General features: G+C 39.9%; 7 protein-coding genes across 15 annotated transcripts; 3 read left to right on the plus strand and 4 right to left on the minus strand.

Annotated features, from left to right (window-relative positions):
* The first annotated feature begins 39428 nt into the window (after positions 1-39428).
* On the plus strand, positions 39429-57754 carry mrtfbb (myocardin related transcription factor Bb). 5 transcript variants are annotated; one of them, XM_034220097.1, is made up of 14 exons: positions 39429-39658; positions 43685-43750; positions 46909-46964; positions 47058-47133; positions 48012-48173; positions 48965-49146; positions 51223-51372; positions 52225-52478; positions 53082-53217; positions 53333-54154; positions 55095-55205; positions 55340-55450; positions 56230-56290; positions 56391-57754. In XM_034220097.1, the coding sequence occupies exons 1-14, from the start codon at positions 39559-39561 to the stop codon at positions 56837-56839; spliced, it is 2736 nt and encodes a 911-aa protein (XP_034075988.1). In that variant the 5' UTR covers positions 39429-39558; the 3' UTR covers positions 56840-57754. The 5 variants fall into 5 exon arrangements, with proteins under 5 accessions (XP_034075988.1, XP_034075989.1, XP_034075990.1 ...); XM_034220098.1 differs by having other exon boundaries at positions 39429-39643; positions 56391-56839; XM_034220100.1 differs by lacking the exon at positions 39429-39658 and adding an exon at positions 43512-43539 and having other exon boundaries at positions 56391-56839.
* An 80-nt stretch (positions 57755-57834) lies between these two features.
* Positions 57835-64108, minus strand: snrnp25 (small nuclear ribonucleoprotein 25). Of its 4 annotated transcripts, XM_034220106.1 has the most exons (10): positions 63712-64108; positions 62753-62843; positions 62444-62549; positions 62282-62356; positions 61743-62207; positions 60787-60936; positions 60517-60651; positions 60372-60444; positions 59407-59554; positions 57835-59278 (listed from the first exon to the last, which is right to left on the minus strand). In XM_034220106.1, the coding sequence occupies exons 1-5, from the start codon at positions 63931-63933 to the stop codon at positions 62150-62152; spliced, it is 552 nt and encodes a 183-aa protein (XP_034075997.1). In that variant the 5' UTR covers positions 63934-64108; the 3' UTR covers positions 57835-59278; positions 59407-59554; positions 60372-60444; positions 60517-60651; positions 60787-60936; positions 61743-62149. The 4 variants fall into 4 exon arrangements, with proteins under 4 accessions (XP_034075997.1, XP_034075996.1, XP_034075994.1 ...); XM_034220105.1 differs by having other exon boundaries at positions 59407-59555; positions 60374-60444; positions 61743-62356; XM_034220103.1 differs by having other exon boundaries at positions 59407-59555; positions 60374-60651; positions 61743-62356.
* A 218-nt stretch (positions 64109-64326) lies between these two features.
* On the plus strand, positions 64327-69153 carry polr3k (polymerase (RNA) III (DNA directed) polypeptide K). The gene is made up of 3 exons (XM_034219657.1): positions 64327-64571; positions 65371-65458; positions 68800-69153. Exons 1-3 carry the CDS (start codon positions 64461-64463, stop codon positions 68925-68927), a joined length of 327 nt encoding a protein of 108 aa, XP_034075548.1. The 5' UTR covers positions 64327-64460; the 3' UTR covers positions 68928-69153.
* On the minus strand, positions 69153-76614 carry cdip1 (cell death-inducing p53 target 1). The gene is made up of 6 exons (XM_034219656.1): positions 76520-76614; positions 74819-74870; positions 74022-74160; positions 73682-73825; positions 71985-72249; positions 69153-70947 (listed from the first exon to the last, which is right to left on the minus strand). Exons 3-6 carry the CDS (start codon positions 74095-74097, stop codon positions 70836-70838), a joined length of 597 nt encoding a protein of 198 aa, XP_034075547.1. The 5' UTR covers positions 74098-74160; positions 74819-74870; positions 76520-76614; the 3' UTR covers positions 69153-70835.
* A 974-nt stretch (positions 76615-77588) lies between these two features.
* sult3st1 (sulfotransferase family 3, cytosolic sulfotransferase 1) lies at positions 77589-81063 on the plus strand. The gene is made up of 6 exons (XM_034219655.1): positions 77589-77867; positions 77967-78172; positions 78737-78863; positions 79648-79742; positions 79896-80067; positions 80619-81063. Exons 1-6 carry the CDS (start codon positions 77726-77728, stop codon positions 80726-80728), a joined length of 852 nt encoding a protein of 283 aa, XP_034075546.1. The 5' UTR covers positions 77589-77725; the 3' UTR covers positions 80729-81063.
* A 1459-nt stretch (positions 81064-82522) lies between these two features.
* On the minus strand, positions 82523-89089 carry eif3d (eukaryotic translation initiation factor 3, subunit D). 2 transcript variants are annotated; one of them, XM_034219654.1, is made up of 16 exons: positions 88958-89089; positions 87808-87933; positions 87678-87723; positions 87423-87559; positions 87233-87318; positions 87076-87148; positions 86660-86775; positions 86147-86279; positions 85910-86057; positions 85244-85374; positions 84770-84855; positions 84553-84682; positions 83977-84119; positions 83361-83553; positions 83067-83160; positions 82523-82631 (listed from the first exon to the last, which is right to left on the minus strand). In XM_034219654.1, exons 2-16 carry the CDS (start codon positions 87928-87930, stop codon positions 82618-82620), a joined length of 1653 nt encoding a protein of 550 aa, XP_034075545.1. In that variant the 5' UTR covers positions 87931-87933; positions 88958-89089; the 3' UTR covers positions 82523-82617. The 2 variants fall into 2 exon arrangements, with proteins under 2 accessions (XP_034075545.1, XP_034075544.1); XM_034219653.1 differs by having other exon boundaries at positions 87808-87959; positions 88958-89083.
* A 10658-nt stretch (positions 89090-99747) lies between these two features.
* Positions 99748-114839, minus strand: sstr3 (somatostatin receptor 3). The gene is made up of 2 exons (XM_034219448.1): positions 114552-114839; positions 99748-102165 (listed from the first exon to the last, which is right to left on the minus strand). The coding sequence occupies exon 2, from the start codon at positions 102085-102087 to the stop codon at positions 100669-100671; it is 1419 nt and encodes a 472-aa protein (XP_034075339.1). The 5' UTR covers positions 102088-102165; positions 114552-114839; the 3' UTR covers positions 99748-100668.
* Between the last annotated feature and the right edge of the window lie 5318 nt (positions 114840-120157).

Here is a 120157-nt window from a genome sequence, read left to right on the forward strand (position 1 = left end):
AGACTCAAAAATGTGGAAATGATCCACTTTCTAGCAGGGAATTGGATAATATGATACTACCCTTTTTTATAATTAGATTTTTTTACTGAGCTAGTGGGGGTTTGAATACTTTACATTTAGTATTTCAACATGTAACGAAGTTTAATTTCTTCCAATCCAAAAAAAAACCTATAACTTAAAATACATACAAAATATGTAAAGAATAATACATGGATTAATTAAAGAAACATTAAAAACTATAGAACAAAAAGCAGTTGATGATACTCTCATTTCAAATGACACTAGTACAGCAAGCACACAGTCGGATGAGCATTACAAATAAATCTGAAGAAATGTGCTGGAGGACAAAGCTTAAATTCAGATTCTTGTACAAACAATTGTTTTGTGTGGATTTAACAAACAAGAGATCAATGAGGGAGCTTTAGTTGTGCTGGTAGTGGAGCATGTGGTCTCTTTGCACAGAGCCAGGCCAGCAGGGTTCCTAACCTACTGTAGATAGATTTGACAAAAGTATGTTTTCTCTTCTAACTCTAAAACATTAAGTAAATAAAAAGTGTTTTAACTTGAACAGTGCTTTGAAATGTATGGGCCAATAGATTTTTTTAAAGATATTTCCATTCCTACATTTGCAAAGACATTTTCTCAAGATATTTTATTATTTTACAAGACAATTCATAACAGGGAAGCTAATAACAACTCGATTCAAACCCCATACTAAACGCTTAAACCATTAACCCACGATACACTACTGCCACTTAATTAAAGGTTCAGTAGAAAAAAAAGATATATAATTATTGCTTTACTGCAGAGAATGTTTCTTCCATTTGAAGAGTCGCTGCTGTAGGTGGTTATTTTCAGATGTCATTGAGTGTTCACCTTGCCTTTCAAAAACTCTCTTGCTGCAGGCGATGCATTATGTGTCAGAGACCCAGATATGTGAGGCTGTGGGGGGGGGGGGGGGCGTAATGCTTCTGGTGCTGGGAACATTCGCAGCTCGGAGGGAAAACACTGTGGACCTGCCACAGCAGAGATATCCAGAATCAGGCTGCCAGCCTTGGCACGTGTCCCGGAGAATTGTGACTGCAGCGGTCATGTTTGAATGTCCGTCCAGTCCGCTCCCAGGTGAGCCAACCCACAAAAACCCATCACTATGTTTACAGAGCTTCGGGCTTATTTGATTAGTTGTAGAAACTTTAGAACACGAGCGTGAGAGGCAAAGTCACACTCAAAACATTTTCATTCAAATAGAAAACAATGTTTCCACAAACGACAGACAATGTGTTTTCCCGGGATGTTTGTGAATCACAATTTCAAGCTGAGTGCTACAAAACTCAGAGGTAACTTTAATATAAAAAAAATTGTTTTAAATCAGACGCGAAATGATTTCCCAACTTCTTTTTGGCAAATTAATTGCACACATTTGTGTGCAACGTCATCCCTAATTTAAATATGTTGTATAGTATTGTTGGCGTGCACAAACTTTTCCCTTGGACGGTCAAAACTCAAACTTTATGTGGAGTGTCTGGGAGAGAAACTCCCTCTTTAGGGAACTTTTAAACCATTTACATGCACAAAAACCTTTATATCACTAAAGGAAAAGTCAAACCCCAAAAAGCATAATTGGGCTTCTTGTCTTCCAAGAAATATATAACAACAGCAATACATTTTATATGCAATACTTCAAGGATAAATATCACTTAAAGCAAAAAACCTGTCTACATGTTTGCACATTTCACTGTCTTTAGCTTGTGCTATAGTTCACTGTGTTGATAATGTGACCTTGTCTGGTGTGATAGTCCACTGTGTGCTGCTCAGGAGAAGAGGACATCACTGAGAGCTTTAGCAGCACGGGTCTCCTGTGCCATGTAATATGAAACACTAATCTTCGATCAGACCTATTTTCAGCCCACACATTTTGCTGCGGCAAAGCTGATCTCCCTGACATGCACTTTGGGAGGAGTCGCACACACACCCGCACCCACGCACACAAACACACACACACACACACACACACACACACACAAAGCAGACGCTTGGCAGGGTTACTCAAATCCAATCGGTACTAAATTTGACCTTTGAGGGAAAGTCTCAGGTCTGTCCTCGTCTGCAATGATGAGTCTGTCACATTAACACACAGTGAGTGAATTTGCTGTCTTTATTTATTTGTGATTCTCCATAGTTTACATATTCAGTGGAAGTTACAGTTTCAGGAAAGTCATCACATAGAAATGGTCTCTAATTTTGCACATTTGTCCTTCATAGCTCCAGAGTTTTTGTCACATTGAGTCAGAATACTTGTTTAAATGAGACGGTGATGCTAACGCCACATTTCAGTTTGTGACGATTCTGACAACTTGATCAAGCTGCCCAATATGTCTGAGGGCCAGAAGACTTTTCCATTTACAACAGAATGTGCTTTTATTCGCCTGTCCTGTCAGAGCAGTATGTCACTCCACCTTGGATGGACATTTATTGCTGCTGTTCACTTTCTCTCTGCAAAAGTTCTCCCCCCAAGTCGTCTATCTCTCCACACTGTTCCGTTTTCCCATTATTTTTCACAGCTTTATTGCTTAAGTCGTTTGGTGGAGTTGAATTGAAACTGACAACTGTCGGCGTCACAGCTGTAAATTCAGTTTTTATGGAACTTGTTTTCAGACAGCTTGGTTTATTTATTTGCCAACACACTCTAGCAACACATGCAAATTTAAAACCGACTGATCGATTGCGAGTGTTGTATTAGTGGTATTTAATCTGAAATATGAAAACTGAAATGACAAATTCATGATGAATATACAGTAGTTTCTAATGTGTCCCTAGTATGTGTTCCAGTATGTAACATGAGTATGTGACGTTCTAAAGATTATATATCAATTTGTTTAACCATATAACTTCTTCACACTTTCAAAAGAAAAATCAGATCCAAGCACTAGTCCTCTTTACTAGACAAAACTACGACCAACACCAATTTATATTTTAATGAATTAATGGATTATTTAATGTATTAATGTGTCACAACTTCAGGAAGCATACACAGTTGCTAAGAGGCTGAGTTATTATTTTTTCTATTTAATAAAAAAACAAGATGATCAACTTATTACAACATGTACAGAAATGGTATTGATAATCAAAGCAATCGTAAAGTGTGCGGTCAACAAACATATACAGCCACCCTCTCTTCCACACACAACTCACACGGGTGAACAGGTGATTAAAATCCCGAGCAGTGCCGCCATTATCCATGTGACAAAACAAAACAACCCACTGCTTTCACACAATACAAATAAAGTAGTACAAACCTTATTGCTTTTAAAACTAAATTCATCACTTTGAAAGTTTCATGGCTCTTGCAGAATGAGTAAATCGACAGAAATATACAACTACTATGGGCTTAGATTTGTCTCGTAAATATTTGTGTGAACATAAAAATAATTTGTGAGTAAATATGTGATTTGTAAATGTAAAACACCATAAGGGATAGTGGATAGGAGAATTCAAAAGGACTTAGGAGAAGAGACTGCAGTACTTTAGAGAATCCGAATGCACTTTCACTATCCGACGTGTTTATGATGCGCCAGCGGACGTCATGAATGTGCGTCTGCTGCTGTGGGGAAACTATGGAAACTACAGTTTTCTATACAGCGGACTACAACATGGATGTTTAATAAGAAGGAGGGACTCATCTAGAGACTCTGCACCGTGCTCTGATGCTGTTGTTTTATGCTTTATGAACGTGGACAACAGAGAAACATATTATTCATGACCAAAGTTGGAATTGAAATAAAAAAGGAAAGTGAAACTTATGCTCGTCACCCTTCTCCCTCCGATCCACATTAATACAAATGATCCCAATACGTATGATTTTATTAACTGTGAACATATCTTAAAATCAATACAAATGTATTTATTATAAACGTTAGTCCTTAACATCTATCAGTGTGTATATCACCATTCAAACATATTTTAAAAGTTGAACAAACTCCCCACAGCTCAGTAAAGACTGTGAGATGTTGACTTTATTTGATCATTTCAGTAAAAACTAACGTTCATATTTCTCTTTGATTATAATACTGATGAACGTTCAAAACAAAGCACTTTGGCAACTTACCACATACGTTTTAAAATGCTTAATAAGCACCGTAACTTTCATGATATCATTTCTCGGTCATAATCGGTTGTTTCCGTGAACGGCCGGATGTTGTGTGACGGCAAATGCTGCGGCTGCAAGGCATTGTGGGGCAGCATTTTCTCCTCTCCTTTCGTCAAGGGAGGTCCAGTGGTTCCTAAGCTAAAGGAGGTTATAAGGGAAGTTTGAAACCTCCTTTCATATCATCTAGAGCAGTGCTTCTCAAAGTGTGGTCCGCGGACCACTGGTGGTCCGTGAGCGCCCCCTAGTGGTCCGTGAGTATATTGGTAACATTTCACATTTGAAATAAATACATTTATTTTCGCACTCTCGCGGGAATATCTCCGCAATGGAACGAGCTTAAGTTTCACTTTCAATTGCATGCTATTGCCCAGATAAACACCTTCATCACACATGTTGCCACTTGTTTGTACCATTTTCAGGCGATTTGTAAAAAACGATGTGTTTTGGGATATTTGTGGAGTTAGGTGGTCCGCGAGTGTTTTTTTATTGGTTAAGTGGTCCTTGGTATGAAAATGTTTGAGAAACACTGATCTAGAGAATTCGAACAGCACTTATCATGGCTGCCACTGAGGTGCTTCCGGGTCATTTCTCTCCGTTAGGGAGGTTCCTAAGCTAAATGGACTATTCGACTGCAACCACAGAGTTTTGAGACAAACTTTCCGCCGGTCTCGACCGAAATCTGCTCGTGTCACTCGGTTATTTTCGGAAACCACGTGATGGCCTGCTGATGACGACATTTCCGCATTTCAAGTTTTCAAAGTAAGAGCATGATGGCTTCCCTCTGGAGTCGACGCTCGCAGCGCCATGTCAAAGTGTGCATATTCTACGTATGTAATCAGATCTTTTAGATTATAAGGAGTACAAATATCATGCAGATAACCACCGAATTGCTGGAACTGTAGATTTCCAGCAGTACCTATTGTGAGACTTTACCCGACGACTCACAGCAGCCAATAAGGCCGCTCAAAGCAGCTTGACTTTGCGTTACACTGTGTGGGATTTGGTTGTATCTAGTGATGGCGAGATGAAGCCTTATGAAGCTTTGAAGCTTTCCAGCCAATTGGTTCGCAAAAGGGTTCATCTCATGAGGCTTCATCATGGGCTTCATCTGAACACAAACCCTCCTGTTGGTCAAAGTGTGTAAAACAGGCAGATTTGACGTCTCAATAGTGTGCTCCATCATCTCATACCGAGTTCTCAATGAGTAAAGCCTTAGAATAACTCTAAACAACATAAAATCATATTTTCATGTTAACAATATTGTATTTATTCCAGTTTAATGATTGTGATTGAAAAGCCTAAGGAGGCTGGTAAACATTGCAAAGAGGGATTTGTATTCCTTAATAATATTCGTAAACTTAACCATGTTGTAGCCTGAGAAAGGCTAAACCATATCAAAGAATACATTTATTAACTACATTATCTCATTTAGCTGTAGCTTTTAGCTGCCAGCCAGCCAGCCAGCCAGCCAGCCAGCCGGCCGGCCAGCCAGCCAGCCAGCCAGCCAGCCGGCCAGCCGGCCATTGGGAAATGAGTGGGAAAAGGTGGAAAACAAGTATAAACATAATATAATTAAATACAAATAAAAGCAATACACAGGCAGTGTATATACACAGTATACACAATGAATATTACAACATTTAGTGTAGCCTTACTGTGAAGGCTAACCTAAATACGGTGCTTTTCTACAGATAACCCCACTGCACTGGTAAGGTAAAACTAGGTCGATTAATAAGATGATAAGTGCTTTGTAACTTTGACCTGCTCGAATGAATACACAAAAAATACAAAGAAAGAGTTATCTCTGGGGCTACTTTGCTGCCAGCTGTAGCCCCCCGGGACGCGAAAGTGGCGTAGCCTAAATACCTCAACATCAATGCATACGAATGCGCTCGATATAGGCTGTATTGAGCAAATAAACTAACACAAACTAACTGTATCACTATAACATGATAAAGAATGCACCTAACGTACCGCTGTTCTTTAAAGTAATACAAAAACGGCACATTCGAAATCCGGAAATGTCGTCATCAGCAGGCCATCACGTGGTTTCCGAAAAATAATCGAGTGACACGAGCAGATTTCAGTCGAGACCGGTGGAAAGTTTGTCTCAAAACTCTGTGTGTGTAAAAAGACGATCCACAAGCAGATATTTGAGATCCACAAGCGCATTTTTGGTTGACAAATACAAAATGGATTCACGGATGCCTGATTGAAAGTGGTCAATGTTAAAGAGATATTCACAAATTCCTTTTGTTTATTTGTAAATTAATTATAGTATTCACAGATCTTTTTTTTATTTGTGAAAATATTTTGCGTATTTGCAGATCCGTTTTATTGGATGGTGTTTTACATTTACAAATCACATATTTACACACAAATTATTTTTATGTTCACACAAATATTTATGAGACAAATCTAAGCCCATAAACATGATGAATGATGATTGATTTGTTATAAACACCTTTTTAAAGCAAAAATGTAAAATAATTGAAGAATGTTCATTTATTTTATAATTTATTCGTAAATAGCAAATTCAACAATAATGTTGAATTTAAAGGGTAGGTTGCAGAATTAAATTGATTTAAATAAAGGGAATTTTGCAGATGTTCAACCAGACTTGAAATCATTGCAATGTTGGTGGTGTGTGAAAATGAACGCAACGCATCGTTTTGTATCATACAGCCAACTTTTGCTGACTGGGAGCTCATAGCGCTGGCAACACAGAGATGAAGTGTCCATTATGGAAGCAAACAAGAGACAGAAGTATTTGAATTTTATCAGACACCGAATTTATAGCATTGAAAATATTTACTTTGAAAATCATGTATCTGAATTTTTTTTGCTCCGAATTTATCTATGTGAAATAAAAATGTAAAAATTCAAGTAAAAAAAATTCGAATGTTCAAATACAGATCCAAAAAATTCAAGCGAAAAAAATTCGACGTCAAATATTTCGGTGTTTAAAATTCGATGTCAAAAATTCGGTGTATAAAATTCGACGTCAAAAATTGCGATGCAGCATCATCCGGACTACTCAAGACAGGGTAAGCAATCGAGCCCGAATGCAGATCCAGAGTGCAGGAGTGCGGTCCGACCAGGGGTTGATGTGAGTACGAGATTGAGAGCAGCTGGTGGAATGGCGTCTTTGAGTCCTGGAGAAGAAGATATGGAAAGTGCATCTGAAGGAGAAGGAGGATGGAATGAAGTAAGGAAAAAGACTTCAAGAAAGAAGATAGACATGTCAAGTGACAGTCTTAGTGAATCTGATTCACGGAATGAGTTGAAGAGAGTAAAGAAAAAGAATGAGAATGAAGATTGGAAAGTGATTGTGGAGTTTGGTGAGCAAGCCGCAGCTAAGCTACATCCAGTGGCCCTGACTAAAGCAATTCACAAAGAAATTGGATCGATAAAGCAAGCAAGATTCCTGAGCAAAGGACGGATGTTGATTGAATTGATGAATGCAAAACAACAGGAAAAGTTACTGAAAATGAAGACCCTGAATGAAGTTCGAATTAAATGCCATGTTCCTGGAGCAAATCGGAAAATACTTGGAGTTATCAGTGGAGTTCCCATAGAAATCGGCGTAGAAGAGCTCAAGAAAGAAATTAAAGGGGGGAAAGTGTCTGTAGTTAAGCGTCTTCCTACTAGGTATCAGGGTAAGATAGTGGATAGTTTGTCTGTTCTTCTTCAGTTTGAAGAAACAATTCAACAGAAGATAATGATCGGTTGCATGAGCTTTCCAGTAAGAGAATTCATCCCTAAACCTCTGCGGTGCTTTAAATGCCAAAGGTTTGGGCATGTGGCAGACAAGTGCAAAGCAACTAAGCCCAGGTGTCCAACATGTGCGAGGGAACATGAATATGGTAGTTGTGCTGCAGGTGCTAAGGTGAAATGTTGTAACTGTGGTGGGGAACATAGTGCTGCGTATCAGGGCTGCGAAGTGCAGAAAAAGGCCAAGGAAGTGCAGAGATTCAAAGTGCAAAATAAAGTCTCATATGCTGAAGCAACAGAAAAGGTTTCCCTAAACATAGCTAGGAAATCCCAAGTAGCAACAAGTATATTCTCTTCAAAAGATTTTCCCAAACTCACACAGGCAAAGGAAAGCTCCACAAAGTGTTCACATAAATGTGTGATAGGAGAGGATGCATTGATTGTTAATAAGTACAAATGTGTGGGCTTTATTGGGAAAGTGGTGAATGTTGCTTTGCAACAAACAAAAAAGAGGTCAAGACTGAAAACAATAGTGGAAGCAGCAGGTGAATTTTTGGGGATAAAGGATATAACCGTTGAAATGATGCATGATATGCTAGCCCCTAATAATGATGATTCACAGATTAGTGAGTAGATGAATGGTTTTTCTCATTCTGCAGTGGAATGCTAGAAGCCTTATTGCAAATGGACAATAATTCAAGACTTATATATCAGTTAAAAGAAAAACCAGATGTTATTTGTATTCAAGAAACATGGCTGAAGACTCATTTGGACTTCATAATTGGGGGATATACTGCTATAAGACAAGATAGAAATGATGGCCAGGGAGGGGGATGTGCAATCTTTATCAGAGAAGTAATGTCTTATAGTAGGCTAACATTTAAGAACAGTCATGATTTAGAAATAGTGGGTGTAGAAGTTTGGATTAATAAAAGGAAAATTAGTGTCCTGAATTTTTATAATCCATGTAATAAACTCAAAATAGAGGAATTAGACAGTCTTTGCCAAGGAAATGAAATCATATGGTGTGGTGATTTCAATGCACATAATACAATGTGGGGAGGGAGATCAACAGATTACAACGGACAGGTGGTAGAAGACTTAATGGAGGCAAAGGAATTCGTTTGTTTAAATAATGGGCAAGGTACAAGACTCAATTTTAGAGATGGAACAGAGTCTGCGATCGACCTAACTCTTGTAACAAGTGAATTAGCTTCGGGTAGCAGTTGGGAAGTATTGGCAAATAACAGTATTGGGAGTGATCATCTTCCGATTATAATCAAGTTTGATATAAGTAATGTGGTTGAGCTAGATGGTATCATGAGATGGACCTTTTCTAAAGCAAATTGGGAGATGTTTGCTAAATTGTGTGATAAAGAATTTGATCAGATTGATATGGCAGGAAGTATTGATGAAATAAATGAACAATTTACTTCAAATATAATTAAAAGCGCTAATCAAACTATTGGGAATAAAACTGGTAAACTTAGTAAATGTGTTAAGATGGTACCGTGGTGGAACAAAGAATGTAATGATGCAATTCGAAACAAAATCAGGCTGTTTGGAAAGCTAAGAAAGACACATTCATTACACAATTTATTAGAATATAAAAAGGCACAGGCTCAGGTAAGGAACATTGTTAAAAGAGCAAAAAGGGAGTGTTGGAGAGGATTCTGTTCAAGTATTGGGAGAACTACACCATTAGATAAAGTATGGGGAATGGTTAAGAAGATGAGGGGAATAAGACAGCAGAGTAACCTGCCAGTGTTAGAGAATGGAGGGGAAATTGCCACCGGTGCTATGGAGAAGGCAGAAATTCTAGCTAAGAATTTTGTCAAAGTTCATTCTTCGGAAAATTTGACAGAAGAAGGTAAGATCAGGAGGCAGGAAGTGTTAGATGAACATCCTAATGTATATGAAGAAAGACATTCGTCGCAGAGTGTTGTAAATATACCTTTTTCTATTCAAGAGGTGAGAAGAGCATTAAGTAAGTGTAAAATGACTGCTCCTGGGAAAGATAATGTATGCTATATAATGTTGACCAAATTAAGTGATTTTGCATTAGAAAAGCTGCTGGAGATGTACAATAAGATTTGGGAGAAAGGGAAGCTGCCAATAATATGGAAAGAGTCTGTCATTATTCCTATTAGAAAACCTGGGAAAGATCCAACCAGTCCAGGCAGTTATAGACCTATAGCTCTGACATCGCACTTGTGTAAAGTTATGGAAAGAATGATAACAGAAAGGCTGACATACTACATTGAGAAAAATGAACTAATGACTCCTTATCAGAGTGGGTTTAGAAGAGGGCGGAGTACTTTAGATCCATTGCTGTGCCTGGAGTCTGAAGTCAGGAAAGCACAAGCGAATAAGGAGTGTGTTGTAGCTGTATTCTTTGATGTGGAAAAAGCTTACGATATGATGTGGAAGGAAGGATTATTAATAAAACTGGACATTATGGGTCTGGGAGGTAATGTATATAATTGGATTATGGATTTTTTGTTTGGCCGTGCCATCAGAGTCCGAGTTGGCAATTCATATTCTCGAAGGCATGACTTTGAAAATGGAACCCCGCAGGGGAGTGTAATTAGTCCTCTTTTGTTTTCTATCATGATAAATGATATATACACACAAGTAGGATCTGATATTGGTAAGTCACTTTTTGCAGATGATGGAGCTCTTTGGAAAAGGGGCAGAAATGTAAAATATATTGTAGCTAAGATTCAGGAAGCCATTACGGAAATTGAAAGCTGGTCTCTGACATGGGGGTTTAGATTGTCGGTGGAAAAAACTGAAACTTTATTTTTTACGAGGAAAAGGATAAGTGAGGAGGTTAGGTTAAAACTTTATGGACAAGATCTAAATAAAGTGAAAACATTTAAATTTCTGGGAATATGGTTGGACGAGAGAGTCACATGGAGTACGCACATTGATAAAGTAGTGGATAAATGTAAAAGGGTTTTAAATGTTATGAGGTGCTTGGCAGGCACTAAGTGGGGGGCTGATAAAGCTGCTTTGAGGAATGTATACATAGCCTTAATTAGATCAGCCATAGAATACGGACTAATAGTGTATGGTTCAGCTGCATATTCTTCTCTTCAAAAATTAGATAGAGTCCAGGCACAAGCACTAAGGATATGCTGTGGGGCAGTCAGATCTACACCAGTGTCTGCACTTCAGGTAGAGGTCGGAGAAATACCAATTTATTTGAGGAGAAAACAGTTAATTGTTCATTACTGGGCAAATCTTCAGGGCAATAAAGATACTCACCCTACCAAACAAACTGTACAAACAAGTTGGGAAAGTAACAAAATAAAAAAAGAAAGTTTTTGTGTTTGTGTTTCGGAAATATGTAAGGAATTCAAAGTTAAAGAATGGAGTATTAGTCCGACGGTGTTGTTATCAGCTGTTCCACCATGGTTGCTACCTCAACCTATAGTAGATTTATCACTATTGAAACGGTTACATTCAATGAAAAACAAAATCAATGTACAGGCTTATGTGAACACTGTTCTACATGAACAATATGGGCAGTTTATACAAATATTTACTGATGGATCCAAAAATCCAGAAAATGGTCAAACTAGTTGTGCATTTTATGTTCCTGAATTAAAAGTAAAAGTAGGAAAGCGTACGAGTGATCACATTGCAGGATATACAGTAGAGATGATGGCTATCTCACTAGCACTTCAGTGGGTAGAGGAAATACAGCCAATGCGAGTGGTCATTTGCTCTGACTCCAGTGCAGCTCTGGAGAGCATAAACAACTTCTCTTCAGAATGTCGTCAGGATATTTTACATGAAATTTTACACATCATGTTTAGGTTAGTTCATCTGGGAATTGTTGTTCAATTTGTGTGGGTTCCAGCGCATGTGGGTATTAGAGGGAATTAAGTAGTGGATCAACTGGCAAAATGTGGTTTGAAAGCAAACCAGATTGATATTATGGTACCCATCAGTCGATCAGAAGTCAAATCTGTTACAAAAGTGGTTATCAAGCAACAATGGCAAAAACTATGGGACAGTAACATCAAAGGAAGACATTTATACCAGATACAAAGGGAAGTAGGAACAGGAAGCACTTGGGGGAGTAGTAGAAGAGAACAGAGCATTAACAGCAGGATACGATTGGGACACTCTGGATTAAACTCATCACTGCATCTGATTGGGAAACATCCAAATGGCAATTGTGATGGTTGCCAACAACCAGAGACAATACAGCATGTATTTTTTAGCTGCCCGGAATATACAAGGCAAAGACTCATTCTGAAAACTGCACTGGAACAACTCAACGTCAAGGACATGGATTTCAAGTCAATATATGAAAGTAAATCAAGAAATGAAGCAAACAAGCTGATCTTCAAATTCCTCAAAAGCACTGGTTTGAGGACAAGGATTTAATATGAACATTTAATAACTCAACAGTAGGTGGCGATATATGCTCCAAGTGGAAGCGATTCACCATTGAAGAAGAAGAAGAAAAAGAAGAAAAAGAAGAAGAACCGACTTCTGGCCTATCAGAGCCAAGCGGCGAACCCCGGGACAGTGCTGCAAACTGTAGGAGATGGATGCAAATGGGAGCAATTCCCGTAGACCCTATGTTAAAATTTCCAACTTAACATCAGAAAATGAACATGTTTCTAGCCTGGATCCACAAAAACATATTCTGTATATAGTTAGATTCCCCCTTCATGACAACGGTACTGCCTCCTAGCTCCTCTGTCTCACTGCTAGCTCCGTTAGCTCCGTGATGCTACAGGGGATCCGCGCATGAGGAGAACACTACTTGAACTCGGCCGTGTTTGTTGTGTTGGTTCCTGGTGGACTATTCGTAATGCAAATATAGGATTTATCTTCGGTTAAAACAGACCGTCCATGAATGCAGTTTCTTCGGTAAGTCAACCCTGCGTACTTTATGTTATGTTACTGGTGTTTTTATTAAGCTAACGTTAATGAATGTTTAGAGTTGGGTTAGCATGTGAGCAATCGTAGCTCCATCTGTGCTAACGATGCTATGCGTAGCATCCAAGAGTGTAAAACATTAAGTGGGATGCTACTGTATACTAAAAGGCTTCTGTGCGAGGTTGCTAAAATAAGGTCATCCTTGTACGTTAGATAGTTAGTTTGCTAGTTAGGTTACTGTATGCATTGTTTGTTTAAATTCGCTATGCTCTACTATAGCATAACATAGACTAGCTAACGTCAACGTATTGTTGAAGAGAGGCTTAGTGTATATTAAATCAACCTCACAATGAAATGTGTGTCTTTTCAAATATGAACGTCACATTTCAATAACGCTCCCTTAGATATTGTAATATGGTTTGTTGAACTGGAGTTATTTCTTGCAGCTAACCGCCTATCCGACTAACGACCCAAACATTGTTGTTTTTGATATTATTACCAATGCCTCTTATTGTATTATCATCACACTTGAGAAACAGCCTTATCGTGGCTGTAGAACGGAACATGTAACTTAATGCCTGCATTTAAGGACGATGAATAGCGTAGTAGTCAATGCTTTAGTGACAAGGAAATTATTTGTTTAAATATTAGATATGACGTTATCTGTGACTTCAGTGAAATTTAAGCTTATCCATTGCATTGCATTTGTTCAATAGGTTTGTGTCTTACCCTTCTTAGGTGTGTGATACATATGAATATGGCATATGAAAACAAATTAATTTGACTGACTCATAAACTCATCCAAAGTAACAGTAAAATAAAAAGGACCTACACAATAATACTCAATCAAACTGATACAGTATAAGGACTGTGATATCCAGCAATTTCTTAAGTATAACAATAAGATTATGACCTGTTTTTAAAAGAAGATAAAACGTTGTTTGCATGGAAAGAAGTCTGTAACCCATGCATGTAACTTTACATCTGTTTGTTCAAAGTGTCCTTGAGGTGATCCAGACAGGCTGGACCAGAGGAGGAGAGACAGACCTGGACTCCTAACAGCAGAGAACTAAAGCACGGATTCCAAGGTACACCTTTTTCATACTTTACAAAGAATGCATAAAGTAATGACTCTAATACACTGATTAAACATGACTAAATACTAGATCACCTACACATCAGTGATGTTGAGTGTACTTTCTTAGCAAAAGGTTACATTTACATTTTACCAAGCAACATAACTTTTTTGTTCAACTGTCACATTTCAATGTATTTAAGGCAAATATTATTGAACATAGTGAGAACTACGACCCTTTGTCTCTGCATACTGACTGTAAAACAACATGTTAAAAGTAGGGTTGGGTACCGAGAACCGGTTCCGGTTCGGAACCGGTTCCAACATTTCGATTCCAACGGCATCATTTAGAAATGTGAATTTCGGTTCCGCTTTTCGATGCCTGAGGAAATGTTTCTCGCCGCTCTCCGTAGCCTATTGTATGACTGTGGCGGGGCGGGAAATGTAGCGTCGTACCTACACTTCCTACAGCGTAACCTGGGACCAGGGGCCTCATTTATAAAGGGATATACGCTCAAAAAATGGCGTACGCCAGTTTCTAGGCAAGGCAAGTTTATTTATATAGCACTTTTCAACACAAGGCAATTCAAAGTGCTTCTACGCAATGTTTGCGATTTATATAATACTAACTTGACGGGAAAATGTGCGGTCCTCCACGCAAACTCTAACCCATGCGTACGCACTAAGCACAAAAACGGGAGAGACGAGAAACTGGGACACCGTTGGCAGAAGGAAGAATGGAGAGAAATATGTGGAAATAATACCATAAATATAATGTTACCTCTCTTATCATATATGAAGAATCAATTTTTTCATTTTCAAACATTGATTAAAGCCAATCTTAAAATGATTAAACAAACGCCTGTTTGAGACTCCTCAGTGCACACAAAAACATAACTTGGAGAAATAAATAAATACGGATATGTTATTGAAAACCACCTCGAATATGTTGTGTTAATGTTATGAAATGTTTTCTCATAAATGATGCGGTAAGCAGGAGGACAGAATTACGTCTAAACTGAGGCCGTTTTGCATTTCTATAGGTTGTAGATACGAGCATGGTTTTATATACTATCACGTTTAATCGTGTTTTATGCCGTTTGCCAAGACTTGATAAGTCGCTCGTAAAACACAGCAGGTATGGAAACTAGGAACACCATATGTGGTCAATTGTACAGCTGATATAACACAACACATTAGTTGTATTTCCTTTAACTGGTGGATATAGGGTTGCTGGGGGTGGGGGGGGTTGAGACTCACCGGCTGCAGTGGAGATGCTGCGCACAGCTGATCGACAGCTGGGACACAAATCACCAAATACAAAAACATAATTCAGATCCAATCGACATGACTCCACTTCGGAGGGATTCCCCGATCATTTCTTACAGTCTCTCATCAAGGGGTATCTCCTGTCCCCGGTACAAACACACTGCCTGAGGAAGGCTATGTGTATTTTTTTTGTCATTAACCTTTTTCGGACCACTTATTTTGGTGACGATCCGACCTCCATGCTGATACTCTGGTTCAAACGGCATCCACCAAACAATATGATTTATCTCGACCTCCCCAAAATAACCCAAATCTTTCACGGTGTGAGATGTCTTTTTTAGCTGTTCTCTCGTCATTTCCTGCGATCTTCTTCATAAAGTCAGTCAAAATGAATGAATGAATGAATGGGCGTTTCTTTGACTATTTATAGGCAAATATGGGCGTTACGTGAAGCCCGCAAAAGCTGCATATTTCCAAGGCACTCCTTTATAATTATTAGGATAAAACGGGTTTGAAATCATTCCAATGTATACTATAGGACAGTAAACCAGACATATCGTTTTAAACTGGAGAGATAAAAAAATATGTATAAATAAAATAGTAAAATAAGATATGAATGAAACAACAAAAATAAAATACGTTACATGTTACATGTTTACTATTGGCTATGGTAGGTTATTGGTTGTGCTCACATACTTATTTAATTATTAAAATGTAAACCGATCTTTTTCATATGGGTGTTTAGAGTTGTACCCCCTAGATCTAGTCTAGTAATTCTGCTTAAAGTGCACCAGATTGAAGCATTTTACTTTAAAATGTTCAAACATTTCTTCCCGGTATGCCTGAGAAGGCAGATATGCTTGTTTTTCTCAACAAGAACTGTTTTTAAATGGGGGGGAGGTTTCCTTTAAAAGTTGGACTGTTGCACTGTTGTAGCTTCAGTGGTTCTCAGGTTACAGTTACATAGCAGTGAATATAAACAGACTGATTAATGTGAATATTACTGTAAACTAACCTGAGTGAAAGTTTCTCGAATAAATGTAATTTTTTTGGTGGAAGAAGCATGTATCATTATTTTACCCTGCCCCTCAAAGAATCGGAATTGAGAACAGTTAAGAACCGGAATCGAAAAGTAGAATCGGAATCAGAATTGTGGAAATTCAAACCATACCCAACCCTAGTTAAAAGTGATTCTTTCAGTGAGACAACCGAACAGAGCAAGCTTCTACAGTTGCACTAAGTTTTGATAACAGTTAAATATTATTTTAATAATACATTTATTTCAATGTTGATGCATTTAGAACGGTTTATTCATAATCTGATTATCTTTGTAGTACACTGTTGGATTTAAAAAACACATTCAAATAAAAAAATCATTATATTTATAGCCCCTGAACAAACAAACACACCTCTATCTTAAATAACACACTTGCTCTGCAATAATATGTTTTTTGATATTTCTGTTAGGAAAGGACATGCCTGAGAGACAGGACTGCTTCACCATTTTCTCTTTCTCTGATACCTCATTCACACCAACGCAACTCCGGTTCAAGCTCCGTGCTAGAGCTTTTCAGGTTCAGAACCGGTTCTTCGGTTTAGCTCTGGCTCTTTTCACACCGCCCAGAGTCCGACTGGTGCTGCGTCATTGCGTCATCGTTTGCGTCATGACGTAACCGTTTGCGTGCCTGCTTCATAAAGCCAAACCGCGAGGGTGAAATCAGTTGCATTCATTTCTTATGGCTCTATCTGCAGCTTTTCCGGAGTCATTTCTGTGGTTTAGTTATATTCTTATAAAAAAGTGTACTCGTGTCAATAAAGTTTTTTTTAAAACACAACTGCTTCCGAGGTCGGTCTTATTTCTTAAGGTGGACTGAACCATGAGTGTGGAGTAACGTTGTATCTTTCATTTAAATGAACTGAAACCTTCACCCAGGTATGTAACAGCTGTTCTCAAATGAACATGTGAAGTAAAGTTTAATATTTATAGTTTTATAGATTTATAATGAGAGGTGATCAACGTGAATGCTCAGGTTCCACCTTAACACGCAGACACGTTGCTTCACCATGAGCAGAAACCTTTATATATACAGTCTATGGCAGAAACACTAAAACTCTGAAACTCTTATTAAGTTTCTCCATCGTTGTGTACAAACTGGATAAAACGCGGGCTTTTTGTTGTTGTTCAGGAGTTGATCCTGTCTCTGCCCCCGCCTCGACGTAAGCGTGACGTTTGCGGTGCTTTTGCTCTGGCCGGACAATTTTTTGGTGCTTGAAACGAACCGGATTCCGGAGCTAAGAGGCTGCTCCACTGCGGTGTGAAGAGGAAAACCCGGTGCTTTCAAGCTCCAGCTCCGAACTGGCCCTGAAACACCGTTGGTGTGAATGAGGTATGAGGGTCCAGAAGAACATCCAAGAGGGAAAGGAAAAGCTGATGTTATGAGATTTAAAAGCAGTACAGGACATTCACTAGAGACACTTAGGCCCTTTCTCATTTCACTAATTCCCCTCCTCGAGACTTAGTCCCGCCCACAGGAGATGCGAGCGGAGGAGCCAAGGAGGGGAACCGAGGAGAGAGGAGGGGAAGCAGCAGGCGGTTAGAGAAATGAGAACTCCTCTCCTCTGAGCGGTCATTTTAAAGAGATGTCCATTAATGATGACAGGAGGCACAGCAGCCTGATGGACAGATGTGTTCATGACGACTTATATATTTACTTTTAATTCATTCACAGTGCGGTATAATGAGACAATAACAGGCTACAGATGCGGACACACACACACACACATATATATATATATTAGGGCTGTCAAACGATTACAATTTTTAATCGGATTAATCACAGCTTAAAAATTAATTAATCATGATTAATCACCATTCGAACTATGTCCAAAATATGCCATTTCTTTATGTATATTGTTGTGGGAATGGAAAGATAAATGAAAGAAGGCGGATATATCCATTTAACATGTTTATTGTAAAATAATTCTGTGTGTCAAAATGAAAGAGAGCACCTATCAATCATCAAACCGTGGGGTCTTAATTCATTACGTGTTGATTTCTATCAACGGGGAGGGGGGGGCGCTAGTGGAGTACTTTGTGACCTCAGAGTGTGAACGCATTGTGATCAGCTGTTTTAGCGCAGTTCTCCAGTGAAGGGGGGGAGTCTCCCTCCGCAGTCGGTTGGCGTAGTTTTGGCACAATTCCGTTGTACAGACCGACGTTAACAGCAGCCCTGTCTGTGCACACGGAGACCGACTCTGTCGTCCGGTGATCTAACCGCCTTCTGGAAAAGCTTCACAAGTATGTCGGTACGCAAATGCGCTTTGTGACACAAGTGACGGTACGCATTTGAGATTGCGGACATAACCTGCGTACCAGTTATGTGTTACCCAGAGGTTGCGCTAGACTTTTTCGCTGCCCGTCATTTTGACGGACAGGATCGTAAAATTTCCGTCAAAATCCATTATTACCCGTCGGTCTGTACACAACTGACGGGTGGGTGGGGGGGGGGGGGGCGGGGGTTAGGGTTCAGATTTTTCCATCATTGTCAAAAGAATTCCGTCATAGACGGAATATATTCGGTTAACGCGACCTCTGGTGTTACCTGTACTACAGCAAAAGTATTCTCCGTCGGGACTTCCTGCAACAACACCACGCCGTTATCTTGATTCTGATTGGCCAGAAGACATTATCAAAGATGTTCTATTGAGAAGACGATCACTACGTGACAAAAGTTTTCAAAACCGTTTCTGGTCTTCGATATTTCCAGACAAGTGGCTACTGAAATCAATCTTACTAACTGCTGTCTGTGCAATTCTCGGCACGAGTTGGCAGACTTTATTTTGCTTATTTTAACATCATTTTTCATGGTGGGGCTAAGCCATTTCTTGGTATGGGTGTAGCCTACCCCAGCCATACCCTGGCGCTGCCACTGGTGGGATGTATGGGGCGGGCCATTCTGCACATGCGTTAAATATTTGAATGCAATTAATTAAAAAAATTAATTACCGCCGTTAACGCGATAATTTTGACAGCATTATTATATATAATTTCAGAATCAAACAGAGCACTCTCATAATAACGTAACACTATCAGAGACTGGGTATACCCAAATAAATGGTGCCAATCTTCAGTCAGATGTGAATGTGTAATTTAACATTTTCAGTAAGAATAATGGACAAAAGGAGTGCAAATACAATTTATTGAAATGTGAACTAAAAGTTATCAAGCATGAACCATCACAGTTTTTTTTTAAATAAAAACGAAATAATATACATAAGTTACACTAAATGTTAATCTGTTAATTGATTAAGTAAACACATTTTGTCAAATAAAGTGACAGGCTAGGCCTGTGCAGGTGGTAACAGCTATGCCCAGCATGGGCTAAGTTCTGTAGGTGAAGCTGGTGCAGGTCCTCCTCCCTCAGGCCTGGTCCTCCTCCCTCAGGCCTGGTCCTCCTCGCAGGGAAAGACCCTCGGTCCTCTCTGGCCAAAGCAACAGACAGGACGTTCATAAAGCTGAGTTCTCCCCCAAAGTCTCTAACCATCCATCCTGTGAATATGAGAGGGGAACAAATAGTGTAATAGATGCTTTGGACAATAAGAAATATAAAGTTAACTGTTGAGTTGCTCAGTTTTTTAGATTGACAGGGTTTAATAACACAAACAAAAGGAGAGGCACCGTAAAATAAAGATTGGTCTTTCAATAAATTGTGTTGTTTTTGTCTTTTGAATTGTTTGTCTAAAGTCAAGTAGCTAGAACTGTTACTTATAGTTTGAATGATACAGTCTGGTTATAATGTTTGGAGGAGGCATCACAGGTAAGAGCACCATTTGTTGTGTTCCATCCACAACAAATGCACACAGATTGATGTGTGTGTATTTATGTATCTACTATTTCTTGAATCATTACTGTCAGTCCAAAACAAGAGATTTTGTTTTAGTAACATTTTTTTTTAAAACTATCTCTTTTCCACTACACTGTCTTGAATATTTTAGTTTTTACATCACTACATTTATCTAACAGCTTTAACATTGTAAATGTGTCACTTTAACATTGTAAATGTGTCACTTCGGACAAACCAGACCTGCATCTATTAATGTAGAAAATAATCAGCACCATATATAGCATCATATATCTAGGATTAAAAGACTAATGTCACAGCAGGATTTGGAAAAACTTGTCCATGCTTTTATCTTCAGTAGACTCGACTACTGCAATGGTGTCTTCACAGGTCTCACTAAAAAATCTATTAGGAAGCTGCAGCTGATTCAGAACGCCGCTGCTCGAGTCCTCACTAACACTAAGAAAGTGGATCACATCACTCCTGTTCTGAAGTCTTTACACTGGCTTCCTGTGTGTCAAAGAATAGATTTCAAAATACTGCTGCTGGTTTATAAAGCACTGAATGGTTTAGGCCCAGGATACATTTCTGACCTCCTGCTAAATTATGAACCATCCAGATCTCTCAGGTCTTCAGGGACTGGTCAGCTTACTGTCCCCAGAGTCAGAACTAAACATGGTAAAGCAGCGTTCAGTTATTATGCTCCAAATATCTGGAACAAACTCCCAGAAACCTGCAGGTCCGCTGCAACTCTGACTACTTTTAAATCCAGGCTGAAGACTTTTCTTTTTGTCGCTGCTTTTAATTGAACTATTCATATCTTAGACTGCACTGTAACTTTTATCCATGTATTTTTTCTTTTAATGTTTAATTGAACTATTCATATCTTAGACTGCACTGAAACTTTTATCCATGTATTTTTTCTTTTAATCTTTATTTTATTAGCTTTTCTTTTTAATGACTGATTTTAAATGCCTTTTTCTTAATGTCTTTCATTTTTTGTAAAGCACTTTGAATTGCCTTGTGTTGAAAAGTGCTATATAAATAAACTTGCCTTGCCTTGCCTTGCCTAGCACATTAAACCATTATGAAAGTAATCATTAGTTAGCTCATTGTTCAAAATGAGCTCCAACTACAACAGTTAAGTCAACTCTTGCATCGGTAATAACAATAAAACATATTATATAATATAATAGTATAACTTGTGTCTACTTTAAATACTTTAACAGCACTTTCCTAATTATACAAGCATACTTTTACTAAAGTAACATTAACATGTTTAAATGCAGGGCTTTTGTAAGAGAGTATTTCGTATAGTGTAGCATGGTCTACTTGACTTATCTAACCGAAGTGATCGTTACGTTACTTTGCAAACCGTCCCCCCTACACACACACAAAAGGACACGGTAACGTTGTGATTCACTTCAATTAATGATAACTACGGAGCTTGCTAACAGCAAGGCACAAGGCTACTTCACTCATTTAGCTAGCTAATGTAAGATACAAATGCTGTCGAGCCCTCACTGCTTGTAAAATGAAGAGCACAAACTGACTACTTACCCGAGCGGCGAGCCCCACTGTTCTCCGTCATTTTTCTCCCGGGTTGTGATCACATGACTGACAAAGCCATGCTCTGATAGGCCAGAAGTCGGTTTGATTGCATTAGGGCTCGATTGTCCCTACACACGGCGGCGTGCGTTGTCGCTGTCTGAGTAGCCCGGATGATGCTGCATCGCAATTTTGGATATCGAATTTTATACACAGAATTTTTGACGTCGAATTTTTTTCCCTTGAATTTTTACATTTTTATTTCACATAGGTAAATTCGGAGCAAAAACCGGAAATTAAAAGACTTGAGTTATCAAGTTACTGATTTAATTTAGAGTTTAGCGCCAATAACTGCTCATCAAAGATAAGGATGCACAATAATACATTTTGCAGGTGCACAATGCGAAACACTGATTTTATTATGTCAGTATAAACAGCCATTTGCCGGTTCAAAAAATAACGTTTAAAGTCTAGACCACTGAATAAAGAACAAGTGTATTCCTTTTCAAATTTTCCAGAATTTCTCTCACCAATTTATTAAATGTCCTTGCAATTATTATTATTATTATTTTTTAAGTTTTTAAGTGATTCATGGTTTTTTTGTTAGTGTATCATTTTCCGATTAGTTGGCAAATGCTCATTAATCAACAAAAGTACAATAACACACACATAGTAGCTCTAAAAATGATTGCATATGACATTTTGACTCCAAATATCAGCAACAAGATACATATTTGTTGAAATTCATCCTTGAGAAAAGCTGTAGTTCCCCTTCATTTCAATTTTAAACTCTGCTGTGCCCCAAGTTTTTCATGGTTCCCCAAGCAGCCACTACATTTCACTAATCGAGACACCGAGAGACGCAGAAACAACATATTTTTGTAGATTCATGAGCTCTGGCTTTTTGTTTGTTGCAGTAAAGCAGCATAGTGTTCTAACCTCCATCATCAGTTAATACAACCCCTTTTAAAATATAGGAATTATACTTCCTTAAATACAGTAAGAACTTAAGAGAAACTTTTTATCATTCCTGTCACACTTCATAAAAATAATCTTTGAAATGAAGTGTTGAAGGTAAATTGAAATGCAGTTATCCTGAGTACCTCACCAATATAGCTGGACTTTTGAGAACAGATAACATAATCCCGATGGATTCACTCCCCACCATCGCCTCCGAGGCAGAGAATCACTGACTAACATTATCACACTCCTTTAGCCTCGTACTTAGCTCTATATTTGGAAAGAGCTGATGGAGGGCATGTGGACTGGAGAGATTTTAAAATGATCACTGTGTGGTACTGAAGCAACACTTCAGATATCATTTTAACTTCCCAGATTCAAAGCCAACTGACGAGCTGCGTCACAGTTTTCACTGCCCCCTTGTGTCTGTGAGAGGCGAAGATTAAAGGTTTAATAATTAAACCTCCTTTTTTGATTATTTGTGTTAAGTTATAGGTATTGTTTTTTTGTGAAAAATAATTGAGGTTTACTTTGAGAGAGCCAAACTTGACTCCTCCACAGTTTCAGAGTCACACTATCAATCCTCCAGATATACACTGTAAAATATGGCTGTGAAATCCAGAGTTATTTACAGTGTTTGTGCACAGTAAATTACTGTATACGATTTTAGAGTATAATACCGTGTTTCCAACCATTACAGCAACTCTGGAGTTACTCTAGAAATAGCAGTAGTAACGTCCCAACTGTATAAAATCACAGTAACCAACAATGTACTGTAGATATTCACAGTAACAAACAATGTACTGTAGATATTCACAGTAACCAACAATGTACTGTAGAAGATCACAGTAACCAACAATACTGTAGATAATCACAGTAACAAACAATGCACTGTAGATAATCACAGTAACCAACAATACTGTAGATAATCACAGTAACCAACAATGTACTGTAGATATTCACAGTAACCAACAATACTGTAGATATTCACAGTAACCAACAATGTACTGTAGATATTCACAGTAACCAACAATACTGTAGATAATCACAGTAACAAACAATGTACTGTAGATATTCACAGTAACCAACAATACTGTAGATATTCACAGTAACCAACAATACTGTAGATAATCACAGTAACAAACAATGTACTGTAGAACATCACAGTAACCAACAATTTACTGTAGATATTCATAGTAACCAACAATTTACTGTAGATATTCATAGTAACCAACAATGCACTGTAGAACATCACAGTAACCAACAATGTACTGTAGATATTCACAGTAACCAACAATGCACTGTAGATATTCACAGTAACCAACAATGTACTGTAGATATTCATAGTAACCAACAATGCACTGTAGAACATCACAGTAACCAACAATGTACTGTAGATATTCACAGTAACCAACAATGTACTGTAGATATTCACAGTAACTAACAATACTGTAGATATTCACAGTAACTAACAATGCACTGTAGATATTCACAGTAACCAACAATACTGTAGATATTCACAGTAACCAACAATACTGTAGATATTCACAGTAACCAACAATGTACTGTAGATATTCACAGTAACCAACAATGTACTGTAGATATTCACAGTAACTAACAATGCACTGTAGATATTCACAGTAACCAACAATACTGTAGATATTCACAGTAACCAACAATACTGTAGATATTCACAGTAATCAACAATGTACTGTAGATATTCACAGTAACCAACAATGTACTGTAGATATTCACAGTAACTAACAATGCACTGTAGATATTCACAGTAACCAACAATACTGTAGATATTCACAGTAACCAACAATACTGTAGATATTCACAGTAACCAACAATGCACTGTAGATATTCACAGTAACCAACAATACTGTAGATATTCACAGTAACTAACAATACTGTAGATATGCACAGTAACTAACAATACTGTAGATAATCACAGTAACCAACAATGTACTGTAGATATTCACAGTAACCAACAATTTACTGTAGATATTCATAGTAACCAACAATGCACTGTAGAACATCACAGTAACCAACAATGTACTGTAGATATTCACAGTAACCAACAATGTACTGTAGATATTCACAGTAACCAACAATACTGTAGATATTCACAGTAACCAACAATACTGTAGATATTCACAGTAACCAACAATGTACTGTAGATATTCACAGTAACCAACAATACTGTAGATATTCACAGTAATCAACAATGTACTGTAGATATTCACAGTAACTAACAATGCACTGTAGATATTCACAGTAACCAACAATACTGTAGATATTCACAGTAACTAACAATACTGTAGATATTCACAGTAACTAACAATGCACTGTAGATATTCACAGTAACCAACAATACTGTAGATATTCACAGTAACCAACAATACTGTAGATATTCACAGTAACCAACAATGTACTGTAGATATTCACAGTAACCAACAATACTGTAGATATTCACAGTAACCAACAATACTGTAGATATTCACAGTAATCAACAATGTACTGTAGATATTCACAGTAACTAACAATGCACTGTAGATATTCACAGTAACCAACAATACTGTAGATATTCACAGTAACCAACAATACTGTAGATATTCACAGTAACCAACAATACTGTAGATATTCACAGTAACCAAAAAATATGCTAAAATATCTTAAATAAACCAACATATTTTTGTTAATATACATAATCTTGATGTAGTGTAATTACTAGTTTGGCTATACTAGATATTTTATATACTTAGTAGATATATATTTTTAAGACCCTATGTCTTTGCAAACCGGAAGAACTACAAATGCGGTGCTGATTTATACAAAGAATGTGTCTTGGCATTGCACCTTAAAAACACAACACAGAGGAATACAAATAGACAAAAGTAAGGTAATAATCATCATTTGTATTATTATTGTGGCACCTCGAAAGTAGATGAGAATAGCCGATTGCAGCTGGGGGAGGTCTCAAAAAGCTTGCCTGAAGTCAGACAGCTCGGAGTCGGCTTGACTGTTTGCAATGGCGGAATTTGCGTTGGCGTTCTTCGTTGCAGATGAACAATTATTATATCACTACAAATGAATGACTCAAGTGTCTGTTCATTTTAAGACAAATCAATACAAGGGGGGTTGAATCCTACATGTAAAAGACAGAACCACTACTTTGTAAAACTACTTCCGTCAGTGGGCTTGACCAGTTTGCATTTATAAAGAATGCACAAATGTGTTTAATCGTTAATGTCAGATATGTACTAAGTAAATACATTTGTTCCTGCTCAAGATTAGATTAAACTTTATTGTTATTGCACAGATTACAGGTACTGAGATAACGAAATGCAGTTTAGCTTCTAACCAGGAGTGCAAAAAGCAGTAAAGTGAAAATGAATGTACACAATCTACAGAATACAATATAGAATGAATTGAATGATGAATAAACAGTGAGGGGTATGAACAACAGGAGGACACAGGAGTGGTTTAAATAAACTGTTTTTTTTATTTACCCGAAAGTCCACAGAAAACATAAATCAATAACTTCTAATAACTAGGCCTATAAAAGAGGTTAACAGAAAATACCTCAAAGAAACATGGCATCAACTTAACAGGTGTTAACTCAACAAACTGACCTACTACAAGGAAAAACCAAGGAACCTATATAGTGGCTTGGCCAAACCAAGTTGAAACTAAGGGATAATTAATAGTAACAGAAAACACAAAGGACACTGACAAAACCCAAATCCCCCCTTTAACATAGAAGCAGGTGGTTTGTCCCAATCTGTCCTAATTGGCTCCTTGGAGTATTTATGAGTCCTCAGAGCTCACCCTTTGCTGAACCAGGAAGTAACCTCCCCCAATGGACATGGTAACTCAAGAGACAAAGAAAGTAATTAATACAAATAATTTTGTCAGTTAATTTATGTAACCGTAGCCAAAGTTTGACAGTCCGACGTCAGGCCGCTTAGTGAAAAAGCAAGTTAAGCTAACTGTACTCGGCAAGCTTATCAAAATGTCTTACACGTGTAAGGTTTGTAAGTCAAGTTCAGGGTCCATTTCTGCATGCATTTGGTTATATATAATAAACATGAATGCAGAGTTATTTGAGAACAAGATGGGAATAAACCACACTTGATTATTTATAATAATGAAGACCTACTGAATGCCAACAGTTAAAGAAATGTTATTTATATTAAATCTGTATCCATATTTGCAGCATGCATATGCCAGAATATGATATGTTATTTATTCCCAAGTTACAGTGGCTCAATTTTATAATAAAATAAAAAATACATTTACATTTGTTTTAAATAATAGTAATAGCTAAAATCAGTATGTACTGTGGTTAAGTCTTTGCTGAAACACAAGGATATTGCCTGCAATCACCAGTGTAATATAGTAATAATGCTAATGTAATAATTCACCCATTACCACTGCAAAAGCAACATGTCTCCAGTTTCTTTTGTACGCCACTGGAGATTTGAACTGTTGAAGACTCAGAAAGTATTTTTTATCAAAGATATTCAATCTAATTCTGGTTGCTTTTTTCATATATGTTAAGATATATTGCTACTAAAGCCATTTTAATTTGCAGTGCAGCCCATCTTGTCTCAACATGGCAGACTGAACACTGGATGGTCCTTGGCGGTTTGAAGTGCAATTTGGCCAACAAGCTCAGCAAACAGAAACTCCACAGCTGGTAGTTTATCTTCGGCCGAGGCTCCAGAGTTTATCTGGTATGTCCTCCGTACAGCTGGTGATAATACAAGATTGGGTTAGGCTCATTCTAATTTAAATGGCAAAATGAAAAGTGTGTTCGTCCCCACGCTGTCTCTTAGGGGTTAGAAGTGTCTCCGATGGTTAAAGGAGCTATTAGGCTACAGCTGCTTTTGTTTTCAGTCTTCACTAAATGTGGCACAAATATAGTGTTAACTCTTTCTCACATTGTTTGGAATAGAACAAAAGCTGCCGAACGGTTTACACCATACTGGAAAATGTATTATAATTGTACCTTTTGATTACACTAGATGGCAGTGTCATCCATTAGATTGGAGACTCCAGCCAATATTGACAGTGGGTAAGAGGAGGGCACAGATAAATACTCCTATTCATACCTATGGGCAATTTAGAGTTGCCAGTTAACCTCACCTGAATGTTTTCTCCTGTGAGAGGAAGCCTGAACAAATGGTTATCTGTGGAACCCTTACTTTGCATCAATATGCAAACATGCCTGGATCTCCAGAGAGTGTTTCTGTAGACATCATGGTTTGCTTTTGCACTCGTCGTTGAATCAACAAAATAAGATTTATGGGATAGTTTTATATTTAGTTTTTATTTTGACAAATATACCTAAAACTGCATAAAGCCCAGATAATTAAAAAAACAAGAAATGTGACAGTATGGCAAGCTCTCTCTTGAAGAGACCTATCTTTCTAAATGTAGGGAAATGTTATGTTGCATTAAAGCTTTATACTTTTTAAATAACTTGTGCCACTTGTGTTTGTTATCGACTATTATATAATTTTAACATTTTATTGCTGTAATTGTTCTAGTCAATTTGTCTTTTCTGTCTTCATTTATTTAATCCTGCTTTGTGATGCACTTTCTGCAGCACATTTGTACGAAAGCTGCTATATAAATAGAGTTGAGCTGTTCTATATTTCCTGATTGTTTGTGACAAAATATACCAAAGCACGGGAAAAATGTCCCTCCATGTGCCAGGCTTGTGTTTTTCCTGGGTTAGTGAACCCTACATTAAAGGCCCATAATAGAGTTATTATTTGTTTTCTGTTCGGGTTAGCTCAACATCAAGAGTGGTGGTATGATATTAGAACATTCAGGACTCACAGCGGCCGTTTTTGCAAGTTTCAAGCCACAAGAAGTGGGCATGAAATCATGAAATAGTTGTCACTAGTTTTGGGGGAAATGTGGGGGAGCTTCAGGGGGCCCAAAGCCACAGGGGGAATCCGAGGGGGCCATGTTCTCTTGTAGAGAGTTGTGCAAGAAACAAGTCATTGAGCTCCTCGAGGTGCCCATGGATTCAGGCAGTAAATCAGTTTAAATATCAACTTGATCAGATTATTTTATTGCATTAATCCTTTGCCAAATACTATATGTTTGTGATATATTCCTATCTGGATTAAGAACACTACTCTCCCAGGAACCCTTGGCCTTTGTAGCCCTATGATGCATATGCCATGTGGGTGTGGGATCTGCAGAGTACCGCTCCGGGCCTGAGTAAATACTGCAGCCATTCCAGGCATTGCTGTGAATGGTGGAGGAAGGAAATGTCTGTAATCAGGGTAACTTCACTGTTTCCCATAGAGCTGAGGCAGGAAGCAAATTGGTTGCAGGGAGATGACAGTAGATGAATAGAGGGAACATATACTGACAGACAGACAAAGGAAGAGATCTTGCATCATAAAAAAAAACATATTCCGTACATAAATGTGATTATTAAGTCCCCCCATGCTGCCTTTAGTGTAAACGCTGCATTAAACATTTGAAAGCTACACTGCTCACTTTATATTCCTGGCATTTATGGAGCAGTTAATGCTTCCCTTGTGGTCTGGACTGTGTTCTGACTGTCCGTCTCTCCTCAGGCTGAGGCCGTGGTTACACTGTTATTGTTACCTGTTATTCCAGTGAGCAAATGTTATTTCTAATCTTTTTCTAGGGACACAGAAATGGTAGCACAGGGCTGTGTCGAAGGAGGGTTTATTGTTGGAAACATCAGGAAGCAAATGTTCAATTTTAGGATTTAGGAAAGCATCTGCATACTGGGTAGTAAGCTCCTGAAATGAATATCCATTTAGTTGCTCAACAACATGTAGTCATTGTACCCCAAACTGAATAAATAAAGAGGTTTTCCTTCTCCACTCGGGCATGGAAATATGTTGTTGTTCCAAATGTCAGCACCTCATCAGTAAGCCCAGTGCATTAACTGTTACTCGGATTAATGACTTGTCCACATTTAAGCAACTGCTAAACTTTGTTTTTCTGATGATATCATCACAACAGTCTGCGACTTAGCCAAACGCTAAAACCAGAATCCTGCCTATGTCATTAGAATTGAAAGCACCTTCATCTAATGCAATGTGAAGATGATAGCTGATATAAAGTAAGAACCTTTCTCATTGAGTCAGCAGAGATGCAGGCCTGGGATTATATTACATTACGTTTTAAAACATTTTAACAGTCCTCTAAGCAGTCCTACTAATCTAATACAAAAATGTACTTAAGATTCTTAAAATAGCTGAGAAGAATTTCTTAAAGGCAAGACAATAACAGGCAAGAACCTTTTTATGTCATGCCATTTTGAAATGTCTTATGTTAGACAAGTATAGAAAGAAGTAGAAAAAAACCATTCATAATACACAATAAGTTCACATTTGAGTTTATCTTACTAAAGCTGTCTACTGTATTATCCATGGAGCATTCCCACCTCGTGATGACGGCTCGCCTGGGAAAACGACAACGCAACCGTGAGCAATGTTGATACTACTGGAGAGCCTGGACAATCATAAAATGGTTCCTCTGCATACTTGCCATGATAATTGTGTTAGGACTAGTCCTATATTTTATGTATCCATGGTCAGCACACAGCATGTCAGCCAAAATCGAGATATCTAAGAGGTACATGGGGAGAGCAGGGCGAACCACATGGGCAGAGGGGCTGGTCAAGACAGGGATTGGTAACATTACTCTAAGGGATGGGGAAGATAGCACAGTGCAGTTACGGTGTTTACAATATCTCGTATTGCATATTCAGTGTCCCTGGAAGAATCCTTTCTAATGTAGTATTCCCTAATGTTAACCATATTTCCCTCCAACTGGCCTGGCCCAGTGATGTGGGGTTTAGCTCGCCACAAGATTACGGTTGGTTGTGCGGCGACAAGCTCTATCAAGTTCTGGCTCCCCTCTGGATAGGTACATGCACTCTAGTGGATTTGAATTCAGCAGTCACGGTCCTCATGTCCTTAATGTACACGACACATCATTACCCAGAGTTCCAACACCACGAACACCACAAGGTAAAAAGCCCATAACATAGATACCTTACACGTTCGGCTAGAGAACCTCACTTACGAGACGACGCAAGGCTTCCAGGTCATGCCCCATTCATAATAGCCTCTAGGAACATGCTCATGCAGGCTGTAGATTTATCCTGAAAAGTTGGCATAAGATAATACCTAATTTGCATATTTAGACATTCAATTTCAGAAAATGTATACATACTCATATCTAATACTTAAAGGTAGGGTAGGTAATTCACTTCAGAAACACTTTTTGTTATATTCCATGGAATGCTCTTAACATCCCGATAGCAATGAATAAAGTGCTTTGACAATACATACAAATATTTCATCTGTGGAAGCCGTGGCGCTGTAAAAAGCAAATCCTATTATCTGCCTCGGCCCACGGCAGATAACTGGATGGCCTACCTGCCTGTCAGCCTTCCATCTCGTGCACAAACGTATCTCATGCATGCCCTCATTGGTCATGTGTGTGTTGGAGGAGGGGCTCTGTGAGGATGTCTGAAGGAAGGGGCAGAATGTAATGTAATGTAATTAATCAACTGCAGAAGTATCATAGTGTTATTTCTTTATTTTTCTTTATTTTTTTCTTGAACTGGATCCTTAAATTACATTTCTATTCATATTATTAGCCAGAAATGATTACAATTGCAAGCTGCATGTTTAAACTGTCTCTCACAGATCCTACAGTATCAATGTCAATGGGTTTCAGGTCCTACTCCCAGAACAACAGAACGAGTTGAAACATGCCAGCGAGCAAACAAGAGGTTATTTCTGTCTTTGGTTGACCCCAAACCAACCCCCAGCAAGGAGGTGATGGGAAGGGGTCGCATGTTGTGTGAAACGGCTCTGAGTAACAGCCACTTGGGGGTTAATTGCGCTTATGGGAAAGTTTTGCTTGTTGAAATCAGGGAATGTTAGAGGGGAAGTGTGAAGAATGTGCCCTTCCATCGCTGGAGTTGTAACATTTGTTTTTTTGACATGAAGTCCACATGATTATGGGGACCCCGTTATGCCCCAGACTCGCACAGAAACGGAAAGATTTTCTTCTTTTCCTCTCTCCCCCTCGTCCAGCTGCTTGTTCTGGCTATACGAAAGGCTATTTTTAGCAGCAGAGTCTGCGCCTGCTTTATTGTGTTGAGATAATCGCTGGCCAATGTGGGTTGTTTTTTTCATGGCGACAATTTTCTACATCCCTTTTAAAACATTCCCCCTTTCTTTATGGCTGTGTACACACGACTCTTTCAACACTTTTTAAAATGTTTTCTTATGGGGCCAAATCAAACCGATGTAAAACAGCTGTAATCTTTTATTGTCCTCATGTTCCAACCTTAAACTAGATGAACTGTATGATGTCAGTAATCTTCTGTGCAGTGACGTTACTGTAGGAAGACACACCTCCTTTGCCTTCTTGTCCACTATTTTTAAATGAGTTGCTTTGTACGGTTATTTTGAAGACATTTTAAAAATGATAAGTTAATATTTAGTCTTGTACCTTGTAGGCCTTATTTGATTTGAGAAGTTTTTTAAAAACACCATGATTGAGGAAACAAAGATAATTCTTGTTCGTGTTGACAGTGGTTCTGTCATGGGTAAAACTATAACAATGTAGAACAACAATAATAAAGAAACAATTACATTTAAGTTAAATAAAAGTAGAACATTTTCAATTCGGACCAGCTTTACATGAACAGAAAACGGATATGAGAGAAGTTGGGAAATAAAATCCTTGAGTTTAATCACTCTAAGCATATAATAATAAACGTAAATAGATTTTAGGGGATTACTCGTAAAAAATATGCCACAGCTAATGAAATAAATGTATCCATATGACGCTGTGGCATGACTCAGTTGTATTATCTGGATGCATTGAGTCATGGTAATGGTAAATCAGTCTAGTCAATTTCTATGGTATTTGGATATCATAAGAAAACGACTTTTTTTCGCAAGCCTCACCGTCTCAATAAATTGCTGTAAATATTGACTGATTGGTTATCTTGGTAAAACGTGGGAAAGAATGTGTTTGATTGGTTTATCCAAAAGAGCAAATACAAATGATACGTGGTTGCCGTTTGCCTTTAGGCAGCTGTGAATATGTTTTCTTTTTGGTAAGTGTGTGCAATTAGTTGTTTTTGGTGGCGATGTTAACGTAGCCCGAGCCGACTGTGGCCTGCCTCTTTTTGCGTCCCGTGGCAGCTGCTTGTAGCGCAGCTTCAAAGCAAACTGCAGGCCTACAGGGATTTCCCTCTGGCTTTCCCACCATCTGCAGAGGCCTTCATGGGATGCAATGCTGTTGTGGAGACTCCCCTGTGAAAATGTATTTTCACTTTTACTGCAAACATATCTAATCTCTCTTGACATCAGTGAATATTCTCATATTTTTCATTTGAAATCAAAAGCTGTTTATATCCATTTACTGGCTGATGATCAGGCCCCAGCCAGCGTACAGAACATCCCATCATTAAAGCACATTCCTGCTTTATTGTCTTTGCCTAAATTTAGGTCCAGGTGTAATCTGATACACCTAATGCCTTACTGAGGATAATGCCGTGGCAGCCGCCCAGACGTTTCACTACCATGATAAATAACTTTACTCTGAGGCTTGAAATGTCAGTGTTTTATAAATGTTCAATCAGTCATGCACAGCCCAACACCTGATCCTTTGAGAACTAGTCTGATTAACAGATTCCTAGTTTGATTAAACTGAACATCTGTCTTCGGTGTAGCAACACATGCTCAACCAAGTGCTTGCGATCTTATTCTGTTTGACATTTTGTCTGAGAGTGGGCCAGAAGTGAGCTGCGTGTTATGGAGGGAGCTGTCTACTTTGCATACCTGCCCCTAAATTACTCCAAATGTGCGTCTTATCGAGACTTTCTCTTGGATTCTTTCTGGAACCACCCCAGTGAAAATCCACAAGGAATTTGATGCAGTCTGGGTTTTATAGGAAATACCTATGTGAGCTGAAAGGTGCTGTATAGATGACTCCCTCATCACAGTGCACCTGAATTTCATTACAGTGTGCCCATCAACAGGCATCATCAGAGAAAGGATAGGGTTACTCCCAAACCCTTTAAGTGGTTGTTTGAAATCGGCTTTCAGAGTGTTTTGACCTTTGGTGTTGTTCTTTTAATGCGATACAAGTTAAAGTGTTTGTCATAAAATGTTGTTTGACCTTGACCCTGTACTGTACTTGGAGCATAAACAAACAGATGTTATTCATCTTAGTAAGTGCGTGAGTTTGAAGCCCCCGCATGAGATGATGTCAATGATTGCCTTCACGGTGTTGGTATCAAAATGATGGAGTGCACTGTCTAACCAGGACAACTGTATGACGGCACTTCAGCACTAGAAAAATAACTCCAGGAAACATTAGACTCATAAATAATATCCAGCTTTTGTCTATTTCATCTAATGTACCATATTATATAGATGTCAAACATAATAACTACTTTTTTCATCCAAAAAGTGGAGAAGGTAAGAGATGTCGATGGAGTGAATGTGTTTTCCATTCAGTATTTAAGGGTCACTCATAAAGCTGTCAGTAATACTCAAAGGTGTTAGCTACAGAGTGCAGAGATTGAAGCAGTTTAACAACACCATAGCCTACTGTAATACACCAACGCAGCTAATAAAAACCATCCATTCAAAAGCACTTTTCAAGAGTTGTGTCCTTTTGACTCTTATCCAATTACATTCAGTTTGTTATAGTTCCTTATGTCTGTAGTGTGCAGGGGACAATGACTCAACCTCCCTGATCAATAATGACCAGACAGACCAGCATAATACTCTTCTTAAATATATTGTATTTGTAAACTGTGTTACATCATTGGGCAGACACATTATTATAGTATTACTTTACTGTGCATACATATCAAGAACATCTCAGGAAATAAGTTGAGGGAATGAGTTAGTAACTTTTTCTCCTCAAATACTTCAAAACTGAAAGTTCATTTTGTAAATTGTGGTCCCATTTTGTAAAATAGACAATAAACGGTGTGTGCTTTAGGGCGTGGCTACCTTACAATTGACAAGTCGCTAGCATGGTGTGTTCCAGTCTGGTTGTGTCAATTTGTCTTACAGTTGTTTCACAATGTGTTTAAAGTTCAGGAAAGTTTGATTTAACATTTTCATCACCGAAAAATCTTGTTTGGTTGCACTTACTGTAACTCCACCCTTTAGAATGCCAACCTAATACCCTTCTTATATGCAGTTTATGTACAGTAATCAATATTCCTTTCAGACCCTGGTGTAACAGCATAGGGAAATGAGAGTCTAACATGGTCAGCACAATGAAGGCTGGCATTGTTCCTGGCTGAGAGTCAAGGCTCACAATACCAACAACATTGCGTTGTACACCAACATACCCATCCCCTTTTTCCTAATTGTGTTAGTGTTTTTGCTCCGTAATGCCAGGTTCCGATTCTTCTATATCACTTAATTACTACCAAATGTTTCACTTCTCGTCATTGAAATGAGTCATTGTGAAGAAACCTGTAATGCAGCTGGTTTCCTCCACTGGAAAACGGCTACACTGTGGTAATGGGGCAGATGAGAATGGCGTTGTCCACCCTTGGGGAATGTGAAGCTCCTAATTACAGAGATTCTCATCGAGAGGGGGGGGGCAGAATGACATTGTGCAATGGTTGGCTGTGTCACAAAAAGTACTCATCCAAATGTCAGTACGCCTACGTTTTTCACAACACAAACAATCCCAAGTAATATTAAAATGATACTGACACTGAAGTAATGGACGTGTATAGACAGACACATTTCCTTTATAATCATTTAATTTGTGGTAACATGAGAATCTGATGTTTTTTTGTTTTTGCACTACTTTATATGTGCGATTCATATCCATACATTACACACATGCACATTTAAATAAACTCCCCATCACACAGGCATAGACAAACAATATGTGATGCAGTATAAATACATATGATTGATTTCTGCTGACCCTAAATATCACAGCTTTTGGATTATCAGGAGTCGTGTTTCACTGACGTTTAAGAGGGTCTCCGTCCTCCTGTGTGACTAAAATAATTTCCCTTTGCGGTCTCAAAGACAGAAAGATCATCGCCGATTTAAGAGCAAGGCAACAAGGAAAACACATTATTTTCAATGATTTGTTTGCGTTATGACGTTGGGGATCAGATGAAATTCCCGGCGGGAGCCAACACATAATCAGAGCCAAAGTAAATAATACAATCAAAGGTTTTCCTTGGGAACATGTATAGTTATGTGTTCATACATGATTACATCATTGAATTCCATATTGTTAGTTGTGCCAAGAGCAAGGACTGTCTTAGGTAAGACAGCTTTTATGTGCGCAGCTCCACTTGCTTGGAACAGTCTTCAGCAAGAATTGAAACTGAGCAATCTCATTCCTCTGCATGTTTTTAAAGCTAGGCTAAATGAAATGCTCTTTGATACTATGGGCACTTGTAAATGTCTATAACTATGTAAATGTACCTGTAAATATGTATGATGTCCTTTATTGTTTTATGTTTCATGTGGAACCTATTTGCTGCAGGTCTCCCTTGAAAAAGAGATCTATGATCTCAATGGGACCAATCTGATTAAATAAAGGTTTGAAATGAAAAATGAAATGAAAATCGTGATTTGTGGCTTATCATGTCAAAATATGATACCGATGACAGTGTATAGTATGTGTGCTGCACCAACATAAAGATCTTTTGTGCTAAACTATAGTCTGGTTTTAACTGAATAAGCATGAGTAATACGTTTTCCAGATGGAAAACAAGTGTTGCCCTTCGTTTCTGCAATTAAGTATTTGCAATGAACTGTTTCCATTTTTCAATGGTGATAAAACACAATTTAAAGCTTAAAGCGTACTGCCTAACTTCTCAAAATGACATCATTGTAGCGTTATTCGTAAGTGGCTATAGTGTTAATTATCCCAAAACCCTTGTTCTTTGTTTCTGTGGAACACACTTCTTCTACTTTAAAGATGCCCTATTATGCTTCTTGGGGTGTTCCCTTTCCTGTAATGTGTAGGTTTGTGTGCATGTAAATGGTCTGCAAAGGCTACAATTCCAAAGTTCCCTCCAGTGGGAGTTCCTCTTCCACACAATGTTTACCTCCTTAACATAATGACATCACTGTGTAACACTCACTCTTGTATTGGCTAGCGCTCCAATAGATTGTGTGTGATAGGTTAAGGGGCGGGACACATCTGAAACATTTCTAAGCAGTTGACCAACCACAACAGAGCTGGCAAGCAAACCTATCAGAGCAGACTGGGCTCTGGTTTCAGACAGAGGGTGAAAAGAAGTGCTGCAGCACAGGCAGTATGAGAAGGTCATTTGAGGACATCCAGGACAGTCCTCTTCGACTACTTCGCCTTGTAATTTTCTCATAGACTTCTTTACAAATGGACTTCTTTTTTCCCAGCGTTTCCCCTTGATGGATATCAAAGAAATGTGCACTTCTGCATTGGCTTCACTTTTGAGTCCCAGCACATTTGCTCTCAACTGAACTGAGAACTGAACATATTGTTTCAGAAAGTGATTCAGTTTAGTTTGTTCACCCCAAGAGGTTTGTTCTATAAAAATCTTTCATGAACAAGAAGAAGTCTGTCCATATGGCTTCGTGTTTACGGCCCTAGGTTTGGTCAATGAATCAGTATTTTGCCTGGTTTTCCAGTCAAAGGGAACAGAGCAACAGGTGTAAAAAGTACACTTAATCTTCTCATACTTGTAGGAATATATCAGGCAGTGATGTGATTTATTGTGAAGTTAAAGATATCTTTGAATCCTGAATCAAACACTGCTTAGAGACTGCACCTGTAAACTTGAATGTTTTTGCTCTAGTCTAAATGAGTAATTATGAGGTTGTAAAAATGAAAAACAGCTGGCCCGAGGAAAGCAATTGCATGTTATACCGTGATCTTTATCAAGCTGAAATAACTATTAATAACAGTCAATGCAGTGAAATTGTTGCAGTATTTTAATTGAACACAGACATTTTGAATTAGTAGACGTTTTAGTTTAAGAAATTAGACTTTAAAATTGTTACTGAAGTTGAGAAACAGCATTGTTCTGGACTGAAAAGGGACAGTGATAACCCACACCTGACTTTGATACACGAGAGAGGTTTCGATTGTGGGACTAAACAGGTGTTAAGGCATTAATAAAATCAGTTGTTGAAAGAAATGGAAATTCAAAAGTATTCTGTGAATGTACGGACGGTGAGACATGCAGAAATATGCTTTTCCACACACCAAAAGCTCCAACTACCCTCCCATGTTTCTTTATGGTCTTGTTCACCATTATTCAAACCCAGCTGTGAAGTGTCATAAAACATTGTGCCTGACTGTACGAGTCCCATTTACTTTATCAACTCCATGTGTCCCATGTGTCCCATGCTGTTTTACATGCATATTTCTTGATTCTTAATCCCAGTCTAACCAGCCTTCCTGGACCCACTGAGAAACACAGAACTCTCCACAATTAGTGTAATTTCCCTTTTATCTCATTTCCTGTTGGTGCGTTTGTAGTCGTGGATGGATCTAACCACCATTGTAAGCAACGACTATGCATGTATTAGCTGGTGCATTTAATCCACTTTGATTTTCTTCTGACCAAGTAGATGTTTTCTCATCACATTTTTGGACAAATAGTCACATGCAAGATGGAGTTCTTGGGGAATAAATTGCTATTTTGGATGTTTTGAAGCTGGGTTTTATAAGGTATTTATCTATAATCAGTGTATACCTAACTTAAATGGATATTTGCACGCCCCCAGTTTGAAAAAGCAGACAGGTTCTGCCATGAAAAGCCAGTTTTTTACGGCTTTGAACAAAATGTCCACCTTATCAAAATCAACATCAGTGTGTGATATATTTGGCCCCGATTATGATTGTTATCAGGCCATTTAATGGCTGTCAGTAGTTGTTTTCAATACCACTTTAATGCATCTGACGGGGCAAACTGCACCCACCAGTAAGCAAGAAGATGCAGACCCAATGTTATGATTACACTTACACTATGTTATGATAGCATTGTAATGATGGTAGGTTACCCAATGTTTGGTCTCAACTCCAAGTGGTTAGGTTTAGGAAAAAAGGTCTTTTTTTTTAGCCTGTGTGCCTTAGTAGCTCAACAAGTGGATGGAGCTCACATGTACTGGTGCTGAGTCCGACCCACAGCCCTTTTCTGCATGTCCAAATCTCATATCTACTATACTATCAAAAAACACAAAAAGTTTGGTAATAACACATTCCATAACTTTGCTTACATAGGCTACGTCACAAAAAACAACTTGATATGATCTTCTGGTTTCCCACAGCACACAAACTCTGCTCCTTGGCAAATATCCATAAACTGATATAGATGTTCCTATGAACAGTCTTTGTTAGGTGGCTAAAATAGGTTTTGATACAGCAGTACAATGCTTATCATACAGTGACTATATGAGTAAGTACCGTATACAACCCCACTTGAAACAAACCATACAACAGCTAGGATGAAGTTGCTGATTTGAATCAATGTTGTTGCATCTATTCATGTAAACAAAAATGATTACAAAATGCTTAACGATAATCTTCCATGACCCTGAGCGCCCAGTGTGTTTTTTCTTGTCATTGTTATGTAGTGCTTCAACGACTTCTTTTGAAAAAGAAAAAAAACACTCATACAGTTTTTCATGGAGATGTGCCCGTTTGAATTTCCCAACAGCTTGTTTGAATCAACTATGTGAAAGTTAGTAATAAAATATTCGATTCCCTGCTGAGTGTTCATAAAAGAAAATATCCTCTGGGTTTTGTGCTGTAGTCTGATGAGCCCTCTGTGAGTAGAGAGAAATGACCCAGAGAGGGTTAACATGAGCAGCGCTGTGTTCCCTCCTCCTGACATTGACTGAGCACTAAACACACACACACACACACACACTCACAGGCACACACTTTCTCTACAGAGGCCAGCACAGAGCCAGAGAGGAGGGACTGTTTGCAGCTCTGAGAGCCAGCTGTCGTTCGCTCAGCGCTGGGTCTATTCTCCCCCTGACCCCCTCGTTCTCCACTGGCCTCATCCCTCCATGGGACTCCAGACCTGGCCGCCAAGCAACCCACCGCTGTCCTCCATGGCCTGCCTTGAAGTGGAGACCCCTTCCATCTGCAGGGGTAAATTCAAATCAGGTGCCTTTTGAACTTTTTCCTTGTCTAACCCGCGCATGCTTTTCATTGTTGTATTTGTATGTTTTCCTATGCTAAACTTGTTCTAATGTTTACTAAAGCTGTCAGTTGGAGAAGAGGTTGTAGTGACGTAGACTCATCCCCAACAGGAAATGACAGGGCAAAAGTAAAGCTCATCACAATGAGTCATGCCATGCATCGTTCTTACAGGAGAGACTGTTGTGTCCTGATGGATCCTGAATCAAAGTTTCTCTAGAAAAACAGTCACAGTCTGCGAGGGGGAACATGCAGTTTATACTGACTGTGTTTATATTGGCACTGTTGAACTACTATTATGGTTTTCTGTCACATTATATAAGCAACACCTGTAATGTTAGTACACACAATGAGCTTGATTCAGATGGAGTGCAATACAACGATATACTGCAGATCAAGATTCTTATCATTATTTGCATTTTTTATATTCTTTGTCTGCATCCATTAGCGGAAAAAGTGTCCTTGGTTAGACCAGAAGTTGAGTAATAGTGACTTTGTTTTTGTTTCGAAAACGTAACATAGCTTTCTTTAATTGACAACCAATATTACTGCTTCTTTGAAGTAATATTTGATAAACTCCAGAGGGTCATGAGTGTATGTTTAAATTGTTTTTGATTTGGCATGATTTCTAAAATGATGGATGATGTCGTAATATGGCATAAGTGTTATCTTTTCCTGGTTTTCACGGTTGCATTACAGTAAAGTGACGTAATTACGTCTGGACTTACCAGATGTCTCCAGCTCTTCTGGTATTTGCCTTTACCCACTTAGTCACTATATCAACATTACTGATGAATATTTATCAGGAACCTCATTGAGTAAATATTTTGGCATAAGCACCAATAGTCATCCCTATAACATTGCTGCGATATCAATATAAGGGTATTTGATCTAAATATTGTAATATTTAATAATCACATTGCCTAGCCATACTTTTAGGATATAGTAAGAAGATGTATAACATGGCACCAGTTCATAATACTATACATGCTTAGTTTGTGTACATTCCTCTCTGTCAGGGCCACCATGCAAGATTTTCAGGTTTATTCAAATCAACACATAATTCATGATCTGACTAATATTATTGTTTTTAAACAAACACAGACATGCCCACTCATGGACTCACTTCCTTCTTTTTTTAAGACTTTTTGCTGAGGGAAAATTACAACAACTTACAAATCGTCTTAAATTCATTGAGTGCCCATATCATCGTTTATTGCTGCAATACATTTTCGATTTAGATATATTTAAAATGATAATAAAGGTACATTTAACCTTCTATACATTTGTTATATAAAAATGACACTGCTTAAAGGAGCCATAGTATTATAATGTTCAGATCCATATTTGTATTTTGTGTCTCTACAGGTCTCCATACTTTAATGTTCAAAAAGATCTTTATTTGTCTCATACTGTCTGCGCTGCAGCACCTCTTTTCACCCTCTGTCTGACACCAGAGCCCAGTCTGATCTGATTGGTTAGCTGCCCGGCTCTGTTGTGACTGGTCAACCTCTTAGAGATGTCTCGCCTCTTAGCCTATCATGTACAATGTGTTAGAGTGCTAGCCAATAGAAATGAGTGATGTCACTATGTTACGGAAGTAAACAAAGGTGCATAATCGAGGCGTTTCAGGCAGGGGGGTCGAGTGTGTGGGACAGAAACTCAATCTGGGGGCACACAAACCTATACAACACACTACAGGAAAGGGAAGACCCCCAAGAGGCCCCTTCAAGCTTTCCTGATTTTTAATGTCACAATATTAGATGTTCTCTACTCGATTTTTATGCCCAAAAGAATTCCTGATAACAATTTTTGGGATATCTAGAGGAAAACTGAAAAAGAAACGTATTTGTGTGCAGGGCTTTGTAGGAGGTAAACAAAGCAAAAAAAGTAACAAACAACTATGTTTTTAAAGAGGCGCCAGATTATTTGCATGACATAATGGTATTTGTATTATAAACACTTTAATAATAGTATCACACTTCTACAGTATCACACTATCAGTTATTTAGGTTGATTTGTGCTTTGACGTACTGTTAACGTGACCTCCAAATAAGCACTTTCTGAATATACCATACTTCATTTGTGTTCTCCTTCTTCAGTACAAGACAAGGTGTATGAATGATACTAGATGAATGTGCCTTACAGTACATGAGTTGTGACTCCATCATAGGAAAATGTATCAGAATTAGTAAACTCTATATTCGTGGTTTGACTTGGTGTTTGCTAAAATGGGATTGTGTTTAAAGTATTTGGTATTTATGACAGTAAAGTCATCATAACCCAGTGTCACTCTGTTCCTAAACTAAATTCATCTTAATCCGCGCGAGCAGTATCTGAAACCACACCAAACAGTTTTTTTGGACTTTATTTTTACTGGAAAACCCCCCCCCCCAGAAAAGTCAAATAAAATCAAAGTTTTGATGGAAGACCTCCAGGGATGATTTGCTGAGAACAACTTGGTCTGAGATTAGAGATTACATCAGTAGACAGAGATTTCAGCAGAGCTCTCTCTCTGTTTCTCCTCTGTTTACGCTCTGCTGGTGAGCAAGAGAGCGGAGCCGGTTTGCATCGTGGAGAGGTTAGCCAGGGTTCACTTTGAACACAACATGACACAAAATGAGTAGGGACCCCTAGGCATGAGGTGTACCCCCCTACTGGCGCTCAAATTAAACTCTTTATTCTCTTGGAAAGAAGCTTTTGATGCTATTGATATGCAGCAATATGTGCTTATAAATCTTCTAGCCTGTGGCGCTTTTTCCAAATGCAGTGGATATGAATATTGAGACAAATTGATGGCAATTCTTTTGTTTTTACAATCTCCTGGTATGATTTGTCTCAAGCCGCCTGGGTCTTTAATAGGAAACACAGCAGGCGGGCACACTGTGTTCTCTGCCCCACAGTTGATGGGCTGCTGTGAGAGTGGTCTCAGCCTCCCACCCTTTGCCTCTGCACTTGTCACTCTGAGTTCCCTTGCCCACCAGTGGAAGCCAGTGAATGTCCCCTCGGCTCTCCGCGTACAACCGTAGACCCCACCCCCTTAACAACCCCTGAATTTCATGGTTCCCAGGCCTTGTTCTCACAGCTGCCCAGTTTATTTTTGCTAGAGTGAGTCACAGAGGCTTGTTCAGACGCAGCGCATTTCCCAGGAGAGTCGCAGCACGTCTGTGTGTGTTTGTGTGTGAGTGGGAGTAGCTGTTTCCCCTGAGCCACAGAGTAGCTGTAGCAAAGCCGGGTTCACTTCACTACATTGGTTACGATGAAAGGTCTCATGTACCTCAACCCGCTGCCTCATTCGTCGCCATCACCCACCTTCCCCTTCATGTTTTTTCTGCATAAAGTGATGTTATTCTGCTGAAATAACATGTCCACGCTCACTTGTTTATAAATGTTTAAACTGGGATTTAACTACAGTTTATATTGACGGTGTGGGGCCTGCATGCGAGACTCTTATTTCTGCTGAGAGATAGTCAGTCTTTGATGTGCCTCTGCTCCTTGCTTATCCACTATAAGCAAGATTACATTTTCTAAACAATTTAACAAATACACATGACTCACCTTTTGCTGCCGTTATGACCATTGCCATTTTTGCTCATTACTGCGACTGCAGACATTAATCCCTCTCTCATCTGTGTGTATTCTGTACTGTAGATACTTTGTTTGACTTCTCTGTGTATTTGCATCCCAGTAAGAGATACTGACGCTCATTTGGAACTTTTTTTTCCTATCGCATTGCACTGTCCTGAAGTAACTGTAGTAAACTTGTGGGATAAACATCAGTTGAAAGCATGCAGGAAGTGGATTGGATGTCAGTGGTGGTGAAGAGGGAATGCTCTCCGGCCTTTGGGGTGGTTATTGATTGAGAAATAATAAGCATTTTGTTTTATTTGAAGTCTGGCAGGTTTCACAGTTTATGGCAGAGATGGTTGTTAGTACTCAGCGGACTCGGCTCTGAATGGTTAAAGTTCAACTGTGACCTCTGTGTCTCTGCAGTCCTCCAGCTCTGTCTGCAGCAGAGGAGAAGTCGGGAGCAGCTCGTGGAGCAAGGCATCATGCCGCGTGAGTTATCACATCACACACTAACAATAGTTTCACCTAAAGAAATTAGTCGGCAAGAAAGTTACCAATATGTCCAAAATCCCAGAATTCCTTTCTCTCTCATAACAATTCTATACTTTCTGCAGGCATAATATTAGGGATACAAATCATCTGTTTACTTTACTGCATCTTAATCAACAAAACATCTTCGGTGCTTTTGGGGGACATATGTGTAGTTCCATTAAAATAATTTGAGACCCATTTAAACGTCATAATGTTATTTGTGATTATGCTCTACAAAGTGTATTAACCACACCTGCTTTAGTTGTCTTTAAGGCAATGGTTTAGAGTAGCATTATTTTGCACTTTAAGACAGTTGTTGTACTTTTTACTCCACTATTTCACTATTAAACTTCAATTACTTTAAATATTTAGATTAGGTCTCTACAAATTACTCAACAGATAATTAATCAGGAATTTGTATATGGTAAGATTACCTTTATTATTCCCTTGATGTAATGCACAAGCAGTTTATATACAAATCCTTATTTATCAGCTTCAATATCACAGGGATGAGCACATTAATGCATACATCATAATAATACATGTTTATATATTTGTTTGCAATGAGCCAGCAAAATGATTGCTTTTACTTTTTATAATTGAAATGCATGTTGATGCTTATGCTTTTGTAGTCTTTCTTGGTTTTCCTTATCAGAGAGTATTTATACAAAGTGGTAAAAGTACTTTTACTCAAAAGATCTGAGTTCCTCACCCACCACTGATATAAGGTGACAATGTTTGAGCTCACACAGGTCTATCAAAATGTTAAAAAGATTATTTTGCACATCTAACCAATTTATTAGGGAAGTTCGGGATTTTAGAATTGTATATGTTGCATAAAAACATTGTGTACGTCTGCACATGAATCAATATCTTATATATCCTTATCTAGACAGTGTAAACGTGTATTGTCTCATTCAGACTGTTATTGATAGTCATGTTATTGTACTCCTGTAAACATAATGATGAAAGATATTTTCCACTTGTTAGAGTCTAAAATTAAACCGTTGGAAATGCAGGCTTTAAAAAGTCTAATATTGGTTTTGATTTTATAGTTCCGAGATTTAATTCTCTACTCTTGTTCTTGCAAATAAAATGTAATGAATTAAGTGTGTCAATACCTCCATGCTGACTATCGTGCAAACTTACCAGCTTCATAAGATTTAGATGTCACTTCTAGCTAGATTATGACTGCTCTCAAAGTAATTATGGAACTTATTTATATTCATAGGGTATCATTTTCCTGCATGTTTGTGCTATTATATCAACAAGATACTAATTAGTACTTAATTGAATTCTATGTAAAAGCCCTAAAAAGCCTTGTATTTGACTTGAAACCAACAGAAACCCGGGAAAATAATTTAAATATTTACCACAATAAGCCGTCAAGCAACAACAACCCAGTGCCATAACAGAAAGAAAGCACTCGTGCTTTACACCGTCCATCCTCTGATGAGACTGGAGTGGAGCAGACTCAGTCCCCTGTGCTACTCCTAATAAAAGATAAGCTGAATAAGTGACAGAATCATGCTGAAAGCTGGAGAGGTAGAAAGAAAATAAGACCAAGCTCTTTCGCTTCGTCCTGTTTTCCGTTGAGTCTCCTGCAGTCTCTGGCTCCGCTCGGCCCCATGAGTCAGCGCCTGAGCCCGCAGTGGAGGTCAGGGGCCCGGCCAAGCGTGGCCCTCGCTCAGACCTACGGCCATCCTCCACTAAAGCACTCTGCTGCTCCCACTTATAGGCTTATGCTAGGTATGCACTGAGGTTTAGGTGACGAGCAGGAATGTTTTGCTTTCCTCTCTGACACACTCCTAAGAGCAACTCTCCCACTCCAGCCAGTGTGTCTCCAAACAGTGCGGGTGATAGCGGAGGTGACTACTCAGAGCCAGACCTCGTTTAAAACAGGACAAGTTTATTCTGCCAGATCAAAAAGTCACTCTCTGCTTGAGTCAGTAAAGCTGGTACTTCCTGTTTGACTCCCATGAGCTCCTGCTTACTAATATCACACTCATGCAGGCGGACAGAGACAAGAACATGAAATGATGATCTTGAATATGAATAACAGGATGGACTGTCAAGGAAATGCTGACAACATATTAGAGATGGTGAAATGATGCTTATGTGCACTTCATAGTGACCTTTGTATGACACAAATGTTCTAAGCATTCTGAATCAAATGATACATAGGGATATATTTTTATAAAACAGACGGATGTATTTACATTATATAGCAAATGCCCTTCCTTTTGTATTCCAGGCAGAATTCTACTGTCCTTGAGTTTACTGTGTATTATAAGTTGAGCTGAATATTAGCGCTTTATACCTTCAAGGTATCGACCAAAATAACCCAGTCGCAAGTTGAATCGTCCACACTCGAGCAATACCTCTTCAATCCATTCTGTACCAAGATCCCGAGAAGTATTTTTTTTCCTCGCAGCCAATCACTGCAAACGTTTTTGTATTTAATGCAACCATCGATTGGCCCGCTACCGTAAGCAGATTCAACCCATACTGACTCTGTTGCTCTAGTGAAATAGTGAACTTGTATACATTTTTAACACTTCCAAAATGTATTTGTATAGCAATCATTGAGATGGGGTGTTGGTGGCATGTTGCTGCTTCCATTCATATGATGGGTATTGAATGAGGTAATAAAAAAAGTATCAAATGCAGTACAATATTGATAAATCATAATTGTAGGGGAAGTGGTATATGTACTGGTACTGTGTTATTTGAAACAATACCAGCCCTTTTACCGCCAAACGTTTATATTATATTTGCTGCTGATTTGTGTCTAAATGTCAAAAGGACAACATGATTAATTACAGTATATATAAATCTAGCAGAGATGAAGCTTTGTGAGCTGTGAAGGAAGGGACTTTGGTTCATTCAAAATGCTTCCCTTAATCCATAACAAAGAGTAAATGCAGTAGAAATATTCTGTACCTCACATTATTCCACTTACAGCATGTTGTGCATTAACCTCTTTCTGTTTGTAGTTCAATTATCAATCAATGGTTGCTATTCAAAATGAATAACTACAATAAACACCCCAAAGTAAATGGCCTTGGGGAATAAAAAGGGGTCATAATCTAAAATGTTATTTCACCTTTTCACAGCCCTGAAAACACCTGCTGCCTTTCATGAGCAGATTCGCAGCCTGGAGAGAGCCAGGGTAAGACTAGTCAAACTGAAGCTACTGATCGTATTGGTCTAAATCTAGATGATAACCCCAAAATATATGTTATTTATTTGTATTTTCTTACAGACTGGGAGCTTCCTAAAGCACAAACTGTGCAGGAGACCTGAGCGCTCTGAGCTGGTCCGTATGCACATCCTGCAAGGTAATCTTCTCCTGTGAGCTCTTAATGGCTTCTAGATAACAGAGATGAATAAGGTGCTCATTCATCCAATGGCTGTTTCAATTTGCTTTACAAAGTTAAAACCAGATAAATGTCTTTGAAGTGAACATAGAAGTTATGTAGGTCTCCAGTGAGTCACTCTGACAAAGCAGTTAAAGGAAGACTTAACCCCAAAATAATCATTTATATATCAACTACTCACCCTGTGTCTTTTTTTCATATAAATGAAGGGGTGACGGACAGCGACATTGTTGGCTGAATTGAAGTAAATAGAAGCCCTTTTAAAAACTGCAAAACTAAATTAAAATGTTGGTTTACAAACTATCACAGAACTCCACCACTAAAATCCAAGACTCATTCACTCAGTCGTATGATCTCTACTTTGCAAAGACATTCTCTATTGACTATTTAAAACACTTTTAAATAAACATTCTCACGTTAATACAAGTCCTGACGAGTAATGCGAAAAGGCGCTTGTGAAGTAGTGATCTTATGTCTGACTAAATTAACTTTGATGAAGTTTCACTTTTTGTGTGAGTTTGCAAACGGATGATTTGAATTTGAGTGAAAGCATTTAATGACATTTGCTCAGTTAAAAAACGATGTTTCCCTTTACAATGAAATGATTCCTTTGCTTTCCAATCCTAAAAGTAGTGGGTAATTGTCTGTATGAATGTGGTATAGTTTTGCTGTTGTTAAACTTGTGTTCAACACTCGTCATAAAGGCATGTGAGAAAAAGTGTTCTTCAAGAACTCAAGATATTGAAATACAAGTGGTCATTTTGTGGGTAAAGCTTTCCTTTAAAAGTCTAACTGATGCTAGTCTTATCACAGCGAATGATTCTCTGTGTTTTCCCCAGAGACGCAGGCTGAAGCCTCGCTGCAGGCCACACAGTTGAAGCTGAAGAGGGCCCGGCTGGAGGATGATCTGAACGAGAAGCTGGCCCAGCGGCCGGGAGCCATGGAGCTGGTGGAGAAGAACATCCTGCCTGTGGACTCCGGTGTGGAAGAAGACGATGATGGTAGATACTCTGTATGATACATGTGATGATGATACAATGATACACTGTATCAGTATCATCCTCACTGTCAGCAGACCTGAGCCTTCCAGAGTGTGTTGTAGCCCTCTTTGGTGCCAAGCTCACCACCAACAGTTGTGTAACGGCCAGTTAACTTAAGCCAGCATTGCAGGCACATGTTTTAGCTGTTACTGGTGTTATTACACATGCTTGACAGATTAACGTCACATTTTTTAACAAACATTCATTGAGCCCACTGGATGAAGCCTACGTACTTTGGTGATACCGTGGCTTTACCTCTAGTACCACCGTGAAGTTGACATTTTTGGTTATTAGTGAAGATATCCCAAAAACTTTTGGATAGATTGCCATGAAATTCAGCCCAGATGTTTACTTCACTCTTAGGACAAATCGTAAACACTTTGGTCATGAGCTGACTTTTCATCTAGCACCACCATAAGGGCCAAACATCAAGTAGCTCCTCTATATGTTAAGTACTAATTAACAAATGTTAATATGCATATACGCTAAGTACAATTGTGGAAATATTTTACATGCTTAACATCAGCAGATGTCTTTGTTAGCTTATTCAGCTCTTCTGTGTTGTTGTGTGTTCATTCAAGTGATGGCTTTTTTACTATTTAGTTATAACTCATAACTCAAGTTTTCTTTTATGGAAAAAAAAACGAACTTTCTTATAACAATTTGAATTTAAGTGGAGTGCCATAACCCAAAATCCAATGAGTTTCCTTTAGTTAAGCTGTGGTTGCTAATGTTTGATTCTTGCCCCACAGGTGGTGAGGTAACCTGCTCTAAGCCAACAGACATCTACAACTTTGATGAGGACAGCAGCGATGCATTATCACCCCCACAGCCTGCCAGCCAAAAGTCTTCCAGCTCCACGTCTGCCTCTCCAAAGGAGTCTGGAGGGACTGAGGCCACTTCCACTTCCTCTAATTTAAACTCTCCAGTACAGGTACAACAATACAATGAACATTTACAATATATAAATTACAAACAACTATTAAAATAAAGGGAAGAAGCTTCTCATGTGTAAGAGAACCGCAGTGACGCATCCTAAAAGTAAGTTAGCATTTTTACCACGTCAGGTTCCTTCGACAAAAAGCAATGCAATTTCTCCATAGGATTTTGGAAAATAGCTCCAAATAAGGTCTGTGTTTGACACAAATTGAAGAGACGGATCACGTTTTGTTCTACGACATTAAATCCATCAGCTTTTTGAAGAGTTTACGTGTCTAAAAAACGATGGTTGAAGTGGCTGAATAGGACTACAGAAGTTGTCCAGGCCGTTTTACGTCATTACACCGAACACGTAAAACACTCCCGCGAAGTTTGAAAGCAAGTACCTGCCTCCTGATAACTGTTCAAACAAACGCTTCAACTTGTACCATTTACAATCTGTATGTTTGAATATGGATCTTAAGTCGGCGTGACGTTGAAGCAGCGACCCTGCTGTAGTTCCTTTATAGCATGACGTTAGCATTTTGCTTCTTGCGACTAGATTTATGCTTCGAAAATTATAAAAGTAGGATAGACATGTGGATATTATCTGGCTGAACAAAACGTGATCCGTCTCTTAAATGTGTCTCAACCACAGATCTTATTTCCAGCTATTTTCCAAAATCCTATGGAGAAATTGCATTGCTTTTTGTAGAATGAACCGGAAGGAGTTTACTTCCGGGTTTTAGGACGCGTCACTGCGGTTCTCTATTGAGGCCCTATTATTTAATGTAGGGTTTTCCCTTCCTGTAGTGTGTTTGTGTGCATGTAAATGGTCTGCAAAGGCTAAAATCACACCCCCACCCGATGCCTGAACGCCTCCATTGGTCTTCTTTGTTTACTTCCCTAACATAGTGACATCACTGAAACACTGGCGCTTCTATTGACTATCAGTCCAACACATTGTATGTTATAGGCTAAGGGGCGGGACATTTCTAAGCGGTTGACCAATCACAACAGAGCCAGCCAGCTAACCAATCAGAGCAGACTGGGCTCTGGTTTCAGACAGAGGGTGAAAAGAGATCCTGCAGCAAAATAAAAAGTATAATATTTAAAAATGATTAAAATAATACTGCTTTAAAGAAGGCTGTGGTAGCCATTTTGTACTTATGAGAAGACAATTCGAGACTTGATTTGAGGCAAATACAAGGAACTTTTAGTTTTATCTTTAGCTCTATTATTTTTATTATAATTTAGTGGAATAGGAGTACCTCTGCGTCATGCTGATAAGATCTTAATCTGGCTAGTGTCTGTATTAGTTTTGGAAGTAAGTGAAAAGAAAGAAAGAAAGAATCAACTTCTTTTAAATACCATATCCCTTAATGATGGTGAAATAAAGTTCACTTTTTTAAGCCACCAACAAAAGTACATATATGTATGTAAAACCATTTCTTTAAATGTATTTCCTAAATAAACTAAACATATTACATACCAGTCCAGGATGGAGAGTCGATTAAGGATTGTTTTTGAATTCTCTACATGTGTTGTATTGATTTGTTCTTTGGTCAAATTATTTTCTTTTTTCTTTGTTGATCCTGCCCCAGTATACGACATAACCACTAAGTATAGCCTACGGAAAAAATTATTTTCAGAAGGCTAGTTTTTTTTCAAAGGCTGACATGCTGCTCACTGCCAAAGTCTGCCTCTTCAAATGTAAACATGGCTATTCCAGTCTGCGAGCCTTTAATTGTTTGGTCTAATGTTTTGTCAAAGAAAATCAGACTCAATGACTTTATTACAAATAAAGCCTTCTTGCTGATGGTTTTCTTATGCAAGTCATATAGAGGCATTACTATTGAAAAACTCCTTTTATATATACATATGTTTTACTGTATCTAACAGACACGTTCCAATAAATGTGTAGACACATTTTGTTCTCATGCTTCTACGTGTTTATCAACCTGTGTCTTGTTATATCATTCCAGTTGAGGTACTCTATCTTCTTGCTCAGGATGATGACTAACAGGCGTAGCGGCTTCACTGTTCTTACTGAGCGGATCATGTGGTTTCTCTCTGTCTCTTCTGTTCTTAGCGCTTCCCCCCACCTCCTAACACACAGTGCACATCAAACGCAGTCAGCCCTGTCTCCACGGGCGAGCGACAAAACCACCAACAAGCCTCTGCACCTCAGCCAATCACCAGCTCTGTCCCAAACATCACCCCGGGGCCACTTCTTGTAAAGGTGAGCTGCAGTTTACCGAAAAGGAGAAGCTTTCCTTTTATTAAGGATGAGTTAAGTTAAGCTGTACATTCACCTAGAGTCTTTTTATATTTACACCCAGCCGACATGAAAGACCTCAGTCACGGAGCTCAATTTGATGTATTGCCTGTTTTTGTTTTGTTTTTTGTTTCCTTTGGAAATGTGAAGAGTGTTGTCGGAAGACACAGAGTCTGTGTTTTGTCATTTTTTAAAGTGATATCAGTTTTATGGTAAACTGAAAGTCAGCATACAGCCAAGTAACTTCAAAGAACAACAGGGTCATTTAGCAAATCCTTAGGCTGGGGTCTGTGCCAGCCACAGGTTGTCTTTGATTTCAGGACAGAATGGCCTGAAATCGAAGGATGGGAGTGAGGCAGTAACGTTTATTGCGTTTATCATAATCCGGTTATCCTCTGAGCATAGGGTGAACTCTGCCTCCCTTGGAATACCGAGGAGGAATGAGTTTGACAAATTAGAGGCCGGTTGCTTGCTTAACCCAGCTTGAGTTTCTGGTTTCATAGCAAGAACCTGCTGCTCCTGTGCCAAGCCATTTTCCTGTGTATCCTGTAGCTGCAGGTGGTAAAACAATAAAGGTCACATTTACTACCCGTTTCCTCATCGTGCAGTTCTCCTCGGGTGTCAGAACAATGTTCTACCTTAATGTTTCAAACTATAAAAGTCAGGTATCAGTTCCAAGTCTTGCAATGTTGGAACTGGCACTGCTTACTCTGTTACCTGATAAACTGGACTGAGATCAGTTCCAGGAATCAAATATCCTCCAGATGGTCCTCTCAGCTTTGACATGCTCCTTTTCTTCTGTCTTGTGTTCTGCAGCAAAGCTTAACCAAGCTACCCGGGGATAAAAGCCGCAGCAAAAAGAGCAAAGAGCCCAAACCGCGGGTGAAAAAGCTGAAGTACCATCAGTACATTCCCCCGGACCAGAAGCAGGATCTCAGTGAAGTTCTGATGGACTCGGCTTACGCCCGTCTGCTGGAGCAGCAGCAGCAGTTCCTGCAGCTTCAGATCTTAAACCAGCAGCAGCAGCAGCAGCAGTACAGCTACCAGGCCGTCCTGCCCGCCACTCTCAAGTACGGCTCCATGCAAAATGGCTTTACACCCACGGCCCTATCAGAAACGTCGCTATCAGAAAAAGATTGTGACTTGTTTTGGAAGTAATATGGTCTTTGTTTACATTAGCAAGCATCGCTAACACTCAGAGCTAACCTTTACTGGAGAGAGTCTGTGTAAAAAGGCCGGATATAAAAAGGAACTCACCTTGTGGTAAACCCGCAAGAGAAAAAGCATTTGAGCTCCCCCCTCTCTTTTTTTGGGGGGGGGGGGGTGAATTAGTATGAGGCATGGTTAGAATGAGTGATCTGATTGGTATTTTGAGCAAAAAACTTCATAGACATGTTTTTTATATATTTGTATATATCTGAGAACTGTAATATATGCCTAAAAATAGAATAATAGGAGACCTGTCTATATCAAAGACATGCATTACAACTAAATGAAAACACCTGGTTTTACATAAACTAATAACTATTTATCCCCAGCTGCTGTTTGTCTCATATATTCTACATTTCCTGCTGATGGCTCTTCACATGGAAGCTGTTGATTGTGAGAAATGGATAATAGTTTAGATTCCATCCCTGATCTTTCCTCCCTTTTTTCCCATCTTAAAACAACAGACCAACTACTGAGGTACAAAGCAGCTGCTGCAGAGTTGCTCTGAGAGGAAGCGCTGCGTCTCCCCCTGTGCACCCCCGACACACTCAGACCAACCGCAGGCCGGATCACTTACCAGCTAACCTGGATGAGATGAAGGTGAGATGTTGCTGCCTGCACACAGTCTAACACTAATATGCACCTCAAGCATGCTGCAGACGAGAACGAGCTAGATGTTAAGGAGGTATTTTACCTTTATATGTTATCTTTACAGGTTGCTGAGCTGAAAATGGAACTAAAGCTCAGATCTCTGCCTGTTTCTGGGACTAAGACAGATCTAATCGAGAGGCTGAAGATGTATCAGGAGAACTCTAACCCCCAGACCGCCACTGAGACCACAGCCTCACAGTCTGAAAACATAAGGTTAACCCCGCCTGTGTCCCCCATATCCTCCAAGGTGTCCAGTCTGGGCATTGAGGACAGCCCCACCAGGCTTCCTGATGCTCTGTCTGCAGCCCCCTGTGTGACCTCCCCGCACAGAGCTCCACAGGAGGAGAGTCCCACCGAGAAGAGGCCCTTTTTTAAGGACTCTGAGAAGGACAAACGACTCCACGAGAAGCAGCGGCAGATTGAGGAGCTGATGCGGAAGCTGGAGCGGGAGCAGAGGCTGGTGGAGGAGCTGAAGATGCAGCTGGAGGTGGAGAAGAGGAGTCAGCAGGGAGATTCTCCACCTCACCGCAGCCCTCTCGCTCCCTTCAAGGTCAAAGAGGAAAACTTGTCAAACTACTCAGTGTCTTGTGGTTCTCCTGGCCTTCCAGTGTTGGTCAAACAAGAGGAGGCGGGTCCTCAGAATCAATTTATCAACCAGACAGTGCCTGAAAGCGTGCAGCGAGGTCAGGCTCAGATCATCCTGGCTTCATCCCATCCTCCCTCAGCAGGCGCGATCCAGCTCCCTCCCAGCAGCATTCAATCACACACTACTGTTAGCAGCGCGGCCCCAGGCCTCATCCAGACGTCTGGACAGGTGCCACAGAAAATAGAGGCCTCAGCAGCGCTACAACAGCACTGCAGCGCTCAGACTCAGCCGTCCACAAAGGTAAGAAAACATACGCGTGCTCGCATAGCCTCGGTCCGTCTCTGTTTTACTCGTCACTATCAGCTGTGATTTTAAGCTAGGTTTGGATTTCTTGAAAACGTGTGAGTTGTATGTTATCATCCGTGTGTGTGCGTGCACCTGAAATCATAAAGTGTGCTTTCCATGCAGTTAATTCAAGTTAGGTTGCACGTCACACATCTGCTGCAGTGTTTATGATGGCTCCGGCTAATCAAACATCAGAGGGTTTTTTTAACTTTATTGATGATCTTTCACGGGTAATGCATCTTTGTTGTTCCTATAATAATAACCCTTCCTTATTCACATCAAAACAAGGCTTGTGGAAACTGGAGCAGGCGCTGAGTGGAGGCTGACAGCAGTGCCCTCTGTCGTCCCTCTGCTCTGAGCCACACTAGCAGCCAGAATTAGCAACAGAAATAGCAACTCAAAGCTAGCTGGGGATAACACTCATACTGCTGTCAGTGTGTGGGGGGGGAAGATGGTGAGGCTTTAACTGATGAGGTACCTAAGAAAAGTCAAACAAAGATACATTGCTAAAAACCTGGAAGTGATGAGCAATCTTCAATTCATTGAGGTTGCCCGTAATTGTGTCCCTCAAAAGCAGCTTGGTTGCGACAACAGACGTGTATGTTGCTCCCACAAAGACAGTGGGTGTTGTGATGCACAATGTTGCTAAAAACTGCACAGCTCATTCACTTTTCATTCAGATATACCTGTTTTTTTCGGAGTCATGTGTCATAAAACACTTTTTGCGATCTTGCTCTTATTTGACCTTGTATTTCCTCTTGGGTTTCTGTATGATCATACATCAAAGGAATTTCTTTATATTTGAAAACCTACTTGGCAATAAACTGAATTCTGATTCTGAATCTGATCATTTCATTGGATAATGTGTTGCTGACCTATCTCACTGTCCCTGCAGACATGGATGATGGGTAATGCAGCACAAAGCTTACTCGAAACATTCCCAGCCAGTGGTGGTCCTGTAGGAGCCTCCTCCAGCCAAGCTGGTCCTAAGGATGCTACTAATAAGGTACTTACTCTATTTGTCTGAAGGACATTATGACTCCTGATTTATTTACGTATCGATACAGCGGCAAGTGCATTTGAATGATGTTGTCTCTTTTCATTTGGACTGAGCCTCTGTTGTCTTCTCCTCTCTTACAGTCTCCCAGCCAGCCAGCGTCGATCATGCCAGACCATGTGTCGAAGTGTAAAGACCCGCCACGCTACGAGGACGCTGTAAAACAGACACGCAGCATGCTAACAGCTGTTCAGGTGACAATATTCAATAGGAATGTGTAATTGCTTCCTTAGCTAGAGCAGTTTCTTCCCGTGTGGTCTCCTAGGCATATGATGCTGCAGTTAATACTGGGTGTTTACTTTATTGTGTTTTAAAATTTCAAGGGTGATTTGGAAGAAATATTTAATTAATTGAATATTACATTTAATTATTATTTTTTTGTCTTGATATTGCAATTGTCAGATGATTCATATACTGAATGCAACTATCATTTTGGAACATATATTCTAACTTGTATTGAAAGATATTGGAAAATGATCATGCAATGAAATGGTCTTTTTTGCCAGGATCTTTCAGAAAAGACAAACAAGTATCAGAGTAAGTTTTGTAGGCTGAGAAACCTTCGCAGAACCACCATTGATGTAATAATTACGCCTCCTGCGATTTAATAGTAGTGTTCCATAATGTGATTTCAATAAATGTCCAATACTAACTCAAATAATGTTTAGCTCCATTGTGTTTCTAAACTATATGTTTGTTTGATGTGTTTGAAATGTTACGTAATCTACACAGCTTAGGGGCGGTGCAGACAAAAGGCAACAATAAGATGTAGAGTAGTAAGGTAACACACTAAAGAATCACTATTGCTGCTGTCTTAAACACGGCTCCCTTGGAAGTCATGTTATCTTAATGGGACTTGTCTGGTTAAATGAAGGCTTCATTAATGTATAAATCAAATGTATAATACACTATATCATTGACATTGTTTCTATGGCCACTCAAACATTTACTTACCTTCCTTATTTCTCTGCAGGGTCCCAGCGCAGCCAGCCAGCAGATGGATGACTTGTTTGATGTATTAATCGAGAGCGGTGGTGAGAATAATGCAACCTTTCTTTTTAGAACGGACTGGGACATAAAGTATTTTTTAGCTTTTTGGATTCTCACCATGACCCTTTGTGTCCTTGTTCACAGAGATCTCCCCCTTCATCAGGCAGGACCCTCCCTGCCTGGACAAGCCTCTCCCTGTGACAGCCAGTGTCACCACCCTACCCATCAGCACGGCTCTGTCCCGCCCTCCCCCTGTGGTCCAGGTAGCCCAGCTTCCTGCAGCGCAGCTCAACCCCTCTGCCAGCTTGGCGGCCCTGACCTCCGACACCCAGCTGGAGACCCTGCTGGCTGCTCACACGGAGCCCCAAACTCTGACTCTGCTGGAGGAGCTGCACTCCCCCGTGGTCAGCATGGAGGTGGACTCCCCCTCCGCTTCGCACTTGCACAGCACCAACATGGACAACATGGATTGGCTGGACCTCACCCTGTCTGTGCCCGCGGGGGGGGTCAACCCTTTGGACATGTCAGCGCCGGTGGGCGTCTTCTCCTCCGACTTCCTGGACTCACATGAACTGCACTTAAACTGGGAGTGACCGAGGAGATTTCACGCACCTATCAGACGATTTTTTTTATGCAAGGGAGGTAATTTCCTGTGTGGAGAAATAAGTGCTTTTTGGAGGTGGGGGCAGCTCTGTTTTGCTTTCTGCCCCATAATAATCAGCTCAGTAATAATCGAATATGTGCTGCATCAGTTAAGACGTTCCTGCATTGCTTCCTTTGAGGTCTTTACAGCCTCTGATTGTAATGGGAGACTGACATTAAGTAGGACTGGTACTGGCAGATTAAGATGACAGTGGAAGGAGCTTTTAAAATGTCAATCTTAAATAATTCCACTGTTATTGCTTTCCTTTCGTCCTCCGATCGTAATGAATGTACAGCGTTTTATTGAATGTTGTAAAAGCTGAAAAAGCAGGAGATATGTCCTAATGCTGGTTAAAGATAGGACAAACACTGCATGTAGCTGGGGGGTGTTATGTTGTTCACTCCACCCTGTCTTTCACTATCAAAACAGATTGTAAACACACACCTACTCAATGTGCCCCCTGTGTAAGTGTAAAATGTGAAGCATAAATCAGATGTTTATATGATAGTGTGAATGTGATAATGATAGGATATGAGCCCGCTGAGGTAACATAGTGTCAAATGAGTCCGATCAACCCAGGATTTACTGCAAAAAATTCAATGTCTCAACCAGTTCTGACAAGAATTCTAGCATGAGCCAAATCCTGCACACTCTTTGTAAAACCAATAGTCCCAGGGCACAACATTTGCCAAATACTGGTAAAATATGCAAATTGCTACAGTAGATTTGCATTAACTACAGGTCCAAAAACACCAGTGATATATGGACTGAAATCTGCAATTTTACTAGCCTTTTTGCTTCTGGACAAAAAAGTTATTTTTGCACCCTGCCTTTGATATTAAAAAACAAAACACTGATTAGGAGACCTCATTATCTGCTGTGCTCTTGATCAAAATGACCATTCATCGACTCTTCATGGGTTAAAATGATTCCATACATGCCTGCTTGGTTTTTGTTTAGGTAGTTTATTCATCTCTGTGCATTACAATGTAACAACAGACCAACAGTCATCCTACAGAGGAGAAACAACATCCATCAGTATGAACCACTGCTCATTTGGGTTGTTCACTCACCTCACACTAAAATAGCAATACAGTTGATCTGTATTATAGTGACATCTGCTGGCCATACCCAGCCTTTGCAACAGAAAGGTCTGTGGTCTGACCGCTTTCCTTTTCATTAAAGGTCCCCTATTAAATGCTTTTTAAACAATATATTATAGGTCCCAGATATATACAAAACATGTCTCCAAAGTGTTTGGCTCGAAATGCCAAACAGATAATTGTAGCATGCCATAAACCCCTCTATTTCATTCCTGTTCCAAAAGTGCAGATTCTGTGTCTGTACCTTTAAATGCGATGAGCTGCTGCTGGCCACGCCCCTCTGCGAAATGATTGGTCGGGAAAAAAACAATGGTGCTCTAGGAGGAGATTCAGGTGATAAGGTGGGTGTTACCATGGTTGGTTATTGGCTGGTTGCACAACCAATAAAACAGTTGTCATGTCACAAAGTTGACAAAATCTGATCAGCTGATTTTAAGACAGGTTTTTATATAAATGGATCAGGACAAAAAGAGAGAGAATCTTTTTTCCTGAAGCTTTCCGAATCTCTTAACACAGAGAGGACACATATGTATGTACAAAACACATGACAAAAGTGGATTTTGCGTAATTGGTGACCTCCCGCATAAGAAAAATAACATTTAGTATCAAAGTAACCATATACACATATACACAGCATGATGCACCACTGTTGCATTCTAAAGGAGTTCACTGTCTGCCTCTGAAGGTTATCGGAAGAACTGTTAACAAACTCATGTGAATGTAGAGGAAGGTGTTGTAAAAAGGACTGATGACGATGACACTTTTTTTTATAGTTATTCTATAAGAACATTAGTGCTTTTTCTGACAATCCAAATGTCACTCTTTAAAAGGATTATGTGCTATAATGAGATGTTAGTGTCGCTAATGAACTGGTAACACCAAAGACAAACTCACTTATTAGCCTGTAAAAGCAGATTATCATTTCAAAATGATTGAATTAGAGGTCTGCTTGTCTGCTTTGAAAAAATGGATGTCACGTAATGTCCTTGTCTAAAATATCCATAAATCTAGGATAAATAGACACCAGTTTGTCCCTCTGACATGAGCATCATCCTTCAACCTCTCATATTCAGTGCTCATGAAACACAAACAAATCTGCAAGTGCTGCTGTATGCTACATCACCATTATTAAGTCTGATACTCTTTCAGGTTCAAGTTCTTACCAACTGCTTTTCTCTCACATCTGTTTAATAGTTATGATTGACGTTCGACACTTGGGACATCTGTGTGTGGTGGATTTGAATCTATCCATGCAGAAGGGAATGAGGCAACAACCAGCAATGCAACTGCAAAATAAGGAACAAAATCAAATGTTAACAGACCTGGAAACATGGCTCTGGCTGCACCAATAATACCAGGCTAAATAATCATCTCATGCCAATATTTCACCGGGATTAAGGGAATGGTTCCATACCCAATTAAAGCCGTCATGAAACACATGAGCCAGGTGACGCTGCTGATGGAGGTAAACGTCTCTGTCATGATGAACTGCTCACACTCAGGACACTGCGTCCTGGTGGGGCGGGGGGGGAGCTTCTCCATGTCCAGAATCACTGTAGGCGCTGTGAAGAACAAAACAACTAATCTATGTGTTTCCAACAAAAATCAAACTTAATATTTCTCTAAAACTTCTAGAGGGAACATTCTGAAAAATGGTAGCTATTAAAATCTCCAGTTAAGTGTCAGTAACTTACATTGTAATTTAATTAATTATCTGATATAATTCTGGTCAGATTCTGGTTACATTTAGTGCGACAAAGTTGCAGGTGCATGAAGTAAGACATGAGTTAATTTTCTCCAGCATGTGACAGCATGTTTTCAGGTTTAAACACTATATCTTAGGAACGTCAGGAAGAAATGTCTCTTTAATTTGGAACTTGATGAAGTGAGTAGAATTTGGGGCTCAGAGGTCACTGTGACTTCACAAAACCATTTTACTATAGGAGAAAGTCATTCTATTTTGGACAGACATGGATGTAAACTGCAATTTGACTGGCTGGCAGAGGCCATGTGTTAAATTCATATTTTTACCAGGTGACTTTTAATTTCTGCCTGCAAACCCCCTCCCTTCCTGAAAAAGAACCAACAACAAATGTTGTTTACTGATTTTTTTTTTAAGGCCTTTAAAACAAAACCTTTTTTCAACTGTTCTTAAAACACATGGGGGGTAAAACAAATAGACTTAAATGGATCACATAGTTTTCACTGATGAAGCTGAAAAATAAATAACATTTCAAAGAAAATGTTACACTGATTACTGACAGAAGTGGGGTGAACATTATTCTCAGTAGATATAACAGCAACACAGTGACTGTGTGCAGGTTCTGTAGTCTTGAATTGAACCGTTAAAAATGTGCATCCAGAGCCTCACTGACTCACCGGGGAAAATCCGGGTGTTCAACAAAGAAAATCCCAGGACCGTCAGGCACAACCTTCTGGACGGAGGTGATCTCTAACAACAAAGAAAAGGAACACAAAATAAGTATGATGGAGAAACGGTGTGCTGCAGTACATTTAGACACACCTTTCAGGCTGTTCTTCTCATCGTTCCCGTAGACCATGTTGTCGTGGTTCTTCTGGAGCTCTGCCTTCCTCTCCGCCAGTTGATTCAGTTTGTCATCAATGCTGTCAATCTCATGCTGATACGAGTCACCCTCCTCTAGGAAAATAAAAAAAGTGACTCGCATGAGATAGCATAGCTGATTATGTAATATTCAGAATATGTGAGATAGCTACTTCATTCTCCTGTTGCAAATACTTATAGACATTTATTTCATGCTCATTTATACATCACCTGGCTGTTCACGTTGAACACGATTCTTCAACTCCTGAAATATGCACTGGAGTTTTTTCCTCTCCAGAAGTTGTTGTCTCTTGAGTGAAAGGTGTTTGAGCTCTGTGGAAATCTTGTTCAGCTCGCTGTCTAAAGAAGTCATGGTGGAGGCTGAAAGACATGAGCAATTGTTGGACTTTTTTTAACAAAGGACTGATATTTGGTTAATGCATTTGAAGTGCAAAACTCCTCAAAATGTAGCAGACATTTTTTAGGTTTTGCAGTGAGAATGCTCAATGGCACTACCTAAAATATATTAATCCGTCACCCAGTTTTTGTCCAATGACATCTTCTCAAAATAAAGAACAAGTTAGAACATATTGATTATCTACTAAATCGTAGGATCTATTTTGAAAAATATGTTTGCAGGTATCCTTTGCTTATTTATCTTCCATGTGACAATTGAACCACACCCATGAAAATGTTAGCAGACCAAACGTTTGTAATCAAAGACTGCAGTTGATACCCAATAATAGAAATGTGCTAAACCATTGACACAATGTTGCCGTGCAGCTCGGAATGTCAACGATACAGAATACATTTACATTAGACAAACTGCTTATGATCAAAGGTCGACTGAAAAACACTGCTAACTCAGTGTCCGTTAGCTCTACTACATTTCATATTAATGCTATGTTAAATGCATTTTAAAAGTAGTGGTAATTAATAAGATATACTAAATATTGATCAAACATTGCTTTTCCTTCAAAAAACAAGACGGTGGTAGGAAAAGAAAAAAATGTACAAGACTAATTCTGGTTTGAGCAAGCAAAAGTAAAATAATAATAATTAGTAGATAAAATGCACTATACTCACTACTACACTATATACCATTTAACTACTATCTTCATACAGTTAATATCATTACAACTCAGTTGAAGATAATATTATATTAAAGAGAATAATGTATGTGTTACCTATTTCATCAGCTGCTCCCAGTGTCTCTCGTACAGTTAATATTCAAACCAGGTCAACAAAGGCTGGCAGTGTTTACTCATACCAGGAAATATTCAAATCCTCAGTTCACAGCTGACCTCTCTGGAAAATGTTACAGAATGCTCTTGTTGTCATGAAAGTAAAACACCAACACACTTTCATATAATGTTTGTAGAAAACTTTACAAAATCACAACTCAAGATGTATTTACATGTAGCCTCTTCAAGAAGCGTGCTCATTTTATACTAAGATGTCCCGACTGCCTCAAGCAAGTCGTACTCATGAGAACTTTGTGAAAGTCACTTGATGTCTGCGTGGCAGGGGGTCCCAGCACACACTGCAGGAACTTTGTCTTTCGCCTGACGTTTCGAGCGTTGGGTGGGTCGCTTCACTTTTTCCTGAGTCTCTTCATGAACGTCACTTCATCCCTGTTTCGGATCCCGTAGCTGAACAGAGAAACAAAGTCAAACGGTGCAGCAGATGATAACACGTGACAGAGGGGATTATTTCATGCACTTACTCCTTAAGCCTCATCTTGTCATCGTCAAGCTTTTCCCCTTGAAATATTAACAGAAAGGTTCTCCACACATATCTCCTGTAAAACAAAGAGAGTGGCTTTTGGTTTGGCTTTTTCCTTAATTTAAAATCTCTTCTATGGTTTAGTGTTTGTGAGCATGTTTACCAGCTGACTTGTTTCACTCCGCCTTCACGCTGTTGTTTCAGCTCCATGAATCTGCGGATGGCCTTCTTCAGATCCAGGACGGTTGCATTTTGCACCACAACTATCGCTAAGGGAGGAACGTTTATTTTGTAGATGGTTAATAAAAAGAAAAAAGACAGACGTAGTAAATGTTTAAATGCAACTTGTGGAGTTATGTTACAAAAAAATGGTAATTGTTATGTGATCAAAAACACATAGTGTATATTGAACTAGTTTTCAGTACTTTGACCAAAGTCATATTTAGAATTCAGCAAAACACTCAACACTTACGCATAATCTCTCCGTCAGCCTTTACAACCCTGACTGTCATGGCTTGGCCGTACTCCAAAGCGATCTGCGAATTAACCTCCTCCAAAGTTACCTATAGATAAAGATGATCAGGTTTCAGGAAAAAATTCAAAGACAATTTACAAGTTTGCCCAATAATCAAAAGAATATGACACTATGACCTGGAAAAACGTTGGCCTGGAAAATAAAAATAAAAAATAAACTTTGACCTCAATTAAATTGTATTTATCTTTCACTCTTCCAGAAATACATGATTTGAGGGGTGTACTCTTAGAATGTGTGGTTTGACATTCAATGGAAACAGTTGGAATTAAATTTGACCAATTAAAGGTCCCTGTTCCCCCTCAACTTCCTGATCCTCAACTTCCTGATCCTCAACTTCCTGATCCTGTTGCTGCGGTCCTGTGTCCTGGATCCTCTATCCTGAGTTCTGGATCTGAGTCCTGGACTTCGAGTCATGGCTGAACCTGTCTCTGTGGTCCTGCCTGACTTTCATCATACTACTTCCCTGATGGCTTCCACAGGATTGTTGACATCCGCGTGGATTCATCTTCTTATTATAGACACATGCATTTCCAAACATTTGGTCTACCTATGTTGTAAATGTATTATCTCTTCGATTTACACACGGCATCTATTGCACGTCTGTCCGTCCTGGGAGAGGGATCCCTCCTCTGTTGCTCTCCCTGAGGTTTCTCCCATTTTTCCCTTTAAACTGTGGGTTTTCTCTGGAAGTTTTTCCTTGTACGATGTGAGGGTCTAAGGACAGAGGGTGTCGTATTGTCATACTGATATTCTGTACAAACTGTGAAGACCACTGAGACAAATGTAACATTTAGTGATATTGGGCTATATAAATAAACATTGATTGATTGATTGAACTTGAGCACCTGCCCCCCAAAAAGTCTGTGCTCGTCCCTGTGTAATACAGACACACAGACCTGAATTGGCAGATCACAGAGTAAAGGGTCCTGAACAAGTTGAGCAAGACCCTCCTCAAATATGTCCAGGATCTCTGGGTGAGGAAGAGTCTCCTCGTCTTCCTCCTCTTCTTCTTCGTCTAAATCTGCCATCTCGGTCACATTCTCTTTTTCCACATCTTCCTCTTTTACAGACAGTCCTCCTCCAGGAGTTTCCTCACTCTGCTCCTCCGTCATAAACATAATTCAACTGGCCTGTTTGTCAGGATAGCAAAACTATAAAATGAGAAAACTAAGTAAGAGTAAATAAAATGTACCGTAGGACTACAATTTGTCAAAGACAGCTGGAAAAACATTGTTAAATTTGAATTATTTTTGCTTCAAAAAAGCCATGAAATAAACAAACGGTGTGCTGAAATGACATACCGTAAGGAAACCGCAGCTCAGGTCAAATGGTTCCCCCTAAGTGGACTTAAATTCAGACTCTTCTTAACGGTTTTTTTAAACGACAAAATGTTTATGTTCATTAATGTTTGTTTAAAAGTGATAGTTATTTGGGATGTGGTTGTTTAATTATTATAAAGTCAGTGCCACATTCATTATAATTCGTTTCCAAACGACCGATAATACGAGTAGCACCAGCTTCACTTCCGCTGATCCACATGCACCAGTGTACACAAGTGACACTAAAGCAGTAAGCTAGTTGTGTACAAAACCATACTTATTGAGTTTGTTGGTTTAGTGTTTAGCTACATTTATGTGTGGGGAACATGCTTCTCTTTTGTCCAACCTGCGGGAATGTTTTAATTGTCGAGGAAGGACAGAAGTGCATGAGATTCGCCTGCAACACCTGTCCGTATGTTCACAACATCACAAGAAAGGTGAGTTATGTTCGAATGAAATGTCACGCGACACATCATGTCATTTCTAGTTATCAAATATTAGTTAAATCAAAAGGCCTTCCTAGCTTGGAAGTAACGTGTCATGTAACTTTTCCTCGACATACTCCACTAAGATATTTTCGACAATCTACCCTAAGACTTTAGTTTGCATACTATACTATGGCTTTTTCTCTTATTTTTCGACATACTGAACTATTCATTTTTTCGTATTTTCGTCATTCTGTATACAATGACTTGTTTTCTTAGTTTCGACAAACTATGCCATGACTTTTTTCCAACATAATATGCTGTGACATTTTAAAATATGTTTGGCATAGTATGCTGTGACTTTTCTAGAAACACCATACAATTACCTTTTATTTTAATTTGTTGTAAGTAATAGTGCCAATTTATTTGTAAATGTTTCAATTTTCGAAATACTATAGGCCTAGTATCTCTTTTTGTGTGCATATTTTCGACATACTATGTCGATTTTTCAGATTCTATTAGATTTTATTTGAATATTTAAACATGCTATATGTATACTGTTTATTTTTTTTTGCATATTTCTGACATACTATACTTTTTTTGCATATTTTGCTATGTGTTTTTTTATTTATTTTCGACAAACTATACCATGACTTTTTTCAACTTATACTTGTACAGTTATTATTTTATACTTGTACAGTCTAGAAGGCCTTATTTTATCGTTGCATGACATTTTGACCACACTTTGCTAAGATGTATTTGTTCATAAAGATGGTACTGATGGCTCACACGTGGCTGTGTTTTTCTACAGGTCAATTACAGGAACTTTCCCAAGCTCAAAGAGGTGGATGATGTTCTTGGTGGCGCTGCAGCTTGGGAAAACGTTGACTCAACTCCTGGTAAGTGACATGAAAACGAGCCACAGTATTAAGGCTTTAGTTGATGATTATACCAGAGACCAGGGGCCTCATTTATAAAGGGATATACGCTAAAAGATGGCGTACGCCAGTTTCTACGCAATGTTTGCGATTTATAAAATACTAACTTGACGGGAAAACGTGCGGTCCTCCACGCAAACTCTAACCCATGCGTACGCACTAAGCACAAAAACGGGAGGGACGAGAAACTGCGACACCGTTGGCAGAAGGAAGAATGGAGAGAAATATGTGGAAATAATACCATAAATAAAATGTTACCTCTCATTTATCATATATGAAGAATTCATTTTCAAACATTGATTAAAGCCAATCTTAAAATGATTAAACAAACGCCTGTTTGAGACTCCTCAGTGCACACAAAAACATAACTTGGAGAAATAAATAAATACGGATATGTTATTGAAAACCACCTCGAATATGTTGTGTTAATGTTATGAAACGTTTTCTCATAAATGATGCGGTAAGCAGGAGGACAGAATTACGTCTAAACTGAGGCCGTTGTGCTTTTCTATAGGTTGTAGATACGAGCATGGTTTTATATACTATCACGTTTAATCGTGTTTTATGCCGTTTGCCAAGACTTGATAAGTCGCTCGTAAAACACAGCAGGTATGGAAACTAGGAACACCATATGTGGTCAATTGTACAGCTGATATAACACAACACATTAGTTGTATTTCCTTTAACTGGTGGATATAGGGTTGCTGGGGGGGGGGGGGGGGGGGGTTGAGACCACAGGCTGCTGTGGAGACGCTGCGCACAGCTGATCGACAGCTGGGACACAAATCACCAAATACAAAAACATAATTCAGATCCAGTCGTCATGACTCCACTCCGGAGGGATTCCCTGTTCACTTCTTACAGTCTCTCATCAAGGGGGGGTCTCCTGTCCCCGGTACACACTGCCTGAGGAAGGCTATGTGTATTGTTTTTGTCATGAACCTTTTTCGGACCACTTGTTTATTTATTTTGGTGACGATCCGACCTCCATGCTGCTACTCTGGTTCAAACGGCATCCACCAAACAATATGATTTATCTCGACCTCCCCAAAATAACCCAAATCTTGCACGGTGTGAGATGTCTTTTTTAGCTGTTCTGTCGTCATTTCCTGCGATCTTCTTCATAAAGTCAGTCTGAATGAATGAATGAATGAATGAATGAATGGGCGTTTCTTTAACTATTTATAGGCAAATATGGGCGTTACGTGAAGCCCGCAAAAGCTGCACCGCATTTCGAGTCGGTTGTGATTTATAAAGGGAAGCCGGCGTAGGAAGTGCTGTACGCACTTTCCTCGCCGGTGCGCAATGTTTGGTGAATCAGAAAATGTCGGAACATTTCTTTACCTATTTTTTGGATTTCTACTACGTAAGCAACCTTCCCACGTGAATCCTACGCACGGCGTTATAAATGAGGCCCCTGGGCCGTATCTCATTTCTGAGATTCCCCTCCTCGACTACTATCCTCGAGACTTAGTCCCGCCCACAGGAGATGCGAGCGGAGGACTGAGGAGGGGAACCGAAGAGAGAGGAGGGGAAGCAGCAGGTGGTTAGAGAAATGAGAACTCCTCTCCTCTGAGCGGTCATTTTAAAGAGACGTCCATTAATGATGACAGGAGGCACAGCAGCCCTCTGTCTGATGGACAGATGTGTTCATGATGACTTATATATTTACTTTTAATTCATTCACAGTGCGGTATAATGAGACAATAACAGGCTACAGGTGCGGACACACACACATACAGTATATATGTATATATTTATATAAATATATACAATTTCAGAATCAAACAAGTATGAGAGCACTCTCATAATAACGTAATACTACCAGAGACTGATAGTCTCTGGTCGCTACAATGAGGAAAATAAATTACGGGCCAAAAGTTGTATTTACAAGTATTAAAAGTAAGCAGAGGACACCAAACCAACTGAGACCTGTCTGTCCGCTGCATCTACGCACACACACTGTACCACACACACCTACACACTGTACCACACACACCTACACACTGTACCACACACACTGTACCACACACACCTACACACTGTACCACACACACTGTACCACACACACCTACACACTGTACCACACACACTGTACCACACACACCTACACACTGTACCACACACACTGTACCACACACACCTACACACTGTACCACACACACTGTACCACACACACCTACACACTGTACCACACACACCTACACACTGTACCACCACACACTGTACCACACACACCTACACACTGTACCACACACACTGTACCCACACACACCTACACACTGTACCACACACACCTACACACTGTACCACACACACACACTGTACCACACACACACCTACAGCTCCTAAACTTTAAGCATATGATCAGGCTACAGCCGTTGTGTATTTTATTATGTGAAGCACTAAATGGTTTTAGAAAAAGATCTACTAAACTAAAGCAAATAAAGAGATTAATGTAGGCCTGTTATACTGAGTGATATATATTATACACACTGCTCTGCTTTCTGCACAGACCTCACAGCTGTTCTCACTGTAAACATTGCGTTGCGATGAAAGCAGTTAATAAAATAATATCCAGGGGATGCATGCAGAGCTGTCATTGGCTGAGATAAGTCCGGCCGTGCATCACGACTCTTTTAAACATCACTGTTGCCGGAAATGCATCCGTGGAGGACCCATCAGTGTCTCCTCAGTCAGAGCTCCTCCAGAGAGCCTCCTCGATGCTCGAAGTGCATTTAGAGAAATGAGATGTCCTTCAACATGGCGCGCTGAAATTCATTTCCGGGTCACTACCGGAACCGGACCGAGGAGTCGAGGAGGGGGAATCTTTGAAATGAGATACGGCCCAGTAATCTTAGATCTGTTGTCTGCCACCTCCAAAACCCTGCATGTTCTCTGTTACATGATGGCTTTGCTTTTTATTATTGTTTAAAGCTGTCATTCCCACATGTCCTCGCTGACAATGTTTTACTCTTTCAGATTGTTTTCTTTGTAGCACATGACATTCATACGTGTGGCCTGGGCTTTTATGTGTTTTCTTGAATTGAATACATAACATTTCTAGTCAAATCTCAGAACCAATTCATCTCTTCCAATTGGAAATGCTGTTATTTGTAATCAAATATGTAATAGAATAAATCAAATGTGCATACACACAGATTTGGAGACGATCTTGTTTTAATCTTAATATTTAGATTGTATCGTCTCAAACCTGTCTTCTCTTGTACACAGTGGCTCCAGTAACTCGGGTGTGGAGTGATTCCAGACTGATGTTTCATTGTGCTTGTATCACTTTACAGAAACGTGTCCAAAGTGTGGGCATTTGCGGGCGTATTTCATGCAGATTCAGACCAGATCAGCTGATGAACCGATGACGACCTTCTACAAATGCTGCCAAGCCCAGTGTGGACACAGATGGAGAGACTGAAGGATTAGCACTTTGGAAATTGTATTTAATATAAAAATGATGTTTATTTGGCAAAGATACTACCTTCAGACGTAGTTGTGTAAGCCTATATCTATTGTTAACAGGCTCTGGTAGTTGGGGCATTCTTCTGATGATTCCCATTTACTGTGTGTTTGCAGGTGAGATGTACATACATGTTTTACTTTGCACACATAGTTCAAACAACATTAAAATGAGTTTCATCAATCATCATGTTCTGATTTTTATTGATAAAATAGTACCTGTATACAACAGTCAAACAAATGTTGACATAGTTATACATATCACAGACATTTAGAGAGCAGTGCAGACCAGCATTATGCACAAGAATGGCATACAGTACTGCGTATTAAAAGTTCAATACAATCCTTCAAATCAAAATTCACTTTCTCGCACAGTTTAGCTAGCCTCAAGAAGAAGAAGAAGAATCCAATGCACATAGAGTCCAGGAACTAGCCAGTGACAATTCTTTGTTTTGAGGTGTGGCTCATGCAGACAAACTGCACATTGTGAGAGAAGGTGGTGGGCAGATTGAGCATGCTGTGGTGGGCACACGATGGATGTTCCATTGTTAGTCATCTCTATGGAATCACATTGTTATGTTGCAGGATATCTGATACAATCATTTATTAGAAGCTTATTCCTAACAGAGATGTTCACTATCTAGTATTAGTCAAAATACCTCGGTATTTGTTTTCTAACATGCATCTGAACAATGCAGGTAATCTTAAGGGCTGATGCCATTACTAGGAGGGTTACAGGCTAAACATGTGATGATGATGAGGATGGTGCCACCACGGTCATTTGTTTGCCAACATGGTCTTAGAGGACGTAAGATTGCCAAGATGCCATGCAGTGTGTCTCGTTAAGTAACAGTACACCTCTTGTTGGCTCTACCTAAAGTCTACCTAAATATGACCCTGCTCTTACTCGTGAGATGACGCTGTGAATCCTCAAATCTCTCAAACACTAACGAGGTGGATGAATGCATCAGAGGGCAACTTAAAGTGCAAATGTTTGATTTACTATCAAATAAGTACATAATGGACAGAGGGCAGGACAGTGAATCACTAAATATGTGACGACTGACTGAAAGCCCAGAAGATTATTAAGTATAGAACGTAACATGAATCTTGGGCATTCCTAAACAAGCAAATACATCCGTTTAAAATGGTTCGTTAGTTTGCTCACATTCAGTACGGGATAATGATTAAAAGGAAAACACTAGGTTTGTTAGAGCAAAGATCGGACATAGACAAACATGTTATCAATATTAACATGTTAAGCTAGTGGATAAAATATCTGAAATAAATACAGGGAAAAAACAACAAAGCTAACCCAGCATGTTCGACTTCAATACGTTTGCTTCTCAGCAAGATTCACAGATGAATTGAATAAATAAAGTGACCATTTTCACAGCTTTCACTAACTGACCGTTTCTACCCAGTATCTTCTGCCATTCACATGCGTAACTTCACTAGCCTTTTCTTCAGGTGTCTATACAGGACCAGATGCACCAATGGGCCTGCTGCTTATCCACCTCTGCGGAGATCTAAGTGTCCTACAAGATGTAGGACACTTAAATATCCGCAGAGGTGGATAAGGTGAGGTGAGATTTGTACATTTTAAATGCATGTTTTTTACATGAAAGAGTTATGCTGAAATATATATATACAGTAAATACTCTGTGAGCTAATGAGAAAACTGCACTTACAATTTAAGAGGGCTTCACAACACTTTGCAAAAATGGAGGGGAAAGCCTGTTACTACCAGCAGGAGGAAGAGCTGTGTGTGTGTGTGTGTGTGTGTGTGTGTGTGTGTGTGTGTGTGTGTGTGTGTGTGTGTGTGTGTGTGTGTGCGCGCATCTCTGTTGCATACTGCTGTCGGTGGTTAGCATATACGCTTGAATGTGTAAATGTAGCCCTTACAGTACGGGCAGGTGTGTGTCACATCCTTCAGGTCGTCAATCAGACAGGGAATCAAGCAGCAGCCCAGATCACACCTGGGGGGGGGAAATGGCAAATTAAGACACCTGCATATGATTGTTGATGTTAAGTCCAATGAAATCAAAGGTTTCTGCTGAACATGCAGGATTCAGCAGAACTTGTGATAAGAGCAACTTCAGTAACTCTAATAGCCTGTGTATGTTCTGCATTCATGAGGACAGCTTCTGTTAAACATGTTATAAATGAAGTGTAGATACAAAACTATAGGGATCCTACTCAAATACAGGTCTGTGCGCAAAATACAAAATAGGAATTGTGAAACTGTCCCCACCAGATGTCTGTTCCTTTAGTCTAGAACAGAAACGGTATTTGCATGTGCCAAACCATAAAGTGGTGCACTGGCTTTGCATGCAGACGGGTTACTGAGAACAGGCAGAGTGAACAGTTCAAAGGCATCCTTCGGAGTTTGAGCAACGTTAGTCACAGAGTCCATCAACGGGGAAATTGGGAACTATTTTGAAAATCGATAAATTGTTAGATGTTCATGAAGATGCTGTATTTCTAGCATATGGAGGTTTCCGGTTTCTAAAAGTTAGAGACATTGTCTTTGACTTTTAGAAAATGGAAAGGGCATTTTTCAGTATTTTCTGGCATTTTGTAGACAATAAAACAATCGATACATTACATACACTTATATGATTGTGTTTTCTTCAAGGTCGTATCTTCCTGGTCCAATGTACTTATAGTAAGTCGCTTTGGATAAAAGCGTCAGCTAAATGTAATGTAATGTCATTTATAAAACAATCGTAGTTGCAGCCCTACTTTCTGACACATAGTAATTTTGCATACTTTAAATCAAAGTGTTTATCAATTTAGGTTTTAATAAAACCCAATGACAAGCTTGAGGTTCTGACTCAATGATATGAATAAGTGTAATGTTTGAAACACCCAGAAGGCATTCGTTCGCCCAGCCATGAAATCCCTTCATTATTTCACTCTTTCAAAAGAAGTCCTAAGTGATACCTATTCAACAAAGGCCTTCCAAGGATGCAAACAGGTGCTCTTAGGTGCCTTTAATCAGTCTTCTACTCACCCTACAAAGAAGCAGAAGAGGCAGAAGAGTGTGTTCATGAGGCCCACATCGTGGGAGATGCGGGTGACGATGGCCTGCTGACAGTGCGGACACACAGTCTGCACCGGGGAGGTCTGGAACATCTCCCCCTGCAGGACGGTCACAGTGGTGGCAGCTCCAGGAGGAGCCAGGACGGTGGCTGTGTGCCCCCCCATGTGGACAAAGTGACTGGGACCAGGGCCCATGGGTCCCGGCATCGGAAAGTGACCGGGCGGGTAGTGGCCACCTGTACAGGAGGAAGCAGCACTTAATATACTGCATCAGCATTTTCCTGATAATTGTGCAATGGTAATAATGCCAAGACCAAACAACCATTCCCAGCTTTATAATTACTCTGAGGCAAAGTTGTTGGAAGCCTATCGGTTACAAAGGTTTAGTAATGATCGACATGCTGACAGATTCTGCGGTTTTTCTTTTTTAGACCAGGGAATATTTAGTTTAACACTAGAACCGCCAACGGGTACATTTTACCCGCAGCTGTTTTTTGATTGTATGTAACTTTATTTCAATAACATATTAAAGTCTCCCAGTCCGTGACTTTTCCTGAAAGTGTGTTATGTAGCACCCTCTGTTGTTAACAATTGTCAATATGAAGTCAGATTGAAAAAATGCCATTTATACCCATATCCGCCAGCGGGTAATATTTACCTCATAGAAAATGCAGCGTAAACATGACGTGTTGCTATAGCAACGCCTTTTGTCTACTGCGGTTCCTTATAGATAGAGAGATAGATTGAGAGAGAGGGATAGATAGATGGATACATTGATAGATAGATAGAGAGAGAGATAGACAGATAGATAGTTATAGATAGTGTAACATCTTGGAGAATACAAGATCTTGGATGACTGAGCTCACGTTGAGGACGTAATGCATGTGTGCAGGTTACGTGCCAGTTGAATAAAGATGGACTCGGAATGAGAGAAGTAGTCCGGGTCGTCTGTTTATGTAGACAATTATATGTCCATAGAACAGAACATTACGGATAGATCGATAGATAGTTATAGATAGATAGAGAGAGATAGAGAGAGAGAGAGATTTGTACCTAAACAAAACACAAGTCTAACACCAAGCATTTAAATCAGCACCCTTAGCGATATTTTATACTTCATGTTATCTGCACAAACTATGTCATATGAAAAGCTGAGAGTCCACAGATTCTATTGGTATACGTTTCATCCCTGTGCGATCAAAACTCACTGTTCTGTATGATAAATAAAAGAACATTGTACCTTGAAAATCAATAGCGGGTACATTTGACCCGTTGGCGGTTTTAGGTATACAGCGACCTCTGGCGGTTCTAGTGTTAAACAGATTGGTGGAGTTGGCTTCATGGTTTTCCTTAAAGTTTGCTGAGATGTACACAAGTTCTACTTCTTTATGGTGTTCTTTCCAACTGTGAGTACGAGGCAAGCATTCATTAAGTCAGAGCTGCATTTCATGTTTGCTCATGTGAACAGTGGTTCATGTGGATTTGGGAAAAATGTACTGACAAATGTCTGTATGATAGACCTGCTTTAAATGTGATGATCCAGTTTGCTGTAGTGTAACCTTGAAGAATCAGTTAATGGTCAATTCATTAAATGCAGATTCATTTGTGCTGAACATTACATCAAGTGTGTTTACGATGTTTTTGTATGTAGCAAACTGTCTGCAGCACCTTGGGGTAGAGGCATGGGCATGGGCATGGGTCCGTCTCCAGGAACATGGGGGGGCAGGAAGCCGGGGTTTGTGGCCTCATAGGGTGGAGGGCCATAGTCTGGAGGTAAGGGCTGTCCCTGTATAGGAGCATTCCTCAAAGGAACTGCAAAGATAACACAAAGGGGAAAAAAGGTATTAAGTTGATAGGATGGCAAATCAGAAGTTTTAACAAACTCAGAGACTAGTATTAAAATCTCCATGGTGACATCTGATTCAAGTCACAACGATTTAAATGTGGCTACACACTGCATCTGTGCCTGTTAACATTCACCACAATCCTGCGTGCTTGGTTTTATTACCAGGTTGTCCATTCTTCTCCTCAAGGAGGGGGGCGCTGGGACCCCCAGGGTACGGAGGAGGAGGATCACTGGACATTCTGGCCGGATGTATGTATAGGGAAAGGGGTTGGACACGGTGCTCCCCTCACAACTCTTTATTCTGTGAGAAGAAGAAAAACACATGCCCAGTTTGAGTCCCGCGGCTCATTACTCTCTGACACAGACTCCTCCCAGGCAGGCAGAGAGGCTGATGAAGTACTCTGTGTAACTGCTGATGTCAGTCTGCAAATAAAGCAACCGAGTAAAACGCAGTGACATTTTGATCAGCGTTGTGATGCCCTGGTTGATTGGAACACCCTCTACTATCATTGATTTGTGAAAATGACAATGTAAAGCCTTTCAAAACTGCGCTTTAAAAATGATTACAAACTAAGACAAAAATGATGGCTTGGCTGCAGAGAGCTACAGGTACATCAGAACATTACATAACAGAGCATTGTGAAACTGCATGCCCTGGGGGAGAACATGTGTAAGTGAGGGGAACAGGAAGGGGCTCTTTCAGTTTCTTCACGGTTAGTGACGCAAGGCATTTCCTTTTTCAAAAGGTAGCCAAACAGGAAAGTGTAGATTGTAACACAGTTACAGTTTGTGTGTAAACTGTAAAAGTAGAATTACAGATTAACACCTGCATACAGTGAAGAACAACAGGCCTGAAATAAATACTACCTTTGTGAAAAATCACTATCACTTTCATTTAGACTAAATGTTGCTGCTTTTCTGTGGTTTATTATTGCTGCTAATACGGAACAACACATTACCTGCTTCCAAAAGAAAGATCCCGCCTGAGGAATCTGGCAAATGCACTTGGACCTGTAATATGACAACAATGTAAAAAATTGCATTAATAACAATGTCACAAAAGAGGCTGCGTTGCCCAACATCTGAGTGCTTCTATATGGGCCTTAACATTCAAGTATTCCATCTATAAATGAACTGTTTTCTCCGAAGAAAACAAGTTATTTAGCACAAAATCCATGTGTTCTTCCTTCGTAAGTCCTCCAGCTTTCATTTGCATAACATTTCCTGAAACTGATCAACAAACAAATCAAAAAATTAAATATTAGACGTTTGGGGCGGTGGTGGCGAAGTCGATAGGGACTTGGCTTGGCAACTGGAAGGTCACCAGTTCAAGTCCCCGGCAAGACCAAGTGCTACCGAGGTGTCCCTGAGCAAGGCACCGTTCCCCACACTGCTCCCCGGACGCCGTTCAAAATGGCAGCACACTGCTCCTAACACTAGGATGGGTCAAATGCAGAGAAACTATTTCCCCACGAGGATTAATAAAGTATATCAAATCATCTGGACAGGTTGACACTGAGAGACAAAAAAGATCTTCTGTAAAAATATCACTCCAAAAAAAGCTACATAAATTGCTAATGCAATGAAATAAGAAGTGATGAGATGGATAGATGTCATTCAAAGTCACTTCTTTGGATATGATCAAAATCGTATTCTTGAAGAACATGTTTTTTCTTCAGCTGATTATGGTATTGTTGTGTTACTAAAACATATCTAATAAACCAATAACTGCTTACTACTCAAGTTGATCACTTCAATACACAGTGGCGTCATTTCTGGCGCAATAATAGAGAGAATAGAGAGAAGCAAAAGCTGGTGAATCATTGTTTGGAGGGGAATTGCAAGGGCATTTATCACTCAGTGTTCTCTCAGAGAGATTGAAGTATATATATTTCAAATCTCAATCATTTCAGAAATGACCTAAGTCCTCTATCAAATGGGCCAGAGCCCAAGACTGCAGAGCTGCCTCCTGGGCTCTGGAAATAACCAGCTGAGAGAAACCAAAAAGAGGAACACCATTGCACAAGACTTTATGAAGCTACCTTTTTGTAGGACAATAAATGAACCCTTATTCAAATGTGCTGGGAGTCATTTCTCATAAATTAACGCCAATGCTTCTAAACTAACCTACTAGCTAACGTTAGCTAGCTGATGTTTGTTTTAATCCTTCCCAAGATAATCCAGCTCAAAGCTACTTGCACAACTAACCATGAATAACTTAGTGACGTAACGGGGGCTAGCTGTAAACAGCATGAATCTAGTGCAAACACCTCGCATTATCATTAACGTTAACATGGCTAACGTAACGCAGATAAGCGCAGTGGTGTTCGCATCACCAGTGTTGGCTTAAAGACACGTCTTAGGCCATTTGTCTAACCCGGCTTTTAAAAATAGGGTGAGAAAAAACACTGACAGCGAGCGTTTGTTTGTTCTCAGCTGGTCATTTGGAAGACAACAAGGGTGTACTTGTTCAGTCTGAGAAAACATGTTGGCTAGCCGTCGTTAGCTAGCTAGCGTCGCCATTCTAGACTGCAACAACTGACTGACTGACTGCCCCGAAACATGCCCGTTAAAAAGCTGAACGGCTGTCGCGTTATGAAACATAATATCTGGCCGTGACCGAAGTGATGCAGCTGTCATGGTGCTGAAAGACACATTACCTGCTTTAGAGAGACTCTGCCTGTCACCCGCGGTCCTTGCTGAAGTTGTTTGACGTTTGCAGCCCCGAGTCAACATCCGCTAGAACGGATTTACACCCACGTCATTAACTATGATGTAAACAGAAAGAGAATTGTTCAAACAAAATACATCTTCCTTGAATTGTTCTGTTTTGAGTTGAGTTGCATTAAATGATTACCTTAACATGTACATATTAAATAATACTAATGAAAAAATATCAAAACAACAACAACAAATACAAATGGATAAAGTCATTTATTTTGAATGTGTTCACCGGAAGTGTTAGTGTATCTCCGTTGACGCTAGCTTTAACATTTCTAGCAGGTGACGTTAGACTGGTTAAAATATTACAATCACAGTCATCAAACTGTTTAATCAATGCATCAATATGCTGTTATAGTCAAGCTAAACATGAATTTGATATGTTTTATATATGTTTTGTATAACGATTGTTTCGACCCCACTAAGTTTCTCTTAGAGAAGGCGTTGCACGTCACGTTCGTATAGTCTTAACTAAAAATTAAACGAGTTAGTCAGTGTTACTGTTTACTAAATCGAAAGTACTATTTTGCACAGTTATGCGTATATTTATAATAATCTAACTTCATTGTCTCCCTCTCTAACCCTCTGGAGTTGAGGTTTGGTTTGTTTAAAATGTTGCAGACTTGATATTAATGTTGTAGTCTAGTTGTGAGCTATGTTATTACAGTGCTTTAAAGTGACACAGAAATGTACAAATTACAACCTGGGCTGGGCTTTTCTTTTAAAATTGACAATTTATAGGCCTATGAATCATTGAAAATATGAAAAGTAATCTTATTAAATATTATTAACAGCTGTGGTTTTGTACAATTATCTTTAAAAAGAAGGTATGACTTAAATACATAAGCTTCTCTACATAATATATAAACACACTTTGCTACTAAACATAAAACATGCTAAATGTATTCACAGATTATGACTCCAGGTTTTTTTATATTAACCTTCAACAGTGTGTTATATTTCAAGTTTACAGTTGGTGGCAGTGTGCACCAAGCCGTCAGTAATCCAGGCATCCAGCCAACAGCTATATAACATGCACGAATCAAAGTCCAGAGTCCTGCTAATCTACCTGAGAGCTAACAGGTGTCCTGCTCTACTCTGATCTCTAGCATTTCTCTCACTGTTCTGAGTGATTCAGAAGTAACATGGAGCAGATCACAGACTATCTCTGCAGGTATAAAAACTACAACTTCGCTGTCGATTTCACAACTCCAGAGTACATTGATTCCCTCCAGAGCTTTGAAATAAGAGATAGTGACATATTCCTCGTCACTTATCCAAAGTCAGGTGAGTGAGAGGAACTCTTCATGACATAATTTGCATTTACAGTTGTGTGCATTGCTGGGAACAGATTTACTGATCAGGTGTGATGCACCCCCCCTTCAGGTACTATATGGACTCAACAGATCATCATCTCCATCTGCGACTTAGAAGGAGGTCTGAACAAATATCAAAACAACTTGGAGCAGATGCCCTGGCTGGAGTACAGGGAGTCTAGAGAGGATTACGCTCTTCGACCCTCTCCACGACTCTTTGCCTCTCACCTCACCCCGACTCTCTTACCTCCAGGACTAAAGGACAAGAAGGCAAAGGTCAGCATTTGATAGAGGGCCGAAACAATAATAAAATGTATAACCTTTTTTTTATTTGAAAAGATTGTGGTAAGGACCTCATTTACAAAACAATCCTAGGTATTAATAGAGAACATTTTTTTTTAAAAACAGCCACCAACTGTTTGATAAGGGCCAACATAAAAATACAGCAACGGAGTAGGTCATGTTATGTAAGGGACTAATTCCGCTTTTGTCTAAATGCTGAACTGCATTAGTATAGCATTGCATTAGTATACTCAGTGACAGAACAATAAATTAGAGTGTAATCAAATATTTCTAAGAAGTTTGCAAGATATATAGACAAAATGTTATAAGATGAATCTGAAAAAACTTGTTCCGGAAAAAGATTCTAGATATTTTCTGAAATATACGTCAGAATAAGGATGCTTGAACATTTTCCTTTTTTAACATTTTCCTTTTCGATTACTTCAAAAATCCAAGGTATCACTTAATCATGCATCTTTTCAATGGAGTTAGATCTGGAGGGGACAATAGTACATAGTCGTTTGATTGTGGACTGATTAATGTTTTGTTTAATGTCAGATTATCTACGTGATGCGGAATCCAAAGGACAACATCGTCTCTTATTACCACTTCTGTCTTAACTGTAGCGACCTGGAGACTCCCAAAAGCTTTGAGGACTTCTTTGAGCAGTATCTGACAGGCAAAGGTAAGACACCTCCACATCAGAGGCTGGAAGATGATGTTCAGAAAGGGACCCGGGCTGATAAATGCTAATTAAAACCATGTGATCATGACAATTTGAGAGAAAGATTGGAAAGAACCCTTAATCTTAAATAAAAAAAAGGTTTATATGTTTTCACTTGTTGAGATTATGTTGACAATACCTGCAGACACAGAAGTCTTGCTTGCAGACAAACTATACTATGATGATATTTTAATCAAAATGTTATAACATACTAAGAGAAATTAAATATTATATAATAGCCTATTTATATACATTTGTGACATATTTAACAACTGCTTTTAATGGGTTGGAAACCTTTATGAAATACAATCCCTTTAATTCATTGATAACATTTTAATGGAATACTTTATAATGACATTTTATAACATTTTCATGCAATAAATTAATTCACTAAACTTTACTATACATTTTTTAATGAGCTATTGTTTAGTTTTTTCATGGCATATTATATTGTGACTATTTACATTACATTTTTCTATTAAATACTTTTTCATGTCATACTAAACAATGTTTTTTAATGACTTTCTTGCTATAATATAATATGATTTTTCTATGACACCCATTTTTAAAACATACTATACAACAACATGTTGTCATCCCTTTCTGATGTCAAACTATACTATGACGTCTTTTAACATTCGTTTTACAATTGTTATCATTCATTGGGAAATTATTTATTATGTGCTAATGCTTTGAAATGCACATTACCTTTCTGGGATATCTAAAGTACATCTCCATTTTACAGTGGGAGCATCTTCCTGGTTTGACCACATCAGGGAGTGGCATTTAAAAAGAGACCAGTACGACATCCTCTTCCTGAGCTATGAGGACATGATTTTGGTACGATGGTCTTTGCTGTAATTGTAAAGTATTTTTGTGGGAGGAAGACATGCATTTCAAATCATTTTAGTTTTATGAAATAAAAGATCCGGTTAATTTAAAATATGGAAATAGATTACTAGTCAACGTTTTAACTTGTTTTTTCTCTTAAAGGATCTGAAGGCGGCAGTGACGAAGATCTGCACTTTCTTAGGGAAGAACCTGAGTGAAGCTGATATTGAGAAAGTTGTGGAAAAGTCTACTTTCAACAACATGAAGAAAGACTTGAGAGCAAACTACGAGTTTCTGCCACAAGAGAAGGTGAAGGCAGACTTCATGCGCAAAGGTAACGTAACCAGTGATGGAAGAAGTTATAGACTCTTTACTCAAAGTAAACATATAAATACTATGATCCTAAAATACTCCATTACAAATAATTGAAAATGTCACTTAATTAGAAGTACATAAGGGGGATCAAATTAATGTACTTCAAGTATCAAAAGAAAAGTACTCAGTGTTCAGATTGGCTATTTTCATAGTCTTATAGAATATAGATTAGTTTTAATCGCCAACATTTACATGTTATATTATTGTAATTGTATGAGCCCATTTCAGGTACAGTGCGGCATCATATTATATAGGCAAATGATGTGTTTTTATTTGTATAAAGTAGCTATTTCCTATGAGTTTTTAATAAAGTCAATACTTGCCTCCAAAATGTAGTGAAGTATGTGTAGAATAAAACGGGAATTCTCAAATAAAGCAGAGGAATATCAAAAATAATTCTTAAGTAAATAAATAAATAAAAGATAAATGTCAGCATTGATTATAATGTAACTGCAGCTCTTGTGCAGACAGATATAATAATTTTTTTATAAGTATTTTCTTTTTTTACAGGTAAGATCGGTGACTGGAAGAACACCTTAAGCGCCGCTCAGAGTCAAAGAGTGGATCAACTGCTGCAGGAGAGACTCAGTGATTTGTCTCTGAACTTCATCTGGGAGTAAGAAGAGTTGCAGAGGTTTTTAATTCTGCAATATCTTGTAAAATGTATATTATAATAACAACTTCGACAGGTGTTGTTAATGTGTAACTGTTGATATGTGTCACAATAATGCTTTATAACCCCTGCTTGGACTTCTGTACTGGAAAAATAAAACAGCAATAAAGTGTTGGAGTCGACACCACATTTCAGTTCTCTTCATCTAGAATTAGAGAAAGGAAGACAGTTTTATATCAGTAAGCAAAATAAGATTAATATGACCCCGGAAGGTGTGTAAGCTATCTGCTGTCCTGATGTCAATGGGGAGCTCATTCCACCATTTTGGAGCCAGGACAGCAAACCTACCTGTTTTTGCTGATGGGAACTTGGGTCCCCCTCGCAGCGAGGGTGCAGCGAGTCGTTTGGCTGATGCAGAGCGTAGTGCACGCGCTGGGGTGTACGGTTTAACCATGTCCTGGATGTAGGAAGGGCCAGATCCATTCGCAGCATGGTAAGCAAGTACCAGTGTCTTGAAGTGGATTCTAGCAGTTACCGGAAGCCAGTGAAGGGAGCGGAGGAGCGGAGTGGTGTGGGAGAATTTAGGAAGGTTGAAGACCAGACGAGCCGCTGCATTCTGGATGAGCTGCAGAGGTCGGATGGCACATGCAGGTAGACCAGCCAGGAGGGAGTTGCAGTAGTCTAGGCGTGAGGTGACGAGAGCCTGGACCAGAACCTGCGTGGCTTTCTGGGTCAGCATCCTCCTGATGTTGTAAAGCGTGTATCTGCAGCAGCGGGTTGTAGCAGCGATGTTTGCAGTGAAGGACAGGTTGTTATCTAGGGTCACACCCAGATTCCTTGCAGTCTGAGTTAGTGTGTGGGTGAAAGGAGGGTCTGGTGACCCAGCGGTGAGTAAAGGTGAGTCAGAAAAAGAAGAGCGAATATCATCAACCTTTTTTTCAAAGTGGTTAACAAAGTCGCTTGACAGAAGTGAGGAGGGGGGAGGGGCTTTGGGGAGGGTCCAAGAGGGTGGAGAAGATGGAAAATTGTTTAATGGGATTGGAATAGGAAGATTGGATCTTATCTTGAAAGAAAGTGCTTTTTGCCTGAGAGATCGAAGCAGAGAAAGAGGAGAGGAGAGCCTGATAGGTTAGGAGGTCGTCATGGTGTTTGGATTTCCACCGTTTCCGCTCTGCTGCCCTAAGGACGGTTCTATTAGCACGCAGTGCGTCATTTAGTCAGGGAGCAGGAGGGGACTGACGAGCCTGCCGAGATGTGAGAGGACAGAGAGAGTCCAGAGAGGATGAGAGAGTAGAGAGGAGAGTTTCTGCAGCAGAGTTTGGAGGCAGGAGTTGGAACGAGTCCGAGGAAGGGAGGGCTGAGAGCACCGACGAGGCAAAGGTAGAGGGGGAGAGGGAACGAAGGTTACGGCGGACAAGTGCAGGATGAGAAGAGATTAGTTTGTTATGTTTGGAAAGGGATAGAGAGAATGAAATGAAGAAGTGATCGGATGTGTGGAGCGGGTTTACAGAGAGGTTAGAAGTAGCGCAGTTCCTTGAGAATATGAGATCAAGGACATTGCCAGCTTTATGAGTCGGTGGGGACGGAGACAGTGAGAAAGCAAAGGCTGTTAACAGAGATGTTAGTTCGTCTATCTTCCCTGTCTGGAGGTTGAAGTCTCCGAGAAGTACAGCGGGAGGGCCAGTTTCAGGGATGTGTGAGAGGAGATGTTAATGTGTAATTATTGATATGCATCACGATAATGCTTCATAACCCCTTCTTGGACATTTGTACTGGAAAAATAAAACACTAAGAAACAAAGTGTTGGCCAATCTGTCTTTATTGAATGTCAAAGGTTAAATTGTGTTTGTGTATGATGTTGAATTGCTTCGGTCACTGTGTAGACGACACCACACTTCAGACCTCTTCATCTAGAACAAGAGAAAATAAAACAGTTTAATATCATTAAACAAAACAAGTTATATAAATGATCAGATTACTGCAGATCCAGATTGGATGTAATCTGGAAAGAGGAAACCTGCTTTGTGGAAGAGAAAAACATACCAGATATTGTACTAAAACAGGTTTATTTTACTCCAAGTAGCTTTTATAGATACAAAACAAATATGAAAATAATTAAAGCTAGGGCCAGATTAATGAATTAAATAAAAATGTTCCCTTCTACACAATCTCTATAATAGGTTTATGACCGAAGGATGGAACAATTTGACTACATAGGGTTACATTTTTCAAATACATTTAGCATTTGACTTCAGAATTACAATCCATCAGCCTGCTGCAGCTCAAACTGTAAAATAAACTACTTAACATGAGACACTAATGTAGCAATAGCAACTAAATCTCACCTTCTTCCTCCTCATCCTCTTCATCTTCCTCCTCCTCCTCCTCCTCATCAGAGCTGAAGGTCCCGTCAGGCAGGCTGTACACCCGAATCACTTGCTGTTAACAGAAGAAACACAGAATATCGACCCATTAGCTCAACAGGGAAAAGAAAGTTTGGGGCTCTCTGCTGGAACTGCTACCCCCGCGACCCGACCACGGATAAGCGGGAGAAGATGGATGGATGGATGGATAGCTCAACAGTGAACGATCATTTTAAAAAACAGGATGTTTTGATGAATCTTTGAGATGTAGCTCACCTTGTTGGGGTCCTTGAGGATGAGGTACTTGCCCTCGTCCAGCTTGCGGCAGATATCGATGACGCAGCGCAGGATGCCCCAGGCGTTCTCCATGCTCAGATTGATCTGGCTGGCAAACTCGTTGGGCTTGAACTGCTGCGTTCCCAGCACCACGTGACGGGCCGAGTCCTTAGCGTGGTACCGAGACACGTACCTGAAGGACAGAGAGGGAGGCAGTCAGTGCACGCTCTCACACACTATGGTCTGCTGAAGCTTGGGCTTATTGTCTCTATATAGTTAACTGAGTCCCTAAGACATTAGTTTGTATCATAGACGCAAAGCACAGGTATAGTGGTTTGTTTCAGGCAGTGTTTTTCTGATTTAATAACAATAAAACGTACAAATAAATGATGCTCTTCATTTATTTGCTAAATGTGTTTCCGTTGCACTTTGTCACATTGCTTTCATCCGTGCACCGACCTTTCCTACTCAGCTTAGCGCAATAAAAACATTTGATAGTTCAAGATTAGAACATTTTTGTATGTGCAAATTGAAATGTTCATAAGAGGCAAGAGGGAGGATATGCATACAGACTCCTCCATATATTCAGTAGGATAGAATGGTGTGTGTTCCTCACCCCAGTTTGAGGTACTCGGACCCGGCCAGCATGGCGCAGCAGGTCCAGCGGGCCAGCTTGTAGCTGTTGTTCTTCAGCTCAGTGGCCAGCACGGCTCCCCTCTGAGAGTCCAGCTTCTGACGCCAGTCCACCCCGTTACAGCTCTGAGGACGAGACGGAGCAGATACATCAGCAACAATTCAACTGACATTAATGCTTGATACTCTTGCTTCAAAGGATGAGTCAGGATTTCATTTCTTAACACAAGTTTTGGAAGTATCTTTATTATAAATATAACAAAAACACTTCTTATTTCACTAAAGAGCAGCTGGATTATTTCTTAATTGTCTTTTTACACAAGATTGTGGCAACCGTTTGTATTTGTTATAAGTATATCATAAGTCAGTCCTCAGTAATTAAGTCCTCCAACAGTGCGGACATCCTGGCACTTACTGGCCTCTTGCTTACTAATTCATATGGTACTTGTTTGTTGTGAAATAAACTAAACCAAAAGCAGCTCATGACTTTGCAAAAGACTTAAATCATGTCGAGACAAACAAATCCTCTGCTCCTGAAAGAACTCCCGCTGCCTCTTACCCTGGAGTCCCACTCGTTGAGGGTCTTGACGTTGAGGAAGGACACTTCTCCGTTGGCGCCGGTCATCACTCCGTCGTGCTCACAGCGGACGATCAGGTCGATGTCTTCCCCGAGCTTCCAGTGACGGTACCTAAAGAACAAAAAAGGAAGCCGTTATTACGTCCAATGACGTGTACATAGTGTACGTAAACATAGTTCATCTATCTTGCGTTCATACCTGTAGGCAACAGAGGCCACCTCACTCTTGTCCGTATCCTCCTCCACAAACGGGTTGGGGTTAGGAAACTTGTGCCTCTCTCCACCCTGGAGAAATGAAAACAGAACCCAGTTTAGTTATGTCTTTTTAAGGGATACAACTCCAAAACAATACATCTAAATATTAACAAAGGCAGGTTTATTCTGACCAAATGCTTATTATACTTATATCACCTAACCTTTTTACATAACTTAATTTGTACAATTTTAACTACTAAATGAAATGAAACAAACAAAAACAAGTTTACGTATATTAGCCCAAAAGCCCAATAAATGCTAGTGTTCGAACCTCAGTTTGATGTTTTAATCCTCATTTTTTAAAATGCATTACACATTTTCATTTCCCCTTTATAGCTGTATAGAAACCTCTCACTGCAGACAGAAGGATTTGACTAGCTTAGCAGAGACTCTGGTAATGGCTTTACATTGTTCTCACCATGCGTAAACACTGCTGGCTGAAGTTGTGGTTGATGTACGTGGCCTCCATGGCCAGGTTACGAGGAGAGTTGAAGGAGTTTCCCTCGTCCTGCGGCGGCTCATTGGCCGTCTCACTCACGGTGAGCAGATCTGAGAGCAGCGGTTACAGGCAGGTTAAAATACAGTACAGAAAGAAGTATTCAGATCCTTCGCCTCATTACAAAGTACTAATACAAAACGGTAAAATTACTCTACTACAAGTAAAACTCCGGCAAGACATTTGGTCTTAAAAGTATGCAAGTATTATTAGCAAACGTATTCAAATTATGAAAAAAGGTATTAAAAAAATGTGCATAAAAGTGTAGTTTTAGTACTTTAAGTGAACGTAATGATTGTGGACTAAAAGCTTCCTGTGTGTTTCATCATGTTATTTGACCCCTTATTTGTTAGAAGTAAACTGTTGATGTATTTTCAGAAGAAACTGCCCCATGCTCAGCTTTGTGGCCATACAACTCACAGCTGATCTAAACAGCTTTTTAAAGTATTCTTAAGTTTACACATCTGGACTAAGTTATCTTTACTGGACAGTAAGGAGAGGAAAAACTGTCATCTGAAAAGTAACCAAATCTGTCAAGAGTAAATTGAGATATCTTTGTGAAAGCCCCGGTGTCAGTAGACCTCTCACCAAAGTCAGAGTTGTCTCTCTTGTCAAAGAACAGCTTGTTGCCCACTCTCTGCACGATGATGTCCCAGGAGTTGACAGAGCGTGTGCAGCACATCAAGGTCGCCAAGATGGCGTCGGTGGCAAACACATTACCCTGAGTCTTAGCCAGCTAGAAGGAGAACAGGAGAATGTATGTTGACGTAAAAGAAAAGCACTGTTTGTTTACTGTATCAGCTGATAATGGTCAAATGTGCGCACCTTGCGGATGACGGGATCATCAGTGGTGGTGACGGTGTGGAAGATCCTCTTGATGCTTTTCAGCTGCTTCTCATTGCGGGTGGTGATCCGGTCAAAGGCCTTATCGTAGTGCTCCAACGCCCCGCAGCACTCACTGCAACAAAAAAATGGTGTGTCTGTCATATCACCTCAAAAAAGATTTTTTAAATCTTTAAACAAAATCCTAAATGTAAATAAATGGATTCATCAGATTAGGTTATTTTTTCCGTAAAACATTTTGTAATGCTAGCAGACAATCTCAGGGCAAAACAGTGTGTTATTTGCGTTACTCCTGTAAATGAGCCTCTGTGTGCAGCAATTGGACAATAGTTTTTGACCAGAGGGAAATGTATGTTTTTGAAAAGCTTATCACAACAGAAGTCAGAAAACAATCTTACCACTGGAATTCTACAAATTGTAAAATACTCCACCCAATTTTTATCTGCAGAGAAAATGTGTTGAAATAGAATCAAAAGTGCAAAAAAGAAGACTTACATGTCCTCGGGGTCAGCCACCTCGTTGTATCTCATCTTCATCAGTCGGGGGAAGTCCATCTCCTCCTTCACCTCCCAGTCGCTCCTCACCTCCACAGAGGAGTCTCGGGGCTTCAGCTGGGCCTCAAAGTGTATGTGCACAGAGGAGGAAGAAACGAGAGGGGGGGGAAGGTGGTATGGGAAGAACAAATGTTAACACCCATGTTGACAAAGCCCTACACAGAAGGATCAATAGGCGTTGCCTCCTCAAAATGTATCAAAGAAATGAAGTAAATGTTCTGCCATCAACAATTTGACACCAAAAAGAACGATTCACACTATTAAAATAAAGGCTGAGAAATGATCAAACGACTAATCGACCGATGAGTAGCGCTCGCAGCTCTAATGCAGTAACAAATTGGAATAACCGATGGAAACCTGGGATTTCTGGTCCCACTTCTGACGGACACCAAACTGCTTCTGGAACTTCTTCTGCAGGCGCATACGATCCCTGCAATAAAACAAATGGGAGGTTAATACCATAATGGGATCATTCTTCCAACAATAACATCAGCTAACATTGTACATTTCTCACCTCTCCTTTTGCTTGGCGCTCTTGGGGAGTGTTTGCATGTTGAACTGAGTCATGTTCCTGCGATCTTTCTCCCTGCGCATATTCCTCTGTTGACACAAAAAGACATGTTATGGGCCGGTTCAAATATAATTCACAACCTTTACATTTTAATACATGAGGCAACATTCAATGTTTCTGCGGTCTGGTTTACCTGAGCAAACCTCATGCGGTTCCTCTGGTAGGCGGTCTTCTGCGTCTTGGCCGTGTCCACCAGCTGGAAGCTCGTCTCGTCCTCCTCATGAAAGTAGGCGTACTGACTACCGCCTCCAAACTGAGAGGAATACTTATCTGAAGAACATATATATACATGAGAAATCAACTTTTGTTTTTCCTAACATCTGAAGTGAAAGACACTTTATTGAAAGTTAGGTGGAGGTACATTTGGCGGGACAGCAGTTTTACTCACTTGTGTATCTCTTGTCTTGATAAGTGGCTCCAGTCCAGTCAGCAACCTGACCGAGAGAAATGCATTGTGAGGAAACTGAACACAACCTGCTTCTTAGAGTGAAACACTTTCTTTGATGTTAAAAACTAACCTTTCCGAGACGGTCTCCTTTGCTGAAAGGCTGGTAGGGCATGTCTTTAAATTTATCTGGGACCGCACAGGGACCCCATCCGGACGGATTGTCCTGGATCACGGGGGCGTTGAACTTCGCCATGACCTGAAGTCGGAGTGGAGAAGACATTTCTGTGAACCATAGTTTCATTAAATGATGGCCAGATAAATAAATACAATACATAGCATCAAAGTGTTAACAAGCACAGGGTCTCAGGAAATGAGCAGCACAGGTTTCTCCAGCAATGCACTAAAACACATAGGCACTGATCAGCTTGCGCAGTGGGCTAGTCCTCATTGAGCCATCAACAACCTGTTAGACAGGAAACTTATATTTATCAAACGGGCACCTTAAGCTTCAACAGTTTCCTCTATAGGTAATGGTGCTGATTACGTTTCAATCATTACTTAGTCATTGTTAATATAATCTATTGTGTTTATCACATTTTACCTATAGCTAAAAGTGGCACCAATGACAAAACCACAAGATAATACACCAAAATAAAAAAGATAATAGCATTTAGAGCATAAATAGAATGTTTATTGTTCGATAAAATGTACATTTTTTGCGTTTATCAGTATGAAGGTTTTTCTAATAATATCACAGAGGCCCCAATGTGTATATTGGAGACAAGTACAAGCATCTCAACAGTGTACTTAAGTACAGTAACAGTAACAGTGTACCTCATTACTTCCACCATTTTTATTTTGTACATTTGTAGCAGCATATTTTATCGATCAGCTGACATCTGGCAACGTTAGCTAACATTATCTTAGCATTAGCTTAACTTGAAGCGTAACATTGATAACAAATAACATGGTATATATATTGGTTATATGAAACATTTCGATTGAAGGACGAGGCACATTTCAGGGAAATAACTCATTGAATTATCAAAGAATGAAACCCAAACTTTCTTCTGATAAAGGTTCTTATTTCCACTAACCCATTATTCGGTGAGCTAACGGAGCTACATGCTAGTCATATCGCCAGGTGGCCGCTAACTATGCTAAGCTAAGGGTGTGTTCAGGCCCTAAACAAATAAAAAGCGACAGCAAGGGTTTATCTTAAAACACGACTGAAAACGTTCGTTTCTAAACTGTGTGATAATGTTTTACTGTAATCATACCGTTAATGATGTTACACCCAATCGGACTTTTAATCCAGCCGGTTCTCAAACGGTGTAAATGCCCGACGGAGCGCCGGTGTGAAAGGAAGTAGCAAATTGCCGTAAAGCAGAAACTGGCTGCTACTTCCTGTGGTGTTACGAGTGCAGCAGTCGTAATGCTGATTATAATGATATTATACGTTGACAAAAACGTAACATATTGGTGTAAAAAATTACCCTGAATTCAAAAGACTGAAAGACGTGTTGATATACTGTCTCTTACTGCTACAACAAGGGAAACAAACCTGTAGCAAATGGACTTTTATAAATGTACTAACCAGTTATTTTTACAAATCATTAGCTATTTTGTATATCCCTACAAGAAACATGTCTTTAAATTATTTGAAAATGAAGTTATTGTATTTCAGTATCTGTACATGTTCTGTTGTTGTGTATAGAATACATTATATCCTATTTATATCATCCCTGGTTCAATTATTCATTAATTATATTACTTACTAATTTATTGTTATTAATATTATTTATAATTGTTTTATTATTAATAATATAAATATTATTATTTGGTTAAATTATTTGTATTGTCTTTCAGATGACATGCTAATAAAAAAATGTTGAATTTAATTGAAATACTGCCCTCCGGTGGTCACAGTGCGCAACTACCGCTCTGTCTGTGAATTTTATTTTTGACAGTTCACCGGATGTACGCTATCACATCTAATTTAATGCTCATGTTAATATATTGTAGTACCATAGTGTGACCGCTTGAGGCCAGCAAATCTGCATGATAAACAGAAAACTGTTATTAAAACAACTCAGTACCACATTTTTCCCAAAACCAAAATGTTGTTGTTGTAGTACGGAAGAGGATTAGGGCCACATTAATTATTTTTTGTTCTGAGAAAAAAGTCAGAATTCTGACTTTAATCTCAGAATTCTGACCTTTTTCTCTGAATTCTGACTTTAATCTCAGAATTCTGACTTTTTTCTCAGAAATATTTTTTGTTGGGAAAAAAACAATTTTGACTTTAGAGTCAGAATTCTGAGAAAAAAGTCAGAATTCTGAGATTAAAGTCAGAATTCTGATTTATTTCTCCCAAAAAAATTATGTTTTTTTGTTCTGAGGAAAAAGTCAGAATTCTGAGATTAAAGTCAGAATTCTGACTTTTTTCTCCCAAAAAAATTATGTTTTTTTGTTCTGAGAATTCTGACTTTTTTCTCAAAACAAAAAAACCGTTTTTTTTTCAAATCCTCCCAAAAAAAAAGTCATGTGGCCCTAATCCTCTTCCGTAGTTATGCTTTAAATAACAATTGAAATAATGATTCTAATAATTGGTTCTAGATGTTATTATTTAAATAAATTATGCTTGTATTGTAACCGTTATTCGTTATTTTGGATGTACTATTGCAGTTTCTAGTATGACTACAGGAGGGCCCTGAACACTCAATGCAGTACTATTTCACTGCCGGTAAATGCTTTCAAAATAAAATCAAACAAAAAATAGTTGTTAGGGAGAAAAAGGATGAAAAACAAGAATAAGTGTAAAAGTGAAAAACTGTTATAATAATATGAAGAAAGAATAACATAATACCAACATTGAAGCAAGATTATTTTATATTATAAAATTATTATATTTATTGCATATTTATGATAATATACATTTTTAAATTTGTTTGTGAACTTGTTTTCCTTTCATAGTTGCAGTTTAATACCCTCAGCATGTCAGCATGGGTTGGAGAAGGTGGGACATCAGTCCAAACATGTTTTAGGGTAAATTGTCAATGCTTTTGACAACTTTTAGAAACTAACTTTGCTCAAGACGCTGCAAAGGAAATCAAATGTCTTAATTATGTTCTAAATATTAGATACAAATACAAATTATGCGTATTGTGTGAGTGTGTGTGTGTGTGTGTGTGTGTGTGTGTGTGTGTGTGTGTGTGTGTGTGTGTGTGTGTGTGTGTGTGTGTGTGTGTGATTGATTGATTGATTGATTTCCGTACGGTGCAGATCCACTGCAGGGAACTGGTTGTCTGATGATGAATGATTCTGCCATCTTTGCACATCTGGTCTTATTCAACATTTGCAATTATCTCTTCTCTTAAACCCTGACAAACCACTGACCTTAACTGACAGCTAAAATTATCTTTGTGTTCCATTTTTTTAATTTCCTTTGTTGCATCATTACCTGCTGCATTGTGACTCATATCAAACACACCCACATGTCGTCCTTCAGGGATATTTGGAGCAAACTGCAGATGGTATTCGCAGCGTGTGCAGAACCTGTTTCATATCTTGATGACTCATCATTTCTGGATTTTGTACATCGTCACATTTACAGGTCGACAGTAAGAGGAGTTTGAGATGAGCCGGTGCTTAAAGCACTGCTTTAGTCCCATGAAACTTTCAACAGGTTAAATACTTTGGAAAATTCCAACACCTGTAAAAATAATAAAATTCTCATCAGCCTTAACTGTACTTTGGGTTTACCGGCTTGCTGATTGTAACATTACTTTTTTTCCATAATAAAGGCAACCTGCTATAATATATTACATCGAATTAGTTTTTATAGTCATTATTTCACTTGTTTAAGTGATTGGCAAAAGGTAAAAGTCCTGTGTACAAACACAAAACTTGCTTTTAGTTTTTAGTTCTAGATGTCCCGCCCCTTAGCCTATCACGTACAATAGAGGTTTCTCAATACTAAAATTTCCCCTCCTCGACTCCTCGGTCCTCTGGTAGTGGCCCGGAAATGAATTTCAGCGCGCCATGTTGAAGGACATCTCTAAATGCACTTCGAGGACCGAGCATCGAGCATCGAGGAGGCTCTCTGGAGGAGCTCTAACCGAGGAGACACTAGGCTTGTTTGAGACAAGCGAGACCTGCGCAGACCTGCGCAATTGCGATCAACGTCTTGCTCGTGCGTTGCATGATGGTTAGTCATTTTGTCCGACTTGCTCTGGAGGCTCGCCTACATGAGACGTTGAAATCTCGCGGGACAAAGACGCCCGCAGCCTTGAGAGCGAGGCGCGGCGAGTCGGCGCAGTTCCTCTCCACGGGCTGCGGAAGCGAAATGCTTGATGGGAAACGACTCGCTGGTATCTCGAGCTGAGCGCTCATTGGTGGTTTTTACCCCGTGCTGCTGATGAAACTCTCCAATTGGCTCGGCAAAAGTTTGTTGTTGTTTTGTGTCAGTTTTACGTCGCCCCTTCCGTTCACATTTTCATCATCGTTCCACAATGTTTATCATGAAATTAATATCTATATATTTTATACTATACTTGCACTGCTTACCGTTTTCATACTTTATATATCTTAGCATATTCATACACACTGTTCATACTGCTCTCAGGCTGCTGTGTATATCTAGTGTATTCATACCCCTCACTGTTTATTCATCATTCAATTCATTCTATATTTTATTCTGTAGATTGTGTACATTACTTTTCACTTTACTGCTTGTTGCACCTGGTTAGAAGCTAAACTGCATTTCGTTGTCTCAGTACCTGTAATATGTGCAATAACAATAAAGTTGAATCTAATCTTGAGCAGGAACAAATGTATTTACTTAGTACATATCTGACATTAACGATTAAACACATGTGTGCATTCTTTATAAATGCAAACCGAGTCAAGCCGACTCCGGAGAGAAGAAGAAGAAGACGAAGCCGACTCCGAGCATGGACTCCGAGCTGTCCGACTTCAGGCGAGTAAGTAAATGTAAGATGTTGTTTAATTGCTTATATATTTATGATCCACGTCACGTTATCAGTTTTGGCGGCAGTTCTCCTGTTTGTCCAGAAGTCTTCTCATCAGGGCTCTATAAATAAAGAACTACGGCAGATATGTAATATTTCATGCAGCCGAACCGTGTGTTACAATGCCGTTATGTGATGACTTTCAAAGAGAAAAGCAAGAACACTCGGAATAAAGTATTATTGTATTTTTAAAAAACGTTTTCAGATTTCACATCACATAAACACCAAATCCCAGCATGCATTGCGGCTAAACCATCTTACCTACGTCTGTTTCCGGTTTCGTTTATCACCGATGTATTTTGTTATACACACATTCCTTCACATTTACATTTTAATTTGCATTAAAGTATTTTGTGAGACCTTCTAACATGTTTTTAAATATAACTACGGTTGTAGTTGAAGAGTTTGTAAATTAACATGAACCGAAGCTGTTGCTTGGCAACTCAATTGCACATCGTCACGTCTGTTAATTCCACATCTACACGCATGGATTAACATCAATTTAATACATTAATGTAGCCTTTGTTTCTGCTAAAAGAGGTGTCGACCAGCTGGGGCAACAAGAAAATCGGCGTAGTCGAGTGTGGCTATTAAAAAATAAATCATTACGTCGGGGTAGCATTTGCTTGGCATTTCCGGTTATTTCTCCACTGGTTAACATGGGTTAACAATACCGTGTAACTGTCACGTTTGAAGGGACGAAATCGTGACATCTTCACGTCTCCCAGCATGGTAAATCGTCACATGTTCACGTCTTGCCGTGATACCGGGTTGTGTTATCTAGGATCACACCCAGATTCCTTGCAGTCTGAGTCGGGGAAACAACAGAGGTGCCGATGTTGATTGTCAGGTCAAGAGTGGGACAATCTTTTCCCGGAAGGAAAAGCAGTTCAGTCTTGTCAAGGTTGAGCTTGAGGTGATGAGCAGACATCCACTGAGAGATGTCAGCTAGACAAGCAGAGATGCGTGCGAGGACCTGGGTCTCTGAGCGGTAAAGGACAGAATTAATTGGGTGTCGTCAGCGTAGCAGTGGTATGAAAAACCATGCGGGCTAATGACTGATCCGAGCGAGTTTGTGTACAGGGAGAAGAGGAGGGGACCAAGAACAGAGCCCTGAGGGACCTCTGTAGTTAATTGACAAGGGTCGGACTCGGACCCTCTCCAAGTTACCCTGTAGGTACGGTCTTTGAAGTATGAGGTGAGGAGGGAAAGTGCAGAGCCTGAAACTCCAAGTTCTTGGAGAGTGTGAAGGAGGATCTGATGGTTCACCATGTCGAATGCAGCAGACAGGTCCAACAGGATTACAATTATTACAATTACATTGCATTTAGCTGACGCTTTTATCCAAAGCGACTTACAATAAGTGCGTTCGACCAACAAAATACAAACTTGAAGAAAACAGAATCATATAAGTACATCAGGTTTCATAGAGCAAAAACATTTCAAGTGCTACTCAACTGGCTTTAGATAAGCCAGCCCTTTATTAGTATATAAGTGCTTTGTTAATAGTTCTATCGCTCGAAGTGGAGTCGAAAGAGATGAGTTTTCAGTCTGCGCCGGAAGGTGTGTAAGCTATCTGCTGTCCTGATGTCAATGGGGAGCTCATTCCACCATTTAGGAGCCAGGATAGCAAACCCACGTGACGGGTTGAGAGTGGGTTTCTTTAGGAGAGGGTTTACTCTTGCCTCCTTGAGACTGTTTGGAAAGTGACCAGAAGTTAGAGAAGTGTTGATTAAATGGGAGAGAAACGGTAGAATATCAGGAGCGATAGTCTGAAGGAGGTTTGAAGGGATAGGGTCCAGAGGCCAGGTGGTAGGGCGGGCAGAGGTAATGAGGGTAAGAACCTCACTTGGAGAGAGAGGGGAAAAGGAGGTTAGTGTGTGGGTGAAAGGAGGGTCTGGTGACCCAGCGGTGAGTAAAGGTGAGTCAGTAAAAGAAGAGCGAATATCATTAACCTTTTTTTCAAAGTGGTTAACAAAGTCGCTTGACAGAAGTGAGGAGGGGGGAGGGGCTTTGGGGGAGGGTCCAAGAGGGTGGAGAAGATGGAAAATAGTTTTTTGGGATTGGAATAGGAGATTGGATCTTATCTTGAAAAAAAAGTGCTTTTTGCCTGAGAGATCAAAGCAGAGAAAGAGGAGAGGAGAGCCTGATAGGTTAGGAGGTCGTCACGGTGTTTGGATTTCCACCGTTTCCGCTCTGCTGCCCTAAGGACGGTTCTATTAGCACACAGTGCGTCATTTAGCCAGGGAGCAGGAGGGGACTGACGAGCCTGCCGAGATGTGAGAGGACAGAGAGAGTCCAGAGAGGATGAGAGAGTAGAGAGGAGAGTTTCTGCAGCAGAGTTTGGAGGCAGGAGTTGGAACGAGTTAGAGGAAGGGAGGGCTGAGAGCACCGATGAGGCAAAGGTAGAGGGGGAGAGGGAACGAAGGTTACGGCGGACAGGTGCAGGATGAGAAGAGATTAGTTTGTTATGTTTGGAAAGGGGTAGAGAGAATGAAATGAAGAAGTGATCGGATGTGTGGAGCGGGTTTACAGAGAGGTTAGAAGTAGCGCAGTTCCTTGAGAATATGAGATCAAGGACATTGCCAGCTTTATGAGTTGGTGGGGACGGAGACAGTGAGAAAGCAAAGGCTGTTAACAGAGATGTTAGTTCGTCTATCTTCCCTGTCTGGAGGTTGAAGTCTCCGAGAAGTACAGCGGGAGGGCCAGTTTCAGGGATGTGTGAGAGGAGATTATCTAATTCCTCCAAGAAGTCCCCCAAGGTGCCTGGTGGACGGTAGAGAACAACAATGGTTAATTGTATAGGATGGGTTACTGTGACGGCATGGAATTCAAAGGTGGAAGGAGTGAAGTTAGGTAGCTTGAAGAGGGAAAAGCTCCATTTGGGAGAGAGCAGGAGACCAGTGCCACCTCATCTGCCAGTGGGTCTGGGTGTATGGGAGAAGGAATATGCTGTGGAGAGAGCTGCTGGGGTGGATGTGTTGAATGGAGTAATCCAGGTCTCAGTGAGAGCAAGGAAATCCAGGGTCTGGAGGGAGGCGTAGCCAGAGATGAAGTCAGCCTTAGGAACAGCTGACTGGCAGTTCCACAGGCCACCTGAAACTAGATGTTGGATTTCAGTGGAGCATGTGGGATAGACGAGAGCAGGCCGGTTAAGTCGTCATGAACACATCTGTCCATCAGACAGAGGGCTGCTGTGCCTCCTGTCATCATTAATGGACGTCTCTTTAAAATGACCGCTCAGAGGAGAGGAGTTCTCATTTCTCTAACCACCTGCTGCTTCCCCTCCTCTCTCCTCGGCTCCCCTCCTTGACTCCTCCGTTCGCATCTCCTGTGGGCGGGACTAAGTCTTGAGGATAGTAGTCGAGGAGGGGAGTTGAAGAGGGGAGTTAGAGAAATGAGAAAGGGCCATAGTGATGTCCCTTGTTACGGAAGTAAACAAAGGAGTCCAATGGAGGCATTTCACGCAGGGTGAGGGAGAGAAACTTTGGGATTTAGCCTTTGCAGACCCTTTACATGCACAAAAACCTATACACGCTACCGGACAGGGAAAACCCCAAAAGCATAATGGGGCCTCTTCAAAAGAGAAGCCATTTAGCTAATATTAGCATAACGATTGGAAACAGCTAGCATGGCTCTGTCCAAAGGTAAAAAAACACCATAAGCAACAAAATATTAAAACTGGAGTGGCACAATTATGAGAAAAACAAACAAATGAACACAATGCAGTTTATGTGATGTACAAAATCAACCTGCATCAGAATACAAATACAAATTAGAATCGTTTTAATTTCTTATGAGGTTAACGTGTGTGTGTGTTGGGAAACTCTTCCTGCATTTAAATCAAGAACAACAATTCAAAATTCAGTGAGGGATGAAAGTAATAAAGACCAGTGGGATGAAACTCTTCATGCCTCCTAATAACACTGTGCTAATTAACATCACTGTGTGTTTCAATGTGAAAGTATCAGGGCCAGGCATACCTTCTGCAGATGAGAATTTTTTTTACATTTTGCAATTCAAGGGGAAAACGTCTTAATGTTGCGGAAAAAACCATTGCACTTAATTGCCAATATTTTCACTTCTCCATTAAGATTTCAATTTCCACTTGCACCTGATACACTTCACTATAGATGTGCCCCATAATAAAATAAGACTTGTAATCCCACCCTAAAGGGAAGCATTAATGTTCGATAAGGGTCGGTATGCCGTTTTTGCACAGAGTTTCCATGGTTTCTCCTGACAAAAAAAGGGAACAATGATCTATTAGCGTTAACTTGACCATATTGTGAGTGGGTGTGTTTCTGTGGGCAGGGAAGCATGCTGAGTCACTGGCTGACTATCACCTCGCTGTGTGCTGTTAGCACAGGTGGGTTATCGCCGAGGGGAGTCTGGGAACCCACAGCTCAATATTTATAGATCAACAACACACACAAACATCTTACATGCAGAGAAGAGCAAACAGCTCCACAATCTCAACAAATCTCCGTTATCGCCAAACCCCTCCGGAGGGCTTTGCAAATAAAATACAGGCAAACAAATATTTTTTTAATGTGCCTTTAATGAAGATCTGATGCTCCTCCTCAGCATATCTTTGCAGGAGGGGAGCGTGGGCTGAAGAGCAGCAGCAACACCCCGTTTCACTGTATCTACAGCCAGCTCAATGTACGTGTGGTGGGTTCACACCTATGGTTCACACCTATGGTTCACACTCATGAATGAACGGCTGTGAGGACAGTTTCTGATGAATGGTGGAGAGTATAATATATTTTTAAAAACGTGTGTTGTCAATAAATGTAGATGTCACAGTAAAATGTGCCAAAAGTGGTGGATGACGGAGAACCTTTACTTAATGAGTAAAAAGGACCATTAACATAGTGTAAAAGTATGCTGGTATAAGCATCAACATAAGATGTAAGCAACACAAGTAAAAGCACTCATCATGCAGCTCGGCCCACTTCAGTTAAAGTATTTTTAGACTTGTTATGTGCTCTTCACTTTAATGTCGCAGCTGGAAAAAGTGGAGCTTATTTTAATTACTTTATATGTGCTTGGTAGATACATTTACCTGAGAGGATAATTAACGGTGTATCTTAACCTTTACATTAATTTAATTGTGTAGAGTGGAGTTGAGTGGAGAACAAGAACAGAATAACATAAACTTAGAAAACTCAGTGGGACAATAAATACTGCATTAAACTTGCATAAAAATCTGAGAATATAAAGTTAGCCATGTCACCTAGATTAAAATGAAGCTCTGTGAATCTCCTAAGAAAACCCTTTTTTTCTTAAATAACTTTTCAATTGAAAAAACAATATTACAAATTATTCTGCTTTTGATTGTAACCAGTGGTGTAGTGGGCGTTGGACGCGGGGGTACGCCGTACCCCCACTTATTTGGAGCATGATCTTTTTTTTAAGTCTAATAAATATAAAATCATTGCCAGTGTTATCAGTTGCAAGTGTGTATTTGTTGTAATAATGACGAAAACATAATACATTTCACAGTAATTAAAATAAAAAATAAAAACGATTTCCTTAAAGTATGATTCATACTGACCCCGCGGTCACTGACCATAGTCACTGACACACCCACGGTGAGCCAGCTCGCCGCGCCCGTCGATTTTGCGGCAGCTCTTTCCCTCAAGAACACTAACGAAAAAGCTCTATAATGGCAGGCTAACATGTTTTACTTGACTTATTTTCTAAAAAGAATATAATTCACAAGAAGAAAGAGGCTAGCAGCACCGAAGCTACAAGTGAAGCTGCTAGTAATACATCATCAGAAGAGCCGCCTAAAGACGTGGATAATGCTAGCTAACGTGCACGTTAGCTGCGCTAGCAACGTTCCTCTATGTGTGTGTGAAAAGCAGCGCTGTCTGCTTATTTGCAATGTAGGCTAGGCCTAATCAGAATAATGTCAAGTCCAGATTCAATGTTGTTTGCATAAGTATGGCTATATTTTTCGTTTTGTTTATTTATAAGTTAATTTCAGGACACTTTGGACTTTTGTTTGTTATGAGTTTTGAATAGATTTGAAAGTGGGAAGAGAGAGAGAGAGAGAGAGAGAGAGAGAGAGAGAGAGAGAGAGAGAGAGAGAGAGAGAGAGGGGAGAGAAGAGAGAGAGAGAGAGAGAGAGAGAGAGAGAGGAGAGAGAGAGAGAGGAGAGAGAGAGAGAGAGAGAGAGAGAGAGAGAGAGAGAGGAGAGAGGACTGTCTTGCTAGTTTGCAATACTGTAGCTTCATGCAATTTAGGCCTATAAATTGTTTATGTAAACTTATGTGCCTGTGTGTCCATGGTTTGAGTCGATGTGTGTGTGGTAGCGGACAGCGCCGTCTGCTTTTGCAGCTAGCAGTAACTAAAGTAGGACTAAAGCATGCCGGTAGTTTCTGTGGACCCGTCTGCCCGTTTGTGAGTGCACTGCGCGCATGCGCACTTGTGTGCATTTGTTTGGGATGACCCTAATTAAAATAGCGTCCCCCCAAGTAAAAAAAATCCCACACACACCACTGATTTGTCACCATTTTTCAAAATGACATCTTTGTTAATTATTTCTTTAAAAAAAAAAAGGATTTGTGTTTGTCAGGCAGCCAGCCAATGTAGCCTGGAGTTCCTTAATGTGTCCTGATAAAATAATATGAACTGTAAACTGAACTGTTTGTTTTACGTGATAACGGACATTCTTAAAATAGTTTATCAGCCAAATTAAGTATAACCCTTGTTTCTTAGGATAAGAAAATGATTATTAACTTTTAATTTCTGACAATGTTGTACAGGCTATTACAAATCATTTGTTTTAGAAATACCTGTTATATTATATGTTGTAGTACAGGTATGTATTGTATTATATTGTATTGTATGCAGGAAATTATGTGTTTTTAAAAAAAAATCAATATAATTAATTAAAGCAAAAATGTTTTTCAGTCCATCTTGATCTGCAATCAGAACAACAACATGTATTGTCTAAGGTTTTAATGTGCTACAAGATGAGTGCCAACCTATTATTATACACAACAACCTTTACAACAGTCACCACATTTCAGCAACAACACTTTAATTACAATTGATTTCTATACATCAGGATCAACATCTGGATGTCAGTCATTAACATAAAAGCTTCTGTTCATAATGAGAACTCTATATCAAGTGAAGGCATGTAAACACATCTCTTGGAAAATTATGTTTTTATACCACACATTTCATAACTAAATTATATTTTTCATTTCCATAATAAGGAAACATTTGGTCAGAAAAACTCTATGCCTAAAATGATATAGGAAATCTCCTTTATCGGGCTGAAATGAACAGTTACATCCAGGCCTTTTAAGAGAGTTTGGTGATTTGGGAAAATCAACAAATAAATTGTTGCTGTCATATGCCCAATGTTACTGAACATACCAGCCAAGTTGCCACAACCTCACCCACGCTTTATACATCCATCTACCTACACAAGCTTCATTGAAATTACAAACACAATGCTAGGAATTTTTAGGTGCCCCATAACCCTGTGTTTCCTATACACATAATTAGTAAAAGATGGGATTGCAGGCATGTGATTCCTATTGTAAATAAAGGTGTTAGCCATGCCATGGTTGACATTAGCTTAAAAACAGTCAAGTTTCAGCAGAATCTTGTCACATTATAGAATTAAAAGGCTACAAGTACAGGCACCAACAAATTACATTTGAAAAAAGTTGGTAGTAGTATAAGTGATAAAGGCACAACTTTGTACATTCATATTCATGCATATGTACACAATATATACAGGGATACACTTTGTATCTTGGTAAAACTTTAACTTAATGTTAAAGGAACTTAGAGTCCATTCATTCAAAACACACTTAGCTGCATCTGAGTGTCTCTAAAGTTTACTTTATATATATATGCGTATTCTTTTATACAAACTGTCTCTTAATACTGTTACATACGGCCCTTATTTTACACTATAAGTAGCTTATTTACAGTGAAGCGCTCTGTTCCAAGTCGTCCTCTGGCAGAGGTTTAACGCTGCCATTTTGGTTTCTGTTGAGAAGTAACGGTACAGTCAGTGTGGAGCCGTTGGCAGAATCTTTTCCCTTCACGTCCCCAGATTTGCCCCTCTTGTCCGGGCTTGACAGATCCGTTGCTCCCGGAGTTGCTGCTTTATCGGACAACAGCGGCTGTGTGCTCTCAGGCGGAATGCTGCTGTTGCCGTTTTGGCCGATTCTGTAGATCTCAGTCATTTCCGAAATGTCTTCCACTTCTTCGTACTCCACTTGTCTGAGACCCCTTCTCAGGCTCTCCCTGGGCTTGAGCCACGCCCTGCCCTCCTTCTGCTCCGGCTGAGGCTCCATTGGCTCGTGGTTCTCCACTTTTCTCGTGGAGCGGCACAGGGATTTCCTGAAACCCCTCTTGAAGTTGTCTGATAGAAAGCCATAGACAATAGGGTTGGCACAGCTGTTGGCGTAGCCAAGCACAACGACAAAATAGTAAAGCCCATGGTACTCAGGGGGCAGGGACACGAGCAGGTTGATGATGTTAAGGCCGTAGAAGGGCAGCCAACAGAACACAAAAACGGCGACGACAATAACAACCATGCGCGTCACCTTTCTCTCAGACTTCCTCCGTTTGGTGGAGGTGGCAAGGACTTTTTTTCCAGAGCTCCGGATTTTAAAGACGATGAGCAAGTAGCACAGGCAGATGATAAGAAGAGGGCAGAAGAATCCGATTGTAAAGGTGTAAATGATGAAAGCCGCGCTCCATATGTTCGCCGGTTCGGGCCAGTCGATGTTACACGTACCACCCCCCTTCTGAATATTGGCAAAGATCACCACAGGCATAACGACGAGAAATGAAAGAGCCCACACGGTGCCATTCACCATTTTGGCCACTCGAGGTCGGCGCCACTTTGATGAGCGAATGGGGTGCACTACGGCGAGGTATCGGTCAATGCTCATCACTGTCAGGCAGAATATGCTCGTGAACTGGTTGATGGAGTCGACGGTCATCACCAGGCGGCACATGAAGGAGCCAAATGGCCACGAATGCAACGTGTTCTGCACCGCCAGGAAAGGCAAACCAAGCATAAAGAGCTCGTCGGCGATGGCTAAGTTGACGATGTAGATGTTGGTCACTGACTGTATTTTCGAGTAGTGCAGCACAATGTGAATCACCAGAGTGTTTCCACCCAGGCCGATGACACACACGATTATGTATATGAGCGGTATGAGGACCCCGGCCACGCTAGGGCCCGAGAAGATGGGTGCAGCAGTGGAGTTGGTGTTGTTGAACAGTGTAAAATTCAGATCGCTGTTGTTGAACATGAGCAGGAACAGGGGGAGTCCCGGCGAGGGGCTGGCAAGGCTGCCGTTTTCCCACGTCTCATCCGTCATCTCCATCCCTGGAAAGTGAGGCGACACCCGTGGATCTCTCAGCCGATATTATCCTCCTGACGTCTCAGCTCCCGCCCATCTGCTCTGTTGGAGGGAGAAAATCAATTAGCTGCTGTAAAGTCTTCTACACTTCTATACATGGTGGATCTCTGAAAAGGCTGCAATGAAAACACATCTTTGCCTTCGAAGGACAAGATGAGATGTTCCTGCACACAATACTACCTCAGCACCAAATCCCTCCATAACCCACCCCTTACCCACATTGATTCCTGTCTGACAGCTATTAAAACTTGGATGCAACATAACCTCCTCAAACTGAACAGCAACAAAACAGAACTCCTCCTAATCGGCTCCAAATCCACCCTCAGCAAGGTCACTAACATAACACTCACCATCGATGGCACCATTGTTTCCCCCTCCAATCAGGCACGCAACCTTGGCGTAATCTTTGACCTCTCCCTCGAACCTCACATCCGCCAAACAGTCAAAACCTCATTTTTCCACCTCCGCAATATTACAAAAATCCTACCCTCTCTCACCCGCCCCGCAGCCGAACGACTAATCCATGCCTTCATTTCCTCCCGCCTTGACTACTGCAACTCACTTCTTTACGGCATCAGCACTACATCCCTCAACAGACTCCAACGGGTTCAAAATGCAGCTGCACATCTCCTCACGCATACCAAATCATGGCATCACATCACCCCAGTCCTCAAAGACCTCCACTGGCTTCCTGTCTCCCATCGCATCAACTACAAAATTCTGGTCCTTACCTACAAAGCACTCCACCATCTGGCCCCCCCTTATCTCACAAACCTTCTCACTCCTTATCAACCCCCACGGTCCCTCAGATCCACCGCAGCCGGACTGCTATCCATTCCCACATCCACACTCTGCAGCTTTGGGGACAGAGCCTTCTCAGTGGCAGCTCCTAGGCTCTGGAATTCCCTCCCCCAAGATCTCCGTGACTCTGAGTCCCTCACAGTCTTTCAGTCCCGCCTCAAAACACATCTTTTCAACTTTGTCTACCCATAAGCCCCCCCCTCTCAATTAACTTCCTCTTGACTGCCTTTTTATTTTTTTATTTTACTATACTTACTTGTTTGCCTGTCCTTGTTTGTCTACCCTCCCTCATACTGTAAAGCGTCTTTGAGTTGTGAAAAGCGCTATATAAATAAAAGGCATTATTATTATTATTAATATTTACAATGCCGAAGTGCTGCTGACTTCAAGAATACATATCTTTTCATTAGAAAAACGTCATGTTGCACATTCCAACTTGTTTGGTTTTTGCGGATATGATTAAATAGATTTAAGGGACATTTTGGTTCAAATTGCATGCACTTTCTGTACAAACTGACTGTTAGTGTTACATAGTGTTTTGATATCTGTTTTTTTATTTTCAACATGAATTTTTAGAAATTGTGTTAAGTAATAACTTTTAATGCATGTGGTAGAGATCCTTAATTGTATAATTTATCAATAAAATGTCAAACATAAACCTAAAGGCTGAAGTTGCAAGTACTGCTACCAACAACATTATTTTAAAATAATTGGAAAAAAATCATGTGATTGTACTTAAGTTGTTATTAAGTTCTGTTTTATTCAAGACTTATTGCATCACTTGAAAGTTTTATTATTTAAATATGATATGCAGAAAACCTCACAACACATTTAAATAAAAACAATTTGCAAAACTGCAACAGACACTAAACAGATTGCAAAAAGTGATCAAAAAGCGAAAAATTACTTTTATTTTCCAGTTTTTCCCTTTCTATTTTAAATGTATGATAGTGGTGACGAAGTAATTCGCCAACATGATGTAATAGTGCTCATGGGGGTAGGGATGTTGAAATGAGAGGAAATGTTTGCATACACATGCGCTGTTTGCCCTGATTTATTGAAGCTCTGCTGAAAGAACTGAGGAATAAACATCATAAAATACTGTAATGACAAACACAGGAACGAGACAAAGATAACACTCGAAGGACAAAAAGACACTGAGTGGAAACAGGTGGATAGGAAATGATGAGCCTGAAAGGAAACAATTTAAATCGGGTGAAGATGGATGTTTGTTGGTAGATTGATTTAACAACAGCAGCTATATTTGTTCCTTTTGATACGGCAGGTGAATTACACAGTGCGTGTTCCCACACGTGGGCGAGGCTGATAATTGACATCTCATGATCAACCCAGCAGCACTCTGGTAATATGAACTGAGAACACACAGGGGAGAATAACGTTTGCTAAACGACCTCTTAAAAGCTTGCACAATCATCAGCAGATTCACACAGTCATTTTAATTTAGAAAATTGCAAAAATAATTAGCCTTTTTTCATAAAAAAAAATATGAATATATTAGCCATGCTAGCAGGGTGGCCATGGCCAGCTATAAAGTTTTATCTGGAATTATTTCCTTTACATCCCACTGTCACTCTGATCGACTTGAAACTGTTTAAAACTGACAGCTATCTGTGTAGAAAAGATAAAACACCCTCATCCGGCATGTGTACCCAGAATGCATGAGAATACTGACATCAGTGTCAGGAGCAGACAGCTCGGCACTCTCCTCTGTGCTGCGGGGGTGCAGAAACACGGATGAATTATTAAGCGAAATTTGATTTGAGTTGGCTCAAGTCTTTTACAGATGAAACATGCTTCTGGAATAGTTTCAAGGTACAATAACATAGCTAAACCTTTATTAATGGGCCGATTGGGAAATTCAGTCATAGTGGAACAGCAATAAGAGTGAAACACAGGATAGGACAGGTAAGAGTTCACACCACACAAGGACGATACGAATATAACATGTCATCAAAAGTATAAATGAAAAATAACCAAAGTAGGAACTTGGCTTAGGAACCGGGAACAAATTAATTTTAAAAGGGGCCATTTTGACTTCCGGGCACCGTTGAGGAGCCCCGAAGTGCAAGGTGACAGACACCCACAATGCTCCCCAGGCGTTTTTACATATAAAAGCTGCCCAAATAGGATGGTTAACTTGCAGAGTCTTCATTTCACTGTGTGCGGTGCTGTGTACAAATGTGGAAAAAGATGGCAGTAAATCAACTCCATTTAAGTAGAAATGATGGGCATCACTAATGTGTTCTTAGACAAATAAAACAGTAATTTTACCTTTCTGACAATTTACTGTAATTTAATTCTGTGGTGAAAGAGGCCTATTTTGTCTTAATAATTATTGTATTAACAATACAACTAACAGACGGTGTGAGAAATAAGCATCTGATAAAAGTGCCTCTCAAATTAACCAGAATAAATGAACAAAAAACATGAAGATAATCTCATAATTTTGCATTTATTGTTATGAACTTGGTTACACAAGGATAAGGACTCAAATGCACGACCCGGGAGCCAAAGGTAAAGTACAATTAAGATACTTTATTTGCACAAAAAAGGTAACAAAAGAAGATCACTCTTAAGAGATGACAAAAAAGGTTTGAGCAAGGCAAAACAGAAAATCACTCACAACGTGAGGAACTAAACTTATAATAAGTTTCAGGAGCCAACATAGGCTTTGAATCAAAACGAGCTGAAGAGCATAGCTCTGTCATGGGGACAGGACAAGACGAACTGACACTGAACGCTGGGAGACTGGGGAATTTAAACACTCAACAACAAGACACAGGTGAACACAATCAGGGGCGGGGCTGATACTGATGAGGGCGGGAGAACACATGAGGAAAGGGAGTCAAGGGACCTGAAATGAGACGTGACAAAAACAAAACAGGAAGTGAAAAACAATACAAAATAAACATGAAACATGATTGACTAGCACTTTTGACGGTGCACAACATTTATATTGCAAACGATGACTTTCAATTTGAAAGGTTGTCTTAACTTAATATATAGGCTACAGTTAGAGCTGTGTTTTATTTTCTGAATAGATAATAGGCCTATATTTATTTATATTTATATAAAAAGTCTTAAATATTCTCAGTTTCATATAAACAGGCAATTATAATCAGACACACTAGAGAGCAACACACCTATCAGTTTGAAATAAATAGAAACCGTGAAAGGCATGAAGTGACACTTTGGTGCAACAAGCTTTGAATAACAATATGTTGGCTGATTGTGTGATTTTTCAGGGTTTGTTTTTGTTTTAAGGACGCTGTTAAAATGACTGTTTGATGTGTTGATTTGGGATTCACTTTGTATTCAGATAGTATTGTAGCTGGCTTGCCAATTTGTCTTGAGATATTATAAAAGGGGATTTAGGAGTGAAGACAAGCACTCCTTGGTTATGTGTTGTATTATGTAGCTTTACACCTGATGAGGATGCAATTAGCTGTTAGCAGTCAAGGTAATAATATTTTGTTATAACGTTAATTCCGCGAAACGTTACCATGAGCTAAGTTAGCCTAGCTTACATTAAAACAATGCTTGATAAAATGTCTCACTCTTATTAACAGATCAAATGTTGATACCAATCAGCAATACCTTTGACTTATAACTTGGTAGTGAAAGGTTAATGGCTTCTTTTGGAATAGAAGTCAGACATGTGAGCTTTAAAGCAGTAAAACAAGTCTGAAAACCAAGTTCTAGCCAGGTTAGCTGTAGCCATTGTTAGCAATAGCAGCTGATAGAAACGCATTAAGCTGTATTTTACACACTCAAACACTGTGGCAACATGTCGCTTTCCAAAGTTTCATGTGCTGATCAGTTTGTGTTGTTGTGAGACTTCAGTGTTTAAATGTTCATTCTGATTCACCAAAGTCACACAATAACACAAATTAAGGTGACATTACTGATTTTCTCTTTGGAGTCTGATGCCTTTCAGGAGATATCATAGATAACGGCTACAGTTACAGAAAATCTGAGAGCAAGGAAAAGTATTGTAAATATTCTCAATATAGCACAAACTTAAACTGATAACATTTTAAGTAGTTAAAATGTGTTTTGCTGCTGCCCCACATAGCACTACATTGCTTTACCTCCTACTGGTACTCCTGTTGGTTTTTGCTAACTGGGTTGATGTCTGTCTAATGTAGGTATTACACTGACTTTTGATAAGTACTTCTTACAACCCCCATCTAAACAAATACAAACTATCTCTTTAATATCTTATGTCGAAAAATAACCATGAAAGGTAGCATAACACTGTTTTATACATCTACAGTATAAGTATAAACTAATGTTGCAAAATATAGAGGCATATAGAGGACAGTCCATTTCACTCTTCATTAACTACACAGCCATAGACAACTGAATATCATGACAATAAAAGCAGCACGAGCACCATTTCAGAATAAATATACGACCATCTCTTTTTTTTCTTCCCCCAAATGTTTAATGTTGCTGTGAGAAAATCAACAGCGAGAAAAACACACATAGGCCGTGTGCTCATTGAGTTCATCAAACAAAGCGCCTGGAGCGTTATTGTCACTTCGGTGGTGACAGCGGTAGAGTCTATAATCATATTATAAATAATATTCCTGGAGCTCAATTTAAAACACACATGAAAAACAAACCAAAAAAAACAACCTATAGGCAAATCAACAAATGTGCTGTGTGTCTTTTTCTGGGACCAGAGTGGTTTCTTTGATTTTACCACACTGTCACATTAATCATTTTCTCAATATCTTCCCATTCCTGTAGTGATAACATTACATTTGAAAATCTGGATCACCATGGAAACCAGCGGAAGAAAAAAACCCAGAGATCATTGTCGTAAATCAAACGGAAACAAAGACACAACATTTTCTCTTCTCAAGTGAAAATGTTTGAAAGACAGATGGGCATAAACGGATACTAAATGATAGAATAAAAACTAGATAACAGCTCAGATAGAGGCAAATTATTTCTTTATATTTAGTTTCCGTTATTATTTTTGTATGTGTTTATTTATTTTGCCACCACACGTTCTTGGCCTGATTTTGATTCGGTTAGTCTGGAATATTAGTAAGCTACCAGTTACAGTGATCTGATACTGTTAACTGTATCTTTCGGGGTGAATGCTAATTTATGCAATGGAAAAGACAGAGAATGATACAAAAAACAAGTAGCATGCAAATAGTAGTGCATTAAATCACAGCTGGATTTGATCAGGGTACGAGATGGTTCCAAAACAACTACAGCATGCGACTGGCGCAGATAATACATCTCTTTTGAGCCAAACCCTCAGCAAAGAGCAGCTATAACATTGGCTGTAATGCTGCAGAGAAATCAATTCTCTCATCTCAAACACCCTGAAGTCTGAAATCTGCATTGTATTTTATTTAAAGTGTCCTCATTAATCTACTTCAGGCCTTTCAACTGTCTCTGAGGGAGGAAATCTATTCACTTTGTAAATTGAGGTTCTGAACCTGAGCCTGGGTGGCATACTCGTCTGTCTTCATTTCCATTGAATGACACGAGGGGAGAACAATCAGTGCAGGTCAGGGGAGAACAATCAGTGCAGGTCAGGTGAGAACAATCAGTGCAGGTCAGGTGAGAACAATCAGTGCAGGTCAGGTGACCGACAAAGCCAAAATATCTGAATGCAAACAATCAGACTGATCAATATCTTTCTGCTTTGACTTTAAAAGCAAGAAGCTGCTGCTGTCCCCTGTTAAAGGAAGACAACTTTTTGACATTTGATCAAAGAGGACAGGGCTAAAATGAAATGTGATCTATTTGAATCTTCTGATGTTCACTGCGTTGTTATTGGTTTACACTCTACAGTGTGATCAGTATCGAGGACACTTCTCTTGAGGTCATGCTGTTACTTGTGACACACTTTTTCCCAACTTGTATAACCACTGATTTCCTCTGGATACTATACTTTGTATCACTGACTGCTTTAAGTTTGACATTTTGTCGTTCACTCTCTTTGCACCCAATCAGAGCTGGGTGAAATTATTGCTAATAATAACTCAATAATTTCTGTTGCTGCTTAAAATAATTCAACTGGCAGTCACTGGTTAGATTTTCTGTACAACAGGATATGCTATTATTCAGCACTGGGTAAGCATTATTACAATTTTTTATTTTCTAAATCTTTTCACAGCGGATGTCACAGTTGATTTAAGCAATCTAGGACTTCTTAAACAAATTATTATTTGTATTTTTACCAGAAGTGCCGTAAAACAAACATGCAGCTATCGGAGCTGCTGAAGGTGAAAGCTTATCTCAGAAATGTTTCTCTGAAGTTACCCACACACAAACAATAAGTACTATAAACGTGAAGTTCATTTCTTCACAGCAACTTCTAATCTTTGTTGAACAATTATACAAACAACAGAATGTTTTACTGTTTGAACCATTAGCAACTGACAGTGAGCATTTTTATATGTGTATTTGAGTATTTACATTTGCATGTGAAAATAATTATTCAATAAAATGACAATAATCATTGAAATAGTTTCAAAATATATAAAACGTTGTTATAAATAAGCCTCCACTGATTATTTTAATATCTAGAAATACTAAGGAATTTGTTTCTGTTTGTTTTTGTTTTATGAAACATTGCACACAATTACAGTTACAGCCAATTGTGCACTATAAACTGACTTAAATAAAAACACAAGTATGTTTCTAGCAACATATGCAAAATATAAAGGTTTGCCAGTTGTTACAAAATGTTTTCCCTACAACATAACGAGGTCTGGTGAAATTGTACAATATAGTGAGTTATAAGCCATGGATTAAATGTTTACTTAGTGCTTATAAATGCTTAACATTAGTTAAAGGGTTTTATAGCTGTGTTGATATAAATGGCCCTCTGTCGGCAAACAATTAAGTAGATAACAAACTAAATACATCTACATAATATAACATCCCTCATCAAGGCAGCATAATGAGCTTCAGTTGAGGGAGCATTTGTATCTCACACAGGTTTGAGCGGAAATGCCAACACTGCTGCAGCGGCGAGCTGAGCATCCATCACAAAGGTCAGAGTCTCTGCAGCCGGAGCACTTGAAAGGTTCAGAGTATTTCAGAGAGGAGCTTTATCATCCTGACAAACCACAGATCCACAGATGCATCCAGGTACAAACCAACCTGGTTAGAGGTACTTGTACTCAACTTCAGGATTGTATTGGCATGCCATACACTTGTTTACGAAACCACAGAGAATCATCACCTGAATCTGCAGCTCCTTTCACTTTTATAGAGCAAAATGAAATGAAAATTAGTTTATGTTGTTCCACCAAAACAAAAAAAACGCACGCGAATCCCAGGACCCCAAGCCAATACAATGACAGTGTTTCCATTAGCTGGTATTTACTGGACATTATCCAGGAGGCTACTGTTGGCCCACCAAATGTAAACCTCTTCTGTCATAATGTCTGCTGGGTATTAATCCCCCTAAGTACAATTTAAGGTAACACTTTACGGTAAGGGTACATGAATCATCATGAATTCATGCATAACTTAATGCATGAAAAAGCAAGAATTCATTCATGTAGTACTCATGAACTATCAGTAATGTATAATGTTTAATAGTATCTCATGCATGACTTAATGCAGGAACAATACCTTAATTAATGCATCAACTAAGGTATCTCAATCATCATGACTTCTGAGTTATTAATGATGTTCATGTCTTCTTCATATAGATCTGATGAACTAAGCATACTTCATCACATTTGTGCCCCTTCAAATAAAGTGGTGACCTGTTCCGTCGTTTACACTGATAACTAACATATGACTAATGGCGTATGTGAAATCACCTTTATTAACCATTTGGTGCTCATGCATCAATCATCTTTGTGATCCCTCAAATAAAGTCAGCCCTTATGTCTATTTAGGCATCATGGATTTGGCAATATTACAAATGCAAATGAGATCATCATTTTTGACTTATTTTCAATTATCAATGATATAGTTAGGACTTTTTTTATGTATCATACAGTATTATCTTAAAGCTCACAAACCATTAAAGATAACTCATTCATAATATTAACAAACTTTAATTTATAATCCAAAGCCAACAAGATCACATTTTCACGTTTTCATCATGTCACATAAGAAAGCAGTAATTTGTTTTGGCAAAGACACAAGAATAGGAGGCCTACTTTAGGGAGGACGTGGATTGAAGTCATGATGATTGAGATACCTTAGTTGATGCATTAATTAAGGTATTGTTCCTGCATTAAGTCATGCATGAGATACTATTAATCCTTATACATTACTGATAGTTCATGAGTACTACATGAATGAATTCATGCTTTTTCATGCATTAAGTCATGCATGAATTCATGATGATTCATGTACCCTTACCATAAAGTGTTACCCAATTTAAAGTGTATTTATTTTAAAAGGCTTGATAGTCTGGGACATTGAAAATCTTCCAGGACACATTGACGAGAAGGTGACAATGAATTCAACACTCTCATTATGCCTGCTATTGTTTATCTTTTGGAGAATAAGTCAATAACGACCCTCTCGCTGGGTCATCACCCAACAGCAGACACGCTTAGAGACAAGCTGGTGGATTATTTTGCAGCTAAAGAGAGAGATAATTCCAAAAGGTGACCAAAAACAGAGCTAAAAGGGAGTGAACATTGGACTTATGTTCATCAGGTGGAAAAAAACAAAAGACTCCTGGATGATAAATATGTTGAAAAAAAGCAACCTCAAATGTTGAGCACACTAGGGCTGTATCCAACAAATGTTTTCCTTTTCGATTAATCCTTCAGTTACTTTCCGGATTACTCATTAGTCGTTAACAAATATGTTTCCCAAAACCCAAGCTGATAGCCTTCATTTTCTTGTTTTGTCGTGAATTCAAAGACATTCAGTTTACTCTAATAGAGGGGTAGAGAGCAACTAAAATCCACATTTAAAAATCCTGAATTAGACAATTAACTAACTTAAAAGTTGACAAGTAATTGTTTTATGTTTCAGCTCTAAAGTGAAGCATCGTTTTACCAATACACCTAATCTGGCTTGAAGAAACTCAAGCTGATTATAAAAAGGGGAACATGTATAAAATGTATCAATAAATATCACAGTTTTATATTCATGACGCTTTGAGTGTGACAGTCAAAGTTTAGAACCACTTTCAATCCATTGTACAAAATGTTCTCTCTTGCTTCATAGGGCCACTCATACTGAACTGATTCAGTTCTCCGCAGTGAGGAGGCCGCTCAGGGTCATGGATAAGGACGTCCGCAGAGCTGTTTGAATAGCTTGTTTGTTTAGCTTTATTTTATATTTTCTTCTCTCTCTGAAGGATGATAAAAATATATATCTGTTATACAACAAAGAATGAATCAGAAAAGAAGAGTAGAGAAATGGTGCAAAAGTAAATTATCTACACATATTGAATAAGATATATGTTTTTGTTTGTAAGTATAAGATGCGTAGAACTATTCCATTGGATGAATATGGAGGCAAATGACTTCACATACATATCACAAATATCGTAAACCTTGCTCCTTTTTTAAGCTTCCATTCTCTTCTCCTAAGCTATTTACCATACATCTCCTCATCTAACTCTCTCCCAGAAAGCAAATAGCTATACAATTATTCTTCTGGAACTGATGAGAGGGAGGAGAAGTAGATTAGTTTGCCTCCCTTGATCTCACGATTTATGATAATCCAAGTTTTTCACAACACAATTAGTTTTTAGGATCCAGCAGTGATGCACTCTACCTTTTAAAGCAATGGAGCTGCTAACCATAAACGTGTTTTGTTGACTGAATAAGGGAAACTTGCATAAAAGACACATGACGCCACCACTTTTACAGCTCCATGAAGCCAGTGGTACTACATATTTATGTCTGAAAAGGGCTTGAGAGGAAGTAACACCACCAACCATCAATTTGTAGATAGATATTGAAATGTTGTTATTTCTAAATGCTGCTTTGGTCTTTGAGGAGGCAGCAGATTGCTCCTCCTTTCTCATCTCCAAGAAGCCAATTTCGCCTGAAATTATGCTGTGGATTGGTGCCGATTAATTTACCACCTGGTGTCTGAGTGTGTGTGCGTGTGACTGTTTGTTTTGAATTTGTGTCGATTACGTGTGTGTGAATGCATTATAATTTCAGTTTTCAGGATGGCACATTGAATAACATCTGAATCTTTTGCTTCCATGCCGTAATTAGTTTCAACTCTTCTATTCCTGGAAAAATGAATAAAATGCAGCATTTTGTCATAAGTGGTTTCAAATGGAGGAGCATGATGCTGTTTTGCTTCGCTGAATGAAATAAATCTTGGTAGATGGTAATTACGCACGCACTTTCATAAACACAGTTGGGAAGTTGTTTTTATGTCCAGGAAAATAATGTGTTTTTTTCCACAAGCTAAACTGACATAAAACTGAAAAATAAACAATCATGATACAATTCTCAGAACAAGATACAGTCCTCGTAGCAAATAAAGTACAACGATTCAAACCTATTTATTAAAGCTGTGAATGCATTATAATTATTTTTTCCATAATGTATGGGGTAAAGAGTGTCCGAAATATTTCAAGCACATTTTTTTATTTGGGCTGAATTTGTATATGCTGTTTATAAATGCCAAATAGGTCATCTAAAAGTACACACACACACACACACAAAGATAAGATTGCGGTTCCAATTGTTTTAGTATGGTTTGACTTTGAAGGAAATTGTACTCATAGGGAAATGTGCTTTATTGAGAAAGGCAGGCCACTGACTGTGTGCCAAACCCCAAAGAACATAACAGGTGCTTGTTAAAGGAAAATGAAGTTGACGTAGCTTTTTGGAGACTTTTTTAATGAATTGTAACTACTCACTATTATGAAAATGAATATCATTTTTCAGTTGAGGAAAATGGACTTTGGCATGAATGCAAAAAACTCACAGAGATATGCCAAAATTACACAAAAAAATTCTAAAATGACCACATAGAGACACAATTATACGCAAGGACACAACATTTGCCAATAAAAAACGCACATATAGCTAGTGCAAAAATGACAACACAACACATCCTTAAAAAGTCCCCACATGACCACAAAGAGACAGAAAATGACCTTAGAGATGCAAGATAGCAACTAAGAAATGAAAAATGACTATAAACTAAATGACCAAAATGAGATACCAAATGGCCATTAAGCGACATAAAACAACTGCAATGAGACACGTCCAAAAAGACACAGAAACAGCTGCAAGGAGACACACAACAATTAAAATAGACATACAACGACGCCAAAGAGCACGAAATGAACACAAAGAAACAAAGTAAAGTGTTGTGTGTAACTATTGTGTGTCTTTGTGTTTATTTGGCATACATTTTATTAAAATGAATGAATAAATAATATAATCTAATAATCTACGGAAAAGCTACAGTTTAACAGATAAGCTAATAAAGTTTCTAAACCCTAACCCTTAGGTTTTTTGTGTTTGGATGGTATCATAAACGGTGTTTAATACAGAAGTGAGGAGACAGATTTGCAGTGACATCAGTCTATAACACGGCTCTTTCTCAGTCATAGCCTATACAGTATAAAAATAATCCATGATTAGACATTTCCTAACGTAGACCTATACACTTACCTTTATGTGGAGACTTTTCAAACCGCGATCTTGTTTAAGCCCGCTCTCGTCGTGTGATATTAGGATGTATAGATTTCATTAGCAGCTGCCGTTGGTTTATTCCCTGTCGGGACAGGTTTTATCTTCATCATCAGCTGTGAAAGTGTCCGGTCCTCCGGGGTGTCGGTCAGTTTCCGTCCTCTCTCCACGAGTGATACACTGAAGCCACCGCAGCGACATTATAACAGACAGCCTCTCGCCTGTAACTAGGTAACAGCTCTGCTGCTGCAAGGAGTACAGGAGGAGGTGTTGAAATCCTGTGTGTGTGTGTGTGTGTGTGTGTGTGTGTGTGTGTGTGTGTGTGTGTGTGCGCGCGCGCGTGCATGTGTGAGAGCATGCATGCGAGAGAGAGAGAGAGAGAGAGAGAGAGAGAGAGAGAGAGAGAGAGAGAGAGAGAGAGACGAGAGAGCTTGAGAGAGGAGAGAGTAAGAGAGAGAGAGAGATTGAGAGACGAGGCATGACGAAGAGAGAGAGATGAGAGAGAGTGTATTCTGAGCTGATACACTCTTTTGCCATTGTGTGTAAATAAATTACAATGATTTGAGGGTGCATTGTGGAGTTACAGTTTGAAAGTGAGCATATCCTAGGATGTATGGAGTCAGATCAGTCTCAATATTAATAAATGCACACAAGGATTCACAAATGTATTTCGGGATTTATATATAAATGACTCTCTCCACAAACATATTTGTCAATGCACACCATTTTTTGTATTGTTGTATATAAATGTAAAAAAATCCACAGATAAAAAAAGTTTCACAAATATAGGCATATTTCTGACATATAAATAATTATTGTTTTTAGTAATGTAAAAGAAAACCACAATTAGTTATAATTTCCATAGTTTCCTGTTAAAAAAATATGCATTTGTCATTTCCGTCGGAAGTCTCAAAAAAACAAGAAAAGCAGTTTAAATGCCCATTTTTTTGTACATTTATATACAACAATAAATATTTGTGAGATATTGTTGTGGAGAGTCATTTATATATAAATCGCAAAATACATTTGTGAATCCTTCTGTGAGCATTTATTAATATTGAGACTGATCTGACTCCTCCATACAGATGTTAAGTTCACCTAGGAATGGTATCATTGACTTAAATGTTCAAATACATGTTGCTCTTCCGTCTATATTAGTCATATGATGCCCCTTGACTGAAATGTTTCCTGTTCAATATCCCCACTGATTTCCTTAAAATTCTGGGATGAGAGTCCACATCACAATTGACTCTAAACTGTCATTTCCCTTTCATCACTCACCTCAGCAATGGATCTCTCTCCACTGTCCCTGTATTCTGCCTCTGACTCACTCTCAAACACCTAGATGTCAAGAGAAGTGGTGAAGAGATCATTATTTATTGAGCAGTATACTCTTTCACATTGAATCATAACAAGTCATACTGAATGTAAATACAACTGACTCTAAAAGTAAGTCCCAGTCTGTGACATTGGACATTTTGAAGACTCAAAGTCCCAAGCAGTAGGTAGAATATTAGCTAGTCTATGTAATGTGCACAGAAAATAAACAGTTAACTGAATACTGGGATGGAAATTGCCTATAAGCACTCAGTAAAACATAAACACACACAAAAAGCTTCTGAATGATAAGAAGTATAATTAAAACATAATGCACATTACCATTTTGAGAGAGAGTACCGAAGTTAAAGAACTGAGAAAATAATCTCTCATCGAACTGAGGCTCCAGTAAAACACACTGACTGCGTCTCTACATGGACATCAGTAAGCCGTTTATGAGTATTATCCCGGTTATGATCATATTGGGGATATGGTGTTTACATGAGCACAGAGAGATCGGGTTATTCATGTTCCTTGTTTACATGGTAAATACTAGTAACCTGGCAATTCGATGCCTTTTCTCATCTAAACTATTCAGTATTTGTATCTCTCTATCATGACATAAAGACGAAACTCCTCTCCAGAAGTGAGACGCCGCCGCCGCCATCACTGTTAACTGATTAACTGCTACCAGCTGAAGACTTACTTTCCTCTTCTTTGAAATGTTCTTATGTCCATGTTGTCTGGGGGAGAAAACATATCAAACCAAGAGATCGTCAGCTTTGATTTTCGCTGTATTAACCATTTCCTGAACACTTGGTGTGTGTGCCTCACCTCCACTACCGGCATCGCGTCATACAACAGATCTGAGCTGTCCACCTATGACAACACTCCTTGAACATGCGCGCACTCTGTGAGAATCTGCCTTGGTACAAAGTAGCAGTGAAAACATGGTACGGTGTTTCATTGATTTGGGCATTCTCTCAATAAGCAAGTGGAATGGTTTTGATATGAAGCACTGACACAGCACTCTACAGAGTGGATAGACCGATTCACGGACTTTCCGCATAGTAAAAGTGGGGGGGTCGAAACTAATCATTTGAAAAAGTGGGGGGGACTTGTCCCACCCTCATATAATAGCTGTGACGCCCATGCATAGGAGTGATAATTAAATAATCCCTTCCATCCATTAAGAGACATTAAACGAAAAAGATAAACAATATTAAAATAATGGATAGTAAAGCTTTCATTCAATTTCAGTGAGGAAAAAAATACATTTAGATGTAGATTTTGTATCCAACATGAGTGTCAGGGTTGAGCGAAGCAGGCAGGTCCCAAATGCAGGTTTTACGGGAAAAGATACCTTTATTTAAAGGTTACAAGAAAAATACAGAGCTCTTCCCCGTGAACACAGTCAAAAACAAACAAGGATCTCACAAAGACTAACAGAAAACGCAGAACCTAAATACACACAGGACTAATGAAACAAACAAGACACAGGTGAGGAGGGAGGAGAAAAACACAGGGGCACAAGGTGAACACAATCAGGTAATCAGGTAGGAGGGAACAGGTAGGAGGGAATACACAGAAGACAAAACACAACACAGACAGATCGTGACATTACCCCCCCCCCCCCCCAGATCCCAGACGTCCCTAAAAACAAAAAGTCAGAAACATCCAGCAGGGTGGGTGGAGGGGGACCGGAGGAGAGACTCGGGCGGACAGCCCGGGGGCAAAGCAGAAGCCGAGAAGGGGGACTCGGGCGGACGGCCCAGGGGCAAATCAGAGGCCGAGAAGGGGGACTCGGGCGGACGGCCCAGGGGCAAGGTAGAGGCCAAGAAGGGGGGCTCGTGCAGACGGCCCGGGGGAACAGCAACAGAGCAGGGAAGTACGCGGTGGGGAAACTCAGGGGGCCGAAAACAGGGGTGAAGGCCTCGTCGGGGTAAATTAGGAGGCCGGACTCGAGGGCGAAGGCATCGGCTGGGGAACTCAGGGGGCCGGGCTCGAGGGCGAAGGCCGCGGCACTCAGGGGGCCGGACTCGAGGGCGAAGGCCGCGGCTGGGGAACTCAGGGGGCCGGGCTCGAGGGCGAAGGCCGCGGCACTCAGGGGGCCGGGCTCGAGGGCGAAGGCCACGGCTGGGGAACTCAGGGGGCCGGGCTCGAGGGTGAAGGCCGTAGCTGGGGAACTCGGGGGACCGGGCACAAGGACGGGCAAGAAGGCGGTGCCGGGACAGCTCCGGAGGACGGGCAGGGAGATGGCGTAGGCCGCGATGGGGCCCCTCCGGGGTCAGCTGGATCGCTGGAGCAGGAGCACAGGGATCGGGAGCACTGGGAGCTGGAGATGGCGGAACCCCCGATGGTACAGGAACCGGTGGCGTCCGGACAGGAAACGGAGCCGTCGGGACAGGTGCAGACGGGACCCTGGACAGAACATGGGCTGGTGTCAGTGGGACCCCGGACGGGGCAAGGGCTGGTGTCGACTGGACCCCAGACGGAACAAGGGCTGGTGTCGACGGGACCGCCGTCGGAACAGGACAAGGTGTAGGCGGAAGAGACGTCAGCAGGACCCCCAACAGAACTGGACATGGTGTAGGCAGGATCCCCGGCGGGTTAGGATCTGGTGGCAGCGGGACCTCTGAATGAACAGGATTCGGAGCTGGCTGGACCTCCGACGGAACAGGTGTTGGTGGGACCCCCGGCGGGACAGGTGTCGGCGGGACCCCCAACAGGTCAGGGCACAGAGTTGACAGGACTCCCAGCGGAACCCCCAACGACTGTGTGTCACACAGAAACAAGCTTCCTGAGACTCTGTCGCTGACGAAGAGAAGCCAACGCTCAGGGCCACTACTGAGCGCCGGCTCCTCCGTTTCCCGGAGGTTTGTAACTGCAGGGAGCGACACACTTCTTCGCCCTGGCCCCGAACCGCGCGTGGTAAAGACACTCTCCTGTGTCCCCACGCCGGCTTGGTACCGTCGCGTCCAGCCTCCCCCAAGCCTTATTAACTGTTGAGGGGGCGCTGAGCGTCACAGCTAGCGCCTCTGCACCGGACTGCTGGGTAGCCAGGAAAAAAAGGTCGGCCTCTTCAGCCAAGGCATGGGGCTCCGTAATGGACGCGTTTTACTAGCGCCGTCTGAACCCGTGAAGGCAAGTGGCGCAGGAACGTCTCCATGAACAAAATGCGGGGGTCTTCCCCCCCCTAGCAGATTTAGCATTTTCTCCATTAGCTGAGATGGCTTGCTGTCTCCTAGGCCTTGAATGTCAAGGATCTGGCGGGCCCTCTCCTTAGTAGATAAGCTAAATGTCTTAAAGAGCAACTTGCAGGTTAGAGACACCAGTGAATAAATGTGTAGGAAAATGATGAATACACTAGATTTTCAAAATAATATACAGATATATACACTACAGTGACATCTGGCGTCGTTTTAGTAAGACATTTTCACTTCAGCATAAAAAAGCCTCCACACGTGACCTCCCGCGTGTGACGTAACATGGGGGAGAGCGGCTGGTCTAACGTATGAATAAACATGGATCACAATGCTAGTTTTGACACAGAAGAGGTTGAAAATATATATTCGAATGCATATGATTATAATTATGAGCCTGCTAGGCGTCCAAGACCAGGAGCAGCCAAGGATTAGAAAAAATGACGGCCATCGGAGAGAAATGGAGCTGTGGTGTGTGGAGAACCAGTGGAGAACAGAGCAGCTGTCTTGGTGAGTGACCGGCGTTAGCTACAGTTAATGTTAGCTAATGTCAGTCACATCACAACATTGTAAAGTTAGCAATCATATATCAGGCTATAACTAAAGTAGTATTGATCATATAGTAACGTTACTGGCAGGACTGTTGATACTGATCCATAACAGAAACTAATGCTAATGGTATCTCGCGTTACCTAATGCAACTCCACACTACGGTGCTGTGCTGTGCTGTGTACCGGAGGGGAGACGCGAGATACGGCTGATACTTGACGATCTGGCGGAGAAAGGTTGTGGAGCCTCCGTTGATATGCCGTTGTAAATGGCTTGATGGAAAGCAGGTGTGTAGTCCGGGAGGGTGCACAGCTGAGCAGGTGAGTGGAGGTTGAGCCGGGAGCAAGGAGTGACAGCCACCACGCCCACACAAACAACACAGACAGGGGGAAACAAACAAACACAAAGGAGACGGCTGGAGCAGTACAGCCACCACAGCGTTATCTAATGCAACTCCACACTACGTCTTACGGTGCCGTGTACCGGAGGGGAGAGAGAGAGCAGCGAAGGGGGGGAGAG

This window comes from Gymnodraco acuticeps, unplaced genomic scaffold, assembly GCF_902827175.1.
Source record: "Gymnodraco acuticeps unplaced genomic scaffold, fGymAcu1.1, whole genome shotgun sequence".
NCBI lineage: Eukaryota > Metazoa > Chordata > Actinopteri > Perciformes > Bathydraconidae > Gymnodraco > Gymnodraco acuticeps.

What these genes read in the sequence shown, in the direction of transcription:
- mrtfbb (XM_034220097.1), top strand. Translation starts at nt 39,559, where the DNA reads ATGGGACTCCAGACCTGGCCGCCAAGCAACCCACCGCTGTCCTCCATG. An exon ending in CCGTATGCACATCCTGCAAG is followed by an intron (nt 47,134 to 48,011) that starts GTAATCTTCTCC and finishes TGTTTTCCCCAG; the next exon opens with AGACGCAGGCTGAAGCCTCG. An exon ending in ATTTAAACTCTCCAGTACAG is followed by an intron (nt 49,147 to 51,222) that starts GTACAACAATAC and finishes TTCTGTTCTTAG; the next exon opens with CGCTTCCCCCCACCTCCTAA.
- snrnp25 (XM_034220103.1), bottom strand. Translation starts at nt 60,928, where the DNA reads ATGACTTCTTTAGACAGCGAGCTGAACAAGATTTCCACAGAGCTCAAA. An exon ending in TGTTCAACGTGAACAGCCAG is followed by an intron (nt 60,652 to 60,786) that starts GTGATGTATAAA and finishes TTATTTTCCTAG; the next exon opens with AGGAGGGTGACTCGTATCAG. An exon ending in TTGAACACCCGGATTTTCCC is followed by an intron (nt 59,556 to 60,373) that starts CGGTGAGTCAGT and finishes TTGTTCTTCACA; the next exon opens with GCGCCTACAGTGATTCTGGA.
- polr3k (XM_034219657.1), top strand. Translation starts at nt 64,461, where the DNA reads ATGCTTCTCTTTTGTCCAACCTGCGGGAATGTTTTAATTGTCGAGGAA. An exon ending in TTCACAACATCACAAGAAAG is followed by an intron (nt 64,572 to 65,370) that starts GTGAGTTATGTT and finishes GTTTTTCTACAG; the next exon opens with GTCAATTACAGGAACTTTCC. An exon ending in AAACGTTGACTCAACTCCTG is followed by an intron (nt 65,459 to 68,799) that starts GTAAGTGACATG and finishes ATCACTTTACAG; the next exon opens with AAACGTGTCCAAAGTGTGGG.
- cdip1 (XM_034219656.1), bottom strand. Translation starts at nt 74,097, where the DNA reads ATGTCCAGTGATCCTCCTCCTCCGTACCCTGGGGGTCCCAGCGCCCCC. An exon ending in GGAGAAGAATGGACAACCTG is followed by an intron (nt 73,826 to 74,021) that starts GTAATAAAACCA and finishes TTATCTTTGCAG; the next exon opens with TTCCTTTGAGGAATGCTCCT. An exon ending in GCCCATGCCTCTACCCCAAG is followed by an intron (nt 72,250 to 73,681) that starts GTGCTGCAGACA and finishes CCTCCTGTACAG; the next exon opens with GTGGCCACTACCCGCCCGGT.
- sult3st1 (XM_034219655.1), top strand. Translation starts at nt 77,726, where the DNA reads ATGGAGCAGATCACAGACTATCTCTGCAGGTATAAAAACTACAACTTC. An exon ending in GCAGTATCTGACAGGCAAAG is followed by an intron (nt 78,864 to 79,647) that starts GTAAGACACCTC and finishes TCCATTTTACAG; the next exon opens with TGGGAGCATCTTCCTGGTTT. An exon ending in GCTATGAGGACATGATTTTG is followed by an intron (nt 79,743 to 79,895) that starts GTACGATGGTCT and finishes TTTCTCTTAAAG; the next exon opens with GATCTGAAGGCGGCAGTGAC.
- eif3d (XM_034219653.1), bottom strand. Translation starts at nt 87,957, where the DNA reads ATGTCTTCTCCACTCCGACTTCAGGTCATGGCGAAGTTCAACGCCCCC. An exon ending in ACCGCATGAGGTTTGCTCAG is followed by an intron (nt 87,319 to 87,422) that starts GTAAACCAGACC and finishes TTGTGTCAACAG; the next exon opens with AGGAATATGCGCAGGGAGAA. An exon ending in GTGGCCTCTGTTGCCTACAG is followed by an intron (nt 84,683 to 84,769) that starts GTATGAACGCAA and finishes TTTGTTCTTTAG; the next exon opens with GTACCGTCACTGGAAGCTCG.
- sstr3 (XM_034219448.1), bottom strand. Translation starts at nt 102,087, where the DNA reads ATGGAGATGACGGATGAGACGTGGGAAAACGGCAGCCTTGCCAGCCCC.